At 57.0% G+C, this 109,328-nt stretch overlaps 4 protein-coding genes across 9 annotated transcripts in view; 2 read left to right on the forward strand and 2 right to left on the reverse strand.

The window, feature by feature from the left end:
* Positions 1-6,724, reverse strand: part of UBALD1 (UBA like domain containing 1) — a 12,785-nt gene extending 6,061 nt beyond the window's left edge. Inside the window, exons 1-2 of one of the 2 annotated variants that reach the window (XM_075010563.1) lie at positions 6,560-6,724; positions 6,120-6,302 (exon numbers count right to left, since the gene is read on the reverse strand). In XM_075010563.1, the coding sequence (XP_074866664.1) occupies positions 6,120-6,302; positions 6,560-6,697 (321 nt within the window). In that variant the 5' untranslated portion in view covers positions 6,698-6,724. Of the gene's footprint in view, positions 1-6,119; positions 6,303-6,511 lie in introns of both variants that reach the window. The other variant, XM_075010561.1, reaches the window with a different exon arrangement.
* Positions 6,725-20,928: 14,204 nt separating this feature from the next.
* MGRN1 (mahogunin ring finger 1) lies at positions 20,929-82,364 on the forward strand. Of its 4 annotated transcripts, none has more exons than XM_075010418.1 (17): positions 20,930-21,124; positions 30,555-30,673; positions 31,528-31,616; positions 37,250-37,396; positions 46,323-46,440; positions 54,196-54,271; positions 55,243-55,295; positions 62,577-62,624; positions 67,701-67,769; positions 70,078-70,237; positions 73,934-74,043; positions 75,333-75,556; positions 76,688-76,811; positions 77,356-77,401; positions 78,193-78,300; positions 79,445-79,489; positions 80,300-80,439. In XM_075010418.1, the coding sequence occupies exons 1-16, from the start codon at positions 21,037-21,039 to the stop codon at positions 79,483-79,485; spliced, it is 1,620 nt and encodes a 539-aa protein (XP_074866519.1). In that variant the 5' UTR covers positions 20,930-21,036; the 3' UTR covers positions 79,486-79,489; positions 80,300-80,439. The 4 variants fall into 4 exon arrangements, with proteins under 4 accessions (XP_074866517.1, XP_074866519.1, XP_074866520.1 ...); XM_075010419.1 differs by having other exon boundaries at positions 54,196-54,262; XM_075010416.1 differs by lacking the exon at positions 79,445-79,489 and having other exon boundaries at positions 20,929-21,124; positions 80,300-82,364.
* Positions 82,365-93,024: 10,660 nt separating this feature from the next.
* On the reverse strand, positions 93,025-99,353 carry LOC142021668 (forkhead box protein J1-B-like). The gene is made up of 2 exons (XM_075010767.1): positions 98,599-99,353; positions 93,025-94,807 (listed from the first exon to the last, which is right to left on the reverse strand). The coding sequence occupies exons 1-2, from the start codon at positions 99,100-99,102 to the stop codon at positions 94,079-94,081; spliced, it is 1,233 nt and encodes a 410-aa protein (XP_074866868.1). The 5' UTR covers positions 99,103-99,353; the 3' UTR covers positions 93,025-94,078.
* A 3,978-nt stretch (positions 99,354-103,331) lies between these two features.
* On the forward strand, positions 103,332-107,833 carry NUDT16L1 (nudix hydrolase 16 like 1). Of its 2 annotated transcripts, XM_075010338.1 has the most exons (3): positions 103,332-103,574; positions 105,282-105,542; positions 106,697-107,833. In XM_075010338.1, the coding sequence occupies exons 1-3, from the start codon at positions 103,374-103,376 to the stop codon at positions 107,195-107,197; spliced, it is 963 nt and encodes a 320-aa protein (XP_074866439.1). In that variant the 5' UTR covers positions 103,332-103,373; the 3' UTR covers positions 107,198-107,833. The 2 variants fall into 2 exon arrangements, with proteins under 2 accessions (XP_074866439.1, XP_074866440.1); XM_075010339.1 differs by lacking the exon at positions 105,282-105,542.
* Positions 107,834-109,328: the final 1,495 nt, after the last annotated feature.

Consider the following 109,328-nt stretch of genomic DNA (forward strand, 5'->3'; position numbering starts at 1 on the left):
CAAATCATTGCTGGACTCTGAAGACTGCAGTGATCAGACAGACAAGGGGGAGGACTGGCTGGAAGAGCCCCGGATGCTCTTCTCCCACTGTGTAAAAATGGAGCAACTCCAGGGTAGTGGGTCACATGGTTTAAAAAACAGAGATGAGAGAAAAAAAAATCAGACCTGTGGTGCTTTACTGTATGTCCCTTGTGTGGGATTTTTTCACCCTAGTCCCCGATTTCTACCGCACAGTCGCAGCGTTTTCCGGGCTCAGACAATCGCACTGCGGGAATCGATCCAAACGCCACCAAAATGCAGCCGCTTCTGGGGCGAACCGCAACGGCCGTTAACAAAACGGTTCAGCAGAGGAAGTTTGCCCTGCCCCACACGGAGCAGCCTGGCTTTTCCCCACGCTTCCAAACTGTGAGGTTTGCAGCGGGTTGACCGCTATGTGAACACGAACGCCCCTGGGGTTACCCAACAGGGGAAATGGGCCCGATGGGACCGGGAGTAGCAAGGACGAAGCTTTAGCACATGCCTGAGGCTTTGTTTGTCCTGGAGTCACAGGAGGTGAGATTTCCCTGGGCTAGCTTTTACCCTGCTTGTGCATCTCCTGGCGCTCTGAACTTGTGCTACCGTGCACCACCACCTCCTACAGCTAATGGTCCCGGTGGCTTTACACAGCCCCAGTTTTGCTGCACTCGGCTCTCCCCTGGCTGCGTTAAAGCTAGTCCCCTAGGCACATTCCAACCGCAATTTACAGGGATTACAAGGCCGATAGCCCTTAAAACAGGGCCTGCAGCCCTGGCCTGTGGAACCACAGCTGATCATGTCACATGGTGGGGCAGACAGCTGAGGTGGGGCTGAGAGCTCAGATTTCATGGGAACCGGCTACCAGCCAACTGGTTGATCTAGTCCTTGTTTCGTTAGCTTGTTCTAGCCCCAGAAATGCTAACAAAACTCAGAGAGGGGAAGGGAAATATCCCCAAGGAGCCTAGAGGAGGGGGGAGGGTTTAGGTAACGGCTGGCACCAGCCATTAGTTTGGACAAAGCTTGCATTTAAAAATGATCAGCCTGATCAATGGCAGTGGGCAGGCGGAGCGGGGGCAGTCAGGAAGGTGGAACATAGAGGGCACAGGGAGTCTCTGGGCTCGGGTTGGCCGTGATCGGGTCTGACAGGGTCTGGGGTTTAAAGAACTACTGGCTGGAGCTATTCAAGTTTAAACCCTTGGAGCAGAACAATGCCCTGCCTCACCTCCGGCCTCCCAAAGGGTTTAAGCTTCTGACCCTGGTAATGAGAACAGGAGCCCCGGCATGGGGGGGAGGGGACCCCAGAGCCTCTGGTGGGGTGGGGGAAGAGTGCCTGGAGAGGGGCTCCCAGCTGCCAGCCCTTCCCTTGTCTTTGCAGGGGGGGAAGGTTCCTCAGAGCAGGAGACAGCCCCTGGCAGGGAGAGACTGGGGTTCGTGGCAGGGCATACTAGAGAAGCCACAGCAGCTCGAGGGATGGGGTGTTAGTGGCAAGTCCCTGCAATGCCGGGAGTGGGTGGGCAGCCCCCCGGGACCCGGGCTTGGCCAGCAGGAGCTAGGAAGTGTGTGATCATCCACGCTCCAGCAGAGTTCCACTCCTCTTCCTGCCTGTCACCAGAGGCCCAGTAATTGCCGGTTAGCCGTGTTCCCCAGCAACAGGGAGGCAGTGAATCAGTGCAGCGCTCTGGGGGCGAGCGAGGGCTGCCGGTTTGGAGCCGGGGCACATGGCCCTGGGCAGGGCTGGGCTGGGCTGGGCTGGGCTGCCTAACAGCAACAGACCCATGTAGGTGGGAGAAGTGTGGATCAAGGCATGATCTGTGAATACCTCAGGGAAACCCACTGCAGGTCCGGCCGATGGCTGGGTGGAGTTACTCCTGGGTCCACGGGGACCATCACCCACCAGCAGCAGCTCCAGAAGGTCCCCCTTCCTCCCCGGCTCTGCCAAGCCAGTGGGATGCAAGGATGGAATGCCTCCCCCGGAGGAGTGGTGCATGGGAGCGGCCAATTCCCTGGTGGCACACATCCCATCCCGTCCTCTAAGCTGTGGCAACAAAGTTGACATCATTGAAAGAGCAGCAAAGTTTGGAAAAAAAAAAAAAGGAGCAGAGAAAAAAAAAATATCTGGCCTGGTTCCTGCGTTGAAACGGGAGTGAATTTAGGGCCAGCGAACGCGCCAGAGACGCAACCCTGAACACGCCCCCACCTCCCCTGAGCCTCCCCAGCCCCCAGAACGTTCCTCCCACTGAACGCTTTTCTCCTCCAGCCTTTGGACGGGCATTACAGGCTGTGATCGTCTTACAGACGCAAACCAAATGCTTCCTGCCCGCCCCGCACCTCGCTTCACGGGCCCTGGGCTGTGTGTGCGTGACTTCGTAACACGGTAGGAAAAAATCCTATGCAGACCGAAACCAGCGCAATCTGGCAACAAGCGAACCCGGCGTCCCACGGGGACCACAGAGAACCCTCTGCTGCCCACCACGGCCGTAACAGTTGTGCTGCACAAGGCTATTAACTTGGGGGTTTGACGCTGCTTCACCTACCAACAGCCCCGCAGGGGCCAGGCTCTGCTCTCAGGTACTGTGGGGTCTCCTCGTGGCTGAGCAGATGGAGTATTGGCTGCTGTAGCGTCACTCATTGGGAAGTGCTGGACAAATCCCTTATGGGGACCGGGCTCTGAGCTGGCCAAGTCAATGCACATTTCACAGAGTAAATTACCAACCCTGCTCTCCCCCAAGCCCCCAGCTCCTGTGAATCAAGAACACCCAGCTTCTTAGTTTGTCTGCCAGGTTTTCTCTCGGCCCAGATGGGTTACGTGCCAAGGTTCGTCAAGGGCCAGGCTTCTCCTCTGACATGTACAGACGCAGCTAGAAATTCCCAGGCAGCCTGGATAGGCTGGGGGGGGGCAAAACGGCTGGAGTGCAGAAATCCACGACCAATGACAAAGAGAAGTGAAACTCATGCAGAAGGAAGTAAAGTCAAATCTGTTTGGTCTCAGAGACAAATGCTAATCCCACCCCCAATCAAGCTTACCTGCCAGTTTTCCTGCCTCTGAGCACCCCAGCTTTCTGGTTCCCTCCTCTGCTGTGTGCCCAACCCTGCTGAATGACTCTCCCCCACATTATTACACCTTGGCCCAGAAACTCACTCATCGCAGAGCAGAGCCCCACAGTGCTAGGTGCTGTACAAACATAGGCCTTGCCCCCGCCCGAGAGTCTACCATTAGCTTACGTGATTCCATGCTGCCCAAGCTGCCTGCCGATAACTGGAAGCACGTCTCAACCCCCAGATCCACCCCCTCCACCCCTTAAACAAGCACAGCTCAGGCGTCACACCCCTGGCAACAGCGCAGCGTTCAAAGGTGAAAGCACTACCCTGCCGTGTGCAGCAGTCCAGAAGGGCTGCAAACAGTGGCGGATAGCACGTGTTTAAGGGCTTGTCTCATGGGGAAATTGACCAGCATGATTCTACCAGCATAAAGACACCACTCTGGTTCAACTGGTGTGCCCAGCCCAGATGCTCTTAGTCTGGTATCACAGCATCCACACAGTTATGCTGGTCAATCTCCCCTTCTAAACAAGCCCAATGTGCAAAGGCAGGAGCAGTCAACACCTGTGACTGTCACCAGACCCTCTGACTCATCTCAGCTTCCTCGCCAGGCAATTTATTACCTCAAAATGGGAGTTTAAACGGGAGGGGACCAGCCCACAACTGGTGGCTGGGCCAGGGTCTCTGTGCCTGGGCCACCAGCCGATGCGGGAGATGCCCAGTAATCGTGCATTACAGCTCAGGGGATCGTGGACTACAGAGACCTGGGTAACAGGAGTAACGGGGTACCCCCTGCGAAAGGGACTGTACACATCAGTTCCCTGAGAGAAACCTTTACACTGAGCAATCCCTTGGGGCACCTGTAGTATTTCTAAAGCCAAGGAGAGCGCTCAGTGGGCCCGATCCTCAGCAGGTGTTCGTCGGCATCCCTCCGCTGAACTCCCCGGAGTCAGACAGGTGGAGGCACCGCCCTCCTCCAGGCCGGACCCCCTGTGAAAGGGGTGAGAGTAACACTACTCTGCACATGCAGCTCCAGGGCTCCAACGTGAGAGGGGTCTGGCGTCCCCACAAGGTAATACGTCCCCAGCAGAGCTCCGAGATGGGGGCCTGCCAAGCAGCCATTTTGCAAAGGGAATTATCGGACCATTGTGCACCAGAGACAGTAACTGCCCGTCCCGTTAGGTTTGTTTACAGTGGGGCTTCCTCTGAGTCATGCAGTGCCAAACTAGCACGGGGGCGGGGGGGGGCGGGGGCAGAGGCCAGCCAACTGCTTGTGCAACTTCCCGAAGAGTGGCAAATTTCTAGATAATATAACGGAAATTAAAACTTCCCCCTAGCAAGTTCCCAGCTCTGGTGCTTTAGCTGTAAAAGGTGGTAGGGGAACCTTCTTTCACCTCACCTTAAAATGTCCAGTGGGGCTGCTCTTGATTCACACCCGTGAGCAGAATCAAGGTGAGACAATACGTGTAAAGTCCAACAACTCCGGAAGGAAAATCTGCAAACAAGCCGGTGGGGACTTGCCTTGTGGGTGTGGTCACAGTGCCCCAAGATGGAGATATTCACCAGTCTGGCATTGTGCACTGGCTGATTTTGACCAGCTGCCCCTGATTTTGCACCTGGAATATCTGTTGCCTCAGGGGGATTGTAAAGTATCTGACGGACTGAACTACCTGATCAAAGCAGCAGCTCTGGGAGTTAAATGCTCCCGTGCTAGAAAACGTACCCAGAATTATTTCTGAGGCACTGACAGATCAGGGCCTCCGCAACAAGGGATGCCCCAGCTGTGCCAATGGGTGCATTAGAGCCCTCTCCCTCGCTACACTGACTCAAGCCTCCTTCCGTGCCCCAGAACGAACACGCCAATTACAACCGAGCCATTAGTGACAAAACCATCACACGGAGCCGCACGGAAAGAGCTCCAGACCTGGCGGCTGCATGCCCCGTGCGCACGCACGTTCTCGTTCTTTGCCGCCAGGGAGTTTCGCAGTCCTCCAGCACGTTCCCCACCTGCAGCTGCAGTCCCGAGGGCGACGTTCCGGGCACCGCCATGGCAACCGCTAGCAACGTCAGCTGGAGCCGACAAAGTTACCACCAGCAAAGTCTCTTCTCCCGGTGCTGCCTTAAGGATCGAACACCAGGGAGAGGAAGACTGGAAAGGCCACACTGGGGCTCTTGAGCCCACAGGCACTAAGGGGCATCCTTCTGCCTGCAGGAAACAAAGGCAGGCGCTTGGGGGGGGGGAGGGGGGCATACACATAATGACTGCTATGCTGCCCCCAAGGGCAGGGCAGCCCGGAAAGACTGCTCCAGCCGTGCCAGAGCGGCTGTTGGGTGTGTGTGTGTGTGTGTGTGTGCGAGCGATGCTTCCACCTCGCTTGACAAGCAAATCCGCTTCCCAGTGGGGCCCAGGCAGGGGTGGGTGGCCCCGGTGACTCGGCTACAGCCGGCCCAGGAGACACCAACCATCTGGGAGCCGGGAAACACAGACCCACTGGAGGAACACAGGAAGAAAAACACCCCCCCCCCCCCACACACACACAGCACCATCCTACACACACGCAGCTGTCCACACACACACACACACACACGTGCTCCCAGCCAGCCCCCCAGGATCCAGTGACAGTGTCTCCTTTCCGAGGGCGGGGGACTGGGGAGGACAAGAGCACCCTGCGGGGAAGGGGGTGCTGAGCTCCCGCTGGCAGGGCGGTGCGCTCAGACTGACCCTGGCCCGCATCCCCCCGCCCCGCCGCGCTGCCTCGGTACTCCCCCCCCCCCCCCCCGGGAGCCTGGAGGGGCAGGCGGGGTGGGGGGGGCGCATGCACAGGGCGGAACCGCTGCCCACATTCGCCCCACGGCAGCGCCCTGGGGGCTTGCTCCGGACACAGCCGCCGGGCAGACTGGGGGCTGCTCCCGTCTCCCTCCCAGCCGCGCTGCCCAGGCACCCGAGAGCTCCCGCCTGAGTCGCCCCGGGGCCAGAGGCCGGGATCGGGGCCGAGCTGCTCCCGGCTCGGTCCGCTCCAGTCCCCCCTCCCCCGCGCCGCTCGGCTCGGCTCGGCTCGGCTCACCTCGAACTGCCAGTGCGCCGCCTGCAGCAGCTGCTTCGCCTGGTCCGCGGCGCAGCCCGCCGTGAGCACGAACTGGTTGATCATCACCTGGTGCTTCAGCTCGTCCATGTTCACCGACACGCCGCGCCCCGCGCCGGCCGCTCCCCGCCACTCACCGCGCGGCCCCCATGCCCGAGCCGGCTCCTGCGAACACAAATATTTACCGGAGGGGACTGACTCACCCAGCGCCGGGGCGGGGCCGGCCGGCCGGGCAGGCTGGGAGCTGTAGTCGCGGGGCCGGCTGGGACCGGCCCAGCCCGTACACACACGCGCGGGGCCGGGCGGAGGGTCCCCGCAGTCGGGAGGCGGGGGAGCCGGGCACGGCCTCGGGAGCGCCCCGGGCGGACACGTGCCTGCAGCCGGCGGCGGTGCCCGGCGGTGCCTGAGCAATCGCTCCGCACCTGGAGCGGCCCCGCGCGGGGGCGGGCGGAGCCCGGGAGATGCTCCGGCTCCGGCCCAGACCCGCGCCAGCCCAGCCGGGCGGTCCCCAGCCCGCCCCGGGCGCAGAAGCGCGGGGGGTCGCGGCTGCAGAACTCCATTTCCCAGCAGCCCCTGCTTTGTTTGCCATCTCCGCGGGAGGGTGACGTGCTCTGAGTGACGCGCGGCGCCAGCCAATCCTCGGCCAGGCTGCCTTAATACCTGACCATATAAGGTAAACAAATGTGGCGGCGCCAATGAGCACGCGAGGGAGGCGGGCGCGGGGCTGGGAGCAGCCGGGCGGGCGCTGCAGCGGGCGGGCCCCTTGCCAGCTGGGCCCGAGCGCAGCCGCCGGGTGCGCGCGGTGTTTATAGCCGGTCGCACGCGGCTTCCTGTGTGTGCGTGCGGGGGCTCTGGGGCCCAGTGGGGCGCGGCACGAGCACACGGGGGGGGGGGTGCTCCAGGAGCCGCCTGAGCTCACGTGTTTAACCTTTGCCTGAAGCTGGGTGAAAGACTAGGTTGGGGGGTACAGCGCCGTGCACCCTCTGGCACGGCCCCACCGCCGACAAGGGTACTTAGCTCAAGTGGCATAGCGCTCCCGTGGCATGGGCTCACTTCCCACGTTCTCCAGCGCCGGGCGCGCCCTCCTTCCTGGGTCAGGCTCAAGGGGTAGCGATCCTCAGATCCCCATCTGGGTGGCAGTATCAAGCAGAGTGCCCCAAGGATCACTTCTGGGGTCTGGTTTTACTTACCCTCTTTATTAATGAGCTAGATGAGGGTTGCCCCTTCAGCAAGTTTGCAGCTGACACTAAGCTAGGGGGACAGGTAGGCGCTGGAGGGTAGGGACGAGGTCCAGAGTGACTTAGAGCAATGTTTCCCAAACTAATTTGGCTATGGAACACTTTTGGGCTTGGAATATATTGAGAGAACACAAACGTGCTGGTTTCATACCAAAAAATTGCCACACACAATGCTCAAAAGTTGTTTTTAAAATGTTAGTATCTGAGAGGTAACCCTGTTAGTCTGTCTATTGGAGAACAACAAGAAGTCCTGTCCTGACGAAGCGGGTCTTTGCCCGCGAAAGCTTATGCCCCAAAATATCTCAGTCTATGAGGTGCCACAAGACTTCTTGTTGTTCTTTAAAAAGTTAGGTTTTTGTACATGTCTTTTATTTTGCAAAGAACAAAAAATAATTAGAGCAAATCATCTGAATGAACAACTCATGTCCTTCTGATAGCAGCACGGTTAGCAACTCTATAATTTTCAAAATTAATAATTGAGTACAAACCCAAAACTAAACATCAGAATACCAGCCAAAAGAAGGACGGCTACTGTTGTTCTTTTGCATAAAAATAGAAAGGACAATATTGTTCAAAAAAGGACCGTCCTTCTTAAAGCAGGAAAAAGGGTTTTCATGAGAAAGAAATGCAAAACAAATTAGTTATGGAAAATATTTTTAAATGTCATATTTTTATAAATTTGCTATTTTTAAAGAAAACTACTGGCAAATAAAAATAAAGAACTTCTGATATATTTTTTAATAGGAAGAGAGTTTTTGCATCTTTTCATCACAATTTGGCTTAATGCTGGTGAGGTGGATCCTCATATCAGGTATAGCATCATATGATTTCTCTGACCACAACTAATTCATGCCGAAACAATCTGAAACAACTCTGATTGTTTCGGCCTGACTTGCGTAATAGCTATACTATTACGAATGCATTATAAATATTAAAATACGTACAATCTAAATACTATTCAAATACGTTAGTATTTTTGATACACATACAATTTCATATTTAGTATTTTAGATGGAAAAATATCACTACCATCAACATTTTTTTATGGAAGACCTAGTCACATCACACGGAACGCAGTCTGGGAAACTCCGACCTAGACAAATTGGAGGATTGGGCCAAAAGAAATCTGATGGGGTTCAACACGGATGAGTGCAGAATCCTGCACTTGGGATGGAAGAATCCCAACACGGGTACAGGCTGGGGACTGACTGGCTAAGCAGCAGTTCTGCAGAAAAGAACCTGGGGATGACAATGGATGAGGAGCTGGCTAAGTGTCAACAGTGTACCCTTGTAGCCAAGAAGGCTAATAGCCCAGTCTGGGTTGGACACAGTAAACTCTTTCATATCTGGAAGCCCTGGGACTGGGAGGTTGCCGAATATTCAAATATTGTGGATAATACAGAAGTATACCTAGCTTTGCGTAACACTAGAGAAAAACAAGATTAGACATTAAGAAACAAAAATGTATGCAGAGTATTTTTTTTACCAGTAACAGTAGTATTGTACACTGTAAACATATACTGTATTTGGTGTATTTATTTGTATTTACTTTCACTGTACTGTACGTAGGGAAAACGTAACTAAAATTTGCTTATGGTTAAAATGCCAGTTATTTGAGAGTTCCAGATGATAGAATGCTGGTTAAGACAGAGTTTACTGTATTAGGAAAAATACTATTTCACTTGCAGGGTGGTGAAGCTCTTGAATATGTTACCTAGAGAGGTGGTAGAATCCCCATCCCTGGAGGTTTTTAAGTCCCAGCTTGACAAAGTCCTGGATGGGATGATTTAGCTGGGGTTTGATCCTGCCTTAAGCAGGGGCTGGACTCGGTGACCTCCTGAGGTTCCTTTCAGCCCTAGGATTCTATGATCATACAGCCCCTTCTCAAGTGTTACTCAGCTGAGGCCTGACAAGCCCAGGGCTGGGGGCTGTGAAAGGGAACGGATGGGTGCTCCCCCACTCACTAAGAATGAGGCGACTGGTTCCAGGATACCGTGTTCCCGATCCAAGCAGCACTGCCCGCTGGAAGTTGTCACCTCTGGGGCTGCCACATTCTGAAGGAGACTCACAAGGAGGTTTTGTAGGTGTGTGGAGCCTAGCAGACTGCAGGTTTGGGGTTATGCTGTCTCCTGGAAAGCTGCAGGGGCAATCGGTGTCATGGTGGTTAAGCCCGGATAATGTTTAACCCGGGAAGGCGACAGCTGTGACTCCGTTATGACGAGCAGCTCCATTATCCATCAGCCGGAAGTGTTCTTTGGTGTACATTGTCCTTTATGATGTTTGTGAGCGCACAGTGATCTGTGTGCTCTGTTCGCCGGGGTCAGGAATCCAGCACCTCTGGCAAACAGCTTTGGGTTCAGCTGGGATTTGGGGCAGTTCTCTGGCCGGGGCATGCCACAAGGCCAGACTGCATGATCAACGTGGTATCGTCTAGCCGCGGAACGAATCTCAGTGGTTTTCTTTCTGAGCTTCCCAAATGCACTGCAAAATCTCCACTATGAGCCTGGGCCACAACTGGTCTTTTGCATATAAAACCCAGGGCCAAATGCCGGGGGCCCTAGGCCACAGAGGTCCCCATGAAGCGAAGTAGCTCAAGGCCCCAGGGTTCAGCCCCATGCAGGTAGGCTTCAGCTTTCTGCCCTATGTGCCAGTGAGGCTAACGTTGGTCCTGCTTGGTGGACCTCCTAAAACCTGCTTGCAGCATCCCAGGGGCGGGGGCAGACCTGGTTAGGAGTCAGTGATCTAAATAATGGTGTCCCTAATGGGGGTGTGTGTCCCCCGGGGGATGTGAAGAAATTCCAGGGGGGGGGCACAAGGTGACCCAGTTCCCTGTGTCATTCCTCCCACCCGAAGAAAAAGCCGGCCTTTGCCTCCGGCTCTCAGCCCCTGCCATTTTACATGGGCAACCCGGCACAGCCGCTAGAAAAAGCAGGCAGCCTGCAAAGACCCACGTGGAGCTATCTGCTTCCTGCAAAGGTGAATGCATGTGGGTTGGGGAGAGGAGGGGAGGGAAAGGGAGGGGGAGGAGGAGGAGGATGCGTTTATATGCGGAGCTGGGGGTGCCTGGCTTGGAGGGAGGAGAAGGGCTCGGGTGGGGGAGCTTGTAGTGCTTGGGTGGCTGGCCCTGGCATTGCGGGGCTTGGGCTAGCAGCTGGCCGCAGCAGCGCAAGGCTCAGGCATCTGGAAGGTGGGCAGCTGGCCCTGGCGATGCAGGGCTTAGGCTGGCAGATGGGGTGGCTGGCGCGTGGGCAGCTGGCCCTGGCAGTGCAGGGCTCAGACAGGCGTCTCAGGGGGCCGGCCCACAGCTGGGGTGGGCTGGTGGGTGGGCGGCTGGCCCAGGCAGCGCAGGGCCCAGGCGGCTGGTGGGTGGGCGGGCACCTGGCTCTGGCAGCCCGGTGCTTGCTCGGCTTGGATGGGTCGGCTCAGGTAGCCTCAAGGGGCCAAGAAAAACTATTTGTACTTATTTGTAATTTTAAAGAACGTTTTTATATCAAGTGTTTGTGTTTATTTTAAATTACACATTGAGATTTTGTTCAAAGGGGGGGGTTGGATGACGGTGAAGAAGAGGTGGGGGCGTGTGAGGGTTTCTCAAAAATCAAAAGGGGGACACAATGCCAGAAAGTTTGGGAACTGCTGATCTGCACTGAAATGTCTCTAGGCTTTGAGCAGCCAACTCCTTATCTGCATCCCAATTCTGCAGAAAAACTCCGCAGCTCCCAAGGCCACCAAAGTGATATCTGAGACCTAAGCATTGGGGATCAGGGACTGTCCTTCTGCTGTGACCTGGGTGTTTCTTGGCACGGCTGGTCCCAAATTAATAAAAGGAGAAAGGCTGGAGGCTGCCCCAGGTGGACCTAACTCCCCTCCACCGTCCCACACCCTCAGAATTCAGCATGTCCCCAAGGCAAGTCCATGTTCTGATCGTGCCGGCACCTTTCTCAGTCCCAGTGTTTTTTTGTTTTCTTTTTGGGGTTTTTTTTTTTTCCAACTTTTCTCTCTTGGCCGGTTCTCCCTCCCACAGACTCTGAGATCCAGCCCCAAACTCACCCCTCCACAGCTTGCTTTACTTTCCAAGCCCCCAGGTGCCGTATACCTGCTGGAGGTTTCGCTCATTTTTCGGTTCTCTTTAGAGGCAATGCCTGAGTCCCACCCGGTGGAGCACCTTCTAGAACCAGGGCTGGCTTAGCCCAGGGGAAGGCAATCATTTTTGACAGGGGCCACTCCAAGAATTTGGTCGAGGGCTGCACTTTTTAATGAGATGAAGGACCAGCTGCAGGGGCCGGGCTGGAGGATGGCTGCAGAATGGAGTCGGGATAAGGGGCTGGGGCGCAGGAGCGGGTGTGGGGGGTGAGCAGCTGTGGGAGATGGCCAGTGCCTGGGGTCAGCATGCACGTTATGGGGAGGGAAGGGGTGCCGCAAGCTGCCTGCAACTCGCAAGCACAGCCTCGGCAGCTCCCATTGGTCAGGTTGTGGGTTGAGCTGGCGGCAGAGGCAGTGTGCAGAAACTCCTGTCCCCGCCCTGGGGGGCAAGCCCCATAGACACACATGCTGGCCCCAGCTGCCGGCTGGTTAGAGCGGCGTGCGGGGACGTGGCAGGCAGGGAGCTTGCCTGAGGGTCCCACTGGACTGCAGGCCATGGCAGCGCAGAGGATCGTGGGCTGTATTTTGCCGACTCGTGGCTTAGCCCCAGGCTGCAGACCAGCCGGGCAAGCCGCCCTGTTCCAACAGGCTCCTGGCTCGCACAAGCGATTTCCCATGTTCAGAAACACTACAAATAAAGACGTGGTGCAAGCTGGGGAACGGCACAGCCTCACTGCAGGCCCAGTCGCACCTCCCCGGCTTCACTGAACCATGTTCCCGGTCCATTTACACCGTTGCCAAGTTGTAAAACAAGAGCCGGTGATGGCCCAATGCTCTGCCTCCTGGCCACCTGAAAGGCCCTTTGGAGAAGCCAGCATTACCATAGCAGAAGAAAGCTCGCAGCCAGGCAGGCGCCCCTGGGCTACTGGGCACTAACCGAGCGAGCAGGAGACAAGGGGATAATGGCGTTGCTAAGTACCAGGGAATGGTAAGCAGGCACGGCCATTCACTGCAAAGGCCTGGGAGATAATAAAGCACAGGAAAATGGCCAGGGGAGCTGAATGGAAAAAACCGTTCCCACCCCCCACCGGGCTCAGCACTGAGCGGCAGGGCCCCGGCAACGGCTGATTAGTTGCGGCCTCTTAGCTGCGGTCGGTGGGGACCAGGTGGGCGCAGAGCTAGCTTAGCCCAAGAGCTGGGGGCCCAGCGCATCCATCTCCGACTCCTCCAGCCCTTGGCTGCGTTTTGGGTGCAGCCGCCGGTGGCAGAAGGGTGAAGGGAAAGCCCCCCAGCGGGGCTCACGTCTAACCCACGGGCGCTGCAGTCACTCCCATGGCTTTCGTACCCTGGCGCCCCAGCAGTCGCCTTTACTCGGGGCGCTGCAGGCGGGTGCAAACCAGGGCGGCCCTTACACCTGCTGGATCCCCTTGAGGCGTGGAGTTGCGCCCGTTTACGCTGATGGGGGCGCAGGGGAACACAGCAGCAGGAGGATCAGCGCCGTCCCCCTCCATAGGAACGTGCAGGGGGAGGAGTGGCAGCCCCACTGCTGCCCCTGTAATTCCCCGGCTCGTGTTGCTTGGGAGGAGGGGCCTTTGGGCAAGGGGGCGGAGCACAGGTGGGCAGGGGAGGAGCTGGGAACAAAAAGGGGTGGAGCAGAAATGAAGTAGGGGTGGGGCCTGCGGCCGGAGGGTGGCCCAGGGCCCCCAGCCAGAGGCACGGTGGGGCTGCCCCATGGCAGCGTTTGGGGAACTGCTGCATGTTTCAGGGCGTGCCTAGTGGTTGCATACATTCGAGCCAAACCTCGGAGAAGAGGAGCCCAGGGAGATCCTTCGCCAGCAAGGGTGTAAACGCAGCAGGGAAAACCGGTTCCGCCGCACGCTGGTTTAATTAAAGAAAATGAGGCATCCTTAGAACCTTCTGTACCTTTACTTTATGGAGGGGGGAGAATTTGGGCCCCACGCCAACGGTGCAACAGAAAAGGGTTCAAAGCCCTGGGGAGCCGGTGGGGTTTACAGAGCTACGTTGCCTGCAGTTTCCGGAAGCCTGTTATCCTCCGAGTCATGGGTGAGCCTCAGCTTTTACAGCTGGAGCGCGAGTGGCACTGAGGGGGAACAAGCACCGAGCAGGAAAAACAAACCCGATCAGTTTAGCGGGTAGGAAAATCCTGAAGCGCTGGACTTTGGATGAGCCGCTCTGTGGCTGTGCTGGCTGAAGGTTCCTTGTTCAAACAGGCACGTCCCCCACCGCAGCTTCTGAAGAGCCGTCCTTGTCAGCTGGAGAAAACCTTTAACGGTGTTACTAAAGACTGAGGGCCTGATCGACCTTACTCCTCTCTATCCCGACAAATCTCCTTCCCCCTCGCTGGAGCCACTCCTGATTCTCAGCAAAGAATCTTCATCAGGGTGGCTCCTGATTTACACCAGCCAACGGCCGAGATTTCTCTGGCGTTGGCCCGGTTTACACTGCTTTCTGGCTGGTGTTTAATGGGAGTCACTCCTCTTTCACCTTGTGATCAGCCAAGTCCGATTTCCGAACTCGCGCTAGGCCGAGTTTCACACAGCAGGTGCCAGCTGGACAGTGACAGAGGATCGTGGGCACCCTTTGGTGCTCTGGCAGATGCAAACGAGGGCTGCAGCCCCTTTCAGCGGAGACACAGCGAGGGGGCCTTACGGCTATTGTTACTCCAGCTGAGCTGGCTTGGGAACGTCACAAGGGCTGCAATAACCCCTTCCAGTTGCAGTGTAGACAGGCCCTTAGCAGGGCAGTGTGGCCCAGCGTAGTAGCTTTACTCATTGGTGGGCCACTAAAAATTTCAAATGGAGGTGCAGAGCCTTTTGGAAATCTTTGATGGAGTCTATAGACTAGTGTCCTTCTGGGGCCCACGCCTCACAAGGGATGGCTGTGCAGGAAGGACGGCCGGGAGATGTAGCCAGCTGCTGGAACCAGCACCGCCCCATGCAACACACAGCTGCATAGGGCATCACATTTGGTGCCCCACATGGCTTGTATTTCACCTATCAGTAGGGCTGACCGTGACAGGGTAAAGCTGACAGACCCAGGTTGCTGGCACCAGGGGTAGAACCTGCGCTCATAGGGTCTAAAGCCCTGTACTCTACCACATGAGCGAAAGGCCAGCTGGCTCTCAGCCCAGGCTGTAGAGCAGAAACTTCCCCCACCCTACTACAAGGTCTCAGTGGGTCCAGATACTACAACAGCATTGCATTCAGCGCTCCTGTTTGGTGGATTATCCGCCTCCACCTTTCAGAGCCACCTCTCCCTAGGGTGGTCCCCACCACGCAAGCATGGCCTACGGTAGATGTTCCCGGAGGTCCAGGTCATGCTGCACCTCATAGTCTTCTTGATGTCACGATGACGTAATTCTGCTGCGTCTTGGGCAAGTACGTCTTGTGAGGTGTCCGTGGGAAAGCTAGGCTTTGCTGAATACGATTATCCTGTCTGCACGCAGGCATCGTTTTTGTGTCTGAAGTTCAGACTATTAGCGACACCTCTGTATTTCCAACGTGTTCTTTCTGGGACACACCCACAAATAGCCTTGTGGGGGTAACGCTGACAATGCCAGGCTTTGCTGATGGTCCGTAGGGAAAGGGAACGGACCACGGAAGAATTAAGCCTTCCTGTGACCAGCGTTCTCTGTAAGGCGAACGCTCGGGTGGCTGCCCAGAAGAGAGTCAGGTGCTGCCTGCAGATTAGCAGAGCGCCCACGGCCGGTGGCGTGTGTTTCTCTTGGTGGTGCGCAGCTGTATACACCCTGGTGCACAGAACAAAATTTATTCTGCCCACGGATGGAAAAAATGCCATGCCTGTGCCCTTCCCACCAGCCCTCGAGCAACAGCTGCTTCGACCCAGGAAGGGCCTGGCAGACCACATGATGCTGAGCTCCATTTCGGTACCTATATTTTGCTCCAAGCCGACCTGGGAGCTCAGGCTGGATGACAGGGTTCCCGCCCTGTGGAGAAGCTGTATGAGGTGAGGTGTGACATCATCTTGGCTTCGCCTCCCACACGAGAGAACTCCTGGAAACACCAGTGGGGCACCAAGCAGCAAACGGGGGGAAATGCTGGTCCCAGGCCCCTAGTGGCTCACGGGATTTCTAAGCTGTGTTTGGAAACTGGGTGGAGTCCTTGTCTTAACAGTCTGGGTGAGGAACCATGTAAGAGTTGCTTTGCAGATTTGTTTATGCACAAGGTAATCTACTTGGATCAGTGTGCTATCACTCACAGCCACTCAAAAGCTATCTTTTCTCTAAGCCGTCGCGCCGTGAAGCGAAGCGTCAGGGGATATCTGGGCTCTGGGAGCAAAGGCTGTTGCCTAGCTTTCCTACATCGAGGGGGCGGAGTACTGTATTCATGAGCTTGTATTGTATATGCAGTGCAGTGCAAGAAGGTATCATTGTGGGTGCAAGGGGAGCTGGCTGACTGTCCTTTGACCAGCTCAGGTAACTCAGCTGGGGTGTGGCACCACCTACTGTCATGTTAGTGAAGACAGGGCCTCCCACAAAGCAGCGTGGGAGAGGCCTGACCAACGGCAGGGTGAGCCGTGAGCCGGTCCCCTGGAGATATAAACATCCCACAGAAGCAGAAGGGGCCTCTGGGGGTTCTCAAGTCCAGTCCCCTGCCCTCTTGGCAGGACCAAGCACCATTTTTAAATCTATTTGCCCCAGATCCCTAAACGGGCTCCTCAAGGAGTGAGCTCACAAGCATAGGCTTAGCAAGGCAGTGCTCAAACCGCTGAACCACCCATTCTCCCTGGCTCCCTAACTGCACCCTGGGGTGAAAACCAATCACAGTCTCCAAAATACATTTCCATTTCATCCTACAGTAAATTCTTTCCTATCCAGCTTTCTATCACCCGGAACTCTCAATTAACCGGCATTTTAACCATCAGCTTATTTTAGTTATGTTTTCCAAAAGTACACTACAGTGAAAGTAAATACGAATAAAACCAGCAAATACAGTAGAGGTTTACAGTGTATAATACGACTGTTGTTGGTAAATAAAGTTCTCTGCAGACATTTTTGTTTGTTTCTTGATGCCTAACCTTGTTTAGTGTTACGCATTGCTCGGTATAACTCTCTATTATCCAGAATATTTGACTATCCAGCAACCTTCTGGGCCTGGGGCGGCTGGTTATGAAAGAGTTTTACTGAGAATATAAGAGAGAAAGACAAAGTGCCTTGGCAATGGCTACACAAAGAATCAGTGGCAGAGATAAGATTAGCACTCAAGATCCCATACTCCCTACACCTCTGTTCAGGCTCCCAAACCATACCGAGTGAGTGCCAGCTCCTACTGGTTAGATGCCAGTTGCAAAGGAGAGAGCATGCCGCTCTTTGGACTCTGGTCTCAATATGGGCACTCAAAATCTACTGCACTTGGCCCAGCATCACACGGGAACTCCGTGGCAGAGATGGAACCCATTCTGCATGGAAGCAGTGAGCTGCTGTACCCACAAGCTCGTCCTTTCTCTTCCGGTAATCCCCTGCCGCTGCCCTGTTGGTTATATACCTTCCACCTCCTGCCACAAACAAGGCAAGGACAGTCTTCGTCCTGCCACATGCCTGATTCCTTCCTGTGTCTGGTCCATCCTGTGCATCGAATGAGGCAGAGGTCGTGGGTGGGGGGCCGGTGGGGGGTGGAATGTGACTGGGTACTTAGCGACAGCGCATGTCCAAGGGGCAGAGTTAAGGTGATCCAGGCACATGTCAGCTATGCCTTGTTTCTTGCTGGCCTGGATCCAGGTGAATGTGGCTCCAGAAGCTTCACCTCCTGAGGATGAGGGAACGCTTCGTGAACTGGCCTGTCATCTTAGCACAGGGGCCCTACTAACCTTCTCTGTGTTGTTCTGGCAGGTTCCTGCTGCTCCAGGGGCTTTGCTACGAATCAAACCAACAAGAAGTTAATAATGCCCCAGGCCAAGCAAAACGACTGGGCCAGACTCTGAGAGCTGCAGCCCGGGGAGCCTGCGCCCCATGGCTCCCTGGGAGCTGCCACCTTTACATGCCAACCAAACCCAGCTTCCCAGGGGCTCCGAGGGGCCAAAGGGAAGGGGTAGGTTGGATCGTGCACAGCAGGAGTCCTCAGGGAGCCAGACAGGCTGGCTGGCTGGTGGCTGCCTTTAGAAACAAAGCAGGGGAAATCCATTCCACCACTCACAGTGATGGATATTTGTTGGCAAATGGCTGCCCCAGAGCAGCCAGGGACGGCTGTGCTCCTGGCACGTTCTCATTCAGCCTTCGCTCCAGACATATGAGCTTCTGGACTATAGAAGAATACACAGGGGGAACTTTCACTGCATTTCTATTAGGAAAATTATGGTAGAATGTAAGCCCCGCACTCCCCACCCCCCACATCATGGCCCAGGCCTGAATTGTGCCCGGTGCTGTACACTATTAGGCATATTACAGTAGCTCCTGGAAGCCCCAGGGCCCATGGTGCTGGGCATCATATCCAGACAGAGAAGTAAAGGTCCCTGCCCCACAGAGCTCCTAATCTAGGTATAAGGCAATAGATAATGGGTGGGGAACACAGACGGGGAAGCAGAAGCAGACGGTGGGGCAAAGCTGATCAGCCAGAAGGGCTGTGGTCTCAGCACACCAGTGGTCTCACCATTGCCACAGGACCACGGCGTGGCCACACTGCGTCAGACCCACGGTCCCTCTTGCCTCCTTACCCTGTCTCTGACAGGGACCAGCACCAGAGGCTTCGGAGAAAGGTGCACAAACCTCACTATGTCAGAGAGCAGATGTGGGATGGTCCATCCCAGAAAGCCCCTTCCTAATTCCCAGGAGAGATTGGCTTGGCTTTTCTCTCCCCTCCCCAAACGGTATTTCCAATGAAAACTCCAGATATTTCTCTTTGTCATACAGATGTCCAGTCCCTCTTTGAGGCTTGACCTCGAGGGGTTCCACTGTCCAATCAGACGCTGTTTGGAGAGGCATTTCTTGCGATCAGTTTCGAGTTTGCCATCTGTTCACCTGAGCCCTCGTTCCCGTGTCAGGAGGCAGGGAGACCAGAAGCTCCTGACCCCCGTCTCCAGCTCTGCTGGCATGTGACAGACATGACCTTGGCATGTACTTCTGTCCTCTTCACATGTCTGGCCTGTGCTGCCCTCACAAGGAGCCAAATCCTGCGAGGTGCTGAGCACCTCCCTTTCTGAGGAGTAGAGCCGCTGAGGGCACTCAGCCCTTTGCAGGATCAGGACCACAGAGGGGTGCTGCGAGTCCAAGGTCTTCCTAGGGTGGAAGGAGGGCTGCTCGGACAGGTGTCCGGCATGAGATAATCGCAGATCAAAAGCCACAAGGGGGACCCACGCTGGACGGATCTGCAGCACCGAGGCAGGAAAAGTCACATGACTTTCCTTTTCCTTGGGTGAACTTGGAGCATCATATTTCCAGCCAAGTCACAGCTGGGGATGCTGGATATTTACTGGTCCCACCATGATCCAAACAAGACTACCGGATCAAAAAATCATTAAAAACCTACAAGCTGTTCTAGATTGTGGCGCTACACTCTAGAAAGCCCTAGGTGACAGGCCTGTCCTTTCCTACAGACAGCCTCCTAACATAAAAAAGATTCTCACCAGCAGTCACAGGCTACACCACTGTAATACTAATCCTGGAACTCCTCCTTGCAACAAACCCCGCTGCAAACTTTGTTCACATATTTATTCTGAGGATACCCTCACTGGTCCTAACCATGTGAGTTACAAGATCACAGGCACATTCTCCTGCACTTCCAGCAACATTATATATGCCTTTATGTGCCAGCAATGCCCCGACACTACATACATTGGACTGACAGGGCAAAACCTTTGCCAAAGAATAAACGGACACAGAGCAGACATCGAAAAACTCAATACACATAAGGCAGCCAGTGAACATTTCAATGGAGTGGGCCATTCTGTTAAAGACTTGAGAATTTGTGTCCTAGAGCACAGAGAATTTAAAAACAGATGACAGAGAAATTTGTGAGCTGGAATCCATATTCAAATTTGACACATTAACACATGGTACAAACAGAGACACCACCTACCTCAGACATTACAAGGACTGTTTCCCTTCCTTTGATGCTGGTAATTATCTCAGACAGGACACTTAATATCCCGCCTCCTTCAGTCCTATTTGACGTCAGTTTTTATTGCAATTTTTTTTGGTCCTCTGTATTTATAAATGTCAGTCTGCATTGGAAATGGGTCTGTCCCACGAAAGCTCATCACCGAATAAATCATTTTGTTAGTCTTTAAAGCGCTACACTTCTGCTGCTCTGTTTTGTGGGAGTACAGGCTCACTCGGCCACCTCTCTGTTAGAATGAAGACCACTGGATCTAAGCTAAACATGGCATCCCAGTCAGCTGCCAGGCCTGGGTCATGACAGAGCATCACTCAGTCTTCACCGCGGCTAGTTGGCCCCCTAAGCCCCACCACAGAGAAGTAATAACATCCATCGCCTGTCTGTAGTCAGATATGGGGCTGTTCTTCAACCCTCCTCCTTCCATTCTTGGGCCAGGACTCCCTACTGCCCATCTGCCAGGGCTTCACCGGCTTCAGTGTAAAGTGTCCTGAGTGAGGGGCTTTCAAGCTCTTGGGGTAGGCAATTCCCCAGCGCCAGCCATCTCCCAGCCAGGACATGTCTTGGATCTGCCTGTAACGCTGCCCACTCCTCCCAGACACACCCTGGGGGATGCAGTGAGGGCCTGATGCCCCCGCCCTTGGGGCAGGCAAAGCTATGGGCACAGAGAGAGGACAGCTGAGGACAGCAGGGTGGGTGGCACCCACCCCTCACTCTAGAAGCTAAGCCCACTTGTCTGTGCACTGGCCCAGCCTGCAGCTCACCTCCTGACCTAGGCTGCTCTGCCTCGGGTGGTGGGGGGAGAGGGAATGGGGTCTTCCCATCGCTTTGAGGGATGGTGAAGCTACGCAAAGGGGGTCTCCAATGGGGGTTCTCATCACTGCGGGGGCGGGCTGCATGGTTCGGCCATGCTAAGGGGGACCCCAATGGGGGGGTTCCCATTGCAATGGGGGGTTGGTGTGGCCATGCTAAGGGGATCCCAATGGGGGGTCTGCTTTCGCTGCGGGGTTGATCCGTCCATGCTAAGGGGGTCCCGCTGGGGGGGACCCGTCGCCGTGGCGGTGCGAGGTGCGCCGCGCTGCTGAGGTTTCCTAGCAGGTTGGGCAGTCAAGTGTCAGCGCCCTCTGCCGGCGGCTGTGCGCGTGACACGTCTCGCTTTGCCGGAAGAGTCCACTGAGTGAGGGGGCCTAGTCCTTCGTATCCCGAAGGCAGAGGGACGGACTGTAACGACCTACGCACTCAACGCGACTCTTGGTACAGTCCGGCCCAGCTGTCGGGCGGCCGTGCGCGGACTGAGCGCTGTGGCTGCTGGGAGTTGTAGTTTCTGGACGCCAGAGCGGCTGTCCACGACGAGGCTTGCGGACTCGCTTTCCCATCGTGCCCCGCGGCTGACTGTGTATTGCGAGACCCTGGTCCGTGGCCGGGGTGCTCGCTGGTCGCCGCCGCCGCCGCCGCTGCTGCTGCTGCTGGGTCCCCGGCCGGGCCGGTCCCGCCATGGGCTCCCTGCTGAGCCGGCGCATCGCGGGCGTGGAGGACATCGACATCCAGGCGAACTCGGCCTACCGCTACCCGCCCAAGTCCGGTAAGGGCGGCCCGGCCCGGGGAGCGACCGGCCCCCCCAGCGCCCCCCCCGCCCGGGGACCGACCGGCCCCCCCCGCCCCCCCAGCGCCCGGGGACCGCCCGGCCCCCCCAGCGCCCCCCCGCCCGGGGAGCGACCGACCGGTCCCCCCTCCCCAGCGCCCCCCCGCCCGGGGACCGACCGACCGGTCCCCCCACTACCCCTCCCGCCCGGGGACCGACCGCCCCCCCCCAGCAACTCCCCCCAACACCCCCTGCCCGGGGACAGACCGGCCCCCCCAGCGACCCCTGCCTAGGGTCAGACTGCTCCCTGCAAACCCCCCCCCAGCACCCTGCCCAGGGACATACTGGCCTCCAGATCCCCCAGCGCCCCTGCCCCGGGACAGAGCTCCCTGGGAAAGGAATGGGCAAGTCGGACTCCTGGGCTGGCCAGGCTTAGCTCTTTGAGCACTGGACTTTTTTTTGCTCAAGAAGGGCTGCTTGCTGCTCTGTTTCCTTGTCTCTGCATTTAACTTCCTCCTTGCCCGGTGTGCGGTGCTCAGCAAAAATTACTGGGTCACATACTGGCCTCTGGCAGGGAAATGCTTCCCTCTGGCTCGTGTCTGACCGGAGCGTTAAAGACCTGGAAGACAGTACTGCACCTTACAGTAAGCCACAGCATCACCTCGAAGCTTCCTGCTGGCTCCCTTCATGGGTTGGGGATAGCCCCGTGCCCCATCCGACCCCCCCACCAGACATGCACGTCTCCATTGCAGCAGGTACTAATCGAATCAACTGTCCAGCCCCAGAAGTCCCCCAGAGAGGAGCAGTTTTGCCTGACTGTAAATGTGTTGCTTCAATAAAAAGGTTCTACTTGATTTATTTTTCTTCTCCCCGGGGACTCTTGCTGGGGACCTGTCAGCTGCAGACTCCCTGCCTGCCACCCTGGTCTTCCTTTCTTTCTGCCCCGCTACAAATAGGAGCCTTGTTTGGTGTCATTAATTCTGCCTAGAGAGGGATTTTTTTTTTTGTCTCTAGTCTGTGAGGTATAAGGTCACTTGATTTTGCTGACTGGGGAGCACCAGAGGCCGGAGCATGTGACTTCTTAGCTCCAGCCTGAAGTTTGCACAAATCTGAGATGAAGAGGCGGTTGCCTGTCACTGGCTAAAGAGAGGCGGGAGGGACAGCTAATCCTGGCTCCCCACAGCCTTCAAGACTCTAGCTGCAGCTAAAAATTCCTCCGGAATATTGGTTTGCAAGAGAAAATAGGAACCAACTTGATGTGCTCCTGGCTGCAGATCTTTGGGTGCTCTCTAAGGGGCGTGGCTTCAGGTGGAAGGGGCGGGGCTAGGGTCAGCCAATCCTCAGAGCCGCAGCAGAAATTTAAAGGGCCCGGGCTTGGGCGCCCTGAGCCTTGCTCTCTTAGTGATGCCAAACACATACACACACACACACACACCTGTGTTGCCAGTCCCCTGTGATTCCTTGTCCTTTGCATCTCACTGTCCCCTGGATAATTTGGCGTGCGAATGTTGCCAGGGAGCTGCGGAGGTACGGGTTCAATCAGACTCAGCAGAGAAGCTTTTGGGGATGGCAGAAGTGCTTGTGTTGCGCTGTTTGAGAGGTGGCTGCCAGGAGCTGTGTGTGTCTGACGGCTTTTCCCAAGGGCTTCCTAAGCAGGTGCCCTTGAGCTTGTTCCAGGGCGAGACTGCTGCGATAACAACCCTGAGGCACTGTCTGAGGTATGTGGCGGCCCTGGATAAATCAGTGTGTCAGTAGAATTTCTCACTGAATGACCTCCTGGTCCTGCTCCGTGCGATTGAAATACGAGGCGGGGCATCTGAGTAGCTGCAGACGTAGGACGTGATGGTTGTCATTTGTCAATCGTTTGGATTGCTGTGATGCTGCTTCAGAGAACGATGCACCAAATTCATCGTTGCTGTTGGTGCGATCTTGCTTGGTACAGATTGAACCTCTCTTGTCTGGGACCCTCAGGACCTGACCGGTGCCGAACCAGAGAATTCGCTGAACAATGGGAGCTCAACACTTCCACTGCTGACTGGGCTCCTAGCAGTCGTTTAGGGGTTAATTACAGCTAAACAACAGCACAGAACCCTGAGAGCCAGGGCTGGTGGCTGCAGACAAACTTGATGGGACCACGGGAAACTTGGCCTTATCGGTGAGAAATGGGCATCCAGCTAACAAAAATCACACTGGACGACGGATGTTGCCAGATGAGAGCGCTGTGGATTGGAGAGGTTCATCCTTGTAGCTGTAGCACTTTAATTTCGGAGACGTTCAGTGACTGGTCCCCATGCAGTTCACTTTCCCCCCAGTAGGTACTGAACTCCTGAGCCTGAATTTCTGGAGAAATTTCTGAAGGAACGGCACTGTTCCTTCTAATTTTTTCCATCCCTGGGCAGAATAAATTTTGTTATGTGCACTAAGGTGTGTGCGGATGCGCACCACCCATAGAAACACACACTGCCGACAGTGGCACTCTGCTAATTAACTGGGCAGCACCTGACTCTCTCCTGGATCGCTGCGCAAGTACTCAGCTTACAGGGAAAGCTGATGGACGCGCCCCTTGAGCACTGTGTTCTGCGGGGTCCTAGAGCTAGTCTCAGTCTTGGTCCTGCCTATAAGGGCTGAAGCACGGGCCTGATCTAGACTGCAGGGTAGACCTCACTGTGGATGCATCTTTGCTTCACTTTGGCTGCTGCTGAGCGCTTTAACGCTGTGGTCAATGTCGTTAGATTGGCCCAGTGTGAGTGGAGCTGCTGCCTTGCCTATGTCGGCTGTTACTGGCTTCCAGGATCTGTCCCGCACTGACCGTCCGATCGACACAAACGCTGCTGGTGAGGACGCACATTGCCGATACCAGAAGCCCAGCACGTGTGCCCGGGTGATTTGATGGCTGGTGGCTGCGTGCTGTCGTGTGCTAGCTGAACCAAATTTTACACTCTACTCGTGGCCTCAGCGTGGCCTGTCTGATAGGCCTTGGGATAATCAGAGCCCCTGAGTGAAGCTGCTTAGGTTACTGGTGAACAAGCAGAGCTGTGTCGGCTCCTGGCTATTCCAGCTCTGCAGCTTTGGTGTGACTGCCCTGAAAACGCCTGCGGGCCCGAAAATAACTTTGACTTTATTGAATGGCTCGTTAAGTCCCTGAAGTTCACAAGTGTCTGCTGGGAGTTGTGGCCTGTGGCTCGGCCCCTGGAAGGTGCTGTTGGTGTGTGCGATGCAATGGGGCCCTTGCATCGTTCATGCCTGGGACTCTCTGACGACTGGCACATTAGAAATCTCTTGGCAGCAGGCAGCTTGCTGCAGTCTGAACTTCATGGGCTGACTTTTTTCCCCCTCGCCTCATGTAAGAAAATCCGTTATGGGCAGGGGAAGGTAGTTTGGCTGGAATCAGGAAGGCTAGAGGTGGAAGTAAGCTATTGGATAATCCGCTCTGCCTTCCGGGGCCAGGTCAGGATCGGTCCCTGTGGTGCTTTGTCTGTTCTGAGTTGTAACTGTCCAAGCGAGGCGGTATCCTTCACTGCCCTTGGAGGGGGACTCCTTCACGGCCCAGGGTCTCCCCAGTCATTGGTGAAGAAATGGGTCTAACCCACAAAAGCTTGTGACCTTAAAATAAATGTGTTTAGTCTTTGAGGTGTCACAGGACTGCTCGGCTATGTCTACGCTGGAAGCATCCCTCGACAGAAGTCACTGTCCACAGGGAAATCTCGACAGAGCCTCTGTCGACAGCTTGCATCCACACACAACTTGCTCTGTTGACAGGGAGCTGCCACACTGCGCTGTCCTCGGGTGCCAGAAAGCAGAATGGTGGCTCTGCAAAGAGGGCTGCCGGGCAACCGGAAGCCCTCGCTGTCCACAGAAGTGTCCACGTTGCACTTCCCTTGACGGGGCTCTGTCAAGAAATTGTTATGCATCCAATTTTTGAGGGATAATACCATCGAGGCAAATGCGGAGTTCTGTCACGAATCTGTCGCCAACACTTTACGTGTGGAGACGCTCCCTGAGTTATGTCAACATAAGGCCCCCTTCTGTCGACAAAACTCTCTAGTGTAGACCCAGCCCTTGTGTTTTATGGAGCTACTTTAAATCCTAGGGAGGAGAAGCCCTCCAAGCACTGTTCATTATCTGAGCCAAGAAGATCTGTTTGCTTACCTACTTCCAAATGGCGGCCCTTCTGTGAGGTTCTGACTGGCTGTCTCTTGGAAGGTGTCAGTGGTTTTTTGTTTTTTTGTTTTTCAAAAAAGTTTTTCTGTACAACAGTTTGGCCTGGAACAGTTACATGCCAATAACTTTGGCAGAGTTCTTTTTTTTTTAAATGTTTATGCCGCCCTCATCCCTGTGGTATCTGGGAACCTGGCTTTAAAATTCTTCTGTCATCTTCTTTGGGTCAGGCAGAATACTGTTCTGCCAGCAGCTTGGATGCCTTGTCCATTTACATGTTTCTGAGCACATCTAAGAGAACTAATTATGGTCAAGATTACACTGGGCACGGCTATGTGGTTGTCTGGGGACGAGAGAGAAAAATCTACTAATTGATTCTAAGGTACTTATTATTGATCAACGATTAGTGGAACCCTTTCTCAGAGGGGCCATATTTCTGTGATTGTTACCTAGGCTTTTATACTCCAAGGCAAAAACCAGTTTATGTTGCATAGCTTGGAAAGCCAGCTACGAGTCTGAGTGCTGTAAGAAAAAGACAGCTTATTTTATAAGGTCTGCCCAGGTGCCTCTGGGTCTCAAAGTATGGATGAGCTCTTCTGATTCACCGCCAAGGAAGGGAACTCGTTTTGAGGACGATTTACTTTTCGTATAAAACTTACCAAAGTTTGATGATGGATTGCAGGAGTAGTAAAAGCAAAAGACAGCTCACTGAGGCCAGGCCTATCTGAAAGACTATCCTAGATATGTAGTTGTAGTTACAACAGTTGCAGAGCTGGAATTGAGGTCTCTAGGATCTGCTTATCTGGCTGTCCTCACAGAGGGAGGTCAGCAGGAGAAGTACTTGCTGTTATTTGTAGAACGATCTGATTTGAGAGAAGTTTTTCTCCTGTTTTTATGCCGGTCCGGCTCCTACCCACCGATTATAAAATGTACTTTTGGTTTCTGCTCTAAAGCGCCTATGGGGCGGCTATTAATGACCTTGCCGTCACTGGAAACAACAGCCAAATGTGCAAACTACAGTGAAGTCTCGCTACTGTCAGATAAGGGCCGTAGGATGTCTTGATGAATGTTCCTTGTGAATAACCAAGTACAACCACGTACTCTGGTGTAATTCCTACATAAAGTGACAACCTATTGAGCATCTAATGCAACACCTCTTCAGGCTATATTTACTGAGAGGAATAATCACAGCAGTTAGCCGATACTTGAAACATTTCTACACCCCCCTCAGAGTCGCTGTCCGAGTTCAGTAGGCTGTTGCTACACTTGCCCATCCCATTTGCACACTGTGGCGCACACAAAGAGGATGTGTATCTCCTTGTTCCACAATTGGACTCTTAGCGCAGGTCTACACTAGACCTGAAAGGCGGTCCTGGATGTGAAATTCCAGGTACGGCAGTTGTCTGGCTGGAATCAATTTATCTGCCGTTGACTTGTCTGGCTGTCCCTCCGAGGCGTGTGAAATAGAACCCTGGAAGATCAACCCTGGCCGGGTGGATCTCCCAGTACATGGAGATGTTCCCACAATGCACAAAGGTGAGGATGGCTTTCAGAGTGCGTGCTGTGTTCCTGCAAACCTCCCTTACACAAGCAGGTCGATGCAGGATCGGACCCTGCTTGTGTAAAGCACTTTGAGCTCCCCTGGGAGAAGAAGCACCGTCGATGCTTTGATGCAACCTCCTTCGCATACTTGTCGAGTGATGTTAAGGGGAGCAGCACGTAAGTCCAGACTCACTGAGATGAGAGAGGATCCCCCAGAGGCGTCCCATTCATAGAACTCCAAAGCAGAGTTGAGAGCAAGCCATCTGACGCTGGGCCAGAATCCTCAGCCGCCGCAAGTCCGAGATTTCCTGCAGAGGAATTTTCACTGGAGTTAATCAGCTCAAATGCCTTGAAGCAGCCTTCGGTGTGACCTCCATACAATGTAAAACTGTCTCCTAAATTCTGCTTTCACAAACCACAGCATCAGCGTAAAATATCACGAGGCATCCTTGGCCGCGTGGGTCTATTGACCACAAAATCTGGCTTGGATTTGTAACCGGAATAGCTTTTCCTTTTTTCTCCTGCTTGCCTGGGGCTCTGTGGTTTGGGCTACCTCTGTACTGCTGTGCGGCTGCAGTGTGCTGGGTACTGGCTAGATTCAGGACCCAGGCAAAGCTTGTGATCGGTGTATGCTGGGAGCAGGCTCATTTTTGAAAACAGAAGCATCTGGAGGCCTGTGAGTTTGGGAGCTGAGCTCAGCAGCGGGGAGCTCGTCGTTCAAGTGGTACCTGCTGTGCCAGGTTAAAAAAGTGCTTTTCTTGGAGGAAGAAGGAACAAATGTAATTGAAAAAGCAAAAACCTTCCATGAAATCATGTATTTTTGGAAAGCAGATCCCCAGTGCTGCCAGCCAGATGGGTGGAGAATCTCACCCATTGAATTCCTGGCCGTAGCCTTCCAGATGCGGTTCCTCTCACTAGTGCTTTTCTGAGGGGGCCCAAACTTGTCGTCCTTTGCGCCAAGCCAGTGGATCTGCAGTCGTTCAATTTCCTTTTCTTATCGCTCTACTTTGAGACTGCAGGAAGATTGCTTGGTTGAGCTTTAATAGAGGTCTTTGCTACCCAGCGTTCTCCATAAGCTGAGCGCTTGGGCAGCTGATTAGCATGGTGCCTGCAGCTGGCAGTGTGCATTTGTGCTGATGGTGCACATCCCCACAGGCTTTGGTGCATGTAACAAAATTTATTCAGCCTACGGACGGAAAAAATTCGAGGGAGCCCTGGTTCTCACTCTCCTCTTCCTGTGCTGTGAACATATGAAAGCTGCATTGGAGAGCAGTGGTGGCCCAAAGTGGTTAGTTCCCTGGCAGGCAGCTGCATCCTTGGCTCTTGCGAATCAACTGAGTTTGGCATTGAGTAATTCAGTGAGTGCTGGAGGCAGGAGTTCCAGTGATCTGGCACCCAGCTTACTCTCAGCACGCCCCCCTCAAAACCGAATTAGATCATTGCTTCCCGACCTTTTCACTGGGGCAGACCCCCTATCCCCCCCCCCCCCCCCCCCCCGCAAACGCCACCAAAGCCAATGCTAGCTGCTGCGCATGCTTCATTAAAGGAACAAAGAGATGTAAATAATTAACATCTAAAACAATGCACGCTCATTTGTAGCATCACAGTTCGACCGCGCCGCTCATTGCAACAAATTACCACGACGACTTGGCCCGCAGAGCAGCAAGAAATAAACTTTTGGCTTCCCTAGCGAGATCCTGGGTGTTTCGTCGACTTCAAAGACTGGATGTCCAGTTGGATTGAGAACAGTCTCAGCGTTAGGCGCGATTCGGCACAAAGCCTCCTCCGGTGTTTGGTCTGTATTGCTACAAGAGCCGAAAGGGCTGCTTTGCATAGGGGTATCTTGACTCAGGGCCTCACGAATTGTATGTCCCTCTCGGACAGCTCCGGGTACTCAGCGGCAACATGAAACCTGTGCTCAGTGAGGAACTTTTGGGAGAAGACCACCACAGATCCATGCTGAACGTCTGGCTAACGTTCTCAACAAGAAGTCCTGTGACACCTGATCGACTAACAGATGTTTTGGAGCGTAAGCTTTCGTGGGCAAAGAGCCGCTTCATCTGAAGCTTCATCTTACGCTCCAAAATAGGTTAGTCTGTAAGGTGCCACAGGACTTCTTGTTGTTCTTGAAGACACAGACTAATGCAGCAACCTCTCTGATACTTGGCTAACGTTTGCACGCCTCAAACCGTCACCATCATTTCGTTGCACAAAGGGGCCCCAACGTAGATTTTCAGACAGCAATGAGTAACGTTACTGCAAGATATTTAGTTTGCAAATAATAATTGATTGTAACTGCGATTTACTTGAAACTTATGTTCTGTGATCGTTTTGATTTTATAGAGTTTTTCACAGCCCCCTGCGAAATCTTTGCCGACCCCAGGTTGGGCACAACTGAATTAGATTGTTGTCTTTGACCAGTCTCGGGCTTTGTCTCGTACAGGAGAATGTGTTTTTACAGTTGGAATCATCTGTGGACACCATGGCTACGTCTACACTAGCCAAAAACTTCGAAATTACTGTGCAAATGGACATTTTGAAATTTACTAATGAAGCGCCGAAATACATATTCGGTGCCTCATTAGCATGCGGGCAGCCACAGCCCTTCGAAATTGACGCGACTCGCTGCTGCACGGCTCATTCAGACGGGGCTCCTTTTTGAAAGGACCCCAGCTATTTCGAAGTCCCCTTATTCCTGTGAGCAGATAGGAATAAGGGGACTTCGAAGTAGGCGGCGTTCTTTCGAAAAGGAGCCCTGTCTGGACGAGCCACGTCAATTTCGAAGTGCTGCAGCCGCCCGCATGCTAATGAGGCGCTGAATATGTATTTCAGCGCTTCATTAGTAAACTTTGAAATGGCCATTTGCATGGCCATTTCAAAGTTTTTGGCTAGTGTAGACACAGCCCATATGAAATTAATGGGCACCAGGTTTGAAGCTAATAAAAGAAAGTTCTTTTTCACACAGCACACGGTCAATCTGTGGAACTCCTTGCCAGAGGAGGCTGGGAAGCCCAGGATGATAAGAGAGTTCAAAGAAGAGCTAGGTCCGTTAAAGGCTATTAGCCAGGGGGTAGGAACGGTGTCCCTGGCCTCTGTTAGAGGCTGGAAATGGACGGCAGCAGACAAGTTTCTTGATCATTGTCTTTGGCCCACGCCCTCTGGGGCACCTGGCGCCGGCCACTGTCGGCAGCCGGGATGCTGGGCTAGATGGACCTTTTGGTCTGACCCAGTAACGGCCGTTCTTATGTGTTTAATCAAGGTGAGCCTCTGGGAGGGTTACCTCAAGCACTCTCTGGACAGACTCAGTGAGTTTTCACCCTGGAGCATGGGGAAGGGAGGAGAACAAGAAACTTACGATAGCGCTAACAGCACCGTAATTCATAGTGTCCGAGGCCTGGAGGCCCCATTGTGATCCTTTCATCTGCCTGCTGGTGTAATGCAGATCAGAGAATGGCCCTGAAACAAGTCCTGTTTGAGCAGAGCTTTTTTTTTACAAACCAAGAAGCCTCCAGTGACTTGCATTCTGTAGCGCTCTGGTTGCTGCGTCTTGCCCAGCGCTGGGGGGGCTGATTCTGCATGATACGGTGTTGCCAGGAACCCACAGAGGTTTATGGCTGTTGCCTAAAATACAGTCTGGTGTGTGTCTTATACACTCTGCATATTTCTGCCCTGTTCCAGGAACGAATCTCATGCGGATTTGCTGATTTTTTTTTTTCTTTTGTCTTTCCAGGGAACTACTTTGCAAGTCACTTTTTCATGGGAGGGGAGAAGTTTGATACCCCCCATCCCGAGGGCTACCTCTTCGGGGAGAACATGGATTTAAACTTCCTGGGGAACAGACCCGTTCAGGCAAGTCCAAGTGGCCTGTTAATTTCACCTCTCTGCATGTCAGTCAGTAGGAAGCCCGGCTTTGGTACCACCAGGGGAGGCGAGTGACCGTCGCCTTGAACTAGATGCCCTGGACCAGGGTGTGAGCTACCGAGAGAAGCGCACGCTAATCCGTTGGGCAGCAGCCGAATTTCTCCTAGGCAGCTGCCAAAGCGCTCAGCGTATAGGGAGCGTTGCCCAGGACGAGGGGATCAGGGTGTTCCTCCTTGATATGGCACTGACAGCAAGTGCAGGCGGGTGCTGGGGGCTGGTGGCCCCATGTACACCCCCAACACATCGCCTATGCCAGCAGCTCGTGCCTGTCTGCTGTTAAGCTGTCTGTGTGGGAGCGCCCCTGAGCTGCCCTGCTCCAGAGGAAGGGGGAGGGATTGTCCTGCATGCGCCAGGAGCAGCAGTAGGGGGGAAGGCGGGGCCTGAGCAGAGTGGGGGTGGGGCTTGGGTGGAGTCGGGGCAGGGAAGTGGAGGTGAGGGATGATCAAGGGCTGGGGAGTGTCCTGAGGCCAGTGCCCCCGAAATCCCTGCACCGGGCACCTCTGGGTGCTACGTATTTAAGAGATGGATGTCTGGCAGTGGTGGAAAGTGCTGCATTGACAACACTGGAGAGGAAAGGCCTCCATCCCCAGGGTGGGAACAGCGCAGTACAACCGCCCGGGGGATTGCTGGTCCGTGCCGGCCGGGGTTGGTTGCCGCCCAGGGTGGGCACAGGCACGCTCTCGCCGTGCGGACGGTTCTTGTGTTAAGTCAGTTGCGTCTTGCTGGAAGAGTTAATTCCCAGGTGGGAGTGTGAACAAACAGCCCTTTGCCTCTCGTTCTAGTTCCCCTACGTCACGCCAGCCCTCCACGAGCCTGTGAAGACGCTGAGGAGTTTGGTGAATATCCGCAAAGACTCGCTGCGTCTCGTGAGGTACCTTTACTGGCCAAACTCTTGTCTTGAAGGCCAAGCGTGAGGCCTGCCTTCACCTGATGCCTTCTCTGATTGACAAGCCCTTGTTCCCCTGTCACTCACCGGGGCCTTCAGAAAGTTCAAGGTTTATCTGTGAGAGGTGCTTTCAGGTAACGCCCAGCGATGGGCCACCGGAATTTCCAAGCTGCACGAGGGAGCCAGCGGTGGTGGGGTGCGGTCACAGAAGACCCACTGGGATGGGTTCATCACACCACTGACACCCATGTTCTTCTGCCCTGGGGCTCCCCAGCTCCCTGTCCTGCTGAGCCAGATCCTCTGGTCTCCCCACGCCAAGGCACGGAGTTGGAGTTGCTGTTGTTGGCAGGGTGGCTGCTGCAGCCCAGCCGGATAGGAACAGCCTCCCTGACTGCCCAGTTTAATGGGTTAACTGTTAAGTTTAACCCGTTAACTAATTAAGGAGGATTTTACCTGTTCACTTAAGCTAAATCTTAGGCGTAAGTAGACAAAGAAACTTGTCAGACTCAAGGTACGTTTGTTCCGTGCTTTAGAGCACACTAGGAGAACGCCTTTGTGAGCCGATACCTGGAAGGTAGTAATCAAAACAAAGGTGAGAGAGGACCAGAACAAGTTCTAGTGAGGTAGAGAGGCGTGTAACATCTAAAATCAGGATCCAGCTTGAAGCGGCTAGCTTTGGGCGCACGCTTTCAACATGCCTCGTTTAGTTTCTTCCTGTGCGGTATGATTACTGCCTTATAACGAGCCACCTGACAGACATGGGTTATGTGATCTCTTGAATATCTTTTCTAGCGAACCAGAGCGGGGTCAAGCAACTGATGGTGCCGTTTATTGCCAAATGGTCAAACTGTCTTGGTGATGGTACTGATTTCTGCAGAACCCTGCTCAAAGCACCCTGTCTGATGATGAGTCTCCACCGAGATCTGCATTTTTAGATCTGCCAATCCAGTCCTAGGCCATTTGCTGTATGCTTTATTATTCTACTCGATTTTAATCAGAATATTATGGGATACTAAGTCAAACACTTAACAAAATCTAGTATATCTAGGCAGGTCCCTTTATCAAACCAACGGGTCCCTCCCCCAACAAGAGTGATGCCAGGTCTGTTGGAAAGAGACCGGTTTTGACCAAAACCACATTTTAATTCATGGTTAGGCTTATTTCCACTTCCTTTGCGGTCCATTTGGAGTTGGGGACTTTCTGGACCTTTACATGGTTGTTTCAGAGGTTGCTGCCATAGGACTCAGGCAGAGTGCCTAGTTCTTCTGGCAAGCGCATCCGTAGAGTCTGATCTGCTGCCAGGTTAGCCGGCCTGTGTTTGCCATGCTGTAGCTAATGTGCATGGGAGTGCCACACACACACACCCAGAGTGTGAGTGTGTCAGAGCCCTCTGAATGACACGCAAGGCAATGTGCTTACCTTTGACTGGGCTGCATTTGTTCCTGTGGCTAGTGCTGCCTGTAACCTCAGCCCTGCTGTGACACACCGCTCAACCATCTTTAAAGGGTCCTGCTCTTCCAGGCGGCTCCTTGTGAGCCTCAGAGACTCAGGGAGGCCCCCCTCGTTGCCCTGGGACTTCCGTAGGCGAGGGTCTCCCTTGACCTAGCCATGTTCGTCAGAGGCCAGTCTGAATTTGGGGTGGAGGAGGTTCCCCCACCTCCTGCCTCGAGCTGCTCCAGCCCTACCCCCATTGGTCAGCCCTACCAGGGAGAGTGGTGCCGGCAGTCCAGTCCCACCCACTGCCCTGGACTCCGGCCCAGGCACCCTAGGCAGGGAGGAGGGAGCCAGGGGAGCTCTTTGCCCCTGTCCCACAACAGCTCCCTTTCCCTGGGCCTTTTCACCCCACCGCCTTCTGAGACCTTTCCGCAGTACCGTGCCGCTGGGCTGGGCTGTGCTCTGCTCTGGTCTCCACTCTCCATGCTTCTGGCCTCGTTTTCTCAGGAACCACCCCCCATCCCCTGCTGCCTTGGGAAAGCCTTGTATAGAAAAGCCCGAAGGACTTTACTGGTCCCAGGTTCCAGCTGCCTATGCAGCCTGCAGGACTGCGCCCTCTGGGAACTTCCAAGGGGAACACAAAGGGGTTCCTCACAATGCCCAAAATGTTCCCCTTCCCCCAGGCACCTGCTGGCTGCAGACTGTGAGCTGCCACGCTGCTTTTCCCCCAGCGTATGGCCGTGTGCACGTCCTGGCAGGCTTGGGGGCTGTGGATCATGCAGAGCATTTACCTCGCTGGTTTCTGTCCCTTCCTGGCTGCGCGTGTGACGGAAGCTCTAGGTTTTGGTATTGGAGAGGCAGGGCTGGTGATGGACTTCATTAAACCCGGGCAAGGTACGCGGGGGGCTTGGCTCTGAGCCCCTGCAAAGGGCAGAGCCGTGGGAGGTAAGGTTGGGGCTAGAAGAAGGGGCGGGGCTAGTGGGCTAGCCTCCGTCACCCACCCCTCCCTGCTGCCTGGAGCATGCCACAGGCAATTTAAAGGGCCCAGGGTAGCAGCCCAGAGCCCCTTTTAAATAACAGGCCCCGGGGCAACTGTCCCTTACGTCCCTCCCTGGCTGTGGCAGCCCTGTGGAGAGATGTCCCCATCACCTTGAAATTGGTACTGATTCTCCCCCTCCCCGATGTCAGCGGTGGGTCGTGGCATGAAACAGCCCCTTCCTGAGGCCAGGGGCGGGCACACTGGCAGGGGAGGCAGGAGGGAAGCTTGGACCACAGATCTCTGTGTTGTTGCTGTGGTCTGCAGCCACCAGGGGTCCACAGATGTCCTAAGTTTTCCCAAGGGGTCAGCTCCTCGATATGTTTTAGGGATTCACAAATGAGTAAAGTTTGAGGATTCCTGGTCTAGAGGTTTCAGCTTCCTTCTGCCCCCACCCCACCCAGGCTGTCAGTCGCTTGAAATGCCCGAGGTACGCACGTGCTCACTTGGGGAACTTGCCGATCTGGCTATGCCTTGCCATGCCGACAGCCCTGAGCTTTGCTGTGAATTTATTCTCTTGCGTGGCACCGGTAACCAAATTTAAATCTGGAGGAAATGTTGCGACTGTATCTGTTTGCATAGTAAGTGCAAATGCAACCTGCTCTCGCTCTTCTTTGGCTTCCTTATGTAGGTCACAGCAGCCTCGGTTTCAGAGTGGCAGCTATTTCTTGCTTTTGTCCTTTTTGTTCCAGCAAGTTGGAAGTTCATGGTTTGACCTAGGTGAACCCTGGAGAAAGAGCTGTTGTCTCCTGCTGGATTTCTGTGCCATCTTCCAGAGAACTGAGCACTTTAGAAATAAAAAATAAGGCTGGAACCCTTCCCTGCGTTGCTTGTTTAATTTGGCTATGTTGAATCATTATCTGGCATCTTGTGTATTAAATCGCTTATGCTTTAGAGCCTCAGACCCCTTAAGATGGGTCTCGGTTCTTTCCCCAGTGGGAGCCCAGCTGCTCACTCCAGGTTTTTTTCGCCTTTTCTGGAAGCAAGGAGGTAACTGCCCAGGGCTTCCCCCCTCTGCCGGGATGACCCATACCCAACATCTGATTGGTTATCAGGCTCCCAGCATGGTACCAAGATGCCAGGGGACAGTAGGGCACCCAGAGCCTGAGTGGCAGCCTGACTTGGCATGGAGCCCCAGTAACAGCCAGCTTGGGAGCTGGGAGTGGGCTTTCTTGTCAGTTTCATAGGTCCAGCTGAGCTGTGAAATTGGCGAGAATGATATATCCTGCAGCAGCTGATGTAAGGAAGGAGGTGTCACCTTGACAAGCCCAACGCCTTTCCTGGAGGTGAAGTTATATAGGTGTAGTGGGGCACTTATGTTGGTGGGAACCAGGCTTTAGCATTGACACTGACGTCTTTAGGTCGACATAAGCCTTGGCCAGTTAGGGTACATGTGCAGGGTGCCCATCAATCTTCCGGCGTTCTGTTTAGCATGCCTACTGACACCATGCTAAACCCAACAGTCGGGGCACAACCATTGACCCGGGTAGTTGTCCTGAGAGTTTCTCCCGCCTGCCTTCTGCTGTGGGGATGGCAGGAGAAAAGAATTTACAATACGGCAACTCCGGCTACGCAACCCCTTCACACGTCTTAAATCCATTCTTCGCCGTAGTGTAGATCTGGCCCAAGCAGGTCAGGGCAACAGCTGGCTTTGTTTTCCTGCAGCCCTGACCGTGGAGGAAACACTTAACAATAGTAGACTTCATACTTCCTGTCCTGGTGATTCCCGAGCTCTCGGCAAATGTTTCTCTTCGCTCTTCCGTCGCGTCTGTCCCTCAGCTGGCATCGTTCTGGGAAAGCAGGAGCATCAGGCTGTCAAAAGAGCCTGTTGAGGGCAGTGCTTAAGCAACGGGATTAGAGTTGTCCTTTCGCTATTGTGCAAAATATGTTGTTTCTAGAGGTTTCTCTTCCGTGGGATTGTGAACGTCACATCCCTTGGGCTGAAATAGGCTGACCGCGAGGGCAGCTCACAGATGTCAACGACAGGCGTTTTGCAGTTAGATAACCTCAGAATGAGTTTCAGCTGCTTTCTGAGGGCAGCTCTCCTCCTCCTGGCTTAAATAGTCGTCTCAGTGAGACCTGTGCATCTTGGGGTTATTCCCAAGAACAGGGGACATAGATGAGTTTGGGGGACTGTCTCGAACAGAGAAAGATAGTAGGGAATTTGTCTCCCTGGCGGTCTAATGGTTAGTATCCAGCATACTCACTGCTGTGGCCTGGCTTTGTTTCCCAGTCAGGGAATACAGCCTAGTTTTTTTACTTCCCCAGGAGGCTGGTGAAGCACTGGAATGCGTTACTTAGAGAGGCGGTGGAATCTCCATCCCTAAAGTCCCAGCTTGACAAAGTCCTTTCTGGGGTGATTTAGTTGGAGTTGGTCCTGCTTTGGACAGGGGCTGGACTTGACGACCTCCTGAGGTCCCTTCCAGCCCTGGGCTTCTATGAGTCTATTAAATTTACAGTCATCAGAGAGGGAGCCGTGTTAATCCGCATCTTCGACAGCAACAAGAAGTCCTGTGGCACCTTATAGACTAACAGAGATTTTGGAGCACAAATGTTAGTCTATAGGATGCCACAGGACTTCTTGTTGCTCTTAAATTTACACTGACTATCAGAGAAACCTTCCTCAGCGAGCTCCGCTGGAATAGTGGAACTGCCGGGCCACGTGTTCCGTCGCTTGAGTCATTAGGGCTGTACTGGGCAAAACTTAACGTGCTCTAGGGTCGGTGTACACAAAGCAGGGAGGGGACGTGAAAGGGGGGCACAGCACGATCAGCTGCTGGATCTCAGGCTCACGCGTCTCATTAAAACGTTGAACTGTGTTATCGTTTTGTACGTCCGTGTTAATTGGCGGAGGAGTGTGAGTCCAAAGCTTTTACGTTCTGCAGGTTAGTTTTCTTACGCGTGCCGAGAGGGGTAATTTTTCATATGAGCGTCAGGGAAATTTCCGTCGGTTTGGATTCCATTAGACAGTGGGGGCGGGGGGGGGGTGCTGCTGATTGCAGGGAAGAAAAGTGGGGCCCAATGTATAAAGTTTGCTCAGCCCCGCTCTGGGGAACACTCTTATGCTGGGCTCTGGGGAAGAAGGAGGTGAGACCAGAAGCCTCTTCCGTCTGACAGGTTTGTCCTGACGCTCTGGCTTTTCTCGTAGGTATAAAGACGACCTAGACAGTCCTGCTGAGGAGAATGGGAAGCAAAAAGTCCAATACAGCCTAGAATTCACCTTTGATGCTGATGCTCGTGTTGCCATCACAATCTATTGCCAGGCTACAGAGGAATTCATCGGTGGCATGGCCGTGTAAGTAATGGGAAGACCGATTTAAAGAGACACTGGCGACTTAGAGGTGGCAAGCCTGTCTGAAATTTTTCTCCTTGTCCAGGTAACACCTAAAGAGGCAGGAGAGGGAGCGGGAGCAAGATTTCTCCTTTCCAGTTTGCTTGTTCTGTATCTTAGTAGCTTCCCCTGTTAGTGGGTTAGGCAGATTGATTGGAGCATAAGCTTTCGTGGGCAAAGACCCGTTTTGTCAGATGGCACACGAAGCAGCTCTGCCCACGAAAGCTTATGCTCCAAAATATTGGTTAGTCTATAATGTGCCACAGGACTGCTTGTTGTTTTTGCGCGTACAGACTAACAGAGCGAGCCCTCTGATGCTTGTGAGTGGGTTGTGTGAAGTTTGTCCGTGCACAGTATGGGAAAGACACCGAAGGCCATACAGGTGGTAAAGGGATTCAGGGTGCACCTCCTGATGGCATTTTTTTCATTGACTGGCTGGATTTCAAAAGGATGTCCCTTTTCATTGGGACACCAGGGTCAGGGGCATTGACGCAGTGAAATGAGCACCCTTCAAGGGCCAGGAGGTGGAAAAATGTATAAGCAATCAAGCTACTCCCCCCCCCACCGCCAATTAATTATATGGAAAGGGTTCTTCTGTGTTTTATAGGCAGTAGTGCTCACTGTACGTTTCTATCCAAGGGCATACGCTGACATCTGGCTGGTTGGTGGGGATGGCCGGTGGAATTTTTCTGTGGCTTTTGTCGTCGCCAGACTTCATCCATGAAGACTCAAAGCCCTAGTGGGTAATGCTCAGTCCACATCAGGCTGTGTCCGATCAAGGCAGAGTTGTCAATTTTGGAATGTTTTAGTCTCAAGGGGCACACTTCATGTTTAAAGACCTAGGGCACCTGTAAAGGTTTCTTTTTCTGGTGACTTGGTCCTGAAGACCTCAGATAGCAGCATGATTTTTAGCTGTCTCTGTTTGCAACTAGCTCAGACGCTTTTGTCGCTCACAGAAGTCTGCAGGCTGGAGAAGCTTAATATAGATCTGTACTTGAGGTCTGACATCTCTCAGCAGTTAGCATTCAGGGCTTCTGCAATTGTGTTCTACATCAGCCTGGGTTTCAGAGGAAACTTGTGTGATTTCAGATAAGCAATCTTTTGATGTTTAAAGCAGAAGAAAAAAAAATCAAAACAGAATTCCTGTTCAAAGACTTGCCTCTGCTTTAGGCGCAATGTAAACATCCTGCTAATGATCACTGACAGTTATTTTTAGAAATGGGCCCAGGGGCTGAATGGTCCTATCCAGATGTGAATTCCTCCACATTTGGAGGGTGGCCAAAGTCCAGGTTTTGGTTCAGGCATGCTCTAGTTTTGTGAGAGCCCGCAGCTGTCTCTGCTCGTTGGGAAAAGTAGTAAATCCGCTCCTCTTACAGAGCTTTGGCACCTCCTGGGAAGCGTTGAAAGCCCAGCTCTTCAGAGCAGTGCAGTACCTAGGCAGACTCCTAGAAATCCTCCGTTTTGTGAATTTAATGCTGGCGAAGATCTGGATGTTCTTGGCACTTGAAGTCAACGTTCCCTCTAATTTTTTCCATCCTTGGGCAGAATAAATTTTGTTGTGCATGCCAAGGCATGAGTGGGTGTGCACCACCCATAGAAGCATACGCTGACTGCCATGGGCGCTGTGTTAATCAGCTGGGTGGCCTCTGAATCTCTCCTGGGCAGCCACCCAAGTGTTCAGTTTGCAGGCAACACTGCCTGAAGTCCTCTGTTCCCACTACATGGAAGATCGACCTGGTCGGGGTTGATCTTCCATGGTTCGACTTCTCATGCCTGATAGGGACGCATGAAATGGAGCTATAGTGCTTGACGGTCCACACCTGTACTCCTCAATATCCCCAGGAGTAAAGGAGGTCGATGGGGGCGAGAAAGGCCAGATAAGTCGATTATAGATAAGTCGATTCCAACTTTGTAGATACGCAATTCTAGCTACCACAGTTGCAATCAGCCTGGCCTTAAACTGGCCCAGCAGTGCCACCTTCCCTCATACTGAACATCCTCCCCTTGTTCTGGCCAGCCGGCCGTCTTTAGGACTGCGCCTTTGTGTTGGGGGGTGTGGGGGACAGAGTTGTCCGATCCTTAAACCCTCAGACTGAGGGATCACCGTTGCGTTCTGTTCCTGCCTTTTGCTGACGCGAGAGCAAATCAGTCGTGCCTCAGTTTCCCCATTCATAGGAGGGCGATAATGGCGGCCTGTGAGAGTGTGGTGGCTGTCGTCAGAGTTGCCACCAGCGTGGTGCTCTGCTCTCTCCAATGTATCACTCGGCTGCGTCCGTGTGTTCCCTCTGTGTGCTGCCCCAGCTCTGCAGATAGCTGACACAGCAGACTCGAAGAGAGCCCCCAATGACCAGAGAGTCTAGTAAGGTGCGAAGGCACGTCGGCCAGGTTTATTGCCGTATTGGATACAATAGTAGTTCCCTGTAGATTTCTGAGTCTAAGTCAGGGCATACTACAAATATGCACCCACGGTCAATGGACTCGGCTCAGTCAGTGGCGGGACTTTCCACTGCCCCCTCGGCCGGACCCAGACCACATCCCAAGATTACATTCTTATACACAGGTACAAACAACTTACACATCACTCCTGACGTACTGAGGTACAGCCCTTCTACGTAGTCAGGTGCCTCCTCCCCCTTTGTACATGTTGGTTTGAACAAAACAACGCTATCCATCATATTATCCTTTTGCCCCTGTCATTGGGATGGATTGGCCTATTCTTTCTTATCTGTGGGATGTTCCGGGGTAGGGAGTTCTGGTAGCATGTACCTACTTCAATATGCTAGGTACATATGTTCATGCACCAGCAACCCGCTTCTTGCCAACTTCTGTGAGTAATGCATTCCTTTAGCTCACAGCTGCACTTTGCTTTCTGTTAGCAAAGTTTTGACCATTACTTTGGTTCAGGCCTAAGGCCTGATACTGGGCCTCTACTTACTACAGTGGCAGCGGCTAGGGCTGCAGCAGAAGCCAAGGGGCTCTTCTGAAGCCGAGATCCTGATTTCATGCAGCTGTGGTAGGAAACAGGGATCTAAGGTAGAGAGCTGCGAATATAGACCCAACCCAAGCTCCTTTCCCATGTGATGGTAGCAACAGCTCTGTAAGCACGTCTTGGGGCTAGTGCAGCTGCCCGAAGTGGGTGTTTCTGCTGCTCTGGGTTTAGCCCGCTGCCACCAAAAACCTCCTTGTTAAGCCCGGATTTTAGCTTGGCCAAGCAGTTCTGTCAGGGCAAACCCTGTAATTATTTTGATTTGTTGTCTTCAAGTTCTGGTGGAAAAACACATCCAGGCCCTGTTCAAGCGGAGAGCTGTGTTTTTAGCCCACGGAATGGAGCTCGCCATCCCCAAGGCACTTGGTGTCCCTTGGTTTGGGTACTAACCTCTAAACCGATGGGTCTGCGGGCACAATGGTTCTGGGTTTCCGACTGTACTCCCACTTCAGGCCGATACCCCCACTCGTCAGAGGGGAGCAGGGTTCCTTTGCAAAGCCAAGTTACGGGGAGGCCAGTCTCTGAACTGGGGGAGGCTTCTTCAGAAGGGGGCCAGAGGCAAAGAGCCTGCAGAATGCCCGTCAGTGGAATGCGTCCTAGCTGCAGCGATGGCAACCTCGGCCTTTTCTAGCAGGTCTTGTCTGAGAACCTCGAAAGGCTGCGAAAGCAACTGTGATGTACAGTCTTGCGCCTGCGTAGCTGTCTCCTCCCCCACCTCTTCTAGCAAGTCTTACGCGTTGGCTAGTGGTTACCCCTGGGATGGGGACTAGAACTTGAGGTGTTTGCGTTGCATTCGTAGAGTCAGTGTTGGAAGAAACCTCAGGAGGTCATCAAGTCCAACCCCCTGCCCAAAGCAGGACCAATCCCACCTAAATCGTCCCAGCCAGGGCTTTGTCAAGGTGGGACGTAGAAATCTCTAGGGATGGAGATTCCACCACCTCTCTAGGCAACGCATTTCAGAGATTCACCACCCTCCCGGTGAAGAAGTTTTTCCTAATATCCAACCTACACCTGTCCCTCTGCAACTTCAGACCATTACTCCTTGTTCTGCCGTCTGTCACCACTGAACACAGCCTCTCTCCATCCTCTTTAGAGCTCCCCTTCAGGAAGTTGAAGGCTGCTATCAAATCACCCCTCCGTCTTCTCTTCTGCAAACTAAATAAGCCCAAATCTCTCAGCCTCTCCTCATAGGTCATGTGCTCCAGCCCCTTAATCGTTTTCATTGCCCTTCCCTGAACCTGCTCCAGCACAGCCACATCCTTTTTATACTGGGGGGGCCCAAAACTGGACACAGTATTCCAGATGTGGCCTCACCAGTGCCGAATAGAGGGGAACAACCACGTCTTTAGATCTGCTTCAAATGCTCTTCCTAATGCACCCCAGTGTGCCGTTAGCTTTCTTGGCTACAGGGGCACACTGTTTACTCATATCCAGCCTTTCATCCACTATAATCCCTAGGCCCCTTTCCACTGTACCGCTGCTGAGCCAGTCGGTCCCCAGCCTATAACAGTGCTTGGGATTCTTCCATCTCAAGTGCAGGACTCTGCACTTCTCCTTGTTGAACCACCTCAGGTTTCTTTTGGCCCAGGTGGCTGTGACCTTGGCAAGTTGCTTTCCTTCTCTGTGTGTCAGTTTCCTCATCTGCAGGACGGGGCTGTGAATACACTTTGAACCTCTCTAGTCCAGCATGATTTTAGTTAGGTGGGTGACCCCTTATCGTGGGCGTGGCCACGTTTCCCGCGGTCCCATGAAGTTTGTTTATAGCCACCAGTTCTGACTCTGTGTTTTGTGCCGTTGTTTAGTTGTGATTTACTCCCAAGCGTCTTCTAAGAGACCAGCAAGCAGTGGAAGAGTGGGTAACGTGTCGACAATATTGAGCTTCTGTGGTTTAGCAAATTCTCTGGTTTGGCCCTGGTCGGGTCCGGAGGGTGTCAGACTAGAGAGGTTCAGCCTGTACTTAGCAGTGGAGTTGATTCTCTGAGGTCCTTGATGGAAGGAATCCGACAGGAACACCATGTGCTCGTTGTAGCTGATTTGACTGTACGGTAAGTAAAACCTCTCTCACCTGCATATGCTGCAATTCGCACACAAAGCATCTGTCACTTCCCACCTCCCTACGGCACTTTAATTACAGGGGTGGCAGTGAGAGCTCCTATTACTAGAGCTGTGTTGTTTTGAGGCGGTGCTGTTTTTTCTGGTGCCTTGTGAAGCAGTGTCATAAATCATGAAACTGAACCTCCCCCGGCACGAATGAACAAAGCACGTTTCAATGCAGTCCCCTGGATTGCTTTTGGTCTTTGCCTGCCTGTTCGTTTGCACAGTCTCTCTCTCACACACGTGAAAGTGGTTGTCCTGACCTTCTCATTAGTCTGGCTAAATTCCACCAGCCAGGCGCTTAGCTGCTGTCAGCGTGGTGCTGATGGATGCTTGGTGGGACTAGGCCCGCGGGGGAGCAGGTCCGATGTGCCCACTTGTCTGTGGTGTGTTTGGGCCTGTCGGGTAAAACGTCCTCCGTTCTTGCTCCTCCAGGTGTGCATGTTGCGCCCATCTCTGGCGTACCCTCTAATGTTTTCCAGCGATGAGCGGAATAAATGTTACGTGCACCAAGGCATGTGCAGGCGTGCACCACCAATACAATCACATGCTCTCTGCTAATCAGCTGAGCAGCTCTTGACCGTCCCCCAGGCAGGCGCCCGAGTGCTCAGCTTAACAGGGAACGCTGCTCATCGCCACGCTACCTGAGGCCAAACTGGGGAAGGTCTAAAATCAGAAGTTTAAATGCCTAAGGTAGAAGTGCTTGCACTTCCCCCGGCTTACTGCTCCCGCTGGCTTGAATAGGATTGGTCGGCGCTCGGCTTCTCTGACCACCAGGTGCCTGAGTCTGACAGGCCTGGCCTTGGATCTAGCAGCATAACGTTAGGCCCCCAGGCTTGCGAGTATTGGCTTGAGTGCGTTGGGGGTAAGGGCAGGTGAGCAGGCACTCTCCTGGGTTGGTGCTTTTAATTGTAGGTGAGTAGCGGTGCTCAGAACAGGACGTGGATTACATGCATCAGAGCAGCATTAAAGCCGTTCGCTCTTCGGTGTAGCTGTCCTGCGGCAGGTGGGTGTGGACACGGAGGAGAATGACCCCTGTGAGATACCACCAACAAAATGGAAGCGAGCGCTTAGCTGATGAGTGCATTGAAGGAGCATGCAGCCATGGCAACAGAGGCATTGCTATGGAGATCTGGGAAGCTTTCAGCGAGAGGGAGATGGCGGCTGCTGTGTCAGTCTGCGTCGTGCTCCTGGCTGGAGCAGAGGCAGGGCTCCTGAGCCCGCCGTAGGTGGCGGCGGTGGTGGCGGTTGTCATGTTGTCTGGAGCCCTTTTGGAAGTGGGGCCTCGGCGTCCCTGCTCAGCACGTTCCGCCTTCGCTCCCCCGGCCGCGTTGCCCTTTGCAGGCGTGCTTCCCGGCCGCAGCTGGGGCCTCAGCTCCTGGCAGTCTGCGAGCTCTGCTTCTGCTGCACAAAGTGGTTAATCTGAGCCTGGAAGATGCCGAATGCAGATCTCCTGGAGAGGCTTCTTCTGCTTCCTGGTTTCTCCTCTCCTCGCCCCCTTGGCTCAGCTCCTGCCCTTTGCACGCCTCAGGAGCTTCCCCTCCCTGTTTCTTCTCCTCCCTTGCTTGGCTTCTCTCCTCTTGCAGCAGACACAGAGCCCCTCTTCCAAACCATGTCTTCCTGCAGAGCCGCTGTTGGTCCTCTCCCTTACTATGTGTTCTGCCCACCAAGGGCAAAGGAGGGCGTCCTCCTCTGGAGGCTGCTCCCCACTGAGAAGAACAGCCTGTTACTGTGGCCAGCTAGTGCAGGTCCCTCCTGTACTTGGCCTGGGCTGGAAGTCCTGGCTCTGAACTCTGCTAAACACCCCTTCGAGGATTGTTATTTCGGCAGTAGCTTGCCCCGGGGGCCTTCTAAGAGATCACTTACACCTGGACACGGTAAATAGAGGCCCCAGGTGGAAAATGCCTGGGATGTTTACAGCTCTGCTGGAATTTCTGCCTCAGTTAGGACAGAGATCCCACTCCGTTCTAAGTGCAGGGGGCCTGGCAAGTGGCAGCTGAGCTGCCACTCCGGGTGACGCCTGGGTCTCGGCGTGAGATCCTGTAAATACTGTAACTCCACCTTAAGTAGGGCCAGCTCCCCTTGACTTGGTGTTGGTGCAGCATGTGGAGTCATACTGCTGTGGGATCAAGGATGCTGCCCTTCCAGAGAGGGAAGGGAGCACGTGGCTTGGAGAGCCGGGGAAGGAGGGTGTCAGATTTTGTTCCTGCAGCATGGCCCCAGTGCTGACCCATGGCTGAGCTGCCTTGCCAGTTCCACTGCTCGCTGTGTGGCCATCCGAGGGCACTAAATGCCTCCCTGTAGGCATCCCCTTAGCCCAGGGGTCAGCATCCAAACTAGCAAGAAGAGCCATTTTTTCCGAATTCAGTAAAAAAACTCCATAATTCAAGAACCGCAGTGCACGTGAATATGAGGCGGTCCTTAATAAACAACGTCAAACCGTGCCTTTTGTAACGCCTGGTTTAAGAACAGCTCACACACAAGGATTTGCAAGGTGATTCATGTTTACTGCAGGAGGCTCACAAACTTTTTACGTATTCTGTTTCCTCACACTTCACTTGTGCGTGTTTGTGCCACTGTCTTCCTGGCTTTCACTCCCGAACCTTCCCTCTCGCTGGAGGCCGCTAGACTCTGAACAGTTTGGTTTTTGAAATCGCTGCCCAGCTGTTCTGCGACTTCGATAAAGCACTTTTCTACATTCGCCGCCCGAGAGCGGCTTTCCCTGTTTCACAATCGCTTGAGTTGTCACACATTCGCCATGTTCCGCTGCTTGGTGATCGCACCCATTCAGTGAGAGTTTTCTTAGTTTGCTTTGTTTGCGTAGCCGCTCCTCTGTGGCTTTTTTTCTGGCATATCCAGCTGGACGCTGCTCTGCAAAAGTAGTGTCTCTTTCGAGAAAATGCCTCTCAACGTTGCATTTTTTGTTGTGGGCGAATTTCTCATTGCAAATGAGGCATAAAGGGAGCCCGGCCAAACTCAATATAAATGTCAAGGATTGGGTCCATTCAGTTTGAAATTCTCTGGTTTCGTCTTCGATTTTCCTCTTTTTTTTTTTTGAAGCCATTTCAACTCCACGTTAATTATGCCAATTTTACTTCATGTTTAACGTGTTTTCTTTCTTAAAATGTGCGTTGCCCTTCACAGCAGGAGCGCCGTAAGCTTCCTTTTGCTTTGCACAATCAAGACTTTTTATTAGCAACACGATCAACACAGAGATGCGGTGTCATATCCCCCAATGAACTGCCCGTATTAAAGGGGGAGTTGTCCACTGTTTCAAGATGAAATCATTTGCTATTTAGCTAGAAGTTATTTATTGAAAAGAATCAGGAGGGTTTTTTTTTTTTAAATTTATTTTACAATTATGCCACTGGGAGCCACAGAGAAGTCCATAAAGAGCCGTGTGCGGCTCTGGAGCTGCAGGTTGCAGGCTACTGTTTTAGCCAGCGTGGAGAGATGTGGCACGATTAACCACTGCTCAGGCGTTAAGCAGTTGGTGTGAGAAGTGCGGGGCCAGGCTGGCTCATCCCAAGCAAAGACCCGAGCCTACTAAACAATGGTTAGTGCTCCAGGTCTACAGGGCTTCCGTAATATTCCCAGCCAGGCTTCTGTGGAACTGCTCAACTTGAATGCAGCTCAGTGCTGCGATCTTGTGCCGTTTCCCTCTCCTGAGCCCACCTTCTCTTCTTTTCTGTGTCTGCTGAGCAGCCGTTAGAGAGTCCTGAGAGGCTGGGGGGTGGGTGACTTTCTTAGAGTACAGCAAAGAGCAGTCGCTTGTTACAGCGAGGTTTCCTTTTTCTGCCCCTTGTCCAGATACAGCACAAAGAACCCTTCTCTGCAGTCGGAGACGGTTCATTACAAGAGGGGGGGGAGCCAGCAATTCTCTCTGCCTTCCTTCAAGATTGATTTCTCAGACTGGAAAGATGATGAGGTAAGAGTCTCCTTGGGTTTCCCTCTTCTCCAAACCCCTATTGTTCCTGAAACACTGGGCCCTGTTTGCTTAACTTCCTGCCTTGTAGCTGGAAAATTACCAGGCACAGCTGCCATGACATGATCCATCAGGAGGGCGGGGATGTATGTGGCCGGGGCTGGGGGCGGGGGTGAAGGGCCCTGGGATAAAAGGGTCTAAAACATGCAAAAAAAAAAAAAAAAAAAAGGGGGGGGGGTGCGGCAGCAGATGGGGTGGGTTGGACTGCCTGTTGCGGTCTTAGACACTGGGAGCAGCACAAACTCGGCTGCAGCTCTCGGGGGGGCGCAAGGGTGGTGTCATTTCCAAAGGAAGCAGCGTGTTTTTCAGCCCCTCTTGAGGCAACGCTCGCGTTCTCCCACCTGAGCCGGAGCTCTGGAACGTAAAGCCCCTTCGGAGAGGCCTTTCGGGCCTGATCGTAGAATCATAGAGCAATAGAGCTGGAAGAGACCTAAAAGGCCATCAAGTCCAGCCCCCTGCCCAAGGCAGGATCAAACCCATCGGATTAGCCCAGCCAGGGCTTTGTCGAGGCAAGACTTAAACACCTCCAGGGATGGAGACTCCACTACTTCCCTGGGTAGATCATTGCAATGCTTCACCACCCTCCTAGTGAAAAAGTTTTTTCCTGATGTTCAACCTGGACCTTCCCAACCACGACTTGAGACCACTGATGCCGTGTCTGGTCACACGGCGCCTATACGTGTCTGCTGCCCACAGCAAATGTCGTAACCCACGTGGTTGACATGGGAGCTTCTTTTTAGAGAGCGTCTCTGGGTCACATCATTGACTTTCTTGACCCTCTCAAAAGAGGTCAGAATCGTCTGTGTAGGAATCTGATACCTTTGTGTGTCTCTCTCTCATGGCTGGAAAAAAAAGAGGGAACAGAGAACAGAAGGAGGAGGAGCCAAAATTTAATTCTTACCTACATTTCTGTAGGCCAACCCCACCTGGCTAAGGAGGTTAACCCTTTTACTCAGACTGCTCCCATGATCATGACAGCCACTTAGCATGGGTGCGGCCAAGTTTCCTGTGATACCATCAAGTTGGTTTCCAGCCACCAGTCCTGGCTCTCAGCCTTCTGTGCTGTTATTTAGCTGCAATTTACCCCAAATGTCCTCTAAGAGCCCAGTAAGCGGTGGAAGTGTTGGCAATGCTGCTAAATAACATTGAGCTCTGGTAGTTTGGCAAATTGTCTCATTTGGTGCCAGTCAGGTCCCAAGGGTCCTGGGCTAGAGAGGTTCAACCTGTGCTCTGAAATGCAGCGAGCTCTGTCTGTGATCAAACAGCAGCGTACACTTCAGCCTTGTAGCCTGCTTGCCAGCTGGGCTAGCGGTTTGTCAGAAGCCATGTTCATGCTTTCGCCTGCTGCCATGCTTGTGGGTGATGTAGCCCCTGGCCGGATGATGGACTGGGAAGCAAGGTTCCCTGGGGTGGTTGGTTGGGTGTGTTGGTTCGTTGGCAAACTGTAGTAAGAGGCTTGCCTGTCGGAGTGTCTTCTGTGCATCCAGGAGTGAAGGTGGAGTGCAACCTCTGGGAGAGGGTTTTCAGACAGGGCGCTAATCCAGACAGCAAGGCAAAAGTCGGACTGGGCCGTGCTTTCCCCACCAAATGTGCAAAAGTGCAGCTGTGCTCTTGAAGAGGCGCAGGAAGGAAAGCAGGAACCTAAGAGCTGCCTTGAGGAACACCTTAATCAATTGCCTTTGTTAAGTTTGGACGGCTTGGAGTGAGACGCGGTAGCATGGAAGTGGCCCGGGGAGGGAGGGAGCCTATCCCTGCAGATATCGCAGTGTTTGGAAGGCGAGCTGAGGCTGGGAGAGTTGGCAGTCGCAAGACCGTTAATGCCAGCAGGTCTGAACTGTTACACAATAGCGTCCTTATGCAGTTAAGATCGGAAAGTTTTTCTAGGAAGGCTGCAAATAAATATTTCCTAGAGCATTTGGCCTTTGCAGCGATGCAAGTGAAAGGAGCAACGCAAGGGTCATAGCTTCCCAGTTTTCTGTTCTCCCACACCCTCTGCAACGTAACTAAGGTTGGGTCTAAACTGCAAAATTGGGATGACGCAAGCCAGTTCTCCTGCCTCTAGTTGCGCGAGTGTCTGTGTTTAGCTTTGTCTCCCTCTAATATAAGTGCCCCATGACACCAACAGAGTAACACCGTCTCCCCAAGCATCATAGAGCCATGGCTGCTGTACCTAGGTCAGTGCAATGTGAGTGTAGATGTTGCGTTACTTATGTCGACCTTCACTGGCCTCCAGCAGCTGTCCCACAATGCTCCATGCAGACTGCTGTGGTCATCCTTGTGAGCTCGGCTTGCCCAGGACTCATGGAGACCTGCCACGTTGCAGAAGTTGATCCTAAAATGAGTTGAATGGACGTTTGTCACAGCTCGCTCGAGCTGCTTGTTGGCTTATTTGTTTTCATAGTTAAATGAACCTCCCATCTTTAACTGACTCGAAGCGGGGACAGAAATGTTGCAAGGTACATGGGTTCTGCACAGGATCTGAGCGGGGGAACCAGACAACCGGAGTGAAAAATTGGGACGGGGTCAGGCGAAGCCCCAAATATCAGGACTGTCCCTATAAACTCAGGCTGTGTGGTCCCCTGGGGAGTGGTTAGGAAGACCTGGGGAAGCGGGAGCCTTAACGCAGTTCGTAAGGTCCTTAACTCCGTGTCATGCGCTCTGGGTACGTGCTGCACTGCAGGGCTGCTCCAGGCAGGTCGGGCTTCGGTATCAGATTTGGAGAAGCTCCAGAGCTTTCATCAGGGAGAGAGACAAGAGATGCAATCTTTAAGGCACTTTAATCTACTGCCAGGTATGCCTGTTACCAGCCAAGGCGCAGTCTGTGGCACACAGTGCCACCCAGTGGCTGAACATTACAATACAATTTTTGTATTCTCCCTCAGCCTGGTACATAAACCCAGCGAGCAGAGCCAGCGTGCAGCCAGCAGGGTTGCTAGTCTCCTGTCCCCAGCTCAGCGTCCTTGTCCTGTTCAAATTGCCCAGCACCAGGGCAAGGCAGGAGACCGCCTACATCTAGGCTCTTTTGGGCACCAGCCTGTCTCTTAAAGGAGCAGTACATTCCTTCTTGGAGCCTGGAAACGAGGGATGGAGCCAGAGTTTCCCTGTGAGCTGAGCACTTGAGCAGACATCTGCCGCCCAGCTGATGAGCACAGCCGTCAGTCTGTGTTTCTACTGGTGGTGTGCATTTGCGCATGCCTTGGTGCACGTAACAAAATTTATTCCGCAAATGGCTGGAGGAAAAAAATAGAGGGAACCCTGCATGGGGCACCAGTTCCTTGGGATTAAAGGGTGGTTTTTATATAAACACCAAGCACACAGGATCGCCTTTCACGTGTCTGAAAGTACAGCACGACTCCCTGTGTGCATGGCAGTGGGCAGAACTGAGGCTGTTTTGCCTTGAGAATTCCTACGCTTAGGGGGATTTGTTTTTTAAAGGTGAGACCAATTTCTGTCCTGCTTACTGCCCCTAAAGCCCAACGATCTTCTCCTCACTAATGATGACAACGAAGATCAGAGGATGGTTCTGCTTGAACTAGCTCTGCAGGGTTTGACCCATCCGTTTCCCCGTCTTTAATTTGCAAACTCGTATGTCTTCCTTTTGAGCCAACGTAATCTTAGGCACAGCCAATGCAAACAGGCCCCAGCAGCTGCTGCTGTTGAAGTTAGCCCTCGTGTCTGCCAGTAACTCGGTTGCTCTCGAATGTGGTTTGACAGATGATCTCATTCCAGGACCTTGGTTAGTTCAGTCTTAAATGGATGCCTACCTAGCTAGGGTTAATAGGTGTAGCGGTCAATTGTGGAAGAACTTCGTACGTGAAAGCTTAGGGGTGATGAAGCACGCACCCCCCATGCCATGTCTAATCAGGCAGGAGCAAGTCTCAGGGAGACTGGTAAGCGGTGGCATGGTAGCAGAACAATTTGTAGAAAGAGAGAAGAGGAAGGGCACAAACATGCAACAATCTTGTATAATGAGATGTGGTAAACACACAAGCAGGGTTAAAGAGCAATAACTGACAGCGAAGGAAGTACCGTAGGTGGTAACGAGCGACCTAGCGGAAGTGTATAATGAGGCAGAAAAACTGTAGATAACCAACACCGAAATCAATGCAGTTTGGGCCTCGCTGATGAGCCATGGCACCGGTGCCTTGGAAGACTAGGGGATCGCCACTCATCCGCAGCTAACCAGGGTCCCCAGCTTGCCGAAGGGACGTGCGATGTCTCTTTCCTGTCCTGCTTTTGCTTTTTGGTTAAGGGTTTATTGCTAAAGCCGGTCAGGGCAATAAATGGCTTGTGGGTAATGGGTATCTTGTCAGCCTGTTTTGTACTCAGAGAACTTTTGACTGCAACAGCAGGTTGCCATTAAAGAGTTGATGTTGTCCGGCGTTGGCAAACTGAGGTCCAGGACCTATTGAATTGTGGCAGCCTGGAGATTTTTTTCTCGTTGTCGGCTACATTGTCAGCGCCTGCTGAAGAAGCTGCAGTAAGAATCTGCCGTGCAGTGGTTGTAAAATGTAGCGTTTGTGCTTCTGAACTGACGTTTTGCACCACCGTGTCCAGTACCTTTGTCACTGGCCACGGGTGACAAACAGGACACCGTGGTGTGGCGATTCCGGCCTCTGGAGTCAGAGGCGGCTCTTGGAGCCTTTAAATGTGGCTCCTTGGAGCTGCGCACGTGGAACACCCTCCCGCCCAGTCCGTCCACATGCCCCACTGCTTGGTGGGACGTGAACGTGGCGGAAGTGGCTCTGGTGAGGTGTCAGCATTCAGCTTGCAAGGGGACAGGGTGCCTGTTCCCGGAGGAGGAGAAGGGCGTTTATTTAGAGCTGGGGCAGGGGCGTGTCGTGAACACGGAAGGCCGACAGCCAGAAGCGTGCCGACCCTTGAATGACTATCGGACGCCGCTGGTTTCATTCTGCGCAGATGTGTGCTTTGTCTCTAGTCCTGTGCAATTCCAGGCATCGGAGTTCGAGGCTTGGCATTCAGTGTGGGGAGAACTATCCAGGTCCATTTTTATCCTGTTGGAAAGAGCCGCCAGATCTTTCCCCAGTGTATGCCGTTTTCCAGCCCCCCTCTCCCTCCCTGTTGCCGGCTTTAATTTGCTCCATTGGAGCAGCTCCACACCTAGGACCCAAATGTAGGGGTGTGTAAGGCTGTGTCTGTACTGCGAGCCATAGGTGTGATTCCCCGTGTACGAACTCCTGCCAGTTCTCATCAAGCTAGTGCCAGTATAACTAGCAGCACAGCACGGATAGCCCCTGTGGAGGCAGGTCCGAGGCAGACCTTCTTGGAACCAGCGGGTGTGAATTTAGCATGCCTCAGCCGTTGTTCTGCTGCCTGTACCTGGACTACGCATCTCTTTATACTCAGTTAGCAAGAACAGGGGAACGACAGCCCAGGCTCACAGTGTAGATCAGAGGTTCCCAACCTTGTCGTTAACACGGCATGCTTCAGTGAGGTAGACAATTCCACGGCATGTCCGCTTTTCTCAGCCAAATCGATGGCTCAGAAGTGTCGTGTTTGCTTACTGCAGAGGTTTGCAGCGTGGCAAGGCAGACAACAAGCAAAATGAGGATCCAAGTACATTCATGTTTCAGGTCGGCCACACTAGGGATGTTGAGTAAACCAGCAACCACTGACGGCAGCTCCCCTCCCTGCCAGGCCATTGGAGCCGGGACATGGCATTTAAACCTTCTCCCAGTTCCAGCAGGCCCTTGCGCAGCCGAGAGTGGGGGTGGGTTCCCGCCAGCTTGTTTGTGCTGGGAAGCAGCATTCCAGCTACCGTCCAGCATGAGCGGGGTCCCAAAGGGTCGGCATTTCCCCTAATGGTGGCTCTGCAAAGAGCCAACACGGGGGAAATTGACGAACCCGACACCAGCTGGGACTCAGGCGGCCTTGGGTTGTCAGTTTCCCTGCAAAGAGCCTCGGTGAGGGGAGATGGATGAAATGTCAGGGCGCACTCGACCAGTTCTCACAGTGCGTCAGAGTGCAGCAGCGCACGGGCTGGAAACCACTGGTGCAGATGTCACACAAGGCACTGCTTTCAGTTGCCAGCGCTAGTGCTGAGGTCCCAACAGGCAGCTACCAGCTGGAGGTGACTTTTGAAAGCAGCATATTGCCCAAACCAGCCCTTTCCAGTTCTGGCTGCAGGTGGAGTTGATTAGTTGCTAGGAAACTTCAATTGGGCATCAGTGGCGTGCGTTTTGCCCGGTGGGTTTGATAAAGGTGACCTGCAAAGAGGAAAAGCTGCTGCACGTGAGGTGGTTTTGCTGATTGTTGATGTATAAAGGTGGCCTGGAAGGAATTGTCTGTGAATTTGGTTTTCCTTAGGAATCTTGGGTCCTCATTCTGTTGTTATGGTGGTTGGTGTTGGAGGGTTCATTGCATCCTTCAGAGATCCGGGTCAGGGGCTTTCTTAGGGTCCCAGGGAGAGTGTGTGTGTGTGGTCTTTGGTGATCAGCTTGAAGTTCAGAGCGAGAACTCTTGATCTGCAGATTGGAACGCGGCTGTGGCATTTTCCTGTGTCCATGAGAGCCTGGCTGACGTCGCCGGGTCAGATCCCCAGTGCCCATCTGGCAGCAGCCGGGCCTTACATGTGTGTGAAATCTCTGGGTCAGAGATAGTGTTTGGGTGGTATGGTGAGTTGCGTGCTGTCATTATATGTTCCTATTTTCTGAGCTGTGGAGGGCTCAGAGAGGTGGGGCAGCGTCTCTTCCTGGAAACCTCTGGGGTGGTCCTGAGCGGGAGAGAAACCCTGGCTTAGTGCCTGCCTGCAGCTACAGAGAGCTCACTAGCGAACGGACTGCTTGAAGCAGAGGAGCCGATGTAGGAGTTGAAGCAGGAGATCTGGTGCTGGGGTTCTAGATGGCTCCAGAAATGAATCCTGGGTTGTCATCTCTCCTGGCAGCTCTCGGTACTATAAGGTTCCATTGTCGGTGATTTGCAAAATTCTGTGAGTGCCGTGTGACACCAGGCAATGGACGCTTTGGGGCCTACGCCGTGCGCTCTCAGGCGAGGCTTCAAATGGTCACTGCCCACTGCTGTTCCTGCCCTGCCCTGCCCTGTGTGCAGCGTGGCAGGAGAGAGAGATCCAGGCACGGTGTTTCAAGGGAGCTTGGAGTTAAGCGGGAGCAGGTTCTGTTACTGACCTGCTGCATGCTAGCCTGACGGCAAGGCCTGCACGTGGGCCGGTGGGCTTCTTCTGTGGCATAGGCAGGGTCACTAGTTTACCAGCTGACGAACAGCTGGAAATCACAAGAGCGCCTTTGGGTGTGTGAGCTGGTGGGAAGCAAATGCTGTGTAAATCCAAATTGCTGTGGTTGCTTTGCCTTTGGGTCACCGTTCCGATGCTGAATATATTCATCTCTTCCTTCTGGAAGAGCCGCCTTTTCTACGCCTGGTCCGGATTTGTTGTTCATTGACTGTGGGACTGGCAAAACACACACCCACCCACCCACCTCCCACCATAGGCAGTGCCAGGGGAGGGGTCCCTCTGTCCTGCTCCACAAGGCTTCAGCTCTACCCAGCCGCCCCACCTCTGGAGTCCTGCCACCAGCCCAGCCAAGGAGCTGTTGCTTTCTGTGGGTCGCGCTCTACGTCCAATACCGCTGCCTCCCTGGAGCCTCTTTTAAATCCGTTCTGACGCTGGCTTCGCGTGGGCCTTGGCGCTCCTGATTGAAACCCCCTTTTCTTCCTTCTCAGCTGAACTTCGATTTGGACCGGGGCGTGTTCCCCGTGGTGATCCAGGCCGTGGTGGACGAAGGGGATGGTAAGCCAGGTGCTTTCTCGTTCTTTCTCCAAGCTCTTCAGAGGCTTTGTCTGCACAGTCGGCTCGGGGGTGCAGTCCCCTCCTCGCACGCACGTTCCAGCTCTCGGCGAGCTCACGCGAGCATAAAGAGCAGCGTAGCCGAGGTAGCAGGGCTGGGGGCAGCGGCTGCGTGTCAGATACATACGCACCAGGGCCAGGCGGGTTTGAACTCGGCGCAGCTCGGGTATGCTTCTGCCACCACTACCTGTGCTCTACGGCAACCCTGCTGCTTATACTCCTGTTAGCTCACGCAGGGGTATTCATATGCGTGCCAGGCAGGTCAGCACACCCCTGGCGCGCAGTATAGACATGGCTACGGAGGGGCGGCACCGCCGGGGAGGCGGCAGGCAGAGGCAGAGGGAAGCTTTGCCTGTTGAAATTGTCGGCCCAGCTCCCGGCTGCCTGCGGGCGTCAGCCACGCTGAGGCTGGGGATTCTGGGGCGGTGCGCCCTGCATTAGCTCAGAGCCTGGGGCTGTTCACTGCCTTCCTTCCCCATACTCCGGGGTGGGGCTGGACGGGCTCTCACAGGAGGCTGGAGGCCTGCCTTGGGGAGGGGGGAGATTTGCCCCCATGGGGGCAGGGTTGGGGGCTTGTCTCCCCCAGCCCTAGGATCACCCGTTGCCCATGGCTACCCCCAAAACATGCGCTGCCCAACTGTGTGTTCCACTCTTTCAGGGATGTGACTTTAACCCTCCGGGGTAGAGGGCCCCCAGTCACTCCCCCATCTGCCTTTTACGGTCCCATGTCACAGACCATTGCAGTCTTGTGCTGAACCCCTTGTCCCCACCACGCTCCAAACCAGAAGGGGACCGGCCTCCCGCAGCAAGAGCCACGAATCTCCCCCTGCCAAAGGAGGGGCTGTGAGGAGCATCCCTCAGTGCGGTGGCCGGGAGGTGCCAGCCCGTTCGGGATTTTAACCAATGTTGTTCTCGCCTTTCAGTGGTGGTTGAAGTTACTGGCCATGCGCACGTTCTCCTGGCTGCATTTGAAAAGGTAAATGAGCCCTTCCACTCGGCTTCCTCTCCTCTGTGTCCACGTAGCCCCGGGGACGGGAATGTCCGGGGTACAGAGTGTCCATCTTTTGTTCGAACCAAAACAAGGAGCAGTCCTGTGGCACCTGCTAGACTAACGGGGTTTTTGGAGTGTGAGTTTTCTTGGGCAAAGACCCTCTTCATCAGATCTTCATCGCTTGTGCAGCTCCCGGCACAGTGAGCTCGTGGCCTGTATCTAGAACTCACAGGTGCTAATTATAGGCAACAGACATCAGTTCCCACGCAGGCTGTATTCAGGACGGAGACCTGTGGCATTCAAGCAGCCAGCTGTAGGCTCCAGCTCCTGTCCGCCAGAGGGCTGGAATCGTTCCAGGCTGTGTCAGTGCGGTGGCCTTTAAGGAGAAGGCTGTCCAGAACAGTCAGACCCTGCAGAGCGAGATCTGCTCTGCGACTGGCCGTAGCTGTGTGGATGGGACCAGATCGCGTTACAGACTGGGGTTGTCTCGTCCGTAACTACCGGGGCTCTCGCAGTGTTGGGGAACAGGGTGATGGGGGGCACCAGCTGCTTGGAGCAGACCTAAGCCATGTTCTCTTACAGTCCTGGAAGTTCTGGGTGGACAGCTCTCTGTGTGGATTGCATCTGCCCCTGCGGCAGGCAGATCCTGCCAGCCGGGTGGTGATTGTTGCTCTGTGCTGCAGCTAAGATGTCTTAGCCAAGGGTTGTTCAGCTGCTCCTGGGGGCTGGGAAGGCGATGGAGGGGAGCAGCATGTTGACTTTTCCTCTTCAGAGCCTGGTGCCCCAGGCACAGGAGTCTCCACCACCCAAGGTCTAATCCTTGGTCTGCTCAGGGCTCACTGGGAACTTGGCCGAGTCCCACGACATCCTTGCCCTGGTTTTCCCAGCTGTTATGTTGGGATCACTTCTGCAGAGCGGGGTGGGGAGCTAATCGGTAAGTGCTGGAGAAGACCCCTGGCTGGAGGGTGCCCTGGGAACTGAGCTACCATACGCTGGCTCTGCTGAGCTGGGAAGTGGATAAAAAGTCTCTCTGGATTGCTCTGGGGGTGGTGGGGAGAGAGCGCAGCTGGGTGCCCGCTGCCTGTCAGAACCAGGGAAGAGGGCAGCCCTCGCTCCTGCCGAAAACACCCTCCTGCCCCTTCCTGAAATCCCTCGGAAGCAGGAAGAGCAAACGTGCTCTCACCCGGCTGTTAATCCGGAGAGTGCAGGAGACGTATGGAACCTTGCGGTGATCAGAGCCAGGCTGGTGCTTGGGGTAGGGTGGGAGGTTCCCCACCCACTGTCCTGAGTACAGATGACACTGGCGGGGGATTCTGCATTCCTGGCCTCGTACGCGAGCCCCACGTAGCCAGCCTTTCGAATGAGCCCTTCTTACAGCAATCTCCGCCTCCGGCTGCTGGAGCACCGTTTGTCTCCTGAGCTGTGAGGATCGGCGCCTCGGCTCTGACTGCTACCAGGAGGTGCAGCCTTCCATGGGGCCTGTTAATTCAGCTGCAAATCGTTAGCGCTCCTGTGACATTTTCCATTTCAATAGCCCCTTATGCCCCCGAGAGCCCAGAGCTCTGTGTGTCCCATGACACAGACACGCCGCTCGCTCTGGGGGAGGCAGCTGCCAGCATCTGAGCCGTGTGTTGCCGCACGGTCGGGGGGAGCAAAAATTTAGCCACCACCTTCTCTCCCAACGAAGCTGCCTAAGGGCTGCTCGTGCACCATGCAAAGCAGAAAGGCTCTTGAGGTGTTGAGGCTTCCTTCTGCTTCAGAAGACCAAGGGCTAAGCTGCTGGCCAGCGCCAGCTAAGTCTGCAGCAGGGCTCAGAAAAGAGCTGGGTGAATTGACGGAGGTCAGGCCCAGCGCTGGCTTTTAGCCAGGCGGGCAGGGATTGTGCACCAGCCTTTGTCCGAAGCTGGGAATGGGTGACGGCGATGGCTCGCTGGATGGTTGTCGGGTCCCTTCGCTTGCTCTGGCCCCGCAGCGCTGTGCTGAGTGCGGAGCCATCGTCAGCAGCATGCCACAGGGTCAACGCGCGAGCAGGCGGGCGTCAGGAGGAGGGAGGGATGCCGGGGGAGGACACAGGCCTTAGAATCAGGCGAGCTGGGACCGGCGCCTCTGGCTTTGCCACGGATTGTGGGAAGACCGGGAGTCGTTCTCTGACTTGGTTTCCCCCTTCTTAACAAGGGAACCACACTTCTGCCCGTCCCAGAACCTCGGGGCCACCCTGCAGAGCCGTCCCTCACGCTCCCCTTTCGCGGTTTTTCTCCCCAAGGAAGATGCGTTTCAGACCTTGGCTTAACAGTGCAGTAATATCACCTGCTGCCCCCACCCCCAGCACAGCCTCACAACTCCCATTGGCCAGAGGCCGGCCAATGGAAACAGCCCGGGCCTTGCTTGCTGTGCAGGTGGCAATCGGGGAGCCCCACCAAGGGGCACACTGAGAGCGCAGGGCCCCAGCAGCTGCCTGCTTTGAGTGATGTGCCAGAGTGCGGCTAGCAGGGAACCTGCCCAAGGGTCCCACTGGGCTGTTGGCCGGGAGCCACCCAAGGTAAGCACCCCCCGGCCAGAGCCTTCTGCGCCCAGCCTCTGTCCTAGGCCCCACGCCGAGGGCCTTAAGGAGTCACTTTCCCAGCCCTCTGGCTGCTGGTAAATGCAAAAAAGAAACGTTGGAGAAGTCAGCGCCAGCCTCTCGTCCTTCGCAAGCCCAGACAGGCTGAGAGGTGGCTTCATCGTTTCCTCTCATAGTCTTTGTTCAGATCCCTCCAGTCCGCCGCCCGCTGCGTAGTTCCGACACTTCCAAAGCAAGAAGCGGGCTTCCGTTTGCCGTTGCTGCGGGAGAAAATCTGGGTCTTTAGCCATGCAAAGGCCTTAAAACCACCTTGCTTTGGGCCACTTGTCTTTATGTTTAAAATCATAACGGGGCTGCTTTCTGCTTACCTGGGTGTCCAAACCCTGCCTGATTCACTTCCCGTTTGTCCCATGGCTCTCAACTGAGAGCCTGAAGTTTTCCAGGGGTGCTTCAACCCATCTAGGTAGTTGCCTAGTTTTACAACAGGCTCCATTAAAAGCTCTAGCAAATCAACCTCCTGATCAACTGCTGGTAGTAGTCCTCACCCTCCCTGACTGAGTTAACCTCATCATCTCCAGCCTTGCTGTGGCCTGCCTATTTATACCCGCCTCTGCAAATTTCCACTACCTGCATCTGACGAAGTGGGTCTTTGCCCACGAAAGCTTATGCTCAGACCTTTGTTAGTCTATAAGGTGCCACAGGGCCCCTCGTTGCTTTAGCAAAATCAATGCAAATTAAAATTTCTTGCAGACAGCTTTTTCGTACTGCTCTGTGTACAGGTTGAACCTCTGTAAGCCGGAACTCTTTTGAGCAGCAACATCCGTAATCTGGCATGATTTTACCTTGCCAGACAACCACTTATCATGAGTGTGGCCAACTTTCCCCTGGTTTCATAAAGTTCGTTTCCAGCCACCAGTCCTGGCTGTCAGTGTTCAGTGCTGTTGTTTAGCTGTAATTTACCCCAAATGCCTTTAAAGAGCCCAGCAAGCAGTGGAAGTGCTGGTAATGCTGCTGGACAATACTGACCTTCCGTGGTCCGGCAAATTCTCTTGTTCGGCACAGATCACGTCCTGAGGGTGCCGGACGAGAGAGGTTCAGCCTGTACGATACGTGGAAATATAAGTACAATATTCATATTGCTCTTGATTTTATAATTATTCAAAAGCAATCACTTTTCCAGCACCAGCAGGCTGGGGCAGCTTGTCTGATTCTGTAAGCAAGTCATTTTTAAGTGAGGTGAATCTTGGGGATATTGAGGACAATCAGATGCCTGCAAGGGGTAGCAGCAATCTGGAAAGGGTGAGAACACCACGGCTGTGACCTGATTGTTGAGGCGTGAAGCTGCAGAGGGCGTATTGTTGTGGGTGCAGCCCTTTAAGTACCTGGTCTCTGTTCTGCCGACCGTGTGCTGGTATAATTACAGCCCTGGCTGCTTTCACCAGCCGAGTTGCCTGCTGTGTTCCTTGTACGGTCGCCCATTCGCATCCATTCTCCTCCTCCTTTCCAGCCCACGTTGATTTTCTCACTTGTCATGTCCGTGTCCAGAGATGTACTTGTGGAGCTGTTAATGGTTTAACGGGTTTTTAAAAAGCTCTTCGCTCCCCAGGTCGTTGAGCAGGTTTGTGTTTAATCTAGCACACCCGGCTCCCGAGGTGGTAACAGGGGGGCGGAACTGTCGGGTGATGGGAGGTGAGCGCCTCCTGAATGGAGCGTGGAGAAAGACGCTCTGGAAATCTTCGGTGGCCTCGTAATTAAAAGTTCGCCCCCTGCCTCTGCTTGTGCTCGGGTGTCAGTAAATAGGATAGAAACGGGTAACTCCAGTGGAGAAGAAGGATTTGTGAAGGTTCGGTACATCAGTGGCTCTTAGCTGGCATGGGCAGGAAAGGTGTCCCTGGCCTCTGTTTGTCAGATGCTGGGAATGGGCGACGGGAGGGAAGGGGGGTGAACCGGCATCGGCCACTGGCGGAGGACGGGACCTGGGCTAGACGGACCTTCGGTCAGACCCAGCGCGGCTGCTCTTCTGTAGAGAAATGTCCGAATGACGACATACGCCACGGTGCTGAGTTTGCAGGACTTTTTAGCTTCTTTCTCTCCAGGCCGGTTAGTATCCGGGGCCCATCTTTTTTAACATCCGAAAGTTCATGCAGACACAGAAGAGCAGCACATCCCCCCCCCGCCGGCGGTCGTCACCCCTCTGACTCGCTGTGGGGCAGCTACGCGATTGCAAACGCACTGTGCAGAGAGCCTGCCGGACACGCTCCCGCTGCCTTCTGCACCCAACAAACCCAGCCTAGGACGATCCTCTAGGGCAGGGCTGGGGAACCTTTTTTGGGTCGAGGGGAGGGGCTCACCGAAGAGGGGGAGAATAACCCTTCCTGATGTGGCCCCTGAATCGGACACCTCACTCCTCTCAATCCCACCCCGGGGGAGGGCAAGGACCCCGCTTCAGGGCTTCCCCCAGGTTGTATTAACTCTTCTGGGGGGCCGGGGGCTAGTAGATTTTATAGGACCCCCCCTCTTAGTTTCCAAAGTGGGCCCAAAAATGAGGGGGTCACTGTGCATGCCAGGGCTGCCAGGGAATGGGATGGAGATGTGGGCGCCGCCTTGCCTGGAGGGAGGGAGGGGGCAGGTGCGTGAGGGGATGGGAGGGGGGTGTTTAACTTGGCGCAGCCCCTGGGACACATGGCTCTGCCCCCTGTTGCTCCCTTTGGCTGCAGTTCTGACCCATGGGAGCAACAGCGGCAAACCCTGTAGGCCAGTGCACCCCTGTGCTGTCCCCACCAGGCTGAGCCTGTGGGCCCGATCCAGCCTGGCTTGCCTGGGCCAGGCCTGCAAGGCTCGGAGCTGCTGCCCAGCACACAGTGGGGGGCTGGGGAGCCTCACAGGCTGGATCCAAGCGAGCCCGGGCTGGATGGGGACCCCGGGCCGTAGGTTCCCCACCTCTGCTCTAAGGAGATCAGAGGCACAGGCGGCCCTTGCGGTCAGAGTACCCTGCCGCTGGCCGGTCCAGCCTGGGTCAGATGCTGCCTTTACCTTCAGTTAGCGTCCAAACGTTCAAAGAGCAGCTGCAAAACCAGGAAGTCGTGCTAGAGAATCCACTGGTCAAGCGTCCTGTTGGGGAGAAGGCCCCTACTGGCTTCACAGACTTGGTGTGGGAATCACATGAGAACAGTCACCTGTGTCGGGGCCGCCCCCCAGGCAGGCACGTGGCAGCCGATGACGAGAGTCTGATTTTCTCTCCCTCGTGGCTTCCTGTGGCCGGGGCCTGTGAGGCTGCAGGTGATACCTGCTGCTGGAGGCCTGGGTGAACAGCTTGTTTTCAGGCTCTTGGTGGAAAAGAAAAGGCAGTTTCCCGGCGTTCCCTGTGTGGTTTGCTTGGAGGTCACCGGCCAATGTGTTTTCTCACTGAAGTTGGTTTTGAGCTCACGGTTGCTTCGTTGGCTTCTGCTCCTCGGCGGTGGAAGCATCTGTCCTGGTAATTACAGCCCTTTTTCCATGTGTGCGCCCCCAAAGCAGCACTGCACGGTGCTGGAGTGAGTGGCAGCCAGTTTGACGTGCTTCCCTGGTCCTGCAGGACAGAACTGCCAGTGTAAAAGGTTCTGTGTAAACTGTAGGTCTGCAAAGGAGAGCACACAAGCTGCACGAAGCAGCTCAGGGGAAGTGTTTGCGTTTCCTCTTGTCCCTAGGTCTCTGGAGACTGGCTCGCTCCCTTCATGCGAGCAGAGCTTTATCCTGGGATAGCAAAGTCCCAGCCAGCCCTTTCTCTGCTGTGGCTTTTCTTCCTCCCCTGCCGATGGGAGTTCTGGAACGCAGGTTGTCGCAGTTATGACATCAGAGCGCTGAGCCAAGTGACAGCTGACAGATCCGGTCCTGAGCAGCTGCTGTAGATGCTGGTCTTCTGGTCCAGGGTTTCCGCTCAATTAAGCAAGCGTGGCTCATTAGCGCAGGAGCAGGAACAGAGTTTGCAGTCACATTCACAGGTAGTGACCAGCTGTAAGCTCGGTTTGACTCTTGGCTGCGTCCTCTGTGCAACAGCAAATGCTGGGGAAATGCTTCCTGATGGGAGGAGGCCCATTGGTCTGTCGTGCTGAAAGCGACCCTTGCAGATTGGTGAAATAGGCACTAGTCCCGGTGCTGCACCAAAGGGTTGTCTACTGGGGGGTGCTACAGGTTGAACCTCTCCAGTCTGGCACCCTCAGGACCTGACCGGTGCCAAATGAGAGAATTTACTTGTCCATGGGAGGTCAAAGTTGTCTGCCACCTTACCAACACGCCCACTGTTTGCAGGGCTCTTAGAAGACATTTAAGGGTCAATTACAGCTAAATAACGGCACAGAATACTGAGAGCCAGGACCGGTGGCTGGAAACGAATGTTATGGGCCAGCGGGAAACTTGGCCACACCTGTGATAAGTGTCCGGCGAACTAAAATCGTGCTGGGTTACAGGTGTTGCCAGATGAGAGAGATTCAGCCTGTAGCTACTCTGCACCCATTCCCAGTATGAACACACTAGCTGCTCACTTCATGCATCTGACGAAGTGGGTCTTTGCCCACGAAAGCTTGTGCTCCAAAATATCTGCTAGTCTATAAGGTGCCACAGGACTTCTCGTTGTTCTCCAGCTGCTCACTGAATGTCTTTGCGCTGTTGCTTTGGCTGTTCCCATATAGTCTGTTTTAACGTCTGTCTCTCTCTCTTCCCCCCACCAGCACGTGGACGGCAGCTTCTCTGTGAAGCCTTTGAAACAGAAGCAGATCGTAAGTACACGGTCCCTGTTTGTCATTTGCAGGAAGAACATGCTGCCTGCAGGTGCATTTTGCCAGCCCACAGGTGCCCAGGGGCAGCTCCATTGGCAAACAGCCAGGAGCCCAAGGGATGCCCTTGATGTGGCTGGATTAAGGAGCAGGCTGGCGCCTTCCTCCTCTTGGAGGAGGGGCCTATGTGTTGGTATCGTCTGATACGGAGACACTGGAGAGACGTTTAGATCCACATCTCTCCGCTCTCCCCTGTCGCACAAACCCCCGTGGAAAATGCCTTAGAATCTACCTTCCCGATGTCTGCGCGACGCCGTGCCGTTGTCCGCATCAGAGCTCTGTCCAGATTACATCGGAGCTGGGCGTTCCAGCCAGCACAGCTTTACCGACTCGTAAGCTGCTCTGTTCCACCTGCCTGGGGAGTGCTATGGGCAGAGATGGAGGAACAGACAAGGAGATCACTGCCAGGACAGGGAAAGCAAAAGCTGCATTCAGGATTCTTCATCCCACAGGGGCGATCACAGATAACATCTGCGAAGACGAAACTGCGGCTCTTCGACACAGGTGGGAAGCGTGCGCTCTGGTACGGACGCGAGACCTGGCGTACGACGAAGTCTTCAAATCACAGGCTCCAGACGTTTGTAAGCAGATGCCTGAGGTACGTTCTTCGTACCAAATGGCGAGAGTTTGTCACAGAGGAGGAGCTTTGGAATGGAGCAGGACAAGACCCACTTGACATTCAAACCAAGAGAAGGACGTGGGGGTGGATAGGTCATGCTCTCAGAAGACCGTCAGCCGGGATCCTCCGTTGAGCTCTCCAGTGGAACTGCAAGGAAGGCGCAAAGAGGAAGACCTCGGGCAACACAGAGAAGATCCTCTGACGCTGAAGGACAGCAACGGGGGCAGTCCTGGAGTCAGCTACAAGGTTTGTCCTGAGACAGAGGGACCTGTAGGTGGCACCCACCTGTTTCTCTCCTCTCCCTTGGTCCGGTCCCCCCCATGGTGCTACTGCTCATCTCTTCCGTCCCCTGGCACCTGAATCCCTCGTCTCACGCCGAGCTCCCCCAGGCTTCGGGTGCTGGGTTGCTCTGGCCTGTCAGATGTGAGCATCGTTTCTAATGCGAATATTCCCTTTTCGCAACAAGTTGCTTTTTCCCAGAGCTGCTTTAGAGCAAACGTTGCCCGTCGGTGCCCTTTGCGTCCTGATGGACTGACAGAACTGGGTGTGTGTGGGAGATTTAATAACCATTCTGCTGGGTAGCGTCTTGGTGGAAGAAATAGCAAGGAAGAACGCCCCTAAAACATGATACAATGATGTGCTGCTGTGGCTGTCATTGATACGCTGCTGTTCTGGAGAGTCTTTAAAAGCGGCCTGGCTTTGATCTGTGATAACCATAATACTTCAGCATGGGACATCTTCCCAGCACTGCGCCAACAGTAACTCTGTTTGCTGGCCTGCTTCTACAGCCATGATCTGGTTCATCATCATCATCAATAACCGTGGGCTCAGCGCTCATTGGTGTCTGACGCCTCTCTCACTATTTCCTTCCATCTTTCCCTGTCCAGTGCAGAGTGGCTTAGTTTCTGTAGACTAGCTCCGCACCAATCTACTATATCTACCCATTCTCTGTGGGGTCTGCCTCTCCTACGCCAACCATCCATTATGCCAAATACCAGGGTCTTGATTTTTTGTTTGTTTGTTCATTCTGCAAATATGCCCATATAGTTGTAGCTTCCGTTTTATAACTTTCTGCAGCAGGTTCTCTTTATGGCTGTATCTTCCTATATAATTCCTTATTGGTGACCTTCTGCAGCCATCCTATTCTCAGCATCTTTCTATAAGAACTCCTTTCGAATGCCAATATTTTTCTTTTCGAATCTTTCGTTATCACCCGTCTCACATCCATACAACATGCTGCTGAATACACGTTTTCAAGACTCCCAGCTTCGTTCTTAAGCTAATTGCTTTGCTTTTCCAGATCTTATCCAGATGTAATTTCTGTCGACCGTCGATACTGTTATTACAATGGCGCGTCTGACACAGCTGGCTGGGCTGGTGTCTTTATTCACTCGCTACATCGTCTCTGGGCTGGGCTCGCCCCCAGTTGCTTCCACAAGGCTTGCATAACAGATGGACTTGATTGTGGTCTTTCTCTACTGTAGCCTTGGTACGCTTTTCTTTAGGCTGAAACTTGTGGCAGTGCGGGAGGAAGCTTGCTGTGGAGGGTGGGTTGCTCAGGGAACTGGAAAGGGATATGGAGCCTTTCACTTCTGTTGATTCACAGTATTGGCAACGGCTGCATAGCATTGATGTGGAAGGACCACTGGTACTAGAGGGGAGCTCGGTCTTGGACTTGTTTTTCAGTCCTGGTGTCTCTGCTAAGGTTGCCTGCTGAACAGTGCCTCCTGCTGTGGGAAGTCTACACAGCCAGAGTTGGCGTATGGACTCCACGCCAGGGAACTGTGCAGAAACCGACAGCGGTGAGCCGCTGCCTGCTTGGATACAGCAGCTCTCAATAAACTTCTGCCTCTGGAACCGATCTTGGAAACTTGCTGTCAAACAAGGCTCCTCTGCTGTCTGTGTTGGAGCTGGCCGGGTTGGCCGCCGGAGCTGCAGCCAGCAGGCGGTTAGCGGCTTAGATCCTGGCACGGGAGCATCTCAACTTGAGTCTGGTCTGGGCTAAAGTTGGTTGACTCAGCTGCGTCCCTCTGGGGGGTGAAAAATCCACAGCCCTGAGTGATGTAGTTAGGCTGACCTACCCCTGGGTGTAGGCAGCACTAGGTCAACAGAATTCTTCCAACTTCTCCTCAGGGAGGTGCCTTACCCACACTGGTGGGGGGACCCCTCCTGTCTAGTGGAGACAAACTCTCAGAAAAGCTATCCGGAGTCAAAGCAGTGTGGAAGGTGCCTCAAGTCTCCTGCCGTGGGACGTCTACACAGCCAGAGTCCATCTCTCCAGTTCAAGCTGCTGCAAACGTATCCACGTAAAAACCCAAGTGTTGCGTTCATCTGCAGTCGGCCGCAGGGAGGGATGAATTGCGGCTGTTTGCCGTAGCTGCTCCTCTTCTCTAGCCCTTCGGGGCGTCAGAGATTTTAAGGTCAGAAGGACCACTAAATTCTGTATATCCCAGGCACGACCCCTGCGTTGAGCCCATTAAGTTGTCAGGCTGAAGCACGTCTTCCAGCAAGGCAGCCAGTGTAGACCTGAAGTCATGAGGAGATGAAGAACCCACCGCTTCCCTCCTTGGTTTGTTCCAAGGTCAGTCACCTGCATTTGTAGAAGCCTGTGCCTTTTTTCTCCTTGACTGCATCTGGCTTCAGCTTCCAGCCAGTGGGTTTCATTCTGCTGATCGCTGCTAGATTCAAGAGCCCTTTGGGGCCTGGTATTTTCTGGCCAGGAAGGTCCTTAGACCCTGTAAGGTCACCTCTCTGTCTCCTTTTGGCTAAGCCAAACAGATTGAACTCTGTCTCTGTCTGGAAGGCATTTTGTGCGGTCCCAAAATCAGTGCTCCCCTTGCCAGTTTTCTAACCACCTTTTCAAATACAGAGGTTTGAACCTGGCGGGGCTGTACTCATAGCTAAAATCACTTCCACTCACTGCTCTCCTGTCTACACAGCCAAGGACCACTTCAGCTCTCTGCTGCAGAATTACCCTGGGTGTTCCCACTGAAGTACCTGTTCATTCCGGCCCCTAAATCCTTTTCAGTGTCCCCATTCAGAAGTCCCCATTCTACTGTCCTCATCGCTAGATATCTGCCTTTGCATTTAGCCCTATTACAACTGTCTCCTCTGCAGTAATGACGCTCCCATTAATAGTGGTAAGATGCGCAGTGAACTCAACCGAGAAAACAAACTTGGGTGTGTAACGGGAGGCCCAGAAAGGGTTTATCTCCTGCGATGGCTGTTCTGAACTGGAGAGGTTCCAGGCAGCGTAGCGTGGGGATAGGAGTGGAAAGCCACCTCGGAGGCTGTGAAATGGGCAGTGTGTCCTCTTCGGGGCTGGTTTCCTGTGGGGGTTTTAAGCAGAAAGAAAGGTTGCATTCGCAGGCAGACAGAAACAACCTGTTCTTCTCGCCGGGCGTCCCGATGGGAGAATGTTGGCCCCTGTGGCAGTGATGTAGTTGAAGAAAGGCTGGATACTGCTCAGACGTGCGTTACATGTGCGTGGTTCTCCCTTTGGGTGTGAGGGCTGTTGAAATGGAAGGCTGGTTCTTTCTGACTGGCTGCCAGGACCGTTCTAAGCCTGCCACAATCGGCTGAGCCCATTCCTCTTGGGAAAGAACGTGTCTTTGTCGTTCTATGCTTTCCTAACTGTCCTGTCCTGTCCTCCCTGGTCCATCACATCATCTTCCCAGGTTGGCCTGTAAGCCACTCCTACAAGAACACAGAGTGCTGCAGAAACTAACGTGGCCTTAGTCCGATCCCCGGGTGTATAGAGCTCAGCAGCGTGTGTGGGTGTGTGTGTGTGTGTGTGTGCGCGAGATCGATCCCCGGGTGTATAGAGCTGAACAGGGTGTGTGTGTGTGTGTGTGTGTGTAAGTTGTAACCTTGCCACTGTCACCATCTCTTACTCCAGGAGATCTGGTGGCCCTGGGCCTTGAGCCCCTTGCCAGCAGAAGAGTTGCAGCCAATGAGCTGAGGGCAGGTCTACGCTAGACTTTAAAGGGGATCGTAGATCTGCAGTTCCAGCTGCATCAATTGCGTAGCTGGAATCGACGGCTGTACGACCCGCTCGTCTGCCCGTCCTCACTGAGGGAGCTGGTCGGGTGAAACTCTCCCATCAGCCTCCTGTATTCCTCGCGAGAAGGGGAGTCCACGCTCGACTGTCCCCACTAGGCGCGCAAAATCCAAGCCAGGGCGATCTTCCGGCCGGTGTAGCTGTGCCTGGAGTTTCTCATGGCTGGATCAGGCGGCGTGTACTAATTAAAGGTCTCTCTTAAGAGTTGCTTTCCACCGCAGAGGAGGGGATTTCCCACCTGTTGGCATGTTCCCAACTGGCACGTGACCCTGCGTGGTGTTTTCAGCCTTTCGATCAAGGGAGCCCGTCCTCGGCTAAGCCACGTCTCTTTCTTCCCCAGGTGGATCGGGTGAGTTACCTGCTTCAGGAGATCTACGGCATCGAGAATAAAAACAACCAGGACACAAAGGTACCGGTGCCTAGAAACGCTCATCTCCTGCTGCGCGCTGAGCCGTGGCCGCTCCGCGGCATTCGTGGACTTGCACGCTGTGTGCGTGGGTGGGGGGAATGGGACACGCCTCGTGGCTGGTGCCTCTCCCTCCAGTCAGGAGCGAGTTAGGCCTCATTGCCTTACTGGGGATCCCCGAGGCCATACAGGGGAGCCCGTGGTGGTGAATTTGTCCCCTAGGTTTGGCTCAGCAGCCTGAGGCTGGGCACTGGGACCGCTGCTCAGAGGAGCTGGAAGGAGTCAGGCACCGGCGGCTGTTGGCTGGCAGTGGGTGCGTCTCCCCAGACCGCACCCATAACACCTGGCTCTGCTGCCCTGCCCAGAAAAGTCTCTCTCTTCCTCGCTCTTTCCCCGCCCCGGGTTCCTCTGACAATGGCCACGCTGGTAACACGGAGCGGCGGGGGGGCTGTCCACCTCTTGCTCGCTCCCTGTGACCCCCGAGGCTTGTCCCTGGGCTGCGGGCACATGCAGGTTCGCTCCTAGTTGTTGGGGTCACTCCCTGTGGGCTGCACAACCCTGGGGCATGGCTGGGCCCTGGAACGCAGTGCTGACCTCGCCTGTCCCTGCCGCGAGGGACAAGTTGGGTTCGGCCCTGCTGATGTCAAAGGGATTACACAGAGGACACCTCAACTACAAACGTAATCTGCCCTTCTTGCGAAGATTTCCCGGGTTCTTATTTAGTGCGTGGCCTTGGGCGAGTCACCTAATTTCTCTGGACCTCAGTTTACCCATCCATAACCCATCTGTAATGCTGAGCTTCCCAGCGCAGGGGTGGAGAGTATTCATCTGTCACGCGCTCTACAGGCAAGACGCATGATGAGCGTCGTGACCGTTGCCTGGCGTTCGACTTCCTTTGTCAGCCTAATGCTCAGCCACCTTAGGAAGGGACAAACGGGCGCGCCCGCCCCCCGCCTTTTCCCAGGCAGCGCCCCGGGGAGGCGGGAACCCCTTTTTAATCCGATACACCCAGTCCTCCAAGAGCCACCTCTTTGGACAGGCTGGGGCTGAAGGCAGGAGCGCAGGCGCAGCCTCGTCAGCAGGTGGCTTGGGGTGCTCCATAGCACCAGCCTGACGCGGGCGGAGGGAGGATGTTTCGGTGCCACAAGGTGAAACCCTAAAAGAGTCCAAGAGCATCGGGCAGCTCCCAACCCTCGGCTGGGCATGCTCAGCGCCATGGCCGGCGCGGATGCTGGGTCAGCTCCGGGCCTTGGTCGTCCCTGTCGCGGCGTGCGCCAGCAAAGGGAGCTCACGCATTCGCTGCGAGAGCACGGGGTGCTGCTGGGTGAGGGGGCCGGGTCGGCCCCACCGCCCCCCGAGGGAGCTGCCGTGACCGGGGAAAGTTCCTCTTGGCAGCGACTGTGGTGCTGGTCTGTGGGCTGCCGGTCTCAGGTTGAAGGTGTGTGGGGGCACAGCGGCTCCAGCAGTGGTACCCCGAGGGGGGAGAGGGAGCTGGGGTGGGCACTGGATGCTCCCTGCAGGTATGTCCCTGGGAAGAAGGCCACACACCCCCTCCCCCGCCCCCGTGGCCCAGCAGCTGAAAGACCCTTGGGGCCCTGGAGCTGGGTTCTGCCTGGATAGTGCTCCCTGAGCCGCATCCAGGCCCCCCAGGAGACGGTAGGTCCCAGCGCCTCTCGCTCCCTTCGTGGGCTTCCTGGCCTGCGTGCGTCACCGCAGAGCGACCGGAGCCCTGAGGAGAGCAGGACGGGCGCGGCCGGAGCCTGGGGAGCACCTCGCTGAGGATGACAGGAAATGGGATCAAATACCCTACAGTGCGGCCCTGCGCCTGCTGGAGCCGAACGCTGCCGAGAGCTGCGAAGGGCAGGCCAGGGCAGAGCGTCTGCCCCCGTTGGCCTCCTACAGCCCAAGCCCAACCAGGAGCGCTGGGATCGCCCAGGCTGGCTCCCTACGTGACACAGGCCCCAGGCCCTTCCCTAGAGCATCCCGGTTTGGCCTTAAACGTTGGCCACGGAGGCGCCGTCCCGCCTTCCTCCCAGGGGCTGAAAAACGTACGGCCTCTTTCCTGGCTGGGCGTGTCCGGATTCAGACGTGACTGGATCGCGTTGGACCTCCCTCTGCTCAGCTGAAGACCTTAGTTAACTGGCTGTTCCCCACGTGGGTCCTGCCAGCCTGCCACGGTCACTCCTTCCCCTTGTCTTTGTTGGCCGGAGCTCCTGGAGCCTGGCTTGCGGGCCCCTCTGTCGTTGCAATGCCTTAGAGCTCCGCTGGACTGCAGCATCCCTTCCTGCAGTCAGCTCTCCTCTCGTTCCAGCCCTCCGACGACGAGAACAGCGACAACAGCAACGAGTGCGTGGTGTGCCTGTCCGACCTGCGAGACACCCTCATCCTGCCCTGCAGGCACCTGTGCTTGTGCAATTCCTGTGCGGACACCCTGCGCTACCAGGCTAACAACTGCCCCATCTGCAGGCTGCGTGAGTACGCTCGCGAGAGGGGGCAGGTGCTCGGGACCGTGGGCAGGGGTGGGCAGCCACTCAGCAGAGATTCAGGTGCCGGCTAACAGAGCGCCCACAGCCGGCAGCGTGTGTTTCTGCACGTTCGCGCCTGCGTCGGTGCAAGTAATATCATCTGTTCCACCCGGGCTGGAAGAAATGCGAGGGAACATTGATCCTGGGCAGGGCAGGGCGGGTCTGATGTCTCCCGTCCCGTTCAGCCAGTGGGACCAGAAGGGGAGGCGGACAAAGGCCAAATGGAGCAGGCCTGGTCTGGGACAGGAAGGGGCGTGTCTTACATAAGCACCTTTCCCTGAGGGGCAGAGCTCACCCGGTGGCTGTGCGAGTGCACAGTCTGTTTGGCTTCCGCCCCCAGCCAGCTTTTGGTTCGGCCCGGGGAGACGTTGGGGTTAGGGCTTTTCCCCTCCTGGGCGGAATAAATTTTATGTGCACCGAGGTATGTGCGGATGTGCACCATCAGTAGAGAAACACACTGCCCCCTGCAGGTGCTCTGCTAATCAGCTGGGCTGTACCTGAATCTCTCCTGGCCAGCTGCCCACTGCTCAGCTTCCAGGAGCACTAGCCACTTGACACTGATCTAGGTATGCTGGACAGGTGGGGAGATTCCAGGCATGAGTGAACCTCAGCGGGGCCTAGCGAGAGCACCCGCCCCTTGAATTGCACCCGGCGTCTCGGGTCCTGGGTGGTTAACCTCGTCACTGCTTCCGATTCAGAACCCCGCCCTCTATTTTCATTCTCGCGCCTGGCTTTCTGCCAGCGTTTCCCTGGCATCTCCCCAGACCGCCATCTGGGATTTTAACCCATACGGGCAATTCAGTTAACTGAACGGCTGGACCGATCTGTCTTCAAGCACAAACAGTTGCTGGAGGCTGCAACAGCCTGGTGTAGTCGCAGGCTGCCTTGAATCTAAGCTTGAGCAAAGGGACAAAATTAGAGCTCTTGGGAGAGGGAGCAAGAAATGAGCCTGGAGGCAGGTGGGTTGGTTAAACCCAGCGGGTGGGCAGCCTTGGTTGAAATCATGCCTTTGACTCGACTGGTCCCTCTGTGCCTCAGTTATTTCGACAGAAAGGTGCCTCCCTACACGAGAAACACCCATGTGCTCGTAAGCTGTTGCAAGCTTGAAAGCTCATAAGCCCTTCAGAGTGCCAGATTTTTATTAAGGGCCCATTTGTAGTATGTTAGAAAACGGTGACCGATACATTGCTTAGGGACTAGCCAATTAACTTTTCCCTCATAAGTTGTGTTCAGCTGCTTTAGTGTGGTCACTGGAACATACCTGGGTGCAGAAAACAGCATGCAACGTTGATCTTTTATTAAACAAATTCAGCCCTTAGTACAGTCAATTACATAGGGTGCGTCTACACTTGCATTCCTATTTCAAAAGAGGCATGCAAATGAGGCAAATCAAAAATGCAAATGAGCTGTACATTTGCGTATCTGGCACCTTATTTGCATATTCTAATTTCAAAGGAGCTTCTTTCGAAAGAAGAAAGCCAGTGTAGACGCTGCTCTTTCGAAAGTAAACCCATCTTTGAAAGAATCCTTTATTTAATGTCTTTATTTAAAGACATTATTTACTTAATCCTTTATTTAAAGTCTGCACTGGCTTTCTTCTTTCTCTTTTGAAATTAGTATATGCAAATGACGTGCCAGATATGCAAATGTATGCCTCGTTTGCATTTTTGATTTGCCTCATTTGCATACCTCTTTCAAAAGAGGAATGCAAGTGTAGACACACCCATAGTGTGGTACATTTGTAAAGACTGGCCTTCGAATTTAGATGTGTGCCTGGGATGGTTAGAAGAAGCCGCCTTTATCTCAGAGTTTTTGAGAGAGGCTCATGGATTGGCATATTTATTTTTTATTTAAAGGTTTTTAAAATTAGAAGAAGTTCAGGCCTTAGCGTGGTTTGTACGACATTCAGATTTAATTTTAAACAGTAACAGAAAGCCGTGTTAGTCTATAGTCTATCAAAACCAATAAGCCGTCCAGTAGCACTTTAAAGACTAATAAAATAATTCATTAGGTGATGAGCTTTCGTGGGACAGACCCACTTCTTCAGCCCAGAGCCAGACCAGAACAGACTCAATATTTAAGGCACAGAGAACCAAAAATAGTAATCAGGGTGGACAAATCAGAAAAAAATGATCAAGGTGAGCAAATCAGAGAGCAGAAGGGGGATTCAAGAATTAGATTAAGACAAGTATGCAAACGAGCCCTTATAATGACCCAGAAAATTCCCGTCCCGGTTCAAACTGCGTGTTAATGTGTCGAATTTGAACATAAAGGAGAGTTCAGCAGCCTCTCTTTCCAAAGTAGTGTGAAAATTCGTCTTCAGTAAGGCGCAAACTCTTAAGTCATTAACAGAAACACTCTTGAAAGAGAGGCTGCTGAACTCTCTTATATTCAAATTTGACACATTAACAATGGGAATTTTCTGGGTCATTATAGGGGCTCATTTGCACACTTGGCTTAATCTAATTCTTGACTCCCCCCTCCCCCTTCTGCCCCTCTACTCTCTGATTTGCTCACCTGCATAATATTTTTTCTGATTTGTCAACCTTGATTCCTGTTTTTGGTTCTCTGTGCCTTAAATATTGAGTCTGTTCTGGTCTGGCTATGGGCTGAAGAAGTGGGTCTGTCCCACGAAAGCTCATCACCTAATGAATTGTTTTGTTAGTCTTTAAAGTGCTACTGGACTGTTTTTTTTGTTTTCATTTTAAACAGGTTTATGTTAAAAAGGAAGAACGTGTAATTTAAATAACAAACCTGATTTATGTTAAAGAAAAAAAAATCTGTGACTTTTTTTCCTCAGAAGAATACAGTTTATCATCTCTCTGCCGGCCCCAGCTAGCAGCTGCTCTTGGGTAGTCAGGGGGACACGGGTGAACGTGAGCCTGGGGACAAGATGTTCTGGGCAGTGAAACAGTGAGGCCCGAGTTCACCGTGGGATGGGGTGGGACCCGTTTCAGACCTTCTCAGAGACGGGTTTGCTGGGGGATTTCAGCACCTCTGACGTGCCTCCGAGCCCCGGCCTGGGACCCAGTCACGTTACCGGAAAATTCAAGACGTGCTCACGCGGTGGCCGAGCCCTTCCCGCCACCCTGGGCTGGAGCCACAAAGCTGAGGATGGGAAACAGGGCGTCCCAGTTGCGCGCAGGTGGCTCTTGCTGAGCGGTTGCTCACGGTTTCCTTGGGGCTCTGCGTGCCGGCCTGCAACGTTCCCACGCCTCCCAGTAGGACACCCCATGCACCGGGGAGCCTTCGGAGTACAATGTGCTCAGACCCCAACTCTTGGGCTCCTGCCATGCGCTCCCCTCTCGGCGGGCCGCTGGCTGGGGCAGACGGGCGTGATCTAGACGGTGCCTGGTCCTGCCGTCAGGGCAGGGGACCGGATTTGACGACCTCTCGAGGTCCCTTCTGTGATGCTCTGCAGGGCCCCTGTTACTCGTGAGAGTGGGCACTCCCCAAAGGAAGCTCCGCGGTCTACAGAGCTGCTGTGTCATTCCCTGCAGCTGCTGGGTGGGGCCAGCCTCCTGGCTTGCACGTGGTGTTAGCCTGAGATGGTGCCGGTCGGCTGGGGGCAGCTCCTCCCTGCCCAAGGGGTGTGGTTTTGGCGGGTTGGTGACCTGTGTGCTGTTCCCACCCCGCCCCCAGCCTTCCGTGCCCTGCTGCAGATCCGAGCCGTGAGGAAGAAGCCCGGGGCGCTGTCGCCTGTCTCGTTCAGCCCTGTCCTGGCCCAGACCATGGACCATGATGAGCACTCGGTAAGTAGCTCACCCCCCGCCCAGTGTCCCTCCCCCGGGGCAGGCACTCTGTTCTCCCTGGCCCATCTCTGTCTCACTTGGCCTGCTCTGCTGGCGCTGCTGGCCACAGCCCTTTGAGCCGCACTGGGAGTGAGCCTTGGATCAGTTTCATGCCTGAGCAATCAAACCTCCTGCTTTTGACGAGTCCTTGGTTAGCTGGGGCAGCCCTCCCTGCGCCTGCTCCCACCTGGATGGAAAAACCAATGAGAGGGATCACTGGTCACAGCTCTGGGTTTACGGTGAGGGCTGTTGGATTGTTTTACAAGCTTGACGCAGCCCACGGCCTCCTCGCAAGCTGCAGGTACTGCCCTCCAAGAGGCACAGGGCACCTGCAGTGGTGCCGTGGGCAGGGACAGCTGGCTACTAGGTGCCCAGCGGAGGGAGCCACTGCTTACGGATGTGTGTAAGTTTCGGTGACCGATTCTCAGGGCCCTGTGTGGCTGCAGCCTTTGCTGCAGGATCTGCCCCAAATGAGCTGCGGCGCCTGAGCTTTCTCTTCAAAAGAAAGTAAAGGAAAAAGGTGGGAAGAAAACAACCCCCAGTATAAGCCGGCCTGTTAACCGTCTCCTTACGTCAGCTGCCTCCTGAAACAGGAGCTCTGAGCGGGGCCAACTCTGTAAACGTTACCCCCCTCCAGCTTGGGGGCAGAAATCCTAGAACCCGGGGGCCATTAACTGTCTCGTTGCTTGCTGAATCCGATACCCTCCGCCTCGCCGAGCGCCTGAACTCGTGGCGTGCCAGACCTCGCTGCCACGTCCTTGCCCACGCAGGCAGCAACCTCGACTGAGCAGCTGCGCCTTGTCCAACTGAGCTGGTCGGAATAGCTCCGGGAATACCGAAGCGATGCTGAGCAGAGCCTATTCCTTGTGTGCCTTCCCAGTGCAATAAAAATGTCTGTGGTGAATTTGCCGGCCCGCCCTGGACCACGAGCCCGTGGTGCAGAATTGAGGTTCAATTTCCTGCGAAGCCGAAGGAGAGCAGTTGGGGCGGTTAATAACTGGGTTCATTTATCCTCGGTTTAGGAGCCGTTAACGTATTCTGCGTGTCCTCTGAGCCCTCGACCCATGAATAGATAAAATGATTAGTCTCTCAGGTGATACAGATACAGCCTAACGTGGCTGCTACTCTGAGACGGTGCCCCTTGAAATTAACCAGCCAAGGAGCAGTCCCGTGCAAAGAATAAAGCCGGCATCCCGGCTGTGCGCTGGCCGAGGGTTGCCTGACGTTAGCTCCGTTTCCCTCCCCTGCAGAATTCCGAGAACATCCCGCCAGGCTACGAGCCCATTTCGCTGCTGGAAGCTCTGAACGGCCTCCGCTCCGTCTCCCCGGCCATCCCTTCGGCTCCTCTCTACGACGAAATCGGTTACACCGGGGTGGCGGACGGGCTGCTCCCGGCCGGCCGCCCGCTGGCCGGCATCGACCGAGCCACAGAGAGCGGCCTGCCGAAAAGCAAGCGGAGCAAATCGCCAGACAGGTCAGGCTCAGCGAGGGGAGGGAGGCGTCTCTTGGCTGCTTCCCATCACGGAGGAGCCAATTCCCGCCGCAGGGAGGGCATGTGGCCAGGCTGGGCGCCACTGGCTATGTGCCGTGCCCTGTCTCCTCTCCCCGTTTCCTGGCCTCGTCCAGGTGAGGATCAGAGAGGGTGTTGGTGGTTGACCATCGCCTTGTCCGTCCCAGGCTGCTCGAACAAGGCAGCGTGGGCTCTGGGCTCTGCCTCGGCCAGCTCCATCTGTGTCCCAGCCAGCCACGGTCCCCTGGGCTACACAGCATGTTGGCCGACAGCCTTCTAAGCCCTCCGCTCCCCTCTGAGCAAGGCTCGCGGTCAGAGAACTCACCACCTGCTGCGGGTCCCTGTTGGGAGCATCTCTGGGGGCCGGCGTCTGACTTTCCCCCGTGCTCTTTGCTGCACGGTGGCGTCATCGTCTCCTTCTCTGCTGCGTGTTCTCACGCCCGGAGCACGTGCCCTGGCTGCGGCAGCAGCTGCTAACTTCGGAACGCCCCTTCCCTGTGTGTGGCCTTTAAAATAGCCCAGGATGGCTGGGGGTGATGCCCGTTCTCCCTCTTCTCCACAGCCTGCAGCACAGGGGGAGCCCCAGATTTCTCTCCCAGCAGCTCTGTGCTGGGGAAGAGCCTCCCTGGCTCCTTGTCACAGGCGATCTGGGGTCCCGGGGTCGTGCAGACCTGAAATCGCAGCCCCCCGATTTTCCAGCTGGTTTTGCATCCGTGCTCGCAGCCAGCGTGAGCTGCACCCCCCGGTCCAAGCCCACACTTGCTGGGAGCATTTTCTGGGATCTCCCCCTCCGAGCCCAGGGCTGCAGTTCGCTGCAGTCAACCCTCCCCTCGACACGGGGGCGGTTGGGAAGCAGAGCCAGGCCAGGCATTCTGGGAAGGGGCTGAAACTTCCGTGAGTGCCGGGTTCGGACCCCAGCCGGCCCGTGGCTGAGCAGGCCCTGTGCAGGTGTTGGCTGGTGCAGGATCCGATGAGACGCCCCAGGGCTCAGAGTGCTGGAAGCAGCTGCTTTCTGCCCGGGTGTCCAGTTGAGGGCACGTTACCCCACCTGCGTGCTCAGGCCCCCCTTGCGTTCCTGCCTCCCTGCCCCCGCAGCACCCTCCGGTCGCCTTCGTCGCCCATCCACGAAGAGGATGAGGAGAAGCTCTCCGAGGAGTCGGGCTCGCAGCCGGCGCTGAGCGGGGCCGAGCTGATGCTGAGGGAGAGCAGCTCGCCTGGCGTAAGTCCTCATCCCGCCCCCTGCTCGGCGCTGGCTGCTCCCCGGGCCCTGGCCCGGCAGTCGAGGGGGAGGCGTTTCGGGCAGGCTAATGCCGAGTAATGAGGCTTTGGTGCAGCATGAGGAGTCCAGAACCTGCTCCCAGGGAGCCCCAAAGACCCCCCCTTACCCCCACAGCTCCCTGGTGTCCTGTGCTGCTCCCCTGTCGCCGCTGGGCACAGCGGGAACCACCGCGCGGACTTACCACCGGGGGGGCGGCGTGTGTAATCTGGGGATGCGCCCGCTGAGGGCGGCGCTGTCGTGGGTCTGAGCTAATTCCGGCCCCAGTCACTGTAGCTCTGAATCCGATGCCCCCTAGTCCGTCTCCGGCACCCGGGAATGCCAAGGAGGTGCAGGCGGGGCCCTTCCCCGTGCCAGCAAGGTGCTGGAGAGGGAGCAACGCTGAGCATCAGCCAGGCTTCCCCCCGCCCCCCCACAGCTCCGGCCGTGGGTCCGGGGCAGGGGCGGAGAGGAAGGGCTCCCGTCTCAGGCAGTCGTTCCGTTCCAGAGCCTGGCGGTGGAAGAGGTGGAGACCGTCCCGTCCCTGCAGCGAGGTACGTGCTGCCCAGCCCGGAGGGGGGTGGCCGGTTGGAGGCTGGAGGTGACCCTGCTAGCCCTGTGGCCCTGCTCTTTCACCCCCGGCAGGGCTCCCTCCTTACGGTCCCTCCAGCCAGCGCTCCTTGGGGCCTGACACGATCACAGGCCTGGGCTCACTCGTCTCTGCCGTACGGGGCTGTGGCGTGGCAGCTGCAGGGTGTTCTGCCGAGAGCCCGGCTCAGCACGCCCCCCAGGCCGCATCGGGGGGCCCCCTCGCACGCGCAAACCCTGAGCTCTGTGTGGCCGTTGGGCGTTCCCCAGGGCTCGGGCCGTGCCCGGTGCCGGCGCGATTCTCCCCCGCAGCAGGCACCTCATGCAGCTGGGCTCTCTGGCGACTCCCCAGCGCTTTGCCAGGCTTGGCTCTCCCCGGGGCAGTGGCAGACGCTGCTGGGTTCATCGTTTCGGAGGGGCTGCTGGGTGGCACCAGTGTCGGAGCTCTACAGGCAGCAGGCCCGGCACCTCCCGAGCTCCGGACCCCCCTTTCCCCCAGTCGGGCTGTGGCACCGGGGATGCCAGGGTGGGAGTTCTCCTTACCTGTGCCAGGAAGGTGATGGAGAGGGAGTAATTCTGGGCTCCCCCTGCCCTGGCACAGCCCTGCTGAGCCCGGCCACCCTGGGAGACATCCCAGCCCCGGTCGCGTCCCTGGTTCCGAGTTCGGGGCCCCTTGTTGGCAGTGGGAAGGGAGGGCAGAACGGGCCCCTGCTCTCTGCACCGGGCCTGAGCTGCCCGCGCTCCCTGCTGAATCCAGGGAGCCGCTCGCCCTCCGTGGAAGACGTGCTGCCGGAGAGCCCCTGCAGCCGGCACCGGAGCCTGACGCCCTTGGAGAGCGACGCCCCGGCTGACGTGTTCCTGCCAGGTAACCGCCCAGCCCGGGGGGCGCAGGGGTCCTCCCGGGGGGGCCTGGTGCTGCTTGGCGGTCACGGCGCTGCCCCGGCTTGGCCAGGGCTCCGTGCCTGCACCCTCGCTGCCAGCTGAGCTGCCCTGCTTGTGGCCTGCACGCCGGGGTCGGCTCTCGGGCCACTCCTCTCTGGGGGGACCTACAGGCTCCCCTGGGCGCCTGCCTCCGTTGACCACGGCTGTACGGCGCTCGGGCGAGCACAGTGCCCCAGAGGTGACCTGCTCTGTGCCCCCCCCCCACCACCTTCCCCCGCTTGTCTTGGTGCCTCCGTTCCCCGCTTCCTCCTTTCCACTCTTTGGGGGCAGCTGCTAGAGGGTAGCACAGTCCCAAGCGAGCCACTGGCTCCCCGTGCGAGGTTCTCCCTCCCTCTGGACAGAGTCAGAACCCAGGCCAAACCCCCCACCCCCCCCCGGTAATGGCTGCACCTGGCCACCAGCCCTGGCACTCCAGCTGTGAGCGCTACCAAGGGCAGGAGCCCACCAGGGTTCCCGCCAATTTTTTCCATCCCTGGGCGGGTTAACTTTTATTCCGTGCGCCAAGGCAGGCACGGAGGTGCACCACCAATAGACACGTGCTGCTGGCCGTGGGTGCTGTGCTGATCAGCCAGGTGGAGGCCCCAGTGCTCAGCTCACGGGGAACCCCAGAGTCCGTCTGGTACCAGATCCCAAGCTCACCCAGGGGCATGTGGCTTTATTGGCTCCTCTCTCCACCCTGCTAAGCCCGGGTGGGAGAGGCTGGCCTGCCCCACTGGGGCTGCTGAGCAGCGCTGACCATCCAGCTGCCAGCCCAGCTGCAGCTCCGCTGTCAGAGCAGGGACCCCTCCTGCATGTGCGGGGCGGGGGCACCCAGGGGTCCCGCATACGGTTGTGCCTAGCCAGAACCAGCTCGCCCCGTGCGGCGGAGGGGCTCGTCTCTGGAGGGCTGGGCTCCCCCTTCTTCCTTGCTGTGCCATGGGCAGGGGGCCGCCCGGCTGAGCTGCCCCCAGCACAGCCCCGGCCGCTGTTGTCGCTGCAGCCTGTTTTCTCCCGTAGAGTCACGGTCTGTTCTGAGCGTCTCTCTAATGTCTGCTTCCTTCTGTCCGCTTCCCTCCTGCCCTGAGCAGCGCTGGGTCCCGACTCCTGCTCTATTGGGATAGAGGAGTAAGCTGGTACGTCGAATCCTTCCTACGCCCAGGGAGTCACGGGGGGCGGGAGAGCCTGGAACGTGTCAGTGCCAGGATGGCTTCTGCCCAGGGGGCCCACGACGCCAGGTGCAGGCCCCAGAGCCGAGTGGGGCAGAGGAGGACAGGATGGGGCCTGAAGTCCTCCACCCCAGGGCTTCTCCCTCCAGGCTGCTCCTGCGTCCTGTCTGCAAACTGCCCTGGCAGCAGTGGGACCCCTCTCCCGCCAGGCTCCTGGGGGAGGCTGCTGGGCAGAGTCCCTGTGTCGTCCTCCCCGAGAGAGCAGCAAGAGCTGAGCCCAGGGCTCCCCGCACCTCTGCCAGCGACAGGCTCAGAGGACCCGGTACCCGCCTGCTGGGTCCCTCCCCAGCCTGTAGCCGCGGGCTCCTGGCAGAGGCCTTGTGGGAAGCTCAGCCCGTTAGCGGAGCCGTCGGGCGCTGAGGGGACCCCCCAGCAGACCTGAGCCTTGCTCTTGTTCGTGGCGTGTCGGGCTGCAGGCCAGAGCCTGACACCTGCGGGGGCCCCCGTCTCGGCCCCCTGCCCTCTGGGTCCCGCTGAGCTGAGGCGGAGGGCAGGGGCTTGGGCAAGCCAAGAAAGGAGCAGGAAAGCCAAGGGCGGGGGAGCCCCCTCGCAGCCCCCGGGCCGGGCAGCCCCTTTCCTGAGCAGGGGTCGGAGTACCAGTGCCGGCAGCGTACCAGCCCCTCCAGAAAGCTCCTGGGCTCACACACTGGCTGGTTCCCCCAGACTATGGGTCAGCCCATCCTGCGCCCCGACATGTCCCTCTCCCTCCTCCTTCAGGGTCATCGGGCTCCAAGACCCTTCCAGGCCACGGCACCAGCAGTCCCACTTGGCCTCTCCTCTCGGACCAGCTCCGCCTGGAGGACGCGCGCACCCTTTCCTTCCGCCCCGCCTGGCGGGGGTCCCACCCACGGCCCCAGCCCCACGCACAAGCTCTCCTCTGCCCGAGGGGGCCGGGAGCCGCCGGCGCCGAGCTGGACCCCTGCCGGACGCTCTGATCGCGGGTCGTATGTGAACCGGGGCCGGGGGAAGGCGGCTGTGTCCCCGTGGGGGTCCAGCTGGGCTCCCGAGGGACTGGCTGCTTCCCGCAGGGCTGGGCCCCGCTTTTGCACAGGTTGGTTTTTTAAAGCTGTTTAAAGTACCTCCCCGTCGAAGCCCCCCCAGTCCCCGAGGAGCACGTGAAGGATGCTCCCATGTCCCTTTTGTACACGACTGCCCCCGGCCCGGCCCGGCCCTGTAAATATGCAGTTGAGCCTGGCAGGCCGGATAGGTTGGGCCCAGGTCTGCTCTGCTCTCTCCTGCGGCCGCCCAGCCCGGGGCTCACGGGGGGCTGGCTGCCCTGTGCTCTGGCCCCCCATCGCTGGCGGCGTTCCTCGCCCGGCCGTGTGCCCCAGCCGGGTTGCAGCCTCTGGCTGGGGCTCGCTCCCCTGCAGCTGCGTGTGGCCAGGGCAGGGCCGATGGGCTCGTGCTGCCCCGGCTGAGCTTTGCGGGGAGCTTGCTGCAGCTCAGCCCCTGCGAGGGCGGGTCCAGAGGGGGCAGCCGGCACAGCGCCCGCTCCCCACCCGGCTCCGTGGCTCTTGGGTTCAGCCACCTGCGGTTCCTCTGCCCCCTCCGCCCGGCTCTGGGCAGTCCGTCACTTTGGGCCAAGTTGCCCCCACCACTGGCCAGCCCTGGGCACGCCACCAGGGCTCTTACCTAGCCCCAGCCCTGCCTGCGTGTGCCACTGGCCCAGGGCGCCCTGCTCTCTGCGGCAGCTCCCTGGACGCAAGCACAAGGCTTTGCCCGCCGGGCTGTGGCACCTGCTTGTCTTCCCTGGTCCCTGCAGGTCCTGAGTGAGCAGCTCCCTTGAGTGAGAGGTAGTCAGAGCCCCTGGGGAGAGCAGCCACGGCCCTGGCCCTTTAACCCTCGGCCCAGGCTGCAGGGAGGTCCTGGCACCAGCTCCTCCAGCCCCAGCATCTCCCCTGGCCTGGCTAGGCCCTGTCCAGTTGCAGGCAGGGAGGACCAGCCCGGCCTTTAGTCTGGTGGGGGCTGGGGCCGCCTGTTGAATGCTCGGCTCTGCAGGGCTGGGCCCAGCGTCTCACTAGGGGTGAGATGGGCCTTGCCCCGGCGTGGGATTCCTGCCACCGCTGGCACGTGAGAGGCCGCACCTGCCCCTGGACTCTGAGCTGCAGCTGGTTGCTGCCAGCCTGGCAGGGCCCTTCGGAGGCAGACCAGGCCTGGTTCCCTGAGCTCTGCTGGGGGCGGGCGTACCCCTTTCCAGAGCCGGAGGGGGCAGGCTTCCCTCGCGCTCCTGTCCCAGCCCCTCTGGAGCTCAGCCGAGCTGCGCCCGAGGGAGACCCCAGGAGAAGTGGCCTGGCCCTCACCACCAAGGGGGGAAGCCCTTGGCCAGCAGGGCCCTGCCCAGCCTCAGGCTCCGAGGCCGAGGGGTGGCTCCTCATCCTCCCTCACTCACTGGCAGGGGCCCGGGCTGCGCACGCAAGGCCTTGCAGCTGGGGCGGTTGGGCCCTGCCTTTCCTCCGTGTACATAATCCCCCGGTGGTGCCCCCGCGCCCGCCCGGCTCGACGTCGCTGTGTGCCTTGTCCCTGCTTTCTGTGCTGTGGGGAGCTCCCCGGCCCCCCTTGGGGTGGGCCCAGACCCGGGGGGCGGCTCCTGTCCCGGCTGGAGGCACAGTCCCACAGGCAGCTCCACGCGCATGGCTGCTGGGTGCTGCCCTCGCCCTTTGCGCTCCGAGGCGGCGGCCCTGGCTCCTAGCCCCACCGTGACGCCCAGGGGCTCCGCCGGGAGGGCTGGCGGGGGGCCCCCCCCCTTTGTTCTTGGCTCTAGTAATAAATCTATGGAGCAATAGCCTCTGGCTGGCCGTCACTGGGGCCTCCGTGAGCGTCCCCCCAGCCCGGGCAGCCAGGCGATGGCTGGGCCCTGCTCCCGCAGGTGCCTGGTGCTCTGCTTTCCTGCGGCGTCCCAGCCTGGCCACGCTGAGCTGTCTGCTCATCAAGCCGGGGCCCTCGCTCCCCAGCCGGGGGCCAGCTGGCCTAGTGGTCGTGGGGAGGTGGCCCTGGCACGCAGTCCATCTGGCCGGCCCCAGGGCTGCTCCCCGCCAGCCTGGCTGTGCACTGGGAGACAGGGCAGCCACTCACCCCTGGCATCAGACTCCTCCTGGCCTTCCTCGCAGGCGCCCTTGTGCCTAGCCCTGAGGCCGGCAGTTAAAGGGGTAACGGCCCCCCAGGACCCAGCCAGCTGGGAGGGGCAGGTCCCTGAGCTGTGGCTCCGGCCTGCCCTGGGACTCCACAGTGGGACCACGGCCCAGGCTGAAGCGGTTCCCTGCCTGATTCCCTGGCCCCAGCAGCGCGCTGGCCAGGCGGGAAGCCAGGGAAGGATGCGGCGTGGCCCCAGGGCTCCTAGCTGGGAGCTGAGACCAGGCATGCTCGGTGCATGGCCCAGCACAGGCGCGACGCCACCCCTGCCCCGGAGAGGGGGTGAAGGGAGCAGCTGTCGCCTCTTCTCTCGGGTTGTAGGCATCCGCGTGGGCCTCCCTGGGATGAAGGGGCCTCTTCCCACCTCCCACAGCTTCCTGGGCTTCAGAGCCTCTGTCCCCCGGGGGGAGGAACCTGGACATTGCCGCTGGCCAGCTGCTCCCACCCAGCACCGATCGCTGCTCCCGTCACCTCTGCTGCCCCCATGCCTGAGGTTTTTCAGTCCACGGGTGGAATAAGTTTTGTTCACTGGGATGTGTGGATGTGCACCACCCCTGGGGCCCGGGGGCGCTCTGCTACTCAGCTGGGCACCTCCTGACTCTCCTGGGTGGCCACCCCACGCGCTCAGCTTACAGGGGCCGCTGGCTTTCCAGTCCCGGCTCAGTGGCTCGCTGCGCACCAGTTCAGCACCGTCCCCTGCCCTCCCTCCCCCTGCTGCCCAGGGCTCTGGGTGTCCTTCCCCCCACGTCTTCCATCCCCCCCCTCGCCCACAGCAAACCCCGTGTGCTTTGTGTCCGCACAGAGCGTCTGCATTAGCGCAGCTTCAGCCGAGTCTTTTAAGCTCTCCACTGCTTGGACCTCAGCACTTGCAGTGCTGCACGATTGGGGGTGACTTATGGGGGTGCATCCCTGCCAGTGCTCTGGGGCTGGGGGCACTCGGGGGCCCAGTGTTGTGGGAGAGGGGCTGGACTCTGGCAGGAGAAGGGTGGGAGGCGCCCCGGGCAGAAGGGGCCTCTCCACCTGATGGGCTGGGCGCCGGGCAGCTCCCCCCACCGCCAGGTCTGCCCCCCGGAATGTGTCCCAGCCACTCCCAGCTCCACGGACAGCCTGAGAGCAGGAGGGGATCGGTGCAGCTGGGACCCCGCTCTCGTTCGTGCTGCCAGGTAAAGCAGCAGGTACCGACACACACCAGCCGCTCAAGGGGTGCCTGAGTCTCTGCCACCTGCCTGGCCTGGCAGGATCGCTCCAGCCCCCATGGTGCATGTGGGGTCAGCTGCTGTGTCCTCCCCGGGGCTGGGCTGAGCGTACACCTTGAGTCCCTGCACAGCAGCAGGGCCCCCCACCTATGCACCCAGGGGCGCACAGACCTGGGGCGCCCTGGAGAGAGCTGGCCTCGCTTGCCCCATGGCACCTGCTGCCTGCCCTCCCCACCCACCCCTGCAGGGGCCTCTGAGCCAGTGACCCCAGCGACCCTTCTGGGGCAGAACATGAGGCCCGGGATTCAGGTAAGTCGAACCCAGGGTGGGACCCCGGCAGCTCTGATGTGTACCACCAATAGACACACGCTGCCGTGGGTGCTCTGCTATCAGCTCAGGGGGCACCCAAGGGCCCAGCTTAGAGGGAACACTGCCCCGCAGCCGCCAAGGGGCCCCCAGCAAGCCCCGGGCCCGGCTGTGCTCCTGCTGCTGGGACCTGGGTGGGGGGCGCTGTGCGCCACAGGGCCTGTGCCATAGAGCTCAGGTGATGACCAACCCACTGAAGAATTGCTGGGTGGGGGGCTGGAATGTGGAGCCAGGCGGGTGTGTCTGGCTGCAAACCCCAGCTCGCCCTGTGCTAAGCACCACATGCAGCCTCTGGCCCAGGGCCAACGGGGGGACCGGGCCAGGCAGTCACAGGGATCTGGTTTCCCTGCAGCCTTGGCAGGCCCAGCGGGGGGCAGGGACCCCACTCACCCTCCCGCAGACACAGCACCTTCCCTCCTGCTCCAGCTTCTCTGTGGGCTCTGCTTTCTCAGGCCTTGCTCCAGCCTCAGCAGCAGGGACAAGGGCTGGACCACCAGGGATATCCCTGTGTGCTGTCCCCCAGCTGCTCTGGGAGTGAGGGAGACCTGCTCTGAAAGCCTGAGCTCCCCCAAAGTACTTCACCCATTGGCCCTGCAGAAATCACTTTGCCCTCCCCAGAAATGCAGCCGCCTCTGGGGTGGAGCACGACTGCTGTTCAATGCCACACAGCAGCACCCCTTCAGCAGGCCGGAGCTGGAAGCAAAGAAGAATATTGTTTCCAGCCTTCAGCAGGAAGGGACTTGGAGGCACACGCCAAAATTATAAATCACAGCAAAGCCAAACTCTGTCAAAAGCACTGCCTTGTGATTTGGAAAGGTGTTAACAAAAGTGGGGTTCTGGAGTGATCTGTTTTGGGACTGGTTCTGGTCAACATCTTCATTAACGATTTACATATTGGTATAGAGAGTGCGCTTGCTAAGTTTGCAGCTGATACCAAGCTGGGAGGGTTGCAACTGCTTTGGAGGATAGGCTTGTAATTCAAAATGATCCGGACAAGTTGGAGAAATGGTCTGAAGTCAACAGGATGAAGTTTAATAAAGACAAATGCAAAGTGCTCCACTTGGGAAGGAACAATCAATTTCACACATACTGAATGGGGAGAGAATGTCTAGGAAGGAATACTGCAGAAAGGGACTTAGGGGGCCACAAGCTAAATATGAGTCAACAGTGTGATGCTGTTGCCAGAAAAGCAAACATGATTCTGGGATGCATTAACAGGTGTGTTGTGAACAAGACACGAGAAGTCATTCCTCCGCTCTACTCTGCGCTGGTTAGGCCTCGGGTGGAGTATTGTGTCCAGTTCTGGGTGCCACCGTTCCAAGAAAGATGTGGAGAAATTGGAGAGGGTCCAAAGAAGCGCAATCAGAATGATTAAAGTCTAGAGAATGTGACTTATGAAGAAAGGCTGAAAGAATTGGGCTTGTTTAGTTTGGAAAAGAGAAGATTGAGGACATGATAGCGGTTTTCAGGTATCTAAAAGGGTGTCATAGGGAGGAGGGAGAAAACTTGTTCTTCTTGGCCTCTGAGGATAGAACAAGAGGCAATGGGCTCAAACTGCAGTAAGGGAGGTTTAGGTTGGACATTAGGAAAAAGTTCCTAACTGTCAGGGTGGTCGAACAGTGGAATAAATTGCTTAGGGGGGTTGTAGAATCTCCATCTCTGGGGATATCTAAGAACAGGTTAGATAGATGTCTACAGGGATGGTCTAGCCAGTGCTTAGTCCTGCCATGAGGGCAGGGGGCTGGACCCGATGGCAGCTCAAGGGCCCCTCCAGTCCTAGCGTTCTGGGATTTGGAATGGAGCCATTTTCTGGTGGTTGGACCCGTGCTGTGGTTTCTCCCCGAGAGCGACACGGTCTGTCTGGGGAGCCACGGGCTGTGGGGAGAAAACACTTTTTAACTGAAGACCGTCAGGTATTTGTTCACAAAGCATTTGCCAACTTTGCTCCAACTTCTTCCTGACTGCAACCATTTTTGTGTGCGAAAACCTTTTCTCTATCCACCTGTGGAGCCAGTCTGGGTGTCTGGGAAGGACTGGCCCTGGACAACTTCTCAGCTCCTCCTCTCTAATGATCTGTGTTGGGGATCCCTTCCTGTCTGAAAAAGCAGCCCCCCCTTGCCACTCACCGCCCTGGGACACAGGTCTCTGGTTAGGCCCCAGCTCAGCTCTGTGCATCTCCCTGTGCGTGTTCTCTACCTTTCAATTCAGGAGAACAACCCTGGCCTGCTTCGTAGAGGTGACTCAACAGGACAAGCACCTGCCAGTGGAATAAGCCACACTAGATGGTGCCCGCCAGGGCCACACCGGAGCCTTGCTAGTGTCTCGGGCAGGCCTGGACCTTGCCCTCAATCCACAGGCCTTTACCACCAGGACAGCTGGGGGAGACCTGAGGGCTGACAGCTCATTACAGTGATGAGTCTGAGCTGCAGTCATCACTCACTGGTGGCCTTGTCTTGTGCCTGGCCCAGTAGCTGCTCAGCAAGAGGGGACCCAGGGCTCCTTTAGCTGCCCCATACCTACACCTGAGCAGGGACGGAGCAGCAGGAAGCCAGCCCAGCTGGCCTGGCAGACACCCAGCAAGCTGGCGCTCGGCCCTGCGTGGGGCGTCGAGTCAGGCAGGGCAGGGAGTCAGCACAGGCAGGTTCAGTCATGGAGAACACCGGTGCAGCTGTGCTCCCACCAGATGCTGCCTGCAGCTAATGTGGGGTGTGGGGGCCCTGGGAACCCCTTTGTGGATTGGTGGCAGGAGCCCCTCAGGCCCTTCCAGTGTGTTGCACTTTCCCAGTACCCGCCCCGCTGCCCGTTCCCCCTCCATGCACCCCAATCCTGCCAGCCTGCTCCTGGCCACAGCTTGGCGTTTCCCAGTGCCAGGCCTTGGGGCAGCCTGGCGAAGGTTCAGCAGACCTGAGCGCCACTGGGCCAAGAGACCAGGAACTGGCAAAACCCACAGCTGTTGTGTGTCCCCCCCGAAGCTGGGACTCAGCCCCTGCCTCGTCCAGCCAAAGGCCTTGCTTAGGCGGCCAGGCCAGCACAGACAGGACCATGGCAGAGGGGTGACTACCTGACCATGGAGCTGGGGGGCTATGACCCGTTGTGGCTAGCAGCTGCTTTGTGGGTGAGTGGACGTGACCAGGGTGATTTTGCTGTTGCTGGGGAACTGGCCCATTCGGTGCGAGTCAGCGCTGGTCCTTGGAAAAATACTTTGTTTTTGATTAACTCCCCACACCCCCAAAGCATTCACACAGCCAGGCAGGGGAATGCGAGCGCAGCGGCTTTCCCCTGGAACGAATTCCAGCAATTTGCTGCTCACGGGTATCGGGCGGGCCAGGGCTTCTGCCTCCTGGGCCCCTCTACCTGAGCACTGGCATGAGGGGCTGTAGCCCTCGCCCCTATCAGGTCCCCCTCACCACCCCTGGCAGCTGCTGGAGCGACTCCTCTTGCTTCTGCAGGGCCTTGTCGGCGAGGTTGCTCGTCAGCGGCTCTTAGTGTAGTGGTGTAACCAGCGCTAGTGCTGCTAGCAGCCCGCCTTTAGCGTGGGCAGGTGCCCTCGGGAGCTGGACATGGGTCTGGGTCCCCGGGCGCTCGCATGAGCCACCTTTGGCAAGCCTGTGCCAGTGCGTGACCCATGCCCCGAAGGCTGGGAGCGGCTTGGGGATGAGAGCGCTGGGCCCCGGGCCCATCTGACCAACTTCATGCCTTGTAGGAAGGACGACGGGGGGGGCCCCAGGCCAGCTTTGGCTCCACGCTGCTGCACCTGCACATAAGGGGGGCAGATGGGGGTGCAGGTGCCTGGTGACCCCTGAGGCCACACCCCCCAGAAGCTGCCCACGCTGGGAATCGTCAGCACCTTGTTTGTGCCAAGACAAACAGGCAGGAAGGCTGGGGCACCCTGCCCTGGGCCACTCCCACGCGGGCCACACGCCAGGCCCCCCCGTGCTGCCGGCTGAGCCCACGCCTCCTGCTCGCTCACGCCCTGGCACGCTCGGCTCTGCTGAGCACCATGCGCCACGGCCGGGTCAGCCCAGACGTGCCCGGGGCCCCGCCTCGGGGTGGGGGTTACATGCAGCAAGGGGGGAGAGCGGCACACAGAGGAAGAAGCGGGGAGCACACACAGAGCAAGGGAAGTGGTGGCACCAGTGGCAGGGGAAGGCCTGGCGGGCTTGGGGGTACTCAGCGAGGCCAGCCTGGTGCCAGGCTGCGGGGTCAGGGTAGCATCTCGCCTTCAGCTGCCAGGGGCGCTTTCCTGGCTCACCCGCTGCCCGCGGTCCCTGCCCCAGCTGTGCAGCAGAGGGCAGGGCAGGGACCTTGCATTCATGCCCCCCGCCTCCCCCGGGCGTGCCCAATACTGCAGGCCTGTGCACCCCATTTTAATGTGGCCTCCTGCATGCAGAGCCACCCCGGGGAGGCTGGGTGGGCTGGCTAGCCATGGCCTGCCCCAGCTCGGCCTCTGGGGCACGCAGGTTTGGGCGCCCACACTGGCGGGGATGGCACCGGCCAAGGAGGGCATTTCTCCCATGCCCTGTGCCAGGGCCCCAGGGCTGCTGCAGGGAGGTGGGTGGCATTCAGGGCACATCTCCCTGCCTCGCTCCTCCCACTGCACTGAGTCCATAGCAATGTGCGGCCCAGCCCCAGGGCTGCGTCTGCCCATTGCCGCTGCCCAGGGGCTCCCTCGTCTGGTGCCCCTCGAGCCCAGCGCCCCCACCCCAGCTCTGCCCACACCCCTCACCTGCAGCTCCCCACCCATACAGCCCAGCTGGTACCTCGCAGCTGTGCCAGGCAGCCCCTCGGCCTCCGTCCCACACAGGGAAGGGCCATGCCTGACCCACTGCAGGGCGCTGAGCCGCAGCTGGAGCACCAGCTCCCCAGGGGATGGGCACTACGGGGCTCCGCTGGAGGGGCGGCGGGGCAGCCCCACTCCTAGCCACTGTAAGCAGCATGAGTGGCTCAGGCTGCTCCATGTGTGGCATGATGTGCCCGTGGTCCTGCCACCTGGGTCTCCCAGCCCAGCAGCCTGCGGGGGGGGTGGGGCGTTAATGGGCTCATGTGCACTGGGGCTCAACACCCCACCCCGCCCTCAGCACCCGCCCGCTGGGCTATGGTCCCGCCCGCGGCCCGCGCCGGTTACGTCCCGCCTGCTTTGCGCCAGCCAGGCCCATGCAGCGAGCTCTGCTGGGCAGAGGCCACAGCCCCACAGCCAGCCAGGTGCCAGCTTCCACCACAGGCCCTGCCAGGACAGGGTGGCCACAGCTGCGCCCCGGCTGCCTGGCTCTGGCTCGGGCTGTGCGTGAGCCACTTGGGTGACATTCTCCCTGCCCCACCAGTAAGGCTGTGTTGCGGGGGGGGGGGGGGGGGGGGGGGGCAGGGCCAACCAGCAAGGGCAGCTCAGTGGACCACCCCCGCCCCTGCCCCCCCCAACAAGCCAGGGCACTGGGCCTGTGGCCCCTGAGGGTGCCCCGTCCTGGCTGGCCAGTGGGCAGGGATGCCCTGGCAGGAGCCCCTGCCAATGTAGGGCCTGGCCTGGAGCTGCCAGCAGTGGTTGGGCGGGGGGAGGGGGGGGGTGTTACATCCCATGCCCAGGGCCCAGCACCTCACACAGCCCCAGTTGTGTGGCTGCCCAGCCAGGCCTGTAGCTGCCCAGTCACCCATGTGCCCAGCTGGGGGTACAGGGGGCACATCCCCCCCCCCGCTGTAGGCTGGGGCTGTTGCCAGAGCCAAGGTGGCATTAAAGGTGGGGGCGGGGGCTGAATGGCGGCAGAGGCTGAAATGGGCTGGACAAGGGTGGCTGGGGGGGCAGGGTAGGTGCCCCAATATCCCAGGGACCCCTCAGGCTGCCATTGCTGATGGCCTTTCCAGCTCTGGCTGTGCCAGGCTGGTGTCGCCAGTGGGAGGTTAGTCCACCCTGTAGGGCCATGGGCTGTGTTCATCAGGGCTGCACCGCCCCCGCCCCCCAGCCCCCAACCAGCCCTGCCAGCTGCCTGGGGCGGGGTGGGGCGGGGCGGGGCTGGGCTGGTTACATGTCTGGCCATGGCAAACATGCCCTTGGCAAGCCAGGTGCCAGGCAGACTAGCGTGCCAGGCCCAGTGCGCACACCCTGTGCCACAAACCGCCGCTCTGTGTGTGTGTGTGTGTGTGTGTGTGTGTGTGTGTGTGTGTGAGAGAGAGCGTGAGCCAGCCCTGGCAGAGGCCCCCCCCCCCCCCCAAACCCCTTCCCAGCCAGGTCTGGGCCTGGCCTGGCTCTGGGGACCCCTCCCCAGCACCAGCCTAAGCACTGACCAGCGTGCGGGGGGGGGGGGGCGCCCCCTTTGGGCACAGTGCTGCCCAATGGGAAGAGATACCCACCTGCCCTAGCTCTCGCCAGCCCCCACGGCTCAGGGACGCCACTGGCTGCCTCCCCCCCCGCCCCCCCCCCCCCCCCCCCGGCCAGCAGGGCTTGGTGCTGGGTCAGCCGCCTGCGGCGATTTACGGCTCCCAGCGTCGACCGGCTGCACCGGTGGTGCTCCAGGCCCAGCCTGCGACAGGCACAGCGTGGCTGCAGCTGGGGCCTGGCCGCCCCAGTGCCAGACATGAATGTATGTGCCGGGGGGGGGGGGGGGGGGGGGCAGTCTGGGTCCCCATGGCCAATGCCGGTCACCATGGCAGCCGGGCGCACACCCGGTAACATGCAGCGGCTCCCCGCCACGCGGCCTCTGTCCGCGAGGGCAGCACATTACCCCCCTTCCCCAGCAGCCCCAGCACCGCGGCCCCAGAGGCAGGTGCGCTGAAGCTTGGCCCAGCTGCCCTCCACCCTGAGGCACTGGCCCCAGCCAAGGGTGCGGTTTGCCCAAAGCCTGGCATGGCACCCAGGCCAGCTGCCCCACGCGTGAGCCCCGGCCTCTGGTGTCAGCCCCTCCCTGGCAGCGTCCCCCTTGCTGGCCACAGCCGCCCCGCATGGGGTGCAGGAACCCCCACCCCGGGGGACATGGCCACTGGTTTGTGCCACTTGTGCGGAAGGGGCTGGTGCCCTGGCATGTTTGCCAAGGCCACGGGGCCAGGCACCTGGCATGGCCCTGAGGGTAAACTGCTCCCAGGTAGGCTGGTGCCAGGCAGGTGCAGGTCTTGTGAGGGGGCAAAGTGGGAAGGGCCCAGGAGCCAGGGCCTGCACAGGGGCAGCCCCACTGCTCAAGGATGGCAGAGGCCAGGCCTTTGACTGCTCAATCGTGGGGCGGCTCCAGGAGGGAGCCAGGACCTGGGACCGGGGCAGGGAAATGCCTGGAAACATTGCAGGAGCGGGGCGGTGCAGTGGGGCTGGACTGCACCCAGCTGGAGCTGCTGGGCCCAGACTGCAGCCCCGCCCCCGGCAGCTTTGGGGCACGGAGCATCCCGGCCCCTTCACCCCTGGAGCGAGGGAACTGTGTGCTGGAGGTTTGCACCCAGCTGCCACAACGCCCGGGGGGTCGATCCAGCAGGTATCAGCCCTGCTCCCACCTCCACTGCCCCCCCGCACCGCCTTCCTTGCCCCGTCCGCCGGGGGGGGGGCGGGGGGGCGGTGTTCAAACTGCCTGGCACGCCGATGGGCTGGTGCGGGCTCAGCCCAGCCTTACACGCCAGGCACTGGGGGAGGCACACACAAGCCGGCCCAGGAATGCCACGCCGTGGGAGCGCTCCCCTTTTATTCCTTGTGCCTTTTACAACAAAAACACCCAGCCAAGCCCGAGAGCGTTGGAGACAAAAGCCACGAATCAGGACATCACCGTTGGGCCAGGCTGGCAGGGCCCTTCGCACGCTGCTCAGGCCCCTGCGGGGTGTACGCAGCTGCTGCAGGGTTAGTCATCGTGAGGCGGCCGTTTGTGCGACTGCATGTGCAGAAACCGCCTGTCTTGCTCTACTGCAGCACTCCCAGTCCCGGGTAGGGCAGGGCACGCGGGACAGTGGGCGCTCGAGGGCCGTGTGAGTCAGCCTCCTGCCACGTGTGAACGTGCATGGATGTGTTCACCATTTGCACCGGGCTGCTGTGAGCCCCGTGATCCCAGCCTCCTTGGCCCTGCAGGCCTGGCTCCCCCAGGCCCAGTGACATATTGTGCTCCGTTTTCCGTGCTTGTGCTCCCCACTCCCACTGCCATGGCTGCTGTGGCCAGGGCCTGCAGAGCTGGGCTGGCAGGTGGACCCCTGCAAGGGACCCCCCAGCTCCCTCCTGCTGCCCCCACAAGCTTCTGTTCTCTCCTTGGCTGAGCTTGGGGGAGCGCTGGCCCTGGGCGTGCCAGGGAAAGTATCTTTGGCAGCCAGCGGAGCTCACTGAGGGCCCCCAGGCCTGGCCCCACTGCAGCTTCTCCGCTGGTGCATGCACGCAGGGCAGGCAGGTATGGCCCCTGGACTTGGCCGATGACGGTGCTGCCCCTGGCTGGAGGCTCGCCTGGGGCTCCCTGCCTGTACCCATTGCAGCCCCCCCAGCCTCCTGGGCACCACCCTGGGCAGGTCCCCCTCTCACGCTGCCTCAGGGTTGGCGGTGCCATGGGACAGCACCAGCTTGCAGAGCTGCAGCAGAGGCGGGAGCAGGGCCTACCCCACCTCGGGCCAGCTGGGACATTCCAGCGCCCCACTTACAACAGCCCCTAGGCTGGCTCCCCACTGCGCTGCTGCGCCTGGGCGGGAGCTCCGCCTGGCCTGTCAGCCACTCAGGGTTGTAGGACTGACCCCCCCACCATGCCCCCCCTCTGCTGGCTACCAGCCGCTGCTCACTACCCCGCCCCCCGCCCCCGAGCCCTGCAGCAGGCCGGTCCGGCTGGAACATGCACACCCAGCTGGCTCGAGGAGGCAGCCCAGACCGGTGCTCAGCTGGGACTAGGGCTGGCTCAGAGAGGTGCTCTTCCACGGCGAGGCCGGCCTGGCCGCGGGTGGCAGGAAGGGACAGGGACAGGGACAGGGACACCCACCTGCATGACGGGGAGGGGAATTCCAGCATCAGGCTCCTTGTTTGCTTCTGCCTCACGCTTCCAGGGAGACCTCTGCCCTCTTCCCCTGGCAAGGGACGGGGGGCGGCAGCCCAGCGGAGGCCGTGTTCCTGGGGCAAGGGGAGCTGGGACCTGGCTGGAGGCTGCTGCAGAACCAGGTGGGTGCGGCCCGTTCAGGCCCGGCTTGGAGCTAGGCAGCTGGGGAAGGTGCCTTTGGGTGCCAGGAAGCCCAAGTCCCAGCACAGCAATGGGTGATTTCAGTGCTGGCTCACCCCAGGCCGGCGGCAGCAGCTCCCAGCATGAGCAGCTTGGTCTCCCTGGCAATGGGGCTCGTTGCCTGGCCTGGCTGCTCGCTCCTGGCCTCTCCCTCTGTCCCCCTGGCTGCGCAACCCTGGGAGAGGCCTGGGGGTCGCCCCACGTGGGGCTGGTGCCAGTTGTTCCCTCCTGCCATTCACAGCTGCTTCTCTTCCAGCCCCCAACCCACCCTGCCCCGCTCACTCCAGAGTCTCCCCAGTCTCAGCTCCCACTGGCTGCCCCCTTGGCTTCGGCTTTCCAGGCTGCAGCGGGGCCAGGGCCTGTCCTGCCTGCGACAGTCGCTGCAGGGCCGAGCCGAGCTGAGCTGCCCGAGAGAGGGGACAGCTCCTAGGGCCAGGCATTCAGGGAGGCGGGGGAGAAGGCCCCACCTATGGGTACAAGGCCCTGCCTCCTGGAAGGGGGTGCAGGAGAGGGGCAGGGCCCCGGAGTTCCCTGCAGGGAACCTACGCACTTCAGCAGCCTTGTGGGGCTCGGATCCAGCTCAGCGAAGGGAGAGAAGAGCGAGCAATCAGCTGGGCTCAGGACTCGGGGCGCCGCAGCCCCTGCCCCCGGGAGCGAGGGGATCACACGCAGGCGTCGGCTTTGTCCCAGGGCTGGGGCTCGCCGAGGAAGCCGTCGCAGAAGTCGAAGCCCCAGAGGCTGCCGAGCGCCTCTCCCTTTACCTCCTCCCAGGGGTGCCGCAAGGCGTCGGCGAAGGGGGGGGAATCCTCCCAGGGGGCAGCCCCAGGGCTGGGGTGGTCGGTAGCTCCCCACTTGGTGGGAGGCGGGAGGTACCGGCTGTCGACCTGGCCGGCGAGCTCCGCCCCTGCGGCCAGCGAGCTGAGCACCGTGTTAATATCCAGCTCCTCGAAGGTGCTGCCATTCCCCTGGAGGACGTCGTCGACGGCATCGGCCCAGGCGAAATCGCCCCCCGGGGCCTCTGCAGTGCAGCCACCAGAGGGCGGCAGAGGAGCCGGGGCAGTTCTGGCTGCTGGGCGGCCCTGCTTCCGTGGAGGCCCCTCCTGAGGGCCGGGGGTGCCCCAGGGCAAGCCCCCTGGGCCGGGCTGCTGCAAAGGCTGGCAGTTGGCAAGACGGGGCACCGGGGACAAGGGGCTACACCCAGCCTCTGGGGAGCGCTGCCGGGCCTGGCTGCAGGGTGTCCCGGGGGCGCGTCTCCGCTTGAGAACGCCGTCGACGAACTTGTCGGTGTGCCGCGGGTCCAGCTGCCAGAAGCCCCCCTTGCCCGGCTCGTCCTTCTGCCGCGGCACCTTCCGGAAGCATTTGTTCAAGGACAGGTTGTGACGGATGGAGTTCTGCAGCCAAGACAAGGAGGGACGGAGCAGGGTGAAGGACGCGGCGGCAGAGCCTGGGCCCGTCCAGCACCGAAAGCACCAGGGTGAACCAAGTGCTGGGCCGTACTAACCCCATTGGATAATGGGGAAACTGAGGAACAGTGGGTGAGGCCCAGGCAGGCTGGCTAAAAACTTTTCTTTTAAAAAATGGATTTTTAAAAAAAAAAACAACAAAAAAACCCCCAAGAAAATACTAAATGTCGCGTTTCAGAAATAGGTCACAATTGCGCCTCATCACGAACACGCCACCCCTACGCTTACAGCCTCATCAGAATGAATTAATGGCTCGAGTCTGGCCAGCCTAACTACTAACTCCTGAGTTCTGAACTTTCAGGGCTCTCAGCTTCCAGTTCTCAGCGAAACAAAAAGACAGTCCAGTAGCACTTTGAAGACTAATAAAATAATTTATTAGGTGATGAGCTTTCCTGGGACAGACCCACAGGGAGACAGCTGAACTCTCTTTTATATTCAAATTTGGCACATTAACACATGGTTTGAACCAGGATGGGAATTTTCTGAGTCACTAAAGGGGCTTGTTTGCATACTTGGCTTAATCTAATTCTTGACCTCCCCCACCCCACACCCCTTCACTCTCTGATTTGCTCACCTTGATCATTTTTTTCTGATTTGTCCTCCTTGATTACTGTTTTTGGTTCTCTGTGCCTTAAATATTGAGTCTGTTCTGGTGTGGCTCTGGGCTGAAGAAGTGGGTCTGTTCCATGAAAGCTCATCACCTATTAAACTATTTTGTTTGTCTTTGACGTGCTACTGGACTGCTTTTTTGTTTTGATAGTATATAGACTAACACGGCTCCCTCTCTGTTAACTCTCTCTCAGCAGACTAACGTGCGCAAAGACAGACATAAGCTGCGGGGTTAGGTGGGGGGTTTGCTGTACTTAGATGGTGGGGGAACTTGGCCGAACACGGCAGAAGTGTTAGTTAAGACAGAGTCTTAGAGACAAACCTATTGGAAAGGACAGAGGCAGTGGCGTGCACTGAAGAAAAGAGGGAAGACATTACTCAGCACATACACAGCTTCCTACGCCCCCCCACTTTTGTCACAAAAAAACGGTTATGGCTTCTGGGCATAAGAAACTCTATCAGGGAATATTTTGAAGAAATTTGTTCACTGGGTAAAATAGGAAAACACGCCAAGTGTAAGCAGCGCATGAGGATGATGCAGGGCCTAGCTGCAAGGATGAAACATCCCAAGGAAAATTGCTTATCGGGACAAGTATAAGAAAGGTCACCGTATTCGTCTGCATCTTCGAGCACAACAAGAAGTCCTGTGACACCTTATAGACTAATAGATGTTTTGGAGCACAAGCTTTTGTGGCAAAGACGGACTTCGTGCATCTCCCAAAGCGGGTCTTTGCCCACGAAAGCTTATACTCCAAACTACCTGTTAGCCTGTAAGGTGCCACAGGACTTCTTGTTGCTTATTGGGAGAAAATGACGTGGCTGAAGGTGTGGTATGGCTGAGTGGAGCAACTGGTTAGAAATGTAAATCATTCACTTAGCAAAGGCTTCTTTCTTCAAGACTCTCACTGGATCGTTTTACTTGTCAAATCCCACTGACACAAATTCCCAAGTTGTAAGCTATATCGGGCCGTTGCTAGAAACAAGAAGTTTGGTTTAGCTAATCTTTATGGCTTGTTTAGTTACTTAACTAGGTTTAGAAGCTATCACCCAAGTACACAGTACAAAGAGCTGCTGGAAGGGAACTCTAGAGCTGCCACTGACATCTTGTTACATAACACACGTCCCTTATTTTGGGGCATCCTGGCCACAGGCCATAATAGGGAACAGATGCAGCATCCCCATCGCACCTCAGCATAACTCAGCTTTCCCAAGAGCCCCATTCTGCAACTTGTTTTCTCATCAAGCACAAGTGCCTGGGAGTTCAATGGGGCTTACTCCAAGATGAAGGGCACCCTGAGCACGGTCAGTCCCAGCTTTTTGGTTACTTTGATTTCACCCAGTGATTTCTTTTGGGGATTTGAAATGGTGATTTAAATCAACCCACCCGGGGACCGTGGGATTTAGGTACCTAGGCCCAGATCCTCAAGGATCTTTCAGTGACTCGCCTGTGACCTGGGCCTCCGGCCTCCCAGTCCCAACCTCTACCCCCTGTGCCGCGCCGAGCCGGTGCTTTCGTGTCCCAAGCTGGGTGATTATTAATGTGCGCGGGAAGGCCCTGGATCCCTGCAGGGTTGCCAGCTTTGCTCGTGATTCACACCCCAGCTGTGCTGTGCAGCAGAGTGACCCACTGTGTCAGCGGGTTGGGGCTGGGGCTGGGGCTGGGGCTGGGGCAGATCACCTGGCAGGCCTGGGAGGGGTGGAGCAGAATGCACCCTAACAATGTCCCTTTCCAGCCCTCCTGGCTGGGGAGAGCTGCTGCTGCAGGGTGACGGACACAGGTCACCTGCCTGAGAGCCTGACCCCAGCGCTCTGAGCGGGGAAATGCCCCATGCGTCTTAATGCAGCCTGAACACACCAAGCCCCTGGGCTCTGTCCTGCAGTGCAGGCTCCTGCACCAGCCAGGGCTGTCCCCCTGCCTCCCCGCAGGAATCCGGGGCCCTTTTCTGCCTCACTGGCCTAGCAGCTCCAGGCCCAGGGCAGTGCAGATCCCATCAGCTGGGGCAGCCCTGGCCCTCTCCAGGGCCATACAGTGATTGTAGAGAAGACGCGGCCAAGTCCCGAACAGCCCCGCACGTCCCAGACAGCCCCCGTCCGGCTGGGCCATGGATGCTGGGCCTGCTCTCCCTCCCAGCTGGGCCTGGGCTCGGGACCGAAGGGGCTAGACACTGACTTCGCCCTTCAGAGGGTCTGCGCCGTCCCCCATGGCGGCAGCTGGGCAGAGCAGCACCCGCCGCCTTTAACTCCCAGGGCGGGGGCTGTCCCCCGTGCCCAGCTGGGGATGAGCCGTCAGAGCAGACTGCTGCTCCTTAGCCCACTGGCCAGCAGGGGCGGGCAGCCTGGGTGCGTCTCTGCGTCCTGCCAGAAGGACTTTAGCAACCCCGGTTCCCAGCAGTTCCTCACCCCGACCGGCTTTTCCAGCCAGTCCCGTGAGCCTTGGGGGCTGGAGCGAGGGAATTGAAATACCTGGGGTGAGTGAGCACAGACGTGGGAAACACCAGGCCCTCCCGAGCCCCAGCCCAGGAGCAGAGAGATCCCCTGGGGTCCGATCTGCCTCTCGCTCCTCCGTCCTGGGACCCCCCCAGCGTCCCCAGCTCTAAACACACCCACCAGGTTTGTTCGTCCTCCGCTCCCTTTACCCCAGAGACACCGGCTCCCCTCTCTCCTGAGCCCTGGCACTTCTCCCTCTGGACTCCCACCGAGCTCCTCTCTCCGAAGCAGGGGCTGGGGGAGCAAGTTGTGCGCCCGGCAGCCGAGCAGGCGGAGCTGCCCCACGGAGCAGACAGCCCAGGAGGTTTGCGGGGAGCCTTTCCTGAGGCCATGACCCACCCCAGAGGCGGCTCCACATCAGTCGCACACCTCTGGTCCAGTGGCAGGCCCCATCGAAATAGAGGCAGAGCAGCCGCCTTTCTGCTATCCCCTGCAGGAGAGAAAACCAGCATCTGCGCTGCCCGCCCCCACCCGCAGCCTCCCTGGGGGGTGAGCGAGTAGTAGGAATCAAATTCCGGGGCTCATTTACCAGCCTGCGCAGCCCCAGGCCTGGTGGTGACAGACACAGGCCTCCATTGTCCAGGCTTCAGCTGGGTGGTTAATTATTCACGCCCCAGGCTCACCTGCCAGCTGGGGTCTGCGAGCCGGTAGTAGCAGAAGTTCTCCCTGATCCAGCTGTAGATGGCTGACAAGGTGACCTTGGCCTGCTTGCTGGCTTGCAGAGCCATGCAGATGAGGGTGGCGTAGGAGTACGGGGGCTTCACCCCAGGGTTGGTCTTGTAATCGATCTCCTCTGCGGCACCGAGGCTGGGCAAGGAGCTGGTGCCAGGGGAGGTGGCGGTGGCGGTGGGTTTGCCCAGGCTCAGGGGCATCCCGGTGGCTGCGGTGTCTCCGGCCGGCGGGCTGGCCGGGGCCTCGGCCCCAGGGAAGAGCTGGTGGAGAGGGTGGCTGGGGACAGGTGGCCTCTCCGGATCCGCGGTGATGATGGAGAAGTCCTGGAGCCACTGCAGGCTGGTGAGGCTGTCATCCACGGCCGCAGCCCCGCCCTGGCGGTCCCAGTCCTCTGGCGGTGGCAGCCACTTCTCCTGGAACTGGGCAGCGGTGTCGGGCGAGGCACGGACGGGCATCCTGCTTGGATGGCCTCCCTCTGCTCCCACTGCGAGGCAGAGTGGAGGCCCATCAGCCAGAGGCCAGCCCTCTCTCCCTGCCCTGCCCAGCCGTGTCTGGGCGTGGCAGGGAAAACCCAGGCAAAGGGGATGAGGTGGGGCTTGATAGTGGTAGAACTCCTGCCCTGGCGTACCCCAGTCTCTCGCCGGGCAAATCCAGCCAGCACACGTCCCTGTGCCACCCCTCCCGCCGCACCCCACTCACAGCTGCTGTCCAGGCCTGCGGACACACGAGTTCACCTCTTCCTAGAGAGCTCCCTGCCCTTCGCCGTCTGCCGCTCGTCTCTGGGCCTCCAGCCCTCGCTCAGCCGCTGCAGCTCTCCGTAGGGGGGCCTCCCGGCCACTGGCTGGGCAGCGTCCCCGCAGGAACCAGCCGCTCAGCCCCGACACCCGATCGGCCGGACGTTCAGCGCTAGTCACTTCACCAAACACGAGTGCCGCCGAAGCAGCAGCCCTGTCCTCAAAACAGGGGAGGGGGCAGGTCACACGGGGCCTGTAACTTGGGCAGGGCCAACGCCTCCTGGAACAAACTCCTCCCCATGGATCTGCGAACTCCTTGCTGAGAGAGAGAACCCGCCCCTGCACCCCGATCAGGCCAGGCTAAGCACAGTCCTACCGCCTTTCCCTCCTACGAGAGCATCTCACGACGCCCCCTGCGATTTGTAACCCAGCGCCGGCCAGGACTCACCAGATGGCCAACATGGCTGTGTGCGCCTGCCCCTAGGGAGAGTGGGGGTGTCCACGGAAACGCAATCCGGCCCCACAGCTCATTGCTGGGGGTCAGGGCGCGCTCGAGCAGGCCTTGCTGGACAAGGCTCCGGCACCAGTAAGGGGCACGTTTGTGGCACCCTCCAGCAAGAACCTCCAAGCCCCTTCCAGCCCTGTGTTCCTGCTGGCATTTAGACATGGGAAACTGAGGCACGGCAGGGCCAGGACCTGCCCGGAGCCGCCTGGGGAGCATGAGGGAGAGAGCGGAGGCACTGTCTCTCTCTGCCCTCTGGGAGCGCTCCCTCAAAGGCTGGGTCCTCCCTCGCACTGAGTGAGCACAGCACCCGCCTTGGCATCCCCGCTTGCCAGCCCCACGGGCCCTGGGCAGAGCCACGGACAACCAGTTGCTACCTTCAAACCCAGCAAGAGGAGCGGCACCAGCACCCGGCTCTGACCTGCTCACCAGGGACCCGCAGCGCCGCAAACAATCGCGCGAGGGGGCCTCCGGGGAGGCGGTCTCCTGTTACCGCCGGCGGCCAGGTGCGGATACTGACACTCATTAAAGTGGAACAGCCACAGACCGAGCACACTCCACGGCAAACGGGGGGGACGGCGCTGGGCAGCCTGAGAATGGAGAGCAGGCAGGCGTGGGGCAAAGAGGGAGCCTGGGGAACCAGACCCAGGGAGAGCTGCCAGAGCAGCTCAGCAAGGTCTCTCTCACCCGCCCGGCTCCGGGGCTCCTGGGCTGCCTCCCAGCAGCAGGAGCCTCCAAGCCAGGCCGCGCCCACCTGGGGCATCTAGAAGAAGGGCCGTTCTACTCGGAGCCTCATACAGCCAGACCCACAGCAGCCTTTGGGAGAGTCCCTGACTGCCATTACTGCTGCCTGGGGCAGTGCCCAGCATAGGGAACCTGGGGCACCAAGCCCTTCTCTCCAGGCCACACAGCAAGACCCCAGCAGAGCCAGGACTGGAGCACAAGAGTTCCTGGCCAAGCCCCAGGCCCTCCCCACCATGTCGTGAAGCCATCCCAGCTCCTAAGGCCAGAGAGCTGCTGCCCCAGGCTACACAAGGAGGCTAGAGCACTGATGGGGGCAGATCCAACTGGACCCCAACACCAGCTCCTGGGGCCTGCAGACAGAGCCAGACCCATCAGCGAGTTCCTGCCCAACCACGGGCATTGCTCTGGGGGCAGGGCAAGAGACCCATGATACCCGCCCGCCTGCCCACCCCCGCCCGAGGTGGGGATCGCATGCCTAGCTCTGAGCCTAGGGATTGCATTTTAGCCTGGCGCTGCAAACAGCAGCCCCTGGCCCCGGGTCCAGCAGGAAGAGCACTCCCAGAGGGCACCTGGTCCTCAGATTGGCCCCGCGCCGTGTGAGTGGGACAGTGCAGAGAGGGGCCAGCAGAGCTCTTACCTGTTGCACAGAGGGCCAGGCTGGGGTGGCGTCCCCCAGGGGCACCTGTCTCTGCTGCAGCCGTACAGATGCCCTCCGCCCAGAGGGCCTGGCAGGGAGACTCCTGAGAGCACCTGGGTGTCACCTTTTGTAGGGCTGGAGGGAGGCGGGGGAACAACCCTTTAAACAGATCCGGGGTGTCTCATTGGCTGCTGGTGCCTGGAGTCCCTCGTGCCTTCTGGCCAATGATGCCCGCAGGGTGGCACTGACCCGGTCTCAGAAGTTAGCGATCCTCCATAAATTCTCAGGCTGGAAAAAGAAAGACCCCCTTGACTTGAGGGGCCAGGAGCAAGAGCACAGGCTGGGCTGAGATCCGCTGAACACCTGGGAGATTTTTAGAGCAAGCAGGTCTGGCTTCTCCCTGTGGGGCTCTGGGCCGTTGGCCGGGTGGGTCTCCTTCTCCAGGTATTCCTCCATAGCCACCAGAGCTAGAAAGAGGCTTGAAAATGCAAGCTGAGTTTCGGTGTCATCCCAAGCCCAGCGCTGGCCACCTGCCAGAGTCAAAGGCACCTTTCCAAATGGTTCCTGGGCCAGCGGCAGGGATGAGTCCAGCCCTGTGCGGGAGGACAGAGTGGTGGTGAGAGATATTCAACCACCTGCAGCTTCCAGGGGCTCTGGCTCCCAAAATCAGCCCTTCAGCGGAGGCCTCGGAAGTCCGCAGAGGAACCCTAAGGCAGCTTCCTCTGTAATGCACGTTGCAGCTCACAAGGCCTACAGATCCCCCGTGCAGTGTCCCACCATGCCCGAAGGAGAGGCCATGGAGGCACAGGATCAGCAGCTCCAAGTGTGAGGGATGGTAGAGGGCACATACCCTGCCCCAGAGGGGGCCTCCAGTTGCATCCCAGGGAGCTGGCTGCTGCTCAGCGTGACGGTGTTTAAATGCAGCACTTTTACCATGTTCCAGCCACAGGCAGCAAAGCCCCTGCTTCAAAAGGGGGGGGGCGGGGAATTACTGTCACAGGTTGGTAGGGAAACTGAAGCGCAGCCTCAGAAGGGAAGCTGCTTGCTCAAGGGCACACAGTAAGTGCAGGGCAGAGATGGATTGGAGGCCTGGCTGCCAGCCCCCTGCTCTAGCCCCTGCCTCCTTCCATGAAGTGACAGACCCAGCTCCAGCCTCCAGCGCATGGTCTGCTCCTTGGGTGCTCCATGTCCCAGCACGGTCTTCGAGGCTGCGAGGTTTGGACCCTTCACCCATGTCAGCACGTCCCGCATCGGTGGGGCAAAGGAAGCAGCCCCAGGCCTGGGCGAGGCAGTGCGGGAAGGGAGGAGACCTGGGGGGGGTGTTTCTTGGAAGAACAGAACTTGGACTGCCTCAGGTGGCACCAGCAGGGACATCACTGAGGGGACCTGCACAGGCTGCCGGCTTCCCCAGCTCATGCGTTCGGGGCTCCTATTTGTACCTTGCTCCCCCGCTTCCCCAGCCAGCGACCTGCCCCCCTTGCAAAGGCCCCTGCCCCCACCCTCACCCCTCCAGCCAGTGACCTCCCCCTGCTCCCTGCCCCCCCTCCAGCCAGCGACCCCTCACACACACTGGCCCCTGCACCAGTCCCTGCCCCCCCGCCCACGCCTGACAGCCCCACGAGCTGAGAGACCCCGTCTCTGGTAGCTGATTGGCTGATATCCCCATAGCCCCGCCTCTAAACCCCAGGTGCCCATCACGAGAGTGGATACCAGCCCTTTGCCACGGGGAGCCCCGCCCCTGTTCCCTCAGCCCGCCCCCCGAGACGGCAGAGTCCCGGCTACCCCGCATCCGGCCGCTAGGGGAGACGCTGAGTCGCAGCGGCTCCCTTCCCAGCATGCCGCGCGGCGGCTCTTCGCCGCCCAGAGCTTTGCTCTGATTGGCTACGCCGCTGGCGACTCAGTGCCCGCCTCCTGGGAATGACAATGTTCGGATTGGGTGATGGCGGCTGCTTTGTGTCCCACACCGAAGTGCGATTGGCGGGATGAGAGCAGCGGGCGCGATGATTGGCTGTTGCAGGCGCGGCCCCGCCCCGCCGCGCTGTGATAGGCCGGCGCACGGCCGCGCCGGCGGGGGTTGGTTTCCCTCTCGCGTCGCGGCCGTGTGCAGCGATGGCGGCTCTGACGGGCACGGCGGGCGCGGCCGGGCTGCTGCCCCCCCTCTCGGTGCCGGGCGTGACGGAGCTGAAGCCGCTGAGCCGCTACGAGGCGATGCGGCTCGGGCCCGGCTGGAGCCACTCGTGCCACGCCATGCTGTACGCGCCCAACCCGGGCATGCTCTTCGGGCGCATCCCGCTGCGCTACGCCGTGCTGGTCAGCGGCGGGGCCGGGGCCTGCGGGGGGCCGAGGGGCGGGGCCTGCGGGGGGCCGGGGGGCGGGGGCTGCGGCGGGAGCCGGGCGGGGTTGGGTGGTGGCTGGGGCGCGGGGCTGGGGGGCGTGTGGGGAGTTATCGGGTATCCTCGGTGGGAAGGAGAGTGGGGCCACCCCGTGCAGGGCCGAGTTTGGGGCCTTCCCTGTGCTGCTCCCCCGCCCACCGGCGGCTGCCCAGGCGCAGCTCGACTAGTCCTCCCTCCCTCGCTTGAGCAGGGCCGAGCAGCTGCCCGGAGGACAGCGACGCCCCCAGGCGCTAGCCCCCTTCCCGAGCTCACCCCGAGTTCTCCCAGCTCCTGCTCCGCTGGGCCGGCGGGTTCTGTCTACGGTGGCAGCTCTTGGCAGAATAGCCCCTTTAAGGGAAAAGTGCGGGTGTGTGCGCGCACGTGGGTGCTTGTGTGCATAGGCGTGTCGCTTGCAGCCCTGGCGGTGGCTGCGAGGAGGGTTTCGCAGACCCCCCAGCCGCCGCAATAATGCCCGCCTGAGTCTGCGGATCGGGCGTTCCATTGCCGTCCCTGCCTTCCCGGCTTGTGCTGAACAAGCACAGAGTAAACTGAGCGAGCCTGGCAGGTTTTGCAGCTGCTCTAGGCTGTGCTGTAAGCTACGGTGAAATTGACAAGCCGCGTCTGTTTCACTCTGTGGCACCCTGGGGAAAGCAGAGCCTGGGGAGGATTCAAGCCCAAATGTAAGGGAGGGGCAGAGCAGCGAAAATAAGCCACCTTCCCCTCCTCACAGCAGCCCAAAGAGGAGAGCTTCACCTCCAATCCAGCAGACAAGAGAGGATGGAGGTTCAGGTTTCTCCGCTATTCACTAGCTGAGGCTGATTCAAGACATGGCGATCCTAACCTCTCTACTCTTGGGTAGTACCTAGGAGTAGGAGGGGACTGAATGTGCCTCTTCAGCTCACCAGTGACTCTCGTCTGTGCATCTCTGGTTGGTCGGGTTGGTTCTCTGGCTGCTATGCTTAGGTGTGCTTGTCAAGACTTGGTGCTGAATGCTTGCAGGTCACCTTGCTCCAGCAGTGGCATTGGATTGATGGGTTTCCCTTCTAGGTTCTCCATATGCCATGGTACTGCTGTCTCAAAAAATTCCCCAGTATTTCAGTACTGGGTATATCTCAAGATCAATCTCAGCTTCATTCTGCAGAGCAATAGGATTGGGCTTCCGTGAAGGACTACTGGTAAAAAAAAAAAAAAAAATTGGAAGGGGTTGGGAAAACTGACTGCATGAGCCTGCTCAGATACAAAGGGCAGCAGGATTCTCTGCTAAGAATGATTGCCATGAAGGAGCTGTTTGGCCTTTTGTGCTTAATTCCTAGTGAGACAAATAGGGCTCTTCATGCCTCTCACCAGCAAAAACTCTGGCAGCCCTTCATGGGGTCATGTTCCAGGTTTTCCTTCACAAAGACAATTTAAGACACAAATATTGTGCTGAAGCTAATGGGGTAATGGAAGTGAGGCATAGTAAATGCTCATGCTTCTCTGATTAAGGTCCATTCTGTTTTGTGCCTCACCAACTTTGGTCTTTGTCTTGGAGAGTTTTCCTGTGGTGGTGAGTGCCCAGCTCCCAGCTGTGGGTACGCTCTCCTCTCCCACAGGGTCCCTGGGGCTGTGTACCGTGCCCCATTAATGTGATGCGCCTCTATTGCAGATGCAGATGCGATTTGACGGACTACTGGGCTTTCCCGGGGGGTTCGTGGATCGCCGTTACTGGTCCCTGGAGGATGGTCTGAATCGGGTGCTGGGCTTGGGTTTGGGCTGTGTGCGCCTGACGGAAGCTGATTATCTATGCTCGCACCTGACAGAGGGGCCACATCGCGTGGTGGCCCACTTCTACGCCAGGCAGCTGACCTTGGAGGAGCTGCACACCATCGAGATCTGCGCGGTGCATTCCCGAGACCACGGGCTGGAGGTGGGGTATTCGGGGGAGTGTCCGGAAGCTCTGAGATGTTGTATCATGGGGGAATGAAGCTTCCCTGACTAGGGCTGCTGGGCTGCTATCCACGGCAGCTGGGCAGGGGAATGCACCGCATTTAACAGCTAGTGGCGAGTGCTATGCACTGCCACGTTGCTGTCCCTAGCTGGGAGCCCTGGCCCTTCACTGGGGGAGTTGGCAGGGGCCCGACAGCGCAGGGAGGGCTCTGTGTTTCACTCTGAAAGGGAGTGCTCTTTGCTTGTCAGTCATAGCCTCTGCCTGGGGGCTTCGGTGATCTCCAAGTCACCCTCTGATCTGGTGGGCCTCAAGTGAGGGCTGCACGTGGTGTTGTCTGTGGTTGGAACCATGCTCTTCTGAGTGGCAGTGTATTGCTTTAATCAACAAGGTACTGGGGGCCCAGCTTGGATTGCACATAAGTTGGTAAGAAGTCAGTCAGAGACATGAGTTTTTCTGGGGGAATCTGCTGCTACAGGATCTCTGGCAGGGTCTGCGAGCTTGTGCCAGCTCATCTAATACCCCGATGTAGAACCCAGACTGTGGAGGACCCTTTGTGCACCCTGGGCATGATGCTGTGATCTGCCAGGAGTTATGCTGCATGGTCACTGAACGTGACCCTGGGTGGTGGCACCCATTGAGGGGGACATGGAAGGGCAACGCAGAGACCCTGAACACAGGCCATCCCTGGGGCCAGGTGGTGGTACTCCTGGGATGTGGGGGTGGTGGGGAGTGGTATGGAATGTGGGGTTGGGGGGTCCTGGGGGCTGGTAGAGGGGATGAAACAAAGGGTAAAGGATGGTGTGGTGGATCAGTGGCAGGGAGGATGGATGAGAGGGACAGGATGGGTGAGCAGACTGGGACGAGGGTGCTTATGCAGAGGGTATGTGGGGCACCAGCTGTGTGGGGCCTGGAATAATGGGCAGGGGTGTGGTTTTCATGCAAGGGGCTGGGGGCAAGTTGGATGTGGCACTGTGCTCATCCTGGGTGAAGGAGGGGCTGGAGTGGGAGGGGGTGCATGGGCTGGGGAGGTCTGGCACCTGCAGTACAGCAGGTTGGGGGGGCTGGTGCTGAGGGGGGTGGGGGGCAGGTGGAAAGTGCCATTTGTGGTTAATCAATTACATGTGCTGTTGCAGGTGATGGGAATGGTCCGCGTCCCCTTGTACACCCAGAAGGACCGCATGGGCGGGCTGCCGAACTTCCTGGGGAACTCCTTCGTCGGGACTGCTAAATTCCAGCTGCTCTTTGCCCTGAAGGTTTTGAATATGGTGCCTGAAGAGAAGCTGGCAGAGGCTGTGGCTGCCACACAGAAGCCGAAAGAGCCAGCAGCCACAACAGCCAGTGTGAAGGCAGCTGCGACAGCCAATCAGGTGGTGGCTAAGCCAGCAAATGTGCAGGCAAATCAGCCCAAGGCTGAGCCACCTGCTGAGCCTGTAGCGGAGCCCAAGGCTGAGCCACCTGCTGAGCCTGTAGCGGAGCCTAAGGCTGAGCCACCTGCTGAGCCTATAGCGGAGCCCAAGGCCGAGTCTGTGGCTGAGCCAGTGGCGGAGCCCAAGGCCGAGTCTGTGGCTGAGCCAGTGGCGGAGCCCATGACCGAGTCTGTGGCTGAGCCAGTGGCGGAGCCTATGGCTGAGTGATGGATTTTTGTCAACTTGATTTAAAAATGGGTAAAAAGACTAGAGACTTTCTTCTATCTTCCCAGGCAGTCGCTGGCTGCAAACACCACCCCTGCGACTCCATCTTGGTGCTCTTCAGGTGGAGTGGGATTAATTTGCCTGGAATGGAAAGCTGTTTGTAAAGCCCATAAATAGCATCAAGCTTTCCAGATCTCCTCCTCCGTGTGCGTGCTCACACGGGGCCTCTCTTAGAATGCTTTAATTTACAGGGATGCTCTGCCCCAGTTCAGGTCCCGGCTTAGGTATTGTTTTAATGAACAGAAATTTTACTTTTTAAATTGTTACAAGAGGCGTCTTTAGCCCCCTGCTGTAGTGCTGGGAAAAGCGGGAGAATAAGCGAACCCAACTGAAGAGACAAGTCTGCTAGTCCTAGCTCCAGGCCATGTGCAGAAACGAAGCTGCCTCCTGTAGGACAGACCAGGCTAGGAGTGCTCCTGGGGTCCCCTGGCTTTGTCATTTTGGGACACATGGAAGAGTTGAAAGTGGCAGCTTACCTGGCTCATCTGTTCCCAGGTGGCTTAAAGGCTGTGCCCCTGTGGGGTGCTGTGTGGCTTTGCATATGGAGTGTTGGAACAGGAAATAAATGGCTTTGCTGTACTTGTTTGCTGGTGGGGTCTTCTCTTAATGTGGGGTAGGGTATTAAGAATGTGGGTGGAGTCACAGGTCCCCCAGCCCTAGTCCCTCTGGTGTGCTGCAGCTGTGCACCTTGGGAGATGATTCTGCATGGAATGGAGCAGCCAGCACCCATCTGCTGGGCTCATAATGGAGGCTAGTTAACTTCTGCTGTGTTGGGAGTGAGCCCCCCCTCGGCCCCGACTACAGTAGTAGTACTTAAAGGAGACCTTTCTGTTCACAGTTCCCTCGAATGGTTGGGAACTGTTCCCAGAACCCTTCTGTGGTGGCAGCCAGTGCCTAACCACTCTGGCCAGATGCACCTGTCTCTCCAGGGGGTTGTGTGGTGCTCTCAGGGGCGTTGAACCATTGTCACTAAGTCTTGTGATTTGATATTGTCACAGAATTGCTGCCTTCACCTCTGCATGATCGCCTACCCCATCCTTGCTGATGGTAGGAGTTGCATCCAGAGCCTTCCATGCCACCATGGATACCAAGCAGATCCCCTGTCCCCCTTTTGGTCAGACATGCTTCTTCCATTCATTTACACCTGGCTCTGTCCCTCCTGCTCAGATGGGGTAATTTCACTTCTCTCTGCACCAGTGTGCAGCAGCTGCCGCCCCAGCCCTGCCCTTCCTATGTCAGAGTGCAGCCTGATGCTCCCCTATCTTATGTTTCCTGTACTGCTACCAAGCCCTTTGCTCTGGTCACTGAACAGTTACTCTGGGCCAAGGGAGTTCTCTGAACTGAAAATGGAGCTCCCCTCTTGGGTCTCTGTCTTGAGCCTTCCTTTGCTGATGGCTCACATTGCTCTAAGGGGATGCTTGAGGCAGGAGCAGATTCCTTGATGCTGGGCGTGGTGCTCTCCTTCCAAGACTGGTTTCAAACCAGGAGTGGCCTGTCCCCTTCCTTTCTTCCCATTAAGCCCCTCCATCTTGGAGTGAGGCTCTGTGGCCAGGGGCAGTCAGTGGGTGTGATACACTTTCACTTCAGCAAAGCTTTTGACAGTCTCTCACAACATTCTTGCCCCTAAGCTCGAGTATGGGTTGGAGCCTTGGACTATAAGGTGGATAGGAAGCTGGCTTGACAGCTGGGCCCAACAGGTGGTGGTGGTCAATGGCTCAATAGCTGGATGGTGGTTGGTTTCAAGTGAAGTGCCCCAAGGCTCTGGGGCTGGTGGTGGTCATCCTTCTTAACGACCTGGCTGAGGGACACGGATTGCACCCTCAGCAAGTCTGCAGATGTCACGCAGCTGGGGGGGGAAGAGGCAGGTATGTTGTAAGGGGGAGAGAGGATCCAGAGTGACCTGGATAAACTAGAGGACGGGGCTAACAAAGTCAAATGTGGCTCAACAAGGAGAAGCGAGTTCTGCACTTGATGCAAGAATCCCAAGCAGGGTTATAGGCTGGGGCCTGACTGGCTAAGGAACAATACAAGGGAAAGGGACCAAGGAATTGTCATGGATGAAAGGCTGGATATG

The sequence above is a fragment of the Carettochelys insculpta genome, chromosome 16 (genome assembly GCF_033958435.1).
Source record: "Carettochelys insculpta isolate YL-2023 chromosome 16, ASM3395843v1, whole genome shotgun sequence".
Lineage (NCBI taxonomy): Eukaryota > Metazoa > Chordata > Testudines > Carettochelyidae > Carettochelys > Carettochelys insculpta.

Excerpts from the sequence above, each read along its gene's own strand:
- MGRN1 (XM_075010416.1), top strand. The coding sequence starts at position 21,037 with ATGGGCTCCCTGCTGAGCCGGCGCATCGCGGGCGTGGAGGACATCGAC. Across the intron at positions 37,397-46,322 it reads TTCATCGGTGGCATGGCCGT|ATACAGCACAAAGAACCCTT; the intron begins GTAAGTAATGGG and ends CCCCTTGTCCAG. Across the intron at positions 76,812-77,355 it reads GGGAGAGCAGCTCGCCTGGC|AGCCTGGCGGTGGAAGAGGT; the intron begins GTAAGTCCTCAT and ends GTTCCGTTCCAG.
- LOC142021668 (XM_075010767.1), bottom strand. The coding sequence starts at position 99,102 with ATGCCCGTCCGTGCCTCGCCCGACACCGCTGCCCAGTTCCAGGAGAAG. Across the intron at positions 94,808-98,598 it reads TCGCAGACCCCAGCTGGCAG|AACTCCATCCGTCACAACCT; the intron begins GTGAGCCTGGGG and ends TCTTGGCTGCAG.
- NUDT16L1 (XM_075010338.1), top strand. The coding sequence starts at position 103,374 with ATGGCGGCTCTGACGGGCACGGCGGGCGCGGCCGGGCTGCTGCCCCCC. Across the intron at positions 103,575-105,281 it reads CGCTGCGCTACGCCGTGCTG|ATGCAGATGCGATTTGACGG; the intron begins GTCAGCGGCGGG and ends CCTCTATTGCAG. Across the intron at positions 105,543-106,696 it reads CCCGAGACCACGGGCTGGAG|GTGATGGGAATGGTCCGCGT; the intron begins GTGGGGTATTCG and ends GTGCTGTTGCAG.